General features: G+C 43.1%; 1 protein-coding gene across 3 annotated transcripts; it reads right to left on the bottom strand.

Annotated features, from left to right (window-relative positions):
• Positions 1 to 65,133: 65,133 nt before the first annotated feature.
• On the bottom strand, positions 65,134 to 141,791 carry Larp4b (La ribonucleoprotein 4B). 3 transcript variants are annotated; one of them, XM_057787500.1, is made up of 18 exons: positions 141,512 to 141,791; positions 112,609 to 112,727; positions 110,379 to 110,438; positions 99,304 to 99,451; positions 98,524 to 98,664; positions 92,278 to 92,356; positions 90,554 to 90,690; positions 89,531 to 89,634; positions 86,903 to 87,013; positions 85,924 to 85,977; positions 85,624 to 85,833; positions 80,471 to 80,577; positions 79,897 to 80,148; positions 74,057 to 74,102; positions 73,296 to 73,460; positions 70,956 to 71,080; positions 70,754 to 70,862; positions 65,134 to 68,833 (listed from the first exon to the last, which is right to left on the bottom strand). In XM_057787500.1, exons 2-18 carry the CDS (start codon positions 112,687 to 112,689, stop codon positions 68,546 to 68,548), a joined length of 2,217 nt encoding a protein of 738 aa, XP_057643483.1. In that variant the 5' UTR covers positions 112,690 to 112,727; positions 141,512 to 141,791; the 3' UTR covers positions 65,134 to 68,545. The 3 variants fall into 3 exon arrangements, with proteins under 3 accessions (XP_057643483.1, XP_057643484.1, XP_057643485.1); XM_057787501.1 differs by having other exon boundaries at positions 70,772 to 70,862; XM_057787502.1 differs by lacking the exon at positions 79,897 to 80,148.
• Between the last annotated feature and the right edge of the window lie 2,388 nt (positions 141,792 to 144,179).

Below are 144,179 nucleotides of genomic sequence, written 5' to 3'. Positions count from 1 at the left end.
GAAGCCATAGAAAGCCCTTCTATAATTGTGTCTGTGCTTTAGAACAAAAAGAACTTAGACGCCTTGGGGATCCCATAAAAGCAGCTGGAATGAAAGACAGAACTGTCACTAGGACCCACAAGGGCATTCTGCCATGGAGACACCCAGGGTTAAGGGCCAAAGCAGGAAGTCCCCACTCTCATCCAGGGCCAAGGAGCAGATCCTGCAGCCCCGGCTTGACTGCAGGGAAATGGGAAAACAATCAACCCCAAAGTCCATTTACAACAGTCATCAAAGACTAAAATCATTGGGGGAAATGAAAATAAGATAAAAGCTTCCACACAGAGCAGTGAAATTAAAGTAAAAGTTGAAGCTGGTAGCTTTAAAAGCATATCTCAAATAATCGGGCACGGAAAGATAAATATGAAATGTTGCCACCTGTAGTGGAAACTGAAAGGTTGGTCTGAATCATGGACCAAGAGTTTAGGAAGGGGAGGGGCGTGGAGGGGCTTTCACAGCTACAGAGGTGCAGCTGGACCGAGGTGAGTAACCATAGCTGAGTAACTGTTGTCCATGCTGGTACCATAACCGAATATTTCTAAATAGCTAATGGGGATTTTCATCACTCGCAAAGCAAATAAATGATAAATATTTGGATGTCAGATGCACCAGTCACCCTGGTCTAATTGATCATTATGCATCTATTGATGACCACCTTGTTCTGTAAAGATGCACAATTGCTTTGCGTCACAGATTAGTTGAAGCCACCTGTGGTGCCACTCACTGTGATCCCAGCATTCAGAAAGTGGAGGCATGAGGATCAGGATTTCAAAGTCATTCTCAGCTAGAGACATAGCAAGCTCTAGAGCATCCAGCGGCACATAGTGAGGCCCTATTTTAAAACAACAGTGACAAAAGAGTGAGTCACCCCCTCCCCAGTTTCTAAAGCTAAGTCAAGGAAAGCTCTTGGCTTATACATTTGCTTTTGTTGTTGATGTTCTCTTTTGGCTTAAAAAAAAAGATTACACTTTGATAATTCCAAACTTGTGTATAATATGTTTGGTCATTTGAGATTATGTGTCTGTGTATGTGTGGGGGGGTGTGCATGTATGTTTGTGTGCACGCTTGTGCACACGTGTGTAAGCCAGAGGTTGACTTTGGGTGTCTTCCTCAATTGTTTTCCACTTTGGTTATTGAACTCAGAGCTTGCCAACTGAGCTAGTCTCCCTAGTCACTTTGTTGTGGGAACGCCCCTCTGCCTAGCGGAAGGCGGGACTACAAGCCGGCTGCCACGCCCACTCAGACTTTACTTGGGTTCTGGATGTCTAAACTCTGGTCCTCGTGTTCTGTGACAACACTTTGTTCACTGGGTCATCTTCATAGCTCCTGGTTTGTGTTTTAAGACTTAGTTTCAAGTCCAGGCTGGCCTTGAACTTGCTGTGTAGCCAAGGATGGCCTTGATCCACCTGCCTCTGCTTCCTGGGTGTCGGAGTTGTGGGCATGTACCACCACGCCTGGTTTTGTTGGTAAATATTATTTGTTGTTGAGAACAGCAGTGGTGGCTTCAGGATTATTTTTCTCCCTTCACTCAAGAGTCCTAAACTAGACGTGCACTTGACCCGGGTTTGTGCTATAGCTGACTGATGATGAGGCTAGCTAGACCTTAACATCTTTACGCATCTGCTGAAAGGCAGCTGTGTGATTTAACTGAAGGAATTTAAAAAGATTAGTATGCCTTGCTCTCTTGAAATAATTTTCCATTGGAAAAATATATTTTTTTAAAAAAGATAATTGTATGTTTTTCATCTGATATATGAAGCCTGATAGCTCTTTCCTGTCCTCCATCCTCCCCCCACCCCAACCACTTTGGAGAGTCAATTGGAATAAAAGCTGTTTGTTAACTTGTTCCTGAGTCAGACAGATTTAAGGATAATATTAAAAAAAAAAAAAATGGAAGGCCATATGCCAGAAAAAGAAAGAAAAAAAATCTACTAAAAGTCAGTGTTGTTTCATGTAAAAAATTATGAACATTTAGTGAGCACAGATTGAGATGCAATGTAATTACATACAAGATTAATAGACCCAGAATGAGACATTGAGGGAAACCAGATATTTGAAGGTTTTTCTCCAATTTAAGACCCAGGCTCTGCCGGGCGGTGGTGGTGCACGCCATTAATCCCAGCACTTGGGAGGCAGAGGCAGGCGGATCTCTGTGAGTTCGAGACCAGCCTGGTCTACAAAAGCTAGTTCCAGGACAGGCTCCAAAACCACAGAGAAACCCTGTCTCCAAAAACCAAAAAAAAAAAAAAAAAAAAAAAAGACCCAGGCTCTAAAGGTATCAGAGGGTATTTGACACAGCCCTTCATTTCCCTTACAAAAGTGGGAATTACTACTAACTTCTCTTCCCTTCTTATTTTTCCTTTTCGAGATAGGGTTTCTTTGTGTAACAGCCAGCTCAGACTGTCCTGGAACTCGCTTTGAAGACCAGGCTGGCCTCTAACTCATAGAGCTCCACCTGCCTCTGCCTCCCTACACCTCCTAAGTGGTGGGATTACAGGCCTGTGTGCCACTACAATGCCAAAACAAAACCCCAAACCAAGCAAGCAAATAAAACCTTGATTTAAAAAAGAATCCTTTAGCTGAGTGGTGATGGTGCCTGGCCTTAATCCCAGCACTTGGGAGGCAGAGGCAGAGGTAGGAGGATGACTGTGAGTTTCAAGGCCATCCTAGCCTACGGAGCGAGTTCCAGGACAGCCAGCTGGCTGTTACAGAGAAATATTGTAGAAAGAAAGAAAGAAAGAAAGAAAGAAAGAAAGAAAGAAAGAGAGAGAGAGAGAGAGAGAGAGAGAGAGAGAGAGAGAGAGGAGAGAGAGAGAGAGAGAGAGAGAGAGAGAGAGAGAGAGAGAGAGAGAGAGAAGAGAGAGAGAGAGGAGAGAGAGAGAGAGAGAGAGAGAGAGAGAGGTGGGGGAAGGGGAGGAGATAGAAGGGGAGGGGAGGGAAGGGGAAGGAAGGGAAGAAAAAAATCCTTTGGTTGGCTCTGCCTCAGTTGATAACTGCTTGCTGAGTGAGCATGAGGCTGTACACTTGATTTCTAGAAGTAGAAAGAGCCAGGTGAGGTATTGCACACATGCAACTTCAGCTAGAGAGGCAGAAACAGAAGGGTCTCTGGGGTTTACTGGCCAGCTAACCTAGTCCACTTGGTGAGTTCCAGACCAATGAGAAAAACTTGTCTGGAGTGTACTTCCCACTTTCTCTTCTATGAGGTTCAGTGTGGCTGACTTTATATTGAGGTCTTTGATCCATTTGGACTTGAGTTTTGTGCTTGGTGATAGATGTGAATCTATTTTCATTCGTCTACATACTGATATCCAGTTATGCCAGGATCATTTGTTAAATATTCTTTCTTTTTTCCATTTTATATTTTTTGCTTCTTTGTCAAAAAATCATGTGTTTGTAGGTGTGTTGATTGATATCTGCCTGGATCTTCGATTCAGTTCCATTGGTCCTCCTGTCTGTTTTTATGCCAGTACCATCTGTTTCCAGTACTGTAGCTCTGTAGTAGAGTTTGAAGTCAGGGATTGTGATACCTCCAGAAGTTCCTTTATTGTACAAGATTGTTTTGGGAAGTACACTTGAACACATTGGCACAGAAGACCACTTCCTAAATATAACCCCAATAGCACAGACACTGAAAAAAACAATTAATAAATGGGATCTCCTGAAACTGAGATGCTTCTGTAAAGCAAAGGAAATGGTCAACAAGACAAAATGGTAGCCTACAAAATGGGAAAAGATCTTCACTAACCCCACATTGGACATAGGGCTAATCTCCAAAATATACAAAGAACTCAAGAAATTGGTTATCAAAAGAACAAATAATCTAATAAAAATGGGGTACAGACCTAAACAGAGAACTCTCAACAGAGTAATCTAAAATAGCTGAAAGACACTAAGGAAATGCTCAACATCCTTAACCATCAGAAAAATGCAAATCTCTGAGATTCCGTATTATACTTGTAAGAATGGCCAAGATCAAAAACAATGATGACAACTTATGCTGGAGAAGTTGTGGGGAAAAGAGAACACTCCTGAATTGCTGATGGGTATGCAAGCTGGTACAGTCACTTTGAATTTCAGTATGGTGGTTTCTTAGAAAATTAGGGAACAACCTTCCTTAAGACCCAGCAATACCACTTTTGGGTATATAACCAAAGGATGCTCAATCGTGCCACAAGGACATGTGCTCAACTATGTTCATAGCAGCATTGTTTGTCATAGCCAGGACCTGAAAACAATCTAAATGCCCTCAATCAAAGAATGGATGAGGAAAATGTGGTACATTTACACAATGGAGTACTACACAACAGATTGAAATTTGTGGGCAAATGGATGGATCTAGAAAACATCATATTGAGTGAGGTAACCCAAACCCAGAAATACAAATATCATATGTACTCACTCATAAGTGGATTTTAGACATAAACCAAAAAAAAAAAAAACCCACCAGCCTATAATTCACAATGCCAGAGAACCTAGACAACAAAGAGGACCCTAAGAGAGACATACCTAGATCTAATCTACATGGGAAGTAGAAAAAGACAAGATCTCCTGAGTAAATTGGGAGCATGGGGACCATGGGAGAGGATAGAAGAGGAAGGGAGAGGTAGGGAGGGGAGCAGAGAAAAACATATAGCTCGATTAAAAACAATTTTTAAAAAATGCAAAAAAACTCTTATCTTGAATAACGGAGTGGATGGCACCTACGGTTACCCTCCAGCCTTTCTATGCATAAGGATGCGGGTACATACCCTCACAGATACCCCCACTACACCAGTTCTTCTGTTGGCAATTTTCTTTTCAACTTTTTTTTTGTTCACAATTTTCTTTACCCCCTCACTCTGATTTTTTAAAAAGAATCTACCAGCCTTGTGCTTCAAGCAGATGAAGCAAGCACCTGTCTCCACCTCTGGAGTGCTGGAATTACAGGCATGCACTACCACGCCCTCCTGTTTGTAGGTGCCCTGAACTCAGGTTGTCACACCTGATAAAGGCAAGCTCTTTATCAACTGAGCCATCTTTCTGGACCCTAAAACCCACTGCTAACGTTTCTACCAAAGTTCCTCCTATAGCCCCAGAGGCTGGGGGCTGTTGGGAAATATTTATGCAAACCACAGCAATAAATGAGGGAGGTAACATTGTTAATTGGTAGTCAAAGGGCCTGGTTGATGGGTATATCATCTTACTTACTATACTGTTAGTTTTTATTGTCAATTTGATACAACATAGAGTTATTTGGGAAGAGCGAACCTCAGCTGAGGAATTATTTAATCAGATTGGCCTGTGGGCATATCTATGTGGCATTTTCTTGATTGCTGACTGATGTGGGAAGGCTCAGCACACTATGGGTAACACCATCCTTAGGCAGGTGGTCCTGGACTGAGCATAAGGCATCTGAGCATGAGTCATTGCCAGCCAGAAAGTGAGCAGTAGGCAACATTTCTCCGTGGGTCCTGTTTTGAGTTCCTGCCACTACTCAAATTATTCTTGTTTTGATTGTTCCTCACTTTGGGAGACAAGCCGCGCCCACTCTCTCCCCCATCCACTGAGGCAGACTGATCTTCAGTTTCCAGCCTGAGCTCGCTCTGCTCTCTTTTCTGTCTTCCTCTTGGAGAGGCAGCTTTACTTCTGCCTCTCTTCCCATTTCTCCGCTTCCCCCCTTCTCTGTCTCTCTCTCCTCCTCCTCTCTCTCTCTGCTCTTCTCCTTTTCTTCCTTCCCCCTCCATAAACCCCCTGAATAAATATTCAACCTCACTCTGCATGTCATGTCTATCCATGCCTCTGTCTCCTGCCTGCCCGCCATCTCTCCCTGCCTGGGACCAGCCACTGCTCGGTGGCCTGGGACTGGCTGCTCCCAGGGCCCGCAGCCTGCCACCACATGGCCCGCTACCACCATTTGGGGACCTACAGCATTTCTGCTGCCTACTGCCGCCGGGAATCTTGCAACATTTTTAAAAAATCTTAACAATTCCCTCAATAATAGGTTATAACCAGGAAATTATATATGTGAGTATATACCCTCACAATATACAACCAAATAGCCCTTCTATTCCAAGCTGTTTTCTGTTTTATTACAGCAATAGCATTGTAACCAGAACACCTACATTAACAGTGCAATCTGTGGGCGTGCACACCACATCCCGCCAACACAGACTACACAGGCACTCTCCCAAGCCTCTTTCCTCTCGCTGACTATTTTATTAATGACTTGTCTCATCTCTGTGGTCAAATACCTAAAAAGAAGCAACTTAAGTGAGAAAAGGTTTATTTGGCTTATAGTTCAAGGGGATGCAGTCCATCATGGTTGAGGAAGCCACGGTTCAGGAGCTCAAGGCAGCAGGTCACTGTGTCTGCAGTCCGGGAGCAGAAGGTAAGGAAAGCTGGTGCCCATCTGGCGTTCCCCTTTATGGCGCTCACATTCAGGGTGAACCTTCTCACGTCAGTTACCCCAGTCTAGAAATTTCCTTACAAACAGGCCCAGGAATTTGTCTCCTAGGTGATTGCAGGTTTTGTCAAATTAACAGCCAATATTAACCACCACAGCCTTCAGGGTGCCCTTCCTGTCTGTTTTCGTCTGTCCCTGATGGAAGGCACTGTGGGCCGGATTGTGTGCTATGCCCTGGAGAATCCTCACCAGAGGTGGCTGGCTCAGCTTTGGAAACCCTGAGAAGTACCTATCAGCACAGGCACAGCCAGAGTCTATTTTTAAGTGTGCCTACTTGGGATAAAATTAACTTTGTAATTTCACTGACAGTCTGTATTTCATGACAACCCAGGAAGCACTCTCAAATTTTACATTTTGGCTTTTTTTTTTATAATCCGCTTAAATATTTTTTAGATTTCCAGTTAAAATGTAAGATAAAATTGCTTTAGCCTAATTAAAGATCATAAATACTTCGTGGTAAATATAAAAACCAAGCACCATTAAAAAAAAATGACTACAAGATAAAGAACATGACGTGCACCACTGGATACATGTGGCTGCTGCTGGATGAACCCTTATGTCAGGGTAAGGCAGTTCTTCCCAAGGACAGTGCCAAGAGATTGTTAAGGTGCAAAAGCAGGTGGAGGGCGGGGACAGTGGGCTCTGATACAACTAACATGGAGTGAGGTGATCTGAACAGCATTCAGTGGTTTTCTTATAACTGGAGAGCTTGTTCGTTGGCCTGTTTGTTTAAGACAGCAGGTCACCGTGTCCCAGAACTGGGATAGAATGACAATTCACCACAGTGACACCCGTGGCATGCTTCCTTTCTCTGTGGTTCGTTTAATGATTCTGTGCCTTGTGGCTGAATCCATCTTAGATCACATGCGATATGGCCACCGTTCTTTACTTTCTTACGTCCCTTTGTGCAGCATTTACTAGAGACGAGGATGTGAGTGTGTAGTCTGCCCAACGCTTTAAAATAAATAAAAGTCAAGTATCTTTCCTTATACCCTAACGCCCACTTTTCACCCATACCTCTTTAAAAAGTTTTATTACATTATAAACTTACTTATTTATTTTGGGGTGGGGCAAGCACCATAGCTCACTCCCGTGGAAGTCAGAGGACACCTTACAGGGGATCAATTCTCTCCTTTGGGATACAGAGATGAAACTGAGGTCACTGTTATGCCCAAATCTGTGGGCCCTCACAAAAGCCAACAAAAACGACCGAGTCCCATATATAAAAGCAAAGAGCCTTCCTTTTAATCAAGTTTGCAAACTTAGTCTCTCCTCAGGTCTAACATATTGGAATAACCAGAGAGCCTCCCCCAGCTCAATTAGAATTGGGTTTTTATAGTAGTAAAGGTGGGGTCTCTGAAGTTCAGGACCCCTGATTGGCTGACATTTGTCTAGGGGTGTCCTGGTGAAGTGCTGGCAGGTGTTTCTATACAGTGCTTGGAATGCCAGGAATTTTCTTTGAATGGTCTGCTCTTGGGTGGGGGTCCGGTAATCTTGGCCTGCCAGGCATTGTCTCAGGGTAAACTGCTGAGACTCTATAGACTCCATTTAAATTTATTGATGGGCCGGGCGGTGGTGGCGCACGCCTTTAATCCCAGCACTCGGGAGGCAGAGGCAGGCGGATCTCTGTGAGTTCGAGACCAGCCTGGTCTACAAGAGCTAGTTCCAGGACAGGCTCCAAAGCCACAGAGAAACCCTGTCTCGAAAAGCCAAAAAAAAATAAATAAATAAATAAATAAATAAATAAATAAATAAATAAATAAATTTATTGATGGTCAGAGTCCCAGGTGATAATGGTTGGAAGTAAAGAACTTCCTTTGGATGACCTGCCCAGACTTAGCTTACCATGGCTGGCTCTCACAGTCACCAGGTTGGTTGACAAATGCCCTGACTACTGAGCCATCTCTCTGGCCCTTGCCTGCGTCTCTCATTCCAGATGTTTTTCTACTGGAAATATGAACACTCAAGGGTTTTTTACCCCATAGCTTGAGGTGCTCTGTGTGTGTGTGTGGGTGGGTGGGTGGGTGGGTGTGTATGTGTGTGTAAGAGAGAAACAGAAACAAATATATAGGAGTGGTTAGAGGGAAAGGCTTGCTTGGAAGGATTCTGAGTCACCTGACTACAAACTCTTGTTCTGTTCTAAAAACCAAGTAAACCCCAGGACCCCTCCTCCCAACCAGGAACGCCCCCAGGTCTTCTGCATTTGCAGCACACTTCTCCAACCCAGACCAATGCTCTAGAAGCCAGGGCAAACCTCTGTGCTCATCTTGAATTGTCTGTTCAAGTTGACAGACTGCTTCCCTGTAATTGGTGGGTATTAGCGGAAATTCCTAGAAATACATCCTTGGGCACCTAAAGGCAAATGAGAGTTGTGTCAGCTATCCCCCTTCTTTCCTGGGGTCCTCTTTAAGGCTGCAGGTAGGTCCTACTGCTTTCCTTCACTAATGCTTTTGCCAGGTTGATCTGACCTCTTCCCGTTCCTCTTTCTGGGCTAGCAGGAGGAAGAGCCTCCTGCTCTAGAAGGTTTCCCCCTCCAACAAGTGTCTTTCTATTTTTGGTTCTAACTCCATTACCTCATGGTCACATGATCGCTGTGTTCAAATTGTGTCTCTTGATCTTGAACCGCTACCCTGTAGTGCAAGACTACCTGATTTTGCCTTTGTTAGGCATTATATTGGACTTGAGACACTCTGGAGTCTCTGGGATGCTTTTACTGAGTGCTGAACTTTCTAGAACTCCCAAGTTTATTCAGGATGGGATCTGGAGGGAGTAAGAGCTGTATGAATCAAACAGGAGAATTCTTGGAGCCCAATCTAGAGACACCTCCTGGATTCCTGAGCTTATTTTTAGCATATTCCAAATCAGTTAGGAAGCCTGAGTCCATGAGGTGACTCAGCAGACAAAGGCGCTTGCTGCCAAAACTGACAACCCCAGTGTGATCCCCAGAACCTACATGGTAGAAGGAGAGAATCAGCTCGACAAGTTGTCCTCCATACAAGTGCCCTTGTCATGTAACCAAAGCAAAAACTAAAAATATAAAACTGAAAATAAACACCAAGTTTGTCTAGAAGCCAATTTCAAACAATGTGTTTGCTGCTTTATTTGTTATTTATTCAGACTGAAGAATTAGCAGAGGAAAATTATAATTCCTGGAAATACGTATTTTCTCAAAGATGCAAATTGGGCAAAATGGCAATTATTAATAGACACTTTCTCCTTGCAAACCAATTGGCAATTGATGGCAGCATAGAAGACAAATCAGCTTGTAGCCATCTTTTCAAAATAAATCAATGTTAGTTTGGGGCTTAAAAACCAATATGGGTGCTGGGAATTGAATTTGGATCCTCAGCAAGAGCAGTGTAGTCTCTTAACCACTGAGCCATCTTTCCGGGCTCCAGATTAAAGGATTTCAATTTGATTTTGAAAGTCAAGACCATTTCAGACTTGCATCAAACTAGATAGTTTGGCTTGAAAAGTGTTAGGGTTCTTAGTGGCTGGAGAGGGAGTACTATTGGTGAGGACGGAGGTGATAGAGACGGGTAAAAAAGAGGACGAGGTGAACTAGGGCCAGTCAGGAATAACAACTTCAGCCCCAGGAGATCTGACTCCCTCTTCTGACCTCCACTTCACAAGTGCATCACACACACACACACACACACACACACACAAATAAACCTTTAAAAATTCATATATACCATAACCTCTCCTTCCATCAATTGCTCCAAGTTGGCCAAACACAGAACTGAAAACCACACACGTAGTGGATACTCTTGCTAAGAAGCGCTGATCTCTCACTTTGGCCCATGAAGCTGCATCACTAAAGCAGGATGAGAGCCTAGCACCTCTGCCTCCATCTGTGTCTGGTTCCTTCACTTGAGGTCAGACTCCCGCTTGACTCTGGACAAGCATAACAGGCTAAGGGATGTCTGACCATCTCATCTCCCTTCAGGGCTAAAGACATAGAGACCAGTTATTGTTCTAAACTTGCAGTCACCCTGGATTCCAGAAACCTTTCCGATGGAGAACCCTCAAGGTGGAGATAATCCTCAGTGATGAAGAGGCTATACTCAGGAGCAGTTCGTCTTGTAGAGAACAGATTGACCTTCTCTGTGCTGATGTAACCATCCTGGCAAGAGAGGACTTATTCTATACTCTGTATTTTGTTGCTGTTTTGGTTTGATTTATTATATTTATGTTAATATATATATAGTGTTCTGCCTGCATGTTTGACTTTACTATAGGACGGGGCACCAGATCTCATTATAGATGGTTGTCAGCCACATGTGGTTGCTGGGAATTGAACTCAGGACCTCTGCAAGAGCAGCCAGTGCTCTTAACCTCTGAGGCATCTCTCTAACCAAGAGGGCATAGTCTAAAGAAAAACATATGTGCCCCTTTCTTTGGCTATTAGACCTTTGAAACAATGGACCCCAAGAAACTGGAATTAATGCAAGAAAGTCATGCTGGGGGAGGGGACAGGCTGGAATGAAACACTGAAATTAGCCAGAGGAAGAACTTAATGTCCAGGAAGAGATTTAGAACAGCTCCAAAAACTTGTCTGATCGCCTTGCAGGACAAGTGATGGATGGAAGCAAGACAATGGCCAATGGCTCAAGGGTGGGGAAGACCAGTCCTCAATCAGGACTGCTTACGTACCTCTTGCCTTCCTTGTCAACCTAAACATCATGTCAAGATCCTTGAAGACATTCTCAGATCTCATCAGTGGAATCCTCTCTGTGCGTTTGGACCATGGCTCATGCAGAAACTTGCAAATGGTCAAAATGTAGAGAATAAATAGAAATCACAATTGAGACATCTTTTTCAAGACAAGGGGACTGTGGCAGGAGAAGGATAAGAAGATGCCAGAGTTGCTACAATGTATTATCTACAGTGGGCAAATTTCAGAAAGAAACAAGAAGGCATGCAAAAGAACAAGCAAAATCTATCCATATATACAAAGAAACAGCCCTTACCTCAAATGCTGACAGTTACTGTCCAAACTGAACCAGCAGGACACAAGAGAGACAATGAGTGTTGCCAAGACAAGGCAGTTGGAAGAAAAGAAAAACTCCACCCCTGTTTACAAAGAGCCTTTTACTTGTGCTACATGAAATGAGACACAAGATTACAGATCTAATGGGCTTGGGCAAAGTCTTCAGCATCCAAGACACAGAGGATGGTACAGATGATGAAAACCACAAAAGTCAGAAAAGCAAAACTTAATCTGAATTTATTGGAAAAGGGGTTTCAGCTGTCATTATTTGGGTTCAGGGACAGACTCAGGGGAAACAGAGGAACAGAAATGATTTACACTGGGAAAGGGGGGAGATACGTGTACTCTGAATGGAAGATGTTGCCACAAAAAGCAAGAAATACAATGTCATTGGTCATTAAAAAAAGAGATTTTTGAAGACAGACTGGGGCATCGGGTATCACTGGACCTTTTCATTTGTTTCACTTCCCAGTGGTCACGTGGAATAAATCTCCTTTTTCTGCTTTGCCTTGTCTCTTTGATTGGCATATTGAGAATAGGTGGCTGAGCCTCGCTTGTTAGAATTGCCAGAATCCAGGCTCTGACCCTAACAACTCTGGTAACAATGACAGCGATTAGTAGACTAACAATAAATCAGAGTGCAGTGAGGTCCAGAGCTGAGACAATGACGGGAGGGAGCACAGCTTGACCCGCACTGTTTAATTATGCACCTGCTTGCTCCCTTCCTTGTTTCTTCCCGTTTAACCTAAGTCATTGTTAGTGCTATGAAAGTGAACTTGGGAGAGATTGCATCCCTCTATTCTTCCCAACGTGCTGATTAAAGACGAAATTGTTCTCCGCTTTTCACTATTACTCATCCCTTTAATTAGTGTGTTGAGATGGTGGCAAAGCCTAGCTTGGGGTGGATGGTCCTTTTGTTCTGAAATTCAGTTCTGGCTATGAGCAGACCTCACATTCTCTCTCTTCTTCTCCTCCCGCTTCCTCTACATGTGTGTGTTCCTGTGTATGTGTTCATGTATGTGTGTGGTACATATGTATGTGAGTATGGGTATATACAGAGATGAGAGGTTAGTGTCTCATATATTCCTCCATCTCTCTTCATCTTATTTTTTTAATTATGTGTTATTGTATGTATGCATGATGTGTTTGTGTATAGGCACGCATGTGCCAAGGTACACATATTGAGATTATAGGACAACTTTGTAGAACTGGGTTTCTCTTTCCATACTGTGTATATTCTGGGGATTGATCTCAGGTGATCGGGTGTGTGTGTGGCAAATGCCTTTACCCAGTAAATCATCTTGCCAGCCCCTCCACCTTGGTTTCTGAGACAGTATCTTTCAGTAAACCTAAAGCTAGAGACTGGTAAGCAAGCCAAAGGAATCCTCCTGGTTTTGCCTCCCCAGGACCAGGTTTACCCTTAAATACCACCCCATTAGCCGGGCTGTGGTGGCGCACGCCTTTAATCCCAGCACTTGGGAGGCAGAGGCAGGCGGATCTCTGTGAGTTCGAGACCAGCCTGGTCTACAAGAGCTAGTTCCAGGACAGGCTCCAAAACCACAGAGAAACCCTGTCTCAAAAAAAAAAAAAAAAAAAAAAAAAAATACCACCCCATTTAACTTTAAATTAGGTTCTGGGGATTCAAGCTAGAGTCCTCATGCTCGTGCAGCAAGCATTTTACCAAGCATTTTCCACCCCTTTCTCTGTCTCTTTTGAGATAGTCTCGGGTAGCCCACGCTATTGTCAAACTTACCAAGCCGGAGGCTGTGCTTTAACTCCTGGTGCTCCTGTCGGTACCCCCCAAGAATTTTTGTTCTACAGTCCTCTTTAGACATCCTGACTGATGCCACCCACAAAGCCCTGAGCATCACGATTCCCCTGCCCAGCACTTACTGACACAAAGAACCAGATCCACCAGCTCCCAAAGCTGCCACTAGCAGAGGACTTGGGAGTTGCCTTAGGAGAACAATCACAGTAAGAAAGCATTCACTCAGCCATAGGGTGAAGGACCTGCTCCTCACCTGCCTGCCCCGTCACCCCGACTTCTGACAAAGGAATCCCCAAGGGTGACATGTGATCTAGGCATACCTGGCACCTGGCCTTAGATGACGATCCTTGCTGCAGGCGCCAACACAAACAGAGGGCTCAAGGTTCAAGGCTGCTGTTTCCTGGGAAAATGTGCTGCCTCGATTTGGTAGAGGTGGTAAGAACTTCTAAGAATCTACTGTATTTAGTCAATTACGAAATGCCAGACTGTCAACCCACCCGGGAAAAGTTTAATCACTTTTCAAAAGAAAAAACAGACGTTTATCCTGGGGCAGAGAGGGTGAGTAGTAAGTAAATAATTTATATTGGATTCCAAATTTCCTGGGCAGCTCCAGCACAAGACTCATGCACAGCTCAAGTCAATAACTGTCAGCTAACAGCACAATCAAAGGCCAGATGCGCCTGCGGGTGGGACGTCAGACTCGGGCATAGCTGTAGCCCAAGCTGATAATCTTTCTCAGCAAAAATGACTGCTTTCAAGCAATTTTGAGAGAGAGAGAGAGAGAGAGAGAGAGAGAGACTCTCTAACTGTAGTCCAGGATGACCTTGAACTTCTGGCCTCTGGCCTCTATTCCCCAAGTTCTGGGATATAAATGTGTACCATTATGGCCAGATTGAACAGGTCCGGGGATCAAAACCAGGGCTCTGTGCTTGCTAAACAAGCACACTACTAAGTTATGTCCCTCACTGAATTCTGGCAATTATTTCACTTGGCCATGACCGTGAATGCCACACTCAAGTGAAGGATCAGAAGGAATGGATGTGTGTGGAGAGGGTGGGACACATAAGCAGAACTTTGTGTGTATGTAACTTTGGGAAAAGCATCATTTGAAACTGCCAGTTATTAGGGTTATCAATTACCAGCAGTAGATGGGAACCAGAGTCCCTTAAGCAGGTGGTTTAAGTCTGAGTTTGCTTAGAGGTTATCAGTGGGACCACTACCAGGTTTGTACAGAAGAGGGAGCATATGTAGGAGGCCTGGATTCTGCATGGCCAGATGTTGAAGGGCAATATGCTATCACTTTCAGAATTTCCTCCCACCTACTGAGCCCTTCAGCAACACTGAAGCTCGGCCTTCTTCAGAGAAGCTGTTTCTGGGCCACTCTTAGGGCCTCCCATCTGCAATCCACCCTGCATACCTGGCCCTGTGCTGCAAGAATAGGTGGCTGGCCTCAGGGTAAAGGCACCACACCCAAGTGAGGGTGCTGAGGGAGACTGAAAAGGAATAGTCAGGGAGTGAGGACCAGGAAGGCCTAGGATGACAAAATCAGGGACATAAAGTAGCCCTGGGTTCATAGAGGCAAGGGGAAATGGAGAGATGGACAGAAGAGAGACTGAGGTGGATAGCATGGGGCAATAAAAGGGAAGGGGAATGGCCGAGAAAGAGGAAGGGGAAGGGGAGAGAGAGGGAGGAGACAAGCTGAGCACCAGCATTCATTGTTCTTCCCTTCCTGACTGTTGACAGAGAAGGACCAGTCACCTCACACCTCTCCTGCCAAGCCTTCCCTGCCATGGTGGACTGTACCTTCAGATAATGAACCAAAATAGATCCTTCCTGCCTTAAAAAAAGATGAGAGAGAAGCTTAACCTCCAAGGCAGCGGTATTAAGAGATGGAGGCTTAAGAGAGAATTAATACCTGAGAACACAGCTCTCATTAAAGGGACTAAAGACCCTGCAGTAGAGCTGGAGGGGGGAGATGTGTCTTTCACCCCTTTTGACTTCTGACTGGTGATGAGACAGCCTTTGGACCCCCTCAGGAAACAGCTGCGTGGTGCCATTTTGGAAGCAGAGTCAAGAGCCCTCCCCAGACACAGAAAGTATCAATAACTTGACCTGGATATTCCAGCCTCCGGATCTATGAGAAATAAACTTCTGTTGTCTCAAGTATTTTGTTATGGTACTATGTACAGGCCAGGACATTATGTTACTCAGACATACCCTAATTTATCCAACCATTCCGCACTGAAATAAATTCAGAGTATGTAAACCCCTTTTCTACAACAAGCAATGTTTCCATGGACATCTTAGAAGCTGTTAGTTTTTCTGTGTTTCTCTTTTGTCTTAAGATTATAACTGGTTGGTCAAGTGTTAGGCATTTTAAAAATCTCACAGTCATCGGGTATGCGGGTGCACGCCTGTAATCCCGGAACTTTGAAGGCAGAGGCAGAAGGACTCAGAGTTTAAGGCCATCCTTGGGTAGATAGAGAATTCAAAGCCAGCCTGGGCTACATGAGACACCAGCACAAACCAACTAACTGACCAAGCAACCTACCAACCAGAAAGGAATCCAACTGCCTTCTGATTTCATTTTCTAGTTCTGCAGTCACAGACAGAGTGCAGTAACACACACCCACACGCTGGGCGACTGGCTGGCAGCTCTGCTGATCCTGCCCACAGTGTTGCTACTACCCTGTGTCTACAGATTGCCAGAAGTTTGGCTGGAAGAAGGGGTAACTACTCTGCAGCAAGGGAGGCTGGGCAGGTGCGAGGAGAAAAAACTAGCCGGCCTCACCTGTCAAGTCCTTGTTTGGGCTTTGCTGGCATTCCATGACTACAGCAAATCCCAGACTCGGGAAGAAAAAGCATCTCAAAGTCACAAGGCCAAAGTACTGATTCATAGAGAGGTAAAGAGTGAAGGATATTAATGCTGCCTGTGGTTGGCCTGGTCGATAATGGCCCCCATAGGCTTACGTATTTGAATGCTTGGTCATCAGGGCGTGACAGGACATGAGAGGGGTTAGGAGCTGTGGCCTTGTTGGAGGAAGTGTGTCACTGTGGGTGGGATCTGGGGTTTCAAATGCTCAAACCAGTCCCCAGTGTTGTTCATTACTGATATCTGCAGATCTGGATGTAGAACTCTCAGCCACTTCTCCAGCACCATGTCTGCTTCCAAACATCTGTGCTTTCTGCTGTGACAACAGTGGACTAACTATAATCTATACACCAGCCCCAACTAAGTGCTTTCTTTTATGAGTTGCCAAGGTCAAGGTATCTCTTCAGAGCAATAGAACACTGACTACGACACTAATCAGTGTCTTCTAACATCACTTAAGAGCTTTTATTTCACTCAACGTTTATCAACACTGGATAATAACAATTTCTCTAACATTTGCTAATATGATAGGCAAAAATCAAAACAAGTGCCTTTATTTCTCAGACTAATCATGAGGTATAAGTAATTTCCATATGTGTATTGATTATCTTTTTATTATAATTAGTAATTCAGATTGATTATACAGATTAATTGGTTCACGCTGACATTTCCACACATGCATATTGTTCTTCCGTGGTGTCTACCCTCTTTCCTAGGTCCTCATCTACCAGCCCCTTGCTCTTCCTGAGACTAATTTTATTTGTGTTTTTAGAGTTGTAGCTTCATATATTTGCCTTGTTTCCCTATTAGTTGTGCTGTTATTGTTGAAACAGATTCTCATGTAGCCCAGGCTGGCCTCAAATTTCTTATGTAGTCAAAGATACCCTTGAACTTCTGATCTTCCCACCCCCACTTCCTGAGTATGGGGATTACCGGTGTGCACCACCCTACTTGGTTTATGCAGTCCTAGAGCTAGAACCCCTGAGCATGAGACAAGCACTCAGGCAGCTGAACCATAGCCTCAGCTCCTCAGTCTTTTTGAGAAGATTATTTTAAAATGTTGGGGCTGGCAAGATGATTCAGTGGGAAAAGGCTCCACCAAGGTCAATGACTGAGTTCAGTTCCCAGGACTCACATCATCTCCTCTGATCTCTGTGCATGCATTGTGGCACCTGTGTGCCCACCCACTCATTGTGTACACACACACACATGCACACATACACACACACACACAAGAATAAATACACACACAAGAATAAATACACACGCACACAAGAATAAATGAATTGCTGTACTAAGGATTTTTAAATGCCTTTTCCTAGACCCTCTGTTTTTTCACAAATGTTCTGTGGAAGATAAAGCAATTTTGCTGGTCATCCAAGCAAACAGTCTTCATTTGTGCTCAACTATCTGACTATTCCACGGGCAGATTCTGATATGAATTTTCCATGTATATTTGTGAATTCTCTATTTTGTATTTTATCCAAGAAAAGGTACATTATTTCCTTTGTACATCTACTGGAAAATTCAAAAGTAAATCTCTTTTCAAATTTATCCTTAACAAAACCAAGTTCTAACACCATGAATTAATTCCACCTCTTCTAGTCTCTATGGGCTCTTAACAAAGCCTTTCGTTCTGCTCTTGCCAAACAGCCTTCTAAGGCTTTGTGTTTGTGCATGTTCTTTCTGGCCATTTTCATGGAAATCACTAATCAAGTTGGAAAGGAAAAAAAAAAATAAAAATCAATAGAGCCTTGGTCCAGTTAGCCTGCCTTAACCCCGTCATCTCATCTTCAGGGAGGCAGCCTCCACTCTGGAAGTGTGACATGGGACAATAGCAGAGCAAGGAAATTATCATTGAAGGGTAAAAGTCAAAACAATGGGTAAGGAGGAAAATAAAATTTCCAGTAAGATGGAAAATAAAATTAATGAATGACACTTACCAGGATGAGGGTGAAGACAGTGTAGAACACCCGCCCGACTGGCACTATCTCCACCGCCACACAGACCCACATGTCTATAAACATTATTTATAGAGATGACAATTTTCCCTAGAAATGGAAAAGAGACATAATGGGAAAAAATCATCAAGATAGGATTTTGTGGCCAGCAGGATAGCTCAGCAGGCAAAGGCTCTTGTCATGACCTAAGTTCAATCCCCAGAACTCATATGGTGGATGGAGAGAGGCAATTCCCTACAGTTGTCCTCTGGCCTCCACAAGTGTACCCATACATATACATAAATAAATAAACAATGTACATAAAAATGTTAAATAAATTCATACAGCTAAGGGGTGGTATAAAGGATAGGTGATTTTTTTTTTAATTCATAGCTATATCCTAGAGACAGTGACTAATTAGAAAATGAAGAAAAGATCAGAGGGAGCAAGAAAAATTATTATTTATGTAGAGGGCACGTGTGTGTGTGTGTTTATGTGCCTGTGCATGCATGCGTGTGTGTACTTATCTGTATGTGCACCGCATACATGCCGGTGCATGCAGGTGCATGCAGGTTCTAACAAAGGCTCAAAGAAAGTGTTGGATCCCCTGGAACTGGAGTTATAGGCCACTGTGAGCCATTTGATGTGAGTGCTAAGAACTAAGCCCTGATCCTCTACAAGAGCAGCAAGTGCTTTTAGCTGCTAAGCCCTCTCTCTAGCCCTACACACTAACATTCGTGACAGGATCTAAAAACTAAAATGCCTTTGAAATTTTAATGGGAAAGACGGGGAGGTAAGAGAAGCCTTCTGCCCTTTTTTGTTTTGTTTTCAATTTTCCTTGTGCACACTCACTGAACAGGGTATTGTGTTATCTGAAGGAATTTTCAGGCAAGTATACACTGCACAGTAAGCATAAAGCCTCCTGTTTTTAATAATGACTAGTAGGCCCATAGTGATGCAGGAAATGGCTATAAGATTCAGATATAATACAAAAGGCTGTTCCATAAAGGCAGAAGGGAGGGAAGGGGATGTAGAGCCTTGGTGGGTGAGAGGTGGATTCCACACTCAAAGGAGGACCCTTGCATAAGCCAGGCCTGTGGCATTATATACTAGGCAGGGACTGAGGTGTGGTAAGAAAGGGGCAGAGCCAGGACAAGAGACAGGGGGAATATGAATGACAGAGAGAAAAACCAGAGAAGGTTAAACCAGAAAGGAAATTAACTATCTGGCCAGTCTTTGAACTACACATATGTAGGACAGATTGGAAGAAGACCTACTTAAAAGAAAAATTATGAATGGATACCGGAAGCTGCCACCCAACCCACACTATAGACTGAAATTCAGGAACTGACACTGAGCAGTAAAACAAAACAAAACAGAACAGAATCCTGAGTCTTCATGGGTAACATTTGCAGTATCTATCAGGTCCAAAGTTACCTCACATTCATACAAGCAAAGCTAGGGAAATTGGAACCCACTCTCCAGAGAAAAGAAGATACTGATGAAATCCGAGATGAAACAGATGTTGAAACCAATGATTTTCAAGTATCAATTATAGGGCTGGAGAGATGGCTCAGCAGTTAAGACCACTTGTTTCAGGGGCTGGAGAGATGGCTTAGAGCTTAAGAGCACCGACTGCTCTTCCAGAGGTCCTGAGTTCAATTCCCAGCAACCACATGGTGGCTCACAACCATTTATAGTGAGATTTGATGCCCTCTTCTGTGTGCCAGACACTGTATACACAATAAACAAATAAATTTTAAAAAAAAAAAAAAAAAAAACACTTGCTGTCATTGCAGAGGACCAGGGCTTAGTTTCCAGCACCCACATGGCAGCTAACTTCAGTTTGTGACTCCAGGTTCAGAGGGTCTAATGGCCTCCTCTGGTTTGTTCAGGCACTGATACACATAGAGCATATACACACTTTCAGGCAAACACTCATACACATGAAATAACAATAAATATTAAAAAGATAACTATTCTAATGGCTTTTAATAAAGTCAAATGAATCACGTTCACAGAAAAACAAAATATGTTTACAAAATAAACCATCAGATGAATACAAACATCCCTCCATAACTGAAAAAAAATGTATCTGAAACAGAAGACTCACTGTACATATTCAATGTTCAAATGGAAAGAATAAATTTAAAGAATAAATAAACAAGAAGGTTGATTTAAAATAACAGGATGTCTTAATCACTGTTCTATTGTTGGGAATAGACACCATGACTAAGGCAACTCTTATGAAAGGAAAGCACTTAATAGGAGGCTTGCTCACAGTTTCAGGGGGTTAGCCCATGATCTTCATGGTGGGAAGCATGGCAGCTGCAGGCAGGCATGACACTGGATTAGTAGCTGAGAGCTACATCCTGATCCATAGGCAGCAGGCAAAGAGAGAGAGAGAGAGAGACTGGGATGGGAATGGCTTTTTTTTTTTTTAGAATTTTTTATGATTTATTTAATTTTATTTTATGTACATTGGTGTCAAGGTCTCAGATCCCCTGGACTGGAGTTACAGATAGTTGTGAGCTGCCATGTGGGTACTGAGAATTGAACCTGGGTCCTCTGGAAGAGTAGTCAGTTCTCTTAACCACCAAGCCATCTCTCTAGCCCCCAGGCATGGGCTTTTGAAACATTAAAACCCATCCCCAGCAACAGACCTCCTCTAACAATGACATACTTACTCTGACAAGGCCATACCTCATCTTTCTTAACAGTTCACCAACTAGGGACTAAGCATGCATATATGTGAGTCTATATTTGGGATGTTTTCATTCAAACCACACTGCAGAGTATAAAGATTGATGAGAAAAGATGGATACCTTAGGGATTCAATAGGTAAAGTCAAACAATATAACTGTGCAGACCTGTAATCCAAGTACTCCAGACACTGAGTCATGAGGATTGCAAGTCATGTGCAGCCTAGGCCAAGGAGTGAGATCTTGTCTTAGAAATACCAACAGTGGGACTGGAAAGATGGCACGGCTGTTAGAGGTGTGTCCTGCTCTTTCAGAGGACTTGAGTTCAGTTCCCAGCCCCCATTTCAGGCAGCTCACAGCCATCTGTAATCCCAGTGCCAGTAGACTTAGTACCTCTGGTCCCTGAGGGCACCCACACTTACATGCATATACCCACACACATAATTAAAACAATAAATCTTTAAAAACATGACAGTAACAGCATGTAACATACAAGAGGAGTTGCAGGAGAGGAGAAAGACTAGGACAAGGTGTTTGAAGGCACAGTGGCTACAGTTTTCCTGCAATCTGATTGAAGGCGTGTGTGTGTGTGTGAGTATATGTATATTATATATATTACAGGTACTCAATAAATAGTCAGATAGGCAAATACAAAAAAGGCAGGGTAGGGAATGCCATAAACTGTTAAACTTCTGAAAGTTGACTATGAACATCAGGAGAGTAGCAGGTGAAATTCAAGACAGTAAGCAGTAATAGAGATGCTGGTTTATCCTTCATTAGATATGAATGAGAAGAGTCTCATCATTAAGTACTAAGCAAGGAACTAACCTAGCCGTCACTACTGCCACCAATGACAACAAGCCCTCCTTAGTCTTGAATTTCTGTATCATAAAGATTATCCTTAAGAAATCAAAATAAAACGAAGCAATTTTCATACGGAAGATAAGTTTGTCACCAGCAAACCCACATGGCAGAAAACTGAAGGAAGTTCTTTGGAATAAAAGGTGTTGACAACCAATGAAAGCCCAGACCCTCAGACATGAAAGAGGCTGTGCACAGTGGTTCATACTTGTTATCCCAGGACTAGAGAGCTGAGGTAGTAGAATCGCTGCAAGTTCAAAGTCAACCTGAGCTATAGTGTGAGACCCCGCCTCAATACTTTCTAACCTCCATCTGGGAAAAGAGTCAGTCATGGCAACATACTCTTGTATCTCAGCCTTTGGGAGGCGGAAGCAGCAGGATCAGGAGTTTGGTTATCTCCTGTGGTGGTTTGAATGAGAATGGCTCTCAGAGACTCATCTATTTGAATGCTTGGTCCCCAGCTGGTGACAATATTTTGGGAAGGATTGGGAGGTGTGGTCTTGTTGGAAGAGGCGAGTAGCTGGGAGCTACCTTTAAGGTAACATTCCCAGTTAGTCCTGCCCTGCCTTCCACTTTCTGACGAGGACGTGAGCTCTCAGATACTGCTCCAGCACCATACTTGCCTACCTGCTACCACGCTCCCAGCCATGATGACCATGAACTCTAACCTTCTAGAACTGTAAGCCCTGATAAACCCTTTCTTCTATAAGTTGCCTTCATCATGATGTCTCTTCACAGCTATAGAAAAAACTAAGATAGAAACATGGGAAGTTCAAAGCCAATCTGGGCTACATGATCACCTATGACCACCTCAACCAAAGAAAAGGGAGAAAAAGAAATGAAGAATATAAAAATTAACAATGCTCGGGAGGCAGAGGCAGGGGGATCTCTGTGAGTTCGAGACCAGCCTGGTCTACAAGGGCTAGTTCCAGGACAGGCTCCGAAGCTACAGAGAAACCCTGTCTCGAAAAACCAAAAAATGAAAATAAATTAAAAAAAAAATAACAATGTATATAAAGCATACTTAGCAAAAGAATATGCATACCAGGAGGAATATTTCTGACTTTTCTTAATTTTATGTGAAAAATTAAAATAGTAAGTTTTTATGGGGCTGTGAGACGCTACAGAGACAGAAAGTAGGTTCTTGTCTTGACAGAGTGATACATGTGACCACTATCTTGTCTCTCCTGCTAAACACAGCTACTCAAAGCTCTGATGCAGCACATGGAGCCGTTATCTGAAGTCTCTGAAAAATAAATAGTGACAGACACACGAAGGAAGATGAGCAGAGTTTTATATATCACTGCACGGGCCATGAACTTCCCAGGTCTTCTTCCTTTAGTATCTATTACCCAGCAAAATCTCAATGCTGCCTAGAATTCAAACTAGATAATGCTAATGCAGGAAGCCCCAGAAGAACTCTCTAGCTCTGGCTTGGAAAACAGGGAAAGGATAGCACGCAGAAAGTCCCAACCTTCCCTTTTTCTAGCCATTCATGCCTCCATCCGTTAACTATTCCTCGGTGACAGCAACAGCAGGACCTGTCCTTAGAGCTTAAAGTCATGATAAACATGGCATCCCTCTTTTTAGGGAGGAGCTAGGAGAGCAAATCAGGTAGGAAGTGACCTCTTTTCCATTGGACTGGTTCTCCACGTAGAAGCTGCAGCTTGAACTGTTCAGCAGGGCAAGGTAGGCAAAGCACTGGCATTTTGACTGGATTACTGAACTGACGATTCCCTAGGATATTTGAAAAGTACCATGAATTATAGAGCAATGCAGGAAAATGAATTTATAGCAATGCTTAGGAACACTCAAGCTTACCACTGAATTATACAAACATGGATTTGACTTTCCATTTGTGTGTGTCTAGGAACCCAACTCAGGGGCAACCAATCAGCAGGCCCCGTAGCCTTCTGCTAAAGATAGCTTTCCTACCCTGCCACTGGAAAGTCTCTAACCACTAGAGCCACCTACCGATGCTATGAACTTTCTGTTTAAGCCCACCAGTCTGCCCCCAGACTAATCTCTCCTCCCTGGAACTCCCCTAACCCTGCTTTAAAGGAGCACATGGACATCTATGGGGACTGCCATTCGCCACTTTGTCAGATGGGTAGACCCCCAACGTGTTGGTAATCTTAATAAACACTTGCTGATGGCATACATGGCTGGTGGTTGTTGTGTAGGACTTCTCGAAGACCCTAACAATTCCACAGGATAGACAAAGAATTGTATATCCCAGAAAGTAGACATACAAAGACAGAAAAGTGAAGTGACACTTGAGACAGAGGTGTCACTGGCAGACTGTGGAAGCCAGAGATCTGAGGTGGGGACCTGAAAGCAGGCAGAGATCCTTAGGGTCCTAGACAGAAAAGAGCAGTTCAAGATCCCGGAGGCGGCTAACATGATGAAAGTAAGTTACATGTCGAGGGGGAACAGAAACACCAGCCACGAAAAGAAAACTGACAAAGTTTATTAGAACAGACAAACGGCTCCTTTCAAGGGACTCTGGTTAACTTTTTTCAGGCTCCTTGGGCCCACCCACTTGTGGATGTCCTCTCCTCCCTGATTGGTTCTGACCCCCCCCCCATTTTTTAACAGTTGCAATCTGGGGAGAGGATGGGTGTAACCTCTGGAGGAAGGGGCAACCTTTCTTAAAGGGGCCAGTCCCTGTTTCCCACATCATCCTAAATTCCCCTCCTAAAAAGGAGAGATGAAAGTTCCAGTGTAAACGAGAGCTAAGATAGCGCATCATTATCCAACACACTAAAGAGTGTGCAGAGGACGTGCTAAAGAGAGTTCTTCGTACTAAAAGAGCATGCTAATGGATTACACAAAAAACTAACACAGGAAGGTATTAAAGGCAATGTCAGGGCTTAGGGAGATATCTCCGCTGTTCTGGCAGAGGACTAGAGTTCATTCCGCCCAACAGGTCACAGTCATCTATAACTCCAGCCCCAGGACATCTGACACCCTTTTCTGTCCTTTGCTGATAACTATGTGCATGAGAGCATGGTCACACACAACATGCACACACACACATAAATAAAAATAAGATTTACTTTCAAAGAATACAGGAGTAGAATCAAGTGTGGTGGTGCACACCTTCAATCCCAGCACTCAGAATTTGAGAATGTAGCCTGCTCTACATAGTAAATTCCAGGTCAACCAGGGCCATATAATGAGACCCTGTCTCAAAACTAATTTAATTAATTAACTAATTAAAAGAAAAGACAATAGCAAAGCACATCCACAAGTCAGGCATGGTTTCTGTAATCCTAGCATCAGGAAGCTGAGGCAGAAGGATTACTATGAGTGTAAAGTCAGCACAGTGCACCAGGCAGTGGTGGCACACACCTTTAATCCCAGCACTTGGGAGGCAGAGGCAGGAGGATCTCTGTGAGTTCGAAGCCAGCCTGGTCTACAAGAGCTAGTTCTAGGACAGGCTCCAAAGCCACAGAGAAACGCTGTCTCGAGAAAAATCAAAACAAAACAAAAAACAACAACAAAAAAGTCAGCACGGTGCACATAGCAAAATTCTATTTCCAGTCAACAAAATAAACCCATGAAGCCCCAGCTACACACTGCGGACATGAGGCTCAATTCACCTATAAATACAGAGGGAAGGTGAAGGGCAGTAGAGGATAGCCCATCAACTGAAAGATGAACTGAATAGGGCTTGTACACATAAAATAAACCTTTAAGGGAAAAACTATTAAAAAGAGACAAGAAAGCCATCGGATAATGACAAAGGCACAAAATGACCAGCGAATATTACTAGAAGTATATACACTTCAACATTAGAGGGCCAGGCATGGTGCTTGTGCCTTTAATTCCCACACTTGAGAGGCAGAGTTAGATGAATCTGGATGAATTTGAGGCCAGCCCAGTGGCCTCATAGATAGTGGCCTCATAGATAGGCCAGCCAGGATTACATGCAAGACTCATCTTACTCCCCTCCACTCTAAGACAAAAGGATCTAGCAGATATTTATGAAACACTCAACCCACTAAAATGTGAGCTACACATTATTTGCAACTGCACATAAAATAGCTGGAGTTGAATTCCTAGCACACACAACAGGCAGTTCACAGCCTTCTTAACTCCAGCTGCAGGGGATCCAGCGCCCTCTTCTGGCCTCTACATGTACCTGCATGCATCTACACATACCCACTTCCATACAAATAACAATAAAATAACAAAACAAGTTCCCCAGCCAGGCGTGGTGGGGTCACAGACAAGTCTTTCCAGACTCAAGAAGGTCAAAGTATCATTCCAGATCATGATGTCATAAGAGCAGAAACCAATTTTTGGAGGGATCTCAGAAACACCATAAAAACCTGGAAGTTAAACACCTGCACAATCAACAAGCCAAGAGTGAAATTCAAATGAAATTTAAAATTGTCTTGAAACAAATATAAATGAGAAGACCAGACACCAGAGTCTGTAGTGTTCTGGAAAGGCAGCCCAAGAGGCAAGTTTGAAGTAATAACTGGTATGGGAATATCAAGGTGTCTTTGAAAGTGATGGGATCTTTCTCAGTCCTTGGTGAGCTTGGCTTTGGGGCTAGGGTTCTGAAAAACTTGGTTGCAGCCCCAAACCATGCTGAACCAGAGACTTTCAAGTTCTTGTCTCCTGAATCCAGTGGATGAAATTCCCAGGACGCAGAGGGTGGGTTTTAGAGAGAACTTTGTTAAAATTTCACAGGTGGGTACCTAAGAAGGAGGGAGAGAGGGAAGGCAAGGTGAGGTGAAGGGGAGCTCCTCAGAGAGCAGGAGGGAGTCCGAGGAAACAGGGCACCCTCAAGCTGCTAGCTGGGGGCTTCTTATAGGACTTTTGGTAGAAACTGGTGTGAAACCTGGGGAGGGGAATGAGCTACTCCATCCAGCTGGCCCACCCGGGAGCTTCCAGGTGTCTCCTCTCAATTTCAGTCCGCCCTCACCTATAGCCTGAAACCAGAAGCTCCTCAGGCCTTACCAGTCAGACAGTAAGAACATTCTCAGGACTATGGGGTCCCTGCCCTACCTGTTTCTCTCTCCAGGTACCATCATAAGTATTTAAGAAAAAATCTCAGACAACCTGATGTTTTCACTATGAAACTAAATAATTAAGGATTAAAAAAAGAAGGAAAGAAAGAAACCAAATCATCATAAGAAATGAAGATCAGAGAGGTAATGTTAAAAAGTCTAAAGAAGTAAGTAGATCAACATAACAGAAGAGTTTTTTGAGATTGTAAACAATATTTAGAAATTATTAGCTAAACTAACTAAAAGGAAAAAAGTAGAAGACTTGAAAATAGTTGGCAAAAGGACATATTATAATGATTATTACAAAAATAGAAAAGATCATATGCCTACCATAACAATCACTCATCAATAACTAGAAAAAGGGATAAATATTTGGATCGTCACAACCTACCAAGACTGAACTTCAAAGAAACGGAACAAGAAAAAAGACTGAATCTGTAAGAGAAACATCTCCCATGAGAGAAAAATCCAAGGACGGTCCTGGCATTCAATGCCAATCACTGTCAAACATTTAAGAAAGAACCCTGATTCTTCACAAATCACCCCAAGAATTGGGGGAAAAGTCTTATTCCAAATTCACTCTATGTAGTCAGTATTTCTAAGGACCCCTCAGGAAACTGACCTGTATTCCTGATGAACAGAGGCACAAAGGTTCTTGTGGGAAAACACTGGCAAGGGACAGTGAGATGACTCAGTAGGTAAAGGCATTTGATATCAAACCTGATGACCTGAATTTGATCCCCAGGGCTTTCATGGTGGAAGAAGAGAGCTGACTCCCACAAGTTGTCCTTTGACCTCTGTATGTGTGCCATGGAGCACAGACATACACATACACACACATGTGTGTGCCGTGGAGTACACACACACACATATACACACACATATGTGTGCCATGGAGCACAGACACACACATACACACACATATACACACACATTGTATGCCATGAAGCACAGAGACACACAGACACACACATATGTGTGCCATGGAGCACAGACACACACATATACACTCACATATGTGTGCCATGGAGCACAGACATACACATACACACACATATGTGTGCCATGAAGCACAGACACACACATATACACTCACATATGTGTGCCATGGAGCACAGACACACACATATACACACATATGTGTGCCATGAAGCACAGACACACACATATACACTCATATATGTGTGCCATGGAGCACAGACACACACATATACACACACATATGTGTGCCATGGAGCACAGACACACACATATACACTCACATATGTGTGCCATGGAGCACAGACACACACATATGTGTGCCATGGAGCACAGACACACACAGACACACACATTTAGACCAGCATACCAAATTCAACTGCACATTTAGAAACTCATCAATAAAAAAGAAAAATTTTTAAATTTTTTAAAACAATTTTTAAAAATCATTCATCACAGTCAAGTAGAATTTATTTCTAGGATGAATAGAGAATTCAACATAAGCAAATGAATAAATATGACAGCACATGAACAGAATAAAGTACAAAAGCCATATGATGAATTCCATAGGAAGGACAACCGTCAAACCTCAACTCCTCTTCACAATGAAAACTCTCAAATAAAACCGAGCCACTATATATCCATGGGAAGCAAATCAGCACAGTAAAGACTGCACAGGACAAACTACAGTATAGGACTGGGGACAGTTGAGAATTCCCTCTAGGTTCTGAAACTAGCCAAGGATGGTCACTTTAAAATCACCTCTATTGAGCATAATCCTGATAGCTCTAGCCAGAATCTCCAGACAGTAGATAGACAAAAAAGGACTGCAAGTCGCAAAGGCAGGTATAAGATTGTCCCTGTTTGCAGATGGCATGATTTCATATATAGAAAGTCCTAAAGATTCCACCACAGAGTCACCGGAACTACTAAAGAAAACCAGAAGGTTATAGAATATAAAATCAACATACAGAAATATGAGAATGGCAAATTATACCAGAAAGAAAATAATCCTGTTTACAATAACTACAGAAAACAATTATCTGCCTGGCAGTGGTGGCACCCGCCTTCAATCCCAGCACTCGGGAGGCAGAGGCAGGCAAATCTTTTTGTGAGTTTGAAACCAGCCTGGTCTATAGAGTGAGTTCCAGGACAGACTCCAAACCTACACAAAGAAACCCTGTCTCAAAAAATCCAAAAATTAAAACAAAAGCAACAGTAACAACAATAAAATTATCTAGGAAGAAATTTAACCAGGGAGGCAAATGACCTATGCTAAAGATGATAAAACACCAGTGAGAGAAATGGAGGCAGAGGCTCTGGTGCAGCCCCTCGCAGCTGGCCCATGGGAAAGAGACCCGCCTGCAGGCTGTACCACCACCACCCACTGGATTCTGTTCCCCCAAGACCCACTCTGCTCCTCAACCCACCCACATCATCATCCTCCCCGTGGTCAGCCTTTCCCCACAACTCCAGCAGATTCCATAAGCACAGAAACAGCCCACACCAGTTGGAAGAACAGACTCTATAAGCACAGGTACTGCCCACACCAGTCAGAAGAACAGGAAGACACATTGAATCTAGGCACCCAAACCCCTACAAACCTCTGCTGAGACACCCTACTAGACCTGAAGACCTGCCAATCACCAGAACTGTTGGCCCTTAAGGCCAGAAGACAATAAAGGAAACAGATAATAAAGGAACAAAACACCCATCCAACAAAGACAGCACAAGAGGCAACACCCAGTTCTATAATCACTCCAAACCCAGATGCATACACACAAGGGTAAGAATACATTCAACAATACAAGGTGTAACATGGCACCGTCAGAATCCAGTGATGCCGCAACAGCAAGACCGGAACATTCCAACACAGCTGAAGCACAAGAAAATGACCTTTAAAATAACGTTATGAAGATGATAGAGGCTGTCAGAAAGGAAATGAAAAATTCCCTTAGAGAAATCGAGGAAAAGAAACAAAAAAAAAAAATTGGAGGAAATCAATAAATCCCTTAAAGAAAGCCGGGGAGGGGGGGGGGGACAGACAAACAGGTGAAGGAAACAGTTCAAAACTTGCAAATTGAAATAGAAGCAATAAAGAAAACACAAACTGACAGAATTCTGGAAATGGAAAATCTGGATAAATGAACAGGAACTACAGGTGCAAGCATCACCAACATAATATAAGAGATGGAAAAGAGACTCTCAAGCACTGAAGATATGTTAGAGGAAATAGATTGATCAAAGAAAATGTTAAATCCAAAAAATTCCTAACGCAAACATTCAGGAAATCTGGTACACTATGAAAAGACCAAACTTAAGAATAATAAGAATTATTAGGAAGGAGAAGAATTCCAACTCAAAGGCACAGAAAATATATTCAATAAAATGATAGAAGAAAACATTCCCAACCTAAAGAAGGGCATGCTATAAAGGTACAAGAATTTATAGAACACCAAATAGACTGGACCAAACAAACAAAAAGTCCCCTTGCCACATAATAACCAAAACACTAATTATTAAGAACTGTAAAGGAAAAAGGCCAAGTAACATTTAAAGGGAGACCTATGAGAATTATACCTGGTTTCTCAACGGAGATTCTAAAAGCCAGAAGGTCCTACAAGATGTTTTGCAGACACTAAGAGACCAAGGATGCCAGCCAAGATTACTATACCCAGCAAAACTTTAAATCACCATAGACAGGAAAACAAGATATTTCATGACAAAATCAAATATAAACAATAGCTATCCACAAATCCAGCTCTAAAGAAAGTACTAGAAGGAAAACTCCAATCCAATGAAGTTAGTCACACTCACAAAAACACAGGCAATAGATAATCTCATGCCAGCAAAACCCAAAGAAGGGAAACACACACACTGCCACCACCACCAAAACAACAACAACAACAACAAAAAATAGCAGAATAAGCAATCACTGGCCATTAATATTTCCTAATATCAATGGATTCAATTCACTAATAAAAAGACACAGGCTAACAGAATGGATATGAAAAGAGGATCCATCCTTCTGCTACATACAAGAAATACACCTCAACTTCAAAGACACAAATTACCTCAGAGTAAAGTATTGGGGAAAGATTTTCCAATCAAATGAACCTAAGAAGCAAGCTGGTATAGCTATCCTAACATCTAACAAAATATACTTCAAACTAAAAATCATGAGAGGTAGAGAAGGACATTTCATATTCATCGCAGAAAAAATACATCAAGATGAAGCCTCAATTCTGAACATGAATGGCCCAAATACAAGGGCACCGACATTTGTAAAATGAAACATTACTCAAGCTTAAATCTCACATCAAACCCCACATGTTAATGGTGGGAGACTTTAACACCCCACTATCACCAACGGACAGGTCTGCCAGACAGAAACTAAACAGAAAAATAAGGGAACTAACAGATGTCATGACTCAAATGGACTTAACAGACATCTACAGAGCATCTGAACACAAAAGAATATACCTTCTTCTCAGCACCTCATGGAACCTTTTCTAAGACTGACCACATACTCGGTCACAGAGCAAATCTCAACAGATACAAAAAAAATTTGAAATAACCCCCTGTGTCTTATCGGATCACTATGGGTTAAAGTTGGAGTTCAACAACAACACAAACTACAGAAAGTCTACAAACTCATGGAAACTGAACAACTCTCACTGAACCACCTCTAGGTCAAGGAAGACATGGAAGACTTCCTTCCTAGAATTCAGTGAAAATAAATGTACCACATACCCAGACTTATGGGACTCTATGAAAGCAGTGCCAAGAGGAAAGTTCATAGCACTAAGTGCCTACATAAAGGATCTGGAGAAATCTCACGGTAGCCACTTAACAGCACACCTGAAAGCTCTAGAACAAAAACAATCAAACTCAGTCAGGAAGAATAAATGACAGGAAATAAACTCAGGTCTGAAATCAATAAAATAGAAACAAAGAAACAATACAAAGAATCAATGAAGCAAAGAGTTGGTTCTTTGAGAAAACCAACAAGATAGCCAAATCCTTGTTCAAACTAACCAAAAGACAAAGTAGCTTGGTCTATTGTGGGATTCCTAGCAGTGGGATCAGGGTCTTTCCCTAACACTGGCTTTTGGGAATCTATTCCTTATACTGGGTTGCCTCTCCCAGCCTCCACACAAAGAGAGGAGCTTAGTCCTACCTCAACTTGATATGATACGCTTTGTTGACACCCACGGGAGGTCTACCCCTTTTAGAACAGAAACAGAGGAGGAGTGGATGGAGGGGGAAGCAGAGATGAGGCTCAGGGAGGGGTCAGGAGGAGAGGAGACCAGGGAAACTATGGCCGGAATGTAAAGTAAATGAAAAATTTAATTAATTTTTTAAAAATGAAAGAAGACACAATTAAGACACATATTTGTGAACTGGAAAAATTAGTATTGCTAAAGTAATCATACAACCCAAAAAAAGCTACATACTTATTACAATTCCTATAAAAATTCCAATAACATTATTCACAGAAATAGAAAAAAACAATCTTTTCGAAATGACTTGTTCATTAATTTATTGTTCTCTCTGTGTGTATGATATATCAGGGGCACACATGCCAAAGCACACATGTGGAGGTCAGAAGACAACTTTGTGAAGTCAGGTCTCTCCGTCCACCTTTATGTGGGCTCCAGGGATTGAACTCAGGTCGCAGGACTTGTGTGACAAGCATCTTTACTCCCTGAGCCATCTCACTGGCTCAGAAAAAGTAGTCTTAACTGGTGTACAAAACCACAAAGGGCATGGAAGAGTCAAAGCAATCGTATTAACCCAGTGATTGCCAACCTTCCTAACGCAGCAACCTTTTAATACAGTTCATGGTGTGACCCCCAACCATAGGGGGTCACAACTGTATGTTTGCTACTGTTATGAATTATAACTTAAATATGTGGATTTTCTGATGGTCTCAGGTGACCCCTGTGAAAGCGTCATTCGATCCCGAAAGGGGTAGGAACCCACAGGTTGAGAACCACTGTATTATTACTTTTCTAATGTCTGTGACAAAGTATCTAAAAAGAAGCAATTCCCAGGAGGAAGGATTCATCTGGGGCACAGCTTTAGGGTGTAGTCTTCACAGCAGAGGGGGCACGGCAACAGAAGCGTGAGACAGTTGACCCTGCTGTGTTCACAGTCGGGCAGCAGAGAGGCGACTGCTGGTATATAACTCTCTTCCACCAGTTCATACTCAGTACTGGATCTCAGCCTGTGGGATGATGCCACCCACACACACCTCAGTCAAGCGTGGGAGGGTGCCACCCATGGTCTGTCTTCTTTCTGCAGTTAAATCTCTCTGAAGCATCCTCTTAGACACACCTAGGGGTGTGTTTCTGTGGGGACCCTAAACCCAGTCAGGTTGATGACAAAGGCTGACCTTCACAACAATCCTGACCCAAATAAATGTGTTAGTCACCTTCTGTTGCTCTGACAAAACATCAGGGCTCAAGGCAGCTTAAAGAAGAACCACTTTGCTTTGGCTCGTGGTTCCGAGGGAATAAGAGTGTATCCTGGGAGTAAAAACAGGAAGCAGAAGGCATGAAGAACTGAGAGCTCAGATCTCCCAAAGAAACCACAAAGCAGAGTGTGAACTGGAGGAGGCACAAGGTTTTTCATCTCAAAGTTCACCTCAGTGAACTCCTTCCAGCAAGGCTGTACCACCTAAACCTCCCCAAATAGGGCCGCCAAGTAGGGACCAAGTATTCAAACACCCAAGACTATGGGAGACATTTCTCATTCAAACTGCCACAACGAACAAACAAATAAAGCAGCAGGAGCATTCACATTGCCTAACTTCAAAATACAGTCCAAAACCACAGTGATGATCCAGGCGTGGTGATGCATGCCTTTAATCCTAGCACTTGGGAGGCAGAAGCAGGTAGACCTCTGAGTTTGAGGCCAGAATGGTCTACATAGTAAGTTAGAGTCCAGTCAGGACTACATAGTGACATCCTGTCTCAAAAACAGACAACCCCTATCTCAAACAAAACAAAACAAAAATGCTTATATCAATGAAAACTGCACAGTAGTGACATGAAAACAGATGTAAGATCCGATGTAAGACAGAGCGCCTGGGAAGAAATCTATACATTTACTGCGAGGCATAAATCAAAAAAGGACACATGCCGACCTGGGTTACTCTTTTATTATCTTCATGAAATGGTGTTGGGGAAACTGGACATGCAGAACAATCCAACCTTTACCTCCTACACTGTATAAAAGCCTGCTTGAGAATGGCGAAAAATTCAAAGGAGAGATCTAAAATAATGAAAGAGAAGAAAGCACAGGGCAAAACTTCATTACATTGTTTTGGACAAGGAGTATTTTGATGTCTTCAAAAGCATTTGTAATAGAGAATGTCTATAATCCCAGCTCTCAGGAGGCTGAGGCAAGAAGATCCCAAATCTGAGGCCATCTGGGATTACATAGACAGCTCCTATCTCAAGAAAGGGGTGGGGTGGATAATAACATTTATCAAATGGGATTATGGGATGCTATCAAGCTAAAGAATTTTGCACAGCAAGGAAAACAATCGACACAATGAAGAGTCAACAAACATTGTGGGGGAAAATACTCAACTATTTATAAAGATCCCAAATGATATCAAGAAAGCAAATAACCCAAATGAAATTCCAACATTCCCAAATAGTCACATTTTCCCAAAGAAGATGTACAAGGGACCAACAGATATTTTTTAACACTCATTATTATTATTATTATTTGATTTTTTTCAAGGCAGGGTTTCTCTGTAGCTTTTGAGCCTGTCCTGGAACTCGCTCTGTAAAGCAGGCTGACCTCAGACTTACAGAGATCTGCCTGTCCCTGCCTTCTGAGTGCTGGGATTAAAGGCATGCACCACTGCCCAGCTAACACTCAACATTATTATCATCACAGAAACACAAATCAAAATCACCGTGAGATATCACCTCACTCCAGTTAGAGCAGGAATTTTCAAAGATTCATAAGTAACACGCATCAGCAAGAATATAGAGAAAGGGGAACTTTCACACGTTGTTTCCGGGGGTATGAATTAGTATCATCACTATGGAAAAATGATTCCTGAAAAAATTAAAAACATTGACCAGGATGACTCAGAAAAGGTGCTTGCCGCACAAGCCTGGCCATTGAGTGTGATGCCTGGAATCCACGTGAAGGTAAGAGGAGAGAGCTGATCCACACGTGTTGGGGCATGCCCTTACTATCATGTGTGTAAACATGTAATGATAACTTTTAAAGAATAAAATCAAACAAAAATAGGAACTATAGTGTGGCTCTGTTGGTGGAGAGCTCATCTATTATGTCTAAGGCCTTGGGTTTTATCCTCAGCACTATAAAAAAAAGCAACAAAAACAAACAAACAAACAAATACCATTTAAAACCAAACAAAACCCACAGAACTAAACTCCCTGCAACCCCTCCACTGAGAGTATATTTCCAAAGAGAATAAAAACAGTATGTGAGACATCAGTACTTCCATGTTTAGGCAATAGTCCTAATATAGTACCCATTAAAAATGAACAGGGGCTGGTAAGACGGCTAGCTGGTTAAGAGTATTTGTTGCTCTTGCAGGGGACTGAGTTAAGTTCCCAGCACCCCTGGCAGTTCCAGGAATTTGACAACCTCATCTGCCCTTTGTGGACTCTGCAACCCTGTTGTGTGCCCATATACACAATAGCAAAACACCCACACACATAAAATAAAAGTAAATTAAATCTCTTAGAAAATAAGATGACTTTCCTCCATATGTGGGAGACGGTGGTGAAACTTGGACTACCAGAGAGGCCCCTGGCAGTAGGACCAGGGTCTGTCCTGGTGCATGAGCTGGCTTTTTGGAGCCCATTCCCTATGATGGGGTGCCATGGTCAACCTTACTTAATGTGGGTGGTAAGGGCTTGATCCTGCCCCAACTTAAGATGTCAAACTTTGTTGACTCCCCATGGGAGTCCTTACCCACTGGGAGGAGTGGGTAGGAGGTAGCTGGAGGGGGAGGCAAGGGAGTGGTGAGAGGAGGGGTGCGGGGAGAACTGTGGTTAGAATGTAATAAAATAATTGCTGCGATAAACAAAAAAAGAAGATGACCGGGTGAAGAAAATATGATACACATACACAACGGAATATCTGTTCATACAAAAACCCTGTTCTTTACAAAAACACAGGCAGACTTGGAGAACATTATGTTAAGTAAAATAAGCCACACGCAGAAAAAGACACACATTATCTAACGTAGTTGATGTGAACTCATGTCTTAAAAAACCAAAAATCAAACAAAGAAAAGAAGTTGTCTTCTGTTTCTTTCATCTCCACCCAATCAATTATCATCATCCATCAATCCATAACATTTTAATCTAAAAAGTGATGCCACCAAGATAAAAAGTCAAATGGCAGCCATCAGTGGCTTGGACAGTTAGCAGAAGAAATGAGGAAATATTGATGAATATTTACAGAAAGTGGATAGATGATCGCTGGCAGCAGGGTGAGGTTCAGAAGGGAAGAAGCACGAGGAACGACAGCGAATGTTTACTGTGCTTCTTTTCACTGGCAATAATGTTCTATAATCAGTTGTGCTGTCGGCGACACAACTCGTGGTCACACTGAAAACCCTTGGAGGGACATTTCAAATGGGCAAATTGTGTGAGGCGTGAAAGAAGAAAAGTCATCCCTTTGGGGGAATAAACAATATACAGGCTTGACTTCCTGTTTAAAAAGCTGGAAGACTGAGCGTAATATAAGTGAATGAAATGCACATGCTATTGAAATGGTTTCTAAGTGTAGACAGCAAACAGTGCATGGGGGTTGTGATCCTTATGAAGAAAACAGAGGCTGTACATTTCAAATGCCTGACGGCAGTTTGCAATCCCAACTCAGAAGACCTAGAAAGCACAGGCCAGGTGCTTTCATCAGGCTAAAAGAGGCAGACCTTGGAGCCTGGAGGAGGCTGAGAAAACTGTTTGTGACACGTGACTGAAGTGGAGAACGTCTCACTGGCAAAGCTCAGTTGAATGTAGAGGGGTTCTTGTGAGCCTTTAGCTAAACACCATTTTCCCATGATCAGTATAAACTTCTTAGTGGGCAAAGAGCTGGTGCCAAGGAAATATAAGCGTTTGAGTGACCAGTGGAGCAATCCCCAGCCCCCACACAGGACTAGAGATTGTTCATCCTTTCTACAGAGCGGTGTAGATTGTCTCCGTCGTGAGTTTAAACTGGAGCCTCTTTGACCAGTTTTAAAATCCGTTAGCTCAGGGTATGGTGGAGCACACCTTCAATCCCAGCGCTGGGAAGGCAAAGGCTTTGAGTTCAAGGCCAGCCTGGTCTGTCAGTCAAGTTCCTGGACAGCCAGAGCTGTTGTACAGAGAAACCTGGACTCCAAAACAAACAAACAAACAAACAAAAATCTTGTTTACAGCCACAAGGGAACGGCTGGAAGCCTGGAGGTAGAAACAGCACACATCTCAAAACAGCGAAAGAAAGAGAAAGTACCTGCTAAAGAGGTATTGTTACCCCCAGATGTTCTTTGCTCTGCACCACTGCTTACCATCACAGCTGAACCCCCTCCCCCAACTTCAAAACCTTCTCTTCCCTTTTCTACCTCTCTGTCTCAGGCAGTAAAATCCTAAACCTGGTGGCCTGAGACTCCAGCATTCTCTCACTCTGAAGACCCCTCGTGTATTCCTTTATTCCTTTTCTGACCTCCAACTCACAAAATGTAGATTATACTGTATTCATTGTACATGGTACTGGGTAACATGAGCCCATGTTTGTTTTAAAAGAAGAATCTTGCTGGTCGTGGAGGCACCTCTAACCCCAGTACTTAGGTCACAAGGGCAGGTGGGTCTCTATCAGTCTGAGGCCAGCCTGGTTTACATAGTGAATTCCAGGCTGGCCATGGTTACAAAGTGAGACCCTTTCTCAAAAACTAATAAAAAATAAAGATCAGGGCCCAGTGGTTGTGGCACACGTCTGTAATTCCAGCACTTGGGAGGCAGAAGCAGGCAGTGAGTTTGAGGCCAGCCTGGTCTATAGATTGAGTTCCAGGACAGCCAGGACTGTTACACAGAGAAACCCTGTCTAGAAAAACCAAAAAATAAAATAATAAAGATCAGCTATGGGGCTGCAGAGATGGTTCAGCTCATGCAGAAGACCTGAATTTGGAGCCAGCATCATGTTCTGTAACTCCAGCTCCAGGGGTGGCCGATGATGCCCTCTTCTGGTCTCTGCAGGTATATTCACTCATATGCAAATACCCACATAAAAACACACCCACATATAATTAAAGATAAAATAAATCTTTAAATAAATACAGGGTTTTTTTTTAACTTTTCAGAAAGGTGGGTGGGCATAGGGGAGCGCTTGTGATGCCAGCACTGGGGATTTCGGGGAGGGAAGGCAGGCAGATCCCCAGGGCTCTCCGACCAGAAGCTTACTTGGCAAATTCCAGACCAGGGAGAGACCCTGTCTCAAAAAAAGTAGGCTGCCCCTGGGTCTGGACAGCAGCGGATAACCTCTGGAGTCCACATTCATAGGGACATAGGAGAGAGAGAGAGAGAGAGAGAGAGAGAGAGAGAGAGAGAGAGAGAGAGAGAGAGAGAGAGAGAGAGAGAGAGAGAGAGAGAGAGAGAGAGAGAGACATCCCTTTGAGGCAATTGGGAAATATCTTTGTCACAGGCTGGCTCCAAAACAGTGAGCGGTGTCTTTGCCATGTGCGGGTTCTGAAAGAGGGAAAGGGCAAAAGGGTTGTACCTGGGTAGTGGAGTCACGGAGGCAGGGTGGACCCAGGCTGCCCCACTATCCTGAGCAGTGAATTCTTGCCCTTGCCTAAGGCACTGCACTCTCTGGCTGCCTGAAGGCCCAACTTCTGGCAGTTTCAGGGAAAGCTTAGCCATGCTGGATAAGTTCACACTGGAGGCCGCTGGTCCTGGTACCTAGAGGGCCATGCGGTTGTGTAGGTGGGGGACGTCAGAGCTGCACTGTGCGCAGGCGAAGGAAGTCACAGCAGCTGGCGCGGTTTACACAGTTAGGGTCTCCCTCACAGCCCATCTCGCCCCTGCTGGCATCACTCGCTTCCTGAGGCAGGTGAGGTGATCAGGGCATTACCTTCTCCACCGGCCTTTGGAGCAATCTTTCAACCAGGCCATTCCTGACCCACCCGCAGTAAAAGATGTGTTACAAGTGAAGCAGGCCAGGGTCCTGGAAACAGAACGAGAGGCATAATGGATGGGAGAGGGGAGGAGGAGCACCTCTGGGTGGGGCTGAATGGAGCATACTGGAGCCAGCGTGCAGTGCGCGCGCGCACAGATGAAAAGCAACGCGGCCGCAGGGCTGCTCCCATCCTGTTTGTACTAGAGGGCGCTGCCTGGATGAAAGGAAAAGATGTGACAGGTGTACCATTAATTAAAAGCCGGTGACCCTTCCCCTCGGACAGCTTGGGGCCCGACTTGACTCTGCTCAGGCCGCGGCAGCTCCAAGCCAGGACAGGTGAGAACACTCCCTGAGCTCAGACAAAACAAAATCTGAAGTGAGAGCACCCTGATTAAACACAAAAAACAAAAACAAAAACCCAACAACTTTGGGCGGTGGGGGTGGCGGTGGGGGTGTGGTGTAGGTGTGTGTTTACAGGCATATGCATGCCATGGTAAGGAGTGTGTGTGTGACTGCAGGCCTGTATGTGGAATTGAAAGGACAGCCTTTGGTGTTGGTCCTTACCTTTCCCCTTGATTGAGACAAAGCTGTCACTGTGTACCCCAGGCCAGCGGGCCCACAAGTTCCCAAAGAGTCTATGTTCTCCGCCTCTCATCTCGGCACAGGAGTGCTGGGATTACAAGCATTGCACTTGGCTTTACGTGAGCAATAGGGATTCGAACTCAGGTCCTCGTGCTTGCTCAGCAATTACTTTACCCATTGAGGCATCTTCCCAGCCCAGGATCACCCTCGTGGATTGGCATCCTCTCCAAAAAAGATTTTGACAAAGTAGAGAGACTGAACTGGTAAAATGTAACTTCTGAGTTTAGGTAACTCTAGCCTGCACAAGACTGGGGGAAAATAGGTAAAAATTAAAAAGAACCCTGGGTGTGTGTGTGGGGGTGGTGGTCATCCTGTGAATGGCGTAAATCCATTCTTCCTGTTACATTATCTGGTTACACCCGCAACTCCTGAAATACAGTCTCTAATACTCAAGCCTTCATTCAACAAATGTTCACACAGCATCTACCATGTGTCTAGGAGCTTGACTGATAAAGCCCCACCCTGGTCACAAACAAAAAATTCATGGTGGCCAGAAGCCTCATGAGAAAATAAAGCCAGGGAGGGGATAGAGAATGTGGGGTCAAAAGGCACCAACTGGGGTCAGGGTTGTCCAGGGTCTGCAAAGGGACAAAATGAACATGTGACTAAGCTGAGGGAGTAGTCAAAAATGGGAGAGACTTGGGCCAGGATTTCCAGAGCCTTTCAGAACCTCTGGAACATTCTGAAATCTTTATATTTGTTATGAAATTCACAGCTATTACTGGACTGTTAGAGCAAGGACCTAGAGTGGCTGTTTGTTTTCTGAAGTAACTAGCCCCCTAATTATTCCAGGGGTACATATGCGAGACAGCAGCCTGCTGGACATAAGGGTGGGTGGGACCAAGGGGAGAGAAGCTGGACAGATGTGTGGAAGATGAACATGTCTGGGTGCCTGTGCTCGGGGAGGCAGGAAGGAGTCCTTAGACTTCAAACAGCTCGGGGGTGCAAAACACACACCCACGCTCCCAGGAATTCTTCAGTGGCAAAAACCTGTCAGCCATCCCTAAATTTTATTTGTTTTCTCCCCGTGGTGACTTACTAATTGTGACCCCTAAATTAAGCATGTTTGAAAGTGGAACAGGGGTTTCCAGCCACCATGTGTGTTTAAAATACCTAGATGTTGAGGAGAGACTTAAAGAGAAGAATGGGGCGCTAGGGAGCTGTTTCGGCGGGTAAGATGCTTGCGATACAAACATAAAGACCTTGGTTTGATCCCCAGCACCCACATATAAAAGTTAGGGGAAGCAGTGTTGTGTGTGTACAATCCCAGTACTGGGAGGCGGGGAAAAGGGGGCGGGTCCTTGTAGCTCATTGGCCAGTTAGTGTAGCAGGCTCTGAGAACCTAGGTTCTGTGAGAGCCTGTCTCAAATAATGTGGGGAATGAGTGAAAGAGACACAGATGCACACGAAAGAAAAGAAGAAGGACTGGGATGGGGTGGACCTGCTCCTTAGAAATGAAAGGACCGGACATGGTGGTCTATGTCTATAACCCCAGCACTTGGGAGCTGAGGCAAGCAGAACTAAAGTCTGGGGTCAGTCTGTGCTACATAAAAAGACCTTGTCACAAAAGAGAAAGGGAAGGAAGATTAGAAGGAGGAGGGCCAGCCTAGCTGGGGCCAATCACCTAAGCTGGTCTGCGACTGTACATGGCTGCAGACCTTGCTAGCATGCAGAATCTGAGTTTGTAGCTTTGCTGAGACCAATTGACATTCTGCACTGTCTGTAACACCTGATGGTAGCCATGCTGGGTCAGTGGGTCAAACTCTGAGCAGCAAGTCCCTAAGCCATAAGAGGCATATTCAGAAAGAGGCTATGGAGTACATACAGAGGAGTAAGGAGGCTGGGGGAAAAAAAACAAAACCTGTAATCTTGTAACATTATTTTTCCTTCACCTTGCTCCCATGCCCTGGGGAATTTGCACTAATCCCAACTCTGATGGGGGTTTGGAAATAGAATTTGTTAACAGAGATGGTCTTTCTGAAATCTTTTCCTGGGGCCTGAACTCTGCTCCTGCATGGGTAGGTGGGGATGTGTCCCAGAGCTGAGCAGATGTGGACATGACATTCTGCTGCCCCTGCATAGGAGGATGGGGAGTGTGGTCCAGACTGAGCAGGTGTGAACCCCTGCATGTGAGGGTGGGGATGTGCACACCTGACACAGCTCAAAGGGTGAGTACAATGCCCGCTGCCGTTTTATCTCTGACTCTGACATCTTAAATGAACACAGCCCGGGCTATGCCCCACCTCCACTCCATGGAGTGCTAAGATTACAGGCGACGTGCAAACACAGCTGGCTCCAGCATCTCACTTGAAACTCCCTGATTTTCCACATTGCTGAGACAAGCCCATAGACAGGAACAGTTGTTCCCTGTGTACTTAATGAAGATGAGCAAGTTTCAGAGGCAGAAGCTAGTAGAGCTCTGTGAGTTCAAGGCCAGCCTGGTCTACGTGGTAATTTCCAGGCCAATCTATCTAGAAGGGAGGGAGGGAGGGAGGGAGGGAGGGAGGGAGGGAGGGAGGGAGGGAGAAAAAAGCAAACAGTAAGCTGTTTCAAAGTCTTTTGAACCTTTTCCTTTCAATTCACAAAAGAATCAGTCAAAACAGAGTCCTGACCATTGCTCTGGAAGGCAACTCTCTCAGTACCTCCGAGATGAGGGTTGGAACATCCACAGTTGCCCAGTGGACCTAGCCGGTAGGCAGAGCCACAGATGCCATGCTGTCCCTGGCTCCCGTGTACTTAGAAGCTTGTCTTGCACGAAATCCTAGCGCCTGTCTAGGGATAACCTCATCCTCCGTGAAGACATTTCTTCTCAATAAGTGGCATGACTTTATAGAATGCTTGTGGAAATAACATTTTCCAATTGGCTTTTGCCCCACAGTTTTGTGGTTAAAGTATTCTCCAGGGGACTGGAGAGATGGCTCAGTGGTTAAGAGTCCTGGCTGTTCTTCCAGAGGACCCAGGTTCAATTCCCAGCACCCAACGTGGTGATCTGACACCTTCTCCCGGCCTCCACGGGCATTTTATGCATGTGATGCACAGACACACCTGTAAGCAAAGCACCCACCCAGACATAAAACAATAATATTAAAATTATGTTTTAAAAGTTATTCTCCAAATAGATTCAGGTAAACATTTTGTCAACAAAGCTGATCTTAAGACATGTTGAGGAAATATCATCAAGAAACCCTTGGACACACTCCAGCCTCCTTCATCCATCTTGGATACCAGCCATTGCTACTTTCCTCTAGGCAGTGTTCATTACCTACCACTGAATCCCTAATGTGCAAACTCGGAGGTCCTCCTGAAGGAATAATGCCCAATGTAGTTGGGACACAATACCAGAATTGGCCAGTAGGTGATGCTGTCCAACACTGGATAGAGTTACTGGGGCTAAGGTTTGTCTGGAGTATTGGCTCTCTAGTTTTCTGAAAGTTCAGCAGAACACAAGCATCTTTCAGGGGTGCTGCCAGTCATAAACATTTGCTTTTCATGCTTTCTAGAAAACTGTAACTTTGGCAAGTTCCAGAAATTTAATCTGTGACAATATTTTCATGTTTTTATCATTTATCCACCCACACAACCTGTATAATTGAGGTTCCTTCGTGTGTGAGACACTGAGTGCATCTCTGGGCATGCAATAGTCTATAAAGAAACCCAAGAGCTCTTTCTAATAGCCAGGTTCCAGTCTTGTAGTCTATGGTCTGCAAAGATAGTGTGATCAGAGCCGGGCGGTGGTGGCGCACGCCTTTAATCCCAGCACTTGGGAGGCAGAGGCAGGCGGATCTCTGTGAGTTTGAGACCAGCCTGGTCTACAGAGCTAGTTCCAGGACAGGCTCCAGAAACCACAGAGAAACCCTGTCTCGAAAAAAAAAAAAAAAAAAGATAGTGTGATCATTTGAATGAAAATGGTCTCCCTAGGCTCTTATGTTTAAATGCTTGGTCACCAGTTAGTGGAACTGTTCAAGAAGGATTAGAAAGCTTAGGAGGTGTGGCCTTGTTGGAGAAAGTGTGTCACTGGGGGGTTGGCTTTGAGGTTTCAAAGGCCTATGTCTGGTAAAGTCTTTTCTTTTCTCTTCTCTTCTCTTCTTCCCTCCCCTCCTCTCCTCCATTCCCCTCTACTCTCTTTCTCCCTCTGCAATTGTAGATCAGTGTGTAAATCTCTCAGCTACTGCTCCAGCACCATGCCTGTCTGCTTTCCACAACCATGATAATGAACTAAGCCTTTGAAAGCAGGCCCCAGATACATGCTTTCCTTTGTAAGAGTTGCCCTGGTCATGATACCTCTCAGGGCAACAGACTAGTACCTAAGGCAGGTGTTTTCTGATGACAGATGCCTCTTTTTTTTTTTTTTTTTTGTTTTTGTTTTTGTTTTTGTTTTTCGAGATGGTTTCTCTGTGGCTTTGGAGCCTGTCCTGGAACTAGCTCTGTAGACCAGGCTGGTCTCGAACTCGCAGAGATCCACCTGCCTCTGTCTCCCAAGTGCTGGGATTAAAGGCGTGCGCCACCACCGCCCGGCGACAGATGCCTCTTAACACGGACACTTTTGTGTGATCTCTCCATGAGCTTGGGCAGGCTGTATGAAAATGATGCCCGCTGGCTTCTCAGACAGGTCAGGGCATCCCTGAAGGTTCTGTCTCGCTCAGTGCAAGTTGTGTGCTGAGGAAAGCAGCTGCTCATCACTGTGGCAGGGCTCACTATTGCGGGCCTCTAACCCCAGTCACGCCAGAGGTTGAAGAGGGAGAACTGCAAGTTTGTGGCCAGCCAGGATTACAGAACGAGTTCAAGGTCAGTCTGGTTACCTTACTAAGGTCCTTGCCTCCAAACAGAAACAAAATAAGATATAATATAAAAATCAGCTGGGGTTAGTAACACATGTCTGGAACTTTAGAAATCAAGAAGCAGAGGTAGGAGGCTCTTGCCTTGACAGTGTGGCTACATAGATGAAATCAGACCACCTGGGCTTCAGAGTGAGCCCTGTCTCAGCAACAACAACAAAAAAACAGTAACTTAACAAGATAATTGTATAGTAACTAACAACAACAATAATAATCAAAGGAAGACTGGGAGTATAATAACTTAGTGCTAGAGCATGTGTGAGGTCCTGGGTTCAGTCCCTAGTAATAAAAAAGAGGAACAGAAGCTGCTTGTCTCCTCGGGCCCATTGTATTTTACTCCATTGTTTGCTTATGTGTGTGCATGCAGGCACATGTGTGTGCACGTATGTGCACATATGTATGCATGCCTGTGGAGGCCATAGGTTGACACCAGGTGCCTTCCTCAATTACTCTCCGCTTTATTTTTTGAGACAGGGTCTCTCACTAGAGCTCACTCACAGATTTATAAGGATTGATTGATTGGTCAGTGACCTACAGTGAGGCCTCTGTTCGAATCAGCACTGCTGATAATACACATATATATACTGGGGTTATACACATATGCCACCACGCTCAGCTTTTCGTGTGGGTGCTGGGGACCCAGACTCAGGTCCTCATGTTTACACAGCAGACATTGTATTGACTGAGCCATCCTATCCCTCCCTCTCTGCATGCAATTTAATTCCAATGAAGAAGAAGGCAAGCCTACATCCTGGGCCGGAGGTCTTACCATATATCTCCGCATCCAGAAAGGCTTGTCTGTGCTCTGTGAAATCAAAGCAGAACAACTCTGTTGAGCTCTACCCTGATCTCCTTGGGGCACAGCTCACAGCAGACCTGGCCTTGGGGGAGGCAGCTCAGAGCTCTTGGGTTATTTATAAGTTAGGTTCCGCGCTGCTCAGCTAAGCAATCTAAGCTCGCCTTTAAGGCCTGGCAGGCAGCCAGGGATGCACTCAGCCCGCCCTGCATACCCAGCCGTGATTGCAGTGGTGAGAGAAGCCAGGGAACCTGCCTGTTTTCCTCTGGCACTGCTGTCTAACTGTGCCCGGCACTCTTGTGCCTGAAAATCTGGGACACAAAGGAATGCTTCAGTGGGAGATCCTGCAAACCAGGAACTTCCATCTACTAACTAATGGCTCGCATGCTCATAGCCTCATAGCCGGGGCTGTCAGTAGCACCTGGCAGTTTCCAAGTTCTATGCAAATCTGATGAGGGTTATTTCCACCCCTGCCCCCTTCCTCTTCTCCTCTCCCTCCCCTCCTTCCTTACTCCCCCATCTCCTGCTCCCTTCCCCCCTCCTCTTTTTCTTCTTCCTAGTCCAGGCTGGCCTCAAGCTCTGTGTACAGAGTCTGACCTCTTATCTGGTCTTATCTAGACCCACCCTGGAGGAAACAAGGGGTAAGAAGCTGACCTGGGTGATGGCTCTGCAAGTAAGAGCACTTGTTGCTCGTGCAGACGGTCCCGGTTTGACTCCTGGCACCCACATGGTGGCTTCACGTCATCTGTAACTCTAGTTCCAGGGGATCTGAAGTCTTCTTCTGACCTTTGACCTACATGACCAGGCATGTATATAATGAACATATACATGCAGGTATACGCCTCAAACACATAAAATAGGAATAAATCTGAAGCCTTTTTTTCTTAAAAAACAAGGAAAACAAAACTGTAGGGAGGGTTGGGAAGACGACTTCTCATGCAAGCATGAGGACCACAATTCCATCCCCAAACCCGGTGAAATGCTGGGCCCTGGGCAATGCTTCCGATCCCAGTGCTGGGAGGCAGAGGTATACCCGGGGCTCTACGGCCGGCCGGTCTGGCCTACTCAGTGAATTCCAGACCAGACCCAGTCTCAGAAAAGGATGGCTTGCTCTTCAGGAACGACACCAAAGGCCATCTTCTGGCCTCTCCACATACATGCGTATACACCATGAGCCCCACGCCCACTATCGGGCCATTTTGTTCTGGGACTGGGACTTCCACCTGACAGAGCTCTAAGGTGTCGCTGCTGAAGCAACATCTGTCTCAGAAAGGAGAGGAGAAAGCAGGTGAGGGGCCCCTGCTCACATTTGGCTCAGCCGCTCAAAATCCTCCACCTTGTTTCCCCTGCATCCACTCTCACATGGAAAAAAAAAAAAGCAGCTCCATCTATTTACTCATAAAGGCGGCAAGGGCTTGATCTACAGCTGCAGTCCAGCATCAAGCCAGGGGGTTAGTGTCAAAGGCTTTTCCCAAGCCTCGGGCAAGAAGGAGGGATGAGTCATGCCTTCCTACTCAGGAGAAGGAACCAAATGCCTCCTTCACCACTGAGTCAGGGCTCGGAAGTGCCATTTTTAGAAGTCTCCGGAGGCTCGGAGCTGGTGAATCAGAATACCCAGTACTGAGCTAGACTTCAGCGAAGCCTGAAATCCAGGAGGCGGAGCCTGGTGCATGGAGCACACACAATTAGACAGGCACTGCCTACACAGACCCCTGGGCCTGCAGACCGCCTTCAAGGAGGGTTAGCCCTGCTTCTGTGAAATTAAAGTATGCTGCACTCCCTGGAAAGTTTGCAGGAGGCGGGGCTCAGTCTACAGTGGGAGGGACATAATGTGACAGTGCCTCAAGATGTCACCCTGTTCGTTGCACCTCAGGGTCCTCTGAAAATGACAGCAACTTCTCACACTGGCTTGCACCAGGGGTATGCTGGTAGCATTCCTAGGTCTATATGGGAGACATAGACTATGTGGCTGTCTCACAAGGGGCTGGGTGGAGGAATGGTTAGCCTGCTCCTCTCTCCCTCCCTTCCTCCCTCCCTCCCTCCCTCCCTCCCTCCCTCCCTCTCTCTCTCTCTCTCTCTCTCTCTCTCTCTCTCTGTGCATCTTTCTTTCTCTATGTCTCTCTTAGCATCTCTGTTGAGCACATAACCAACCATGGCCACTTGTACCCAGTCCAAGGGTTAAGGACAGAAAAGTTCAGGAGTAGGGCTGGTGCTATGTTGTGTTTGGCTGATTACACAGAGACATGGTGCCTGCACTTCTGAAGAGGTGACCCTAGAGAGAGACTGGCAGATTCTGGAGAGGGGCTGAGAATAAAGGAATGTGCCAAAAGGGACGACTGCTGAACCAAAGCCCGGTCAACCCCTTATGGAATCTGTAATTCCCCTTAGAGCTTGAGGCAGAAGGGCCTGACTCCCTCTACAAAGTAAGATACTCAATGACCTTTCCCTGGGTCCCCATCCTGACTCTTTTAAATTATTAATTACTGAGATAGAATTTTATGTAGCCCAGTCTTGAACTCTCTATGCTGCCGAGGGTGGATTTGGGCTTCTGATCCTCCTGCCTCTGCTTCCCATGTGCTGGAATTACAAGGGTAACTACTGTGCCTGGTTTACCCAATGCTGGGGATGAACTCCAGGGCTCTGCGCATGCTACCCCTGCATCCTACCTGCTCACCCACATCCCTAGCCCCTATGCTACCCCTGCATCCTACCTGCTCATCAACATCCCTAGCCCCTATGTGGGCTTTTAAACCTGTCCTTAAACGTCCTTTTCAAAGGCCTTGCCTGTAGGTTATATTTCCCCATTTGCCTAGAGGTCAGGTGACACATTGTTAAGATGGCAGTGCCTGGGTCTGGGGAGTGAGTGGCCGATGTGTGCTGTATAGTGTGTGGCTTCTCCGGGCCTGCTGGGTGACCTATGGCTTGTCAACCAAGTATCCAAAGCTTCCCTATCCTCTGTGGACTGAACAGCACCACTGACTCCAAGTCTCACTCCAGCCTGTGGCCATCCCAAAAGAGGAGCTGCCTGACCACCTGGGCCACATGGCAGGACCTGGTCTAATAGCACAGAGGTTTCTGACCCCAGGAAGAGCACAGTAAATCCCTCTTGAGAGTTGGCTGGTGTACCAGGGCAAGGTTGAGGGCCACTTCTCCATCTGGAACCCAGAAAAGGGATACCCACTGCATCTGTAAGATCCAGCAGGTTGCCAGCCCCCTCCCCCAAGTGCTTTCCTGTCCACCCCTAGTGAAGGTGAAGAGCAGGTTCAACCACAGTGCAGCTGTTACCAGAGTTGTCGGGCTCAGAGTCGGGGCTCTAGCAGCTCCAACCAGTCAGATGCAAAAGCGAAGGAAGGATTGTGCAATGTGGCCACTTTGGGAAGAAGGACAGAGGACTTGAGACATGAGGTGTAGTGCACCACGCCTGTCTGCACTCTATGAGCTACCATACAGTTCGTGAACTGGACAAAGGGCTGAAGATTGAAACACACAAAAACACACAGACAGAGACATGGGTCATCCTTAAAACAGGAATGCCCCAAGATCGCCCCCTTTATTGTGTCCAGGGGCAGCTTATCTAGGGATAGCCTCACCCCAGCCAACACACCAGAAACCACTCCCCTATCATCAGGAACTCCTGAGGGTCTCGTGCTCAGAGCAGCTGCAGGCTGTCTCAGAGCAGAGGAAAACAAGTTGTTTACAAGAAATTCAGGATCTGGGGGTTCACTGCTCCCAACAATGAGGTTTAGATTTAACTGCAAGATGTATCACAACTAAGCAGCCCTGGCTGGGGTAAAGCCCTGCCCATCACTGGTCACCATTGACTGGATCTGGTCTATCCTACAAAGTGATCTGATAGGCTACCAACATTGTATGAAATCTCTTTTCTGGGAATGAACTTCCTTTCTGACCGGTACCAGGTTTCAATCATTTCATTCTAGTAATGTTAGATTCCTTGGGAAATTCTGATTTGGAGCATTCACTGTTTAATCATCAAGAGTTAAGTTGAAGGACATGGGTATGCCTTTGGCATGCCCTCATTCTTCCGGGTGGTTCTGCTGTAGTTACAGCAGGTATAGAACCCTGGAGTACAGGGTGATGGTTGTCTCTCCAGCCACCTGTGGGCAAACAGCCTCTACTTTGCCTGAACTCACGTGTTCGGCTATGAATATGGCCTTGGGTATGATGTCAACACTGGCTTATGTGCAACAATGAGGCAGGGGGATTCTGCTCTGCAACGGGGCTAGGACCAACCAAGGCTCCCGAAGGAAGGGCTCACAACTGGGCCAGGTGTCATGGATGTGAGAGAGAGCATGGTCTAAAAAAGGGGCACACCTTCTTCCTGAAAATAACAACAGCAACAAAAGCAAACCCAGAAAATGTCCCATTTCTGAAAAAACACCCTAAAAATTAAAAGCTGGGGCCCCAAAGACACCTGTTACCCCTGTTCATAACAGCATATTCACACCAGCCAAGAGATGGAGGCTGGCCAAGTATCCATAAGATTAAATACAGTGGGTGGGGCACACACAATGGAGTGTTATTCATCTTTACAGATAGCAAGGAGAGGCAGGAGAAATGACTTAGCAGGTTAAGAGCTCTGGACGTACGAGCACATGGCCCCGAGTTCAAAGCCCAAGAACCCATGTTAAAAGCTGGGTATGTGGGGGCTGGAGAGATGGCTCAGTGGTTAAGAGCACTGACTGCTTCTTTCAGAGGACCCAGGTTCAATTCCCAGCACCCACATGGCAGCTCACAACTGTCTGTAATTCCAATTCCAGGGGATCTGACACCTTCATACCAATGCACATAAAATAAAGTTAAATAAATATATGTTTAAAAAAAAAAAGCTGGGTATGTGACACATGATTCTGTAACCCCAGTGCTGGAAAGGAACAGAGTCAGGAGGATTGCTGGGGTTTGCTGGCTGTCAGCCTAACTCGGGGTTCAGTGAGAGAGCCTGCCTCAGGCGGATAAGTCAGAGAGCAATAGCACAGGGCACCCTATGTCCTTCTCTGGCTTCCATGTATGTAAGGGCACATACACATACATCACATATACATGCATACAAATACACGTAGGCCACATATACATGCAAATAAACAAACAGAAAATGAAAGATTTAAAAAATAGAAAGAAAATGATAGCCTATGCTGTAATGTGGATGGACGTTAAGACATTTGCTGAAAACAATAGCATACAAAAGTCAGCTGTACCAAGGCCAGTGCTGTGTGAATCCCTTATGGGAAGTCCCTAAAGTAGTCAAATACATAGAGACAGGAAGTAGGGTGGAGGTTGCCAGGGGCTAGGAAGGAAGTGCTAGCCTGTCACAGAGGCAGAACTTCAGTTTGGGAAGATGGATTGTCCTGCAGATGCATGGGGATGTTGGCTGCACAGCTGGGTAGCTGGGCTCTCTCACCCTAAAGGTGAAAATGGTCAAGTCAGAAAAGGGGGAGAGGGAGAGCGAGAGGGAGGGGAAGAGGGTATTGAGAAGGGAGAGGGAGGGAGAGAGGGAGGAAGGGAGGGAGAGGGAGGGAGTGAGAGGGAAGGAGGGAGGGAGGGAGGGAGGGAGGGAGGGAGGGAGGGAGGGAGGGAGGGAGAGGGAAAGAGGGAGGGAGGGAGGAAGGGAGGAAGGGAGGAAGGGAGGAAGGGAGGAAGGGAGGAAGGGAGGGAGGAGGAAGGAGGGAGGGAGGGAGAAGGAGGGAGGGAGGGAGGAAGGGAGGGACAGACCTCATTACCCTTCTCTCTATACAGTCCCCATTATTTTCTGAATCCTGGGGCTGGCGGGTGCTCAGCCATCAGTGAGCTCGTCGCTCTCTGTGCATGTACTCTTTCCTGGTGCCCCTTGGGAAGTGCTTGAATTGCATGGGAGTCTTGACATGAGGACATGGTCCAGTAGAGCCCTGTGCTATCTGAGTGGCAGGCCCACTCCAGTATTAGGGAGGTAGACTCAACAGGATCCGGAGTTCAAATTTATCCAGCTACACATGGAACTCAAGGCTATCCTGGGGTACACAGCACTGTTTGAGCACAAAACAGATACATACACACACACACACACACACACACACACACACACACAAAAGATTGGGGATTCTTGAGCTACAGGGTGGCCATGGGCAAGGACTTGACAGTTTGTTCAACTGGGACACGATTCATTCCAGGAAGTTGAAAGATAAGAGCCTGGGGGTCCCTCTCTGCTGCAGTGATTCTCAGCCTTTCCAATGCTGTGACCCTGAAATATAGTTCCTTATGCCGTGATGATCCCCCAACCAAAAAATTGTTTTCATTGTTACTTCATAACTGTAACTTTGCTATTTTTTGGAGATGGAGGTTTTCCAAAGGGGTCGAGACCCACGGGTTGAGAACCAGTGCTCTAGCACAAACTTCACACAGGGACCAGGGCACAAAGAGCCTGAACACTCCCTCTGGACCTGCACTCAGCCAGAGCCCACAGAGACAGACACATCAGTGGTATGTGCTTCCTTGCCTTCCTCTGTGACCAGGTCTGTGGCTCCGTATAAGTCCTCCACTGACACCCGTGACCAGATGAAGTTCAAAAATCCCAAGGGGCTTTCTCGCCAGCACCATCTGTACTGGAAAAATCAAGACTAAGCTGGTTGATGAGTCCCTTCATCTCTGTCACCTGAGGACCTTGCTGGGGGAGGGTGTGTGACTGGTGTGGTCCCCCTGAAGCACATGGCAGGATCTGCCAGCAGTACCCAGGACAAGTGTGTAATACGCATGTATGTTAATAGGAAGGGAACCTACTCACGCCCTTCTCCCACATCGTGAGCTCAGCATCCCCTGGGACTGAGCCCCCTGTGTCCTAGCAAGCCGGCCTTCCGTGCCCGTCTTCCGTGTCAAGAGAAGCCGTGTCCTCATGGGGCATTCTTGCCGTTCTTTCCCCGCCTGGCTCCTGTCTTTGTCTCCGCTGGCTTCCTGAATCTCGGGAGCGGCTTTCCCAGCCCTGCTGCTGAGGAGAGAAGGATTTTCATTTGTTGCGTGCTGCTGCAGCATCAGGGAGTGAAATTCCCCTGGTTTCACTACCCTCGCTGCTGCTTCCGTTCACCCCTGTAAGTTAATCTCCAATCATCTCAAGCATGCGATTGTTCGCTTCCTAAGCCGGGGTGCATTCTTCCTCAGAGGCAACGCGTGCGTTTGAGGAGCGGAGAACAACTTAATTATGACGAGGCACAAAGCAGCCTCATTTTAAAAAGTATGTTGGTGCTGATCGCTTTTCTCCTCATTCTGTATTATTTACGCGGCTGATTAGCTGTAACGAGCACCTGGAGAGTCATTCAGCAGAACGTTAGAGAATTCATGGCCCAGTAAATGGAAAAAGGAATCTGGCGGCACTGGAGAGAGATGGAGCTCAGGTGGCCCCACTCCAGGAAACACACCTGACGCAAGCCTCATGTGCACGGAACTCCGCGCGGGTGTGTGTGGAAAAGCTGTGTGTGTCCAACAGCCAAGGCCAGCTGCTCCCGGGTCTGGTATGTTGGCAAGTGTGACAATTAGTACTGATTGTCAATTTGGCAAGATCTAGAATCAACTCTGGCCACATCATGTGAAGAGGAAGTTTCTAGACTGGGTCAGCTGAGGAGTAAATTTCCTGCCCTAAATGTGGCTAAGGCCCCATTCCACGGGTTGAGTAAAAAGGAGACAGTGAGGGACTGGAGAGATGACTCAGTGGTTAAGAGCACTGACTGCTCTTCCAAAGGCCCTGAGTTCAATTTCCAGCAACCACATGGTGGCTCACAACCATCTGTAATGAGATCTGGTGCCCTCATCAACTTAGCCTATGAAACCCAATATGGACAGGTTCAACAGAACCACCATACACGGGCTGCCCATGCATGCTGCAGCATTGCCAGGGTATAAATTTGAATTGAGTTGTTTTTAGCCAACTGTCACCATTCATCTCTGCCTCCTGACTGTGGCATGAGCCACCTCGAGTTCTCCCACCAAGCCCTCCCCACCATTGTGGACAGGACCCCCAAACTCTGAGCAATAATACATCCATTCAAGTAGCTTTTGTTACACTGACCTTGGGCGTGTGGGAACGGAGCACGGACTCTCTTGGTTGGCTCCCTCAATAAATATATGATAGCAACATTCTTGTTAGGAAGTCTTCAGGAGTTTATGCCCCAGTGACATGCCAGTGCGGAGCTGAGACAAGCCAGGGAAGGCGAGGGAGAATTGAGATGCATGTCTTCAGAACCAAAGACTACCATCCCGTGGTCTGCATCCACAGGGCTGCAGCACTTCCTGGCTCCATGTGTGGGTCCCTGGCCAGCCCTCCTGCCTTCCGAAGGTTACTAAGAGGAGTAAGGAGGAGACCCATAGTTGACAGAGCCTAGGGACATAACAGGAGGGAGGGACAAATGTCACACAGGGAAGCTGACCCAAACTTGTTGTGCCCCGTTCCTCAGACTCTGGAGGACTGAGATTACAGCCATAAGCCACTATGTTTGTGGTGTCTCCCTCCATTCACAGAGGGATTTTTGCCCTACTAGAATGAACTACGTGCCCCACCTGGGATTCCTTCTAGAATCTCTCTCTGAGCCCTAAGGCTAAACTGCTCTCAGCAGAAAAGGGCTACATCTAAGCCTCTGAATCTATGTCTAACAGCAACAGACACTGGACAGTCAAAGGGACCCAGTTCAGAAGCCAATGGAAGACAATTTTAACGAGGGGCTTTGAGAAGGCAAATCACTGCTAGTGCACAAACACATATGCTTACATTACATGCATGCACACTATATATGTGTGTGTGTTGTGTGTGTGTGTGTTGTGTGTGTGCATGTAGGTTAGTGTCTTAAATCCCAAGCAGATTCCTCTGAGGAAGTGCATTCTGCAGCAAGCAGAACCTGATGTGAACCTTGGAGCACACAAATCAGTCAAAGCTCTTGGACTACCTGGACATCAGAATCCAGCATTCTGAGAGTCTCCAAGACTCCGTTCTTGCTGGTTGAAATATTGAAGTAGGCACCGACTCACAAAGCCATTGAGATATGCCTGTTCTTTGACCCTCCAGGTAGTATTTCCAACTAGTTTATCATATGAGAACCAAAGGGTCTTCCCAGGTTGCTGATCAGGCAGGGCTGGGCCTGACTAGTAATGGCAGCCTCACTGTACCTGATGGATGCTGCTGTAGACAGACTTTGAGAAGCACTGAACTAGCTCTGGATAGGCAATGGCAATGAGGAACAGGCTAATGTGGGTGCCCTGAACTGCCACCTGAGGCCATACGATGTCCTGGCCTGTGCAGTCTGGATCCGAGGCCTTACTGCAGCTGGTGTCTGTGTTGATGTTGGTGACCTGTGTTACCACCAAAGGCCATGTGGATGCCTGGGATCTAGGCTACCACCTAAAGCCATGTTGATGTCCAATGACTGTGCTGAACAGGTCCCACCTCTCACTGGCCCTTGCCCCTTGCTGGCATTGGTAGGATGATGGTGTGAGCCTCAGAGAGCTGGTCCTGATGGTGGGGGCCGAGGAGAGCTGACCCCTGCAGTGGAAGGCTGGCCCTAGTGGCATGGGTGCAGGAATGCTGCCCCTGCCCCTCACCTGAGGCGGGAGAGCTGCAGGATTTCTATGGCTGGGGTAACAGCAGGGCGGCGAGAGGAGTTTCGGTGAGGGTCCAATATTAACGGTGTAGCAGAAGCCATAGGCACTGAACCGAGCAACAGCTCATTGCAATGAACTTTGCAAGTAAAGCTTTCTGAGCAACAGCTCCCAATACCACTAAGACAATGGGATATGTGACAGAGAGGTGGACAAGATGGAAGAGAGAAGTTGCTATTCTGGTTTTGTGTGTGTGTGTGTGTGTGTGTAGGAGGTCCTTCTGTATTTGTGTTGCTTTCATTGGTTGAATAAAGAAACTGCCTAGGCCTTTAAATAGGTGGGGAGGACAGAACTGAATTCTGGGAGGACGAAGGCAGCGTGGCAGACGCCGTGGTTCTCCTGCCTGAGATGGACGCTGGTTAGACTCATGCTGCCAAGCCGCAGTCAAGTGGCAATATATATTAATGGAGATGGATTAAACTAATATGTGAGAGTCAGCCAATAAGAAGCTAGAACTAATGTTCCATCCCGGTGGGATGGAACAAGGGGCCTGCTCTCTACACTACAGTTTTTAATCCTTTTTTTTCCTTTTTTGGTGGGGAGGCTACAAGGGTGGCGGGTGGACATGGAAGGACTAGGAGATGAGAACGACTGGGGTGAATGATGTGAAATTCCCAAAGAATCAATGAAAAATTATATGAAGAAAAAGGTGTGTGAGATGAGGAGCATCCACTGCTGATGGCCTCAGGGATCACAGAACTTCTGGGACACAGAAACGTGGGCCCAACACCCAACAGTTGTAAAGTGTCCCTGGATGGTTGAGACCCACTGAGGCACAGACAGACCCGTAATCAGCTGAGGCTATGGAGAGCCGCTGGCCCTGGAATCAGGTGTCTTGAGAGCACACATCTCCCTGCCCAGCGCTGCATCTCCGAGCCTGTGTGTGCTCATAATAGGTGCGGGCATCAGAGCAGATCAATGGGGTTTCACCTCGTCACATTAGACGATGACGCCCGCTGGCGTTACAGCCGCAGGATCATCTTTACAGAGGACTTCTCCAAGTCAGCTCAGCAGAGACCTGGGGATGAAGACTCCGGGTGATTTCAGTCTGGGCAAAAGGCCAAAAGCCCCAGGTGCAGGTTCTAACGGCACAGCGCTCGTCCTGTTTAGAAGACGGTGACAGCTCTGCTCTCAGGCTATAGGTGCACAACGGTGGTCCCTAAGCCCTAACACCCTGCCATGCAGCTGTTGCCATGTAGCTGCTGAGGTCAGCCTCTTCCCCCCAAGTCAAGGAGTCATTCCATACTAAGTTATAAGCAACAGGTCCTGGGGTCCGTGCTAGAGGAAGGACCGGCTGCTCTCCGGTGAGGTCAGTAACAGCCGAGGGTGAGAACAGAGGAGGACTGAGCCCTGCTACATGGATCTAGCAGAGCTGGGCAGCAGGGCAGCCCTGTGAAAAGGAGGAATGACTTCACGACTTCAGTACTTGGCCACCCATAGGCACAGCAAGAGTTACGGATTTATGTATCTTTTTTGTTTGTTTGTTTTATAATTTTATTTTTATTTTATTTGCACTGCCTGCATGTATGTCTATATTAGTGTACCAGATCCTGAATTTACAGACAGTTATTAGCTGCCATGTGGGTGCTGGGAATTGAACCTGGGTCCTCTGAAGAGCAGTCAGTGCTCTTAACCACTGAGCCATCTCTCCAGCGACCCCAGATTTATGTATCTTATATAGAATCACAAACTGATTGTAAAACCCTTTTGCTGAAGACTACACATACACACACACACCTCATTGAACATGGGGAAGTTGAGCTGGTGCTTGCCTAGAGCCTTTACCCCTACTGACTAGAGCTCACGGTACTGGGACTTACTCTGTGTGCTACCAGAGAGGAAAGGTAAACACCAATCCAGCTACAAACCCTGCAGTGTGAGATAGCAGCACAAATGCCATGGGAGGAACCAACGACTGTCTGTATTTAAGGCCCACTCCATGAGCCAGAACCCATGTCTGGCGCTGTTCAGGTGGACAAGAATCTGAGACTAGATAGACCATGAACCTAGGGGGAAACTAAATACCACTGCTAAAGAACGCAGCAATAAGATGACCAGAGATCAGTGTCCTGCCTAGCCACCATCAGAGAAGCTTCCTCTGCGGCAGATGGAAACTAATGCAGACTTAAAACTGGACAATGCAGAGGGAGACCTTGGAGCCCTCAGTCCTGAGTGGGATGTCTTCCCAATACCCCTCCCCTCAGGGCTCAGAGAACCCTAAAGAAGAGGACGCAGGACGATTTCAAGAGCTGGAGGGGATGGATGACACCCACAAGATTTTCTACACACAGCAGGACCGGTGCATATGAGCTCATGGACACTGTGGTAGCATGCACAGGGCCTACGCAGGTCTGGCCAGAGATCCCAGCGCTGAGAGGGAAGTGGACACAACTCCCATCCCAAACCAAGAAAGGTTCTCCAGCTGACAGCCATTTGCAGAGGAAGAACTAGCGTTCTCCAATGGCGTCTCACTGCATATACATACCACATTTAAGGACAGGCCCCGTGCCCACGGCTAGCACAAAACAAGTCCAGAGGTATATTTTTTTGTTGTTGTTGTTCCATATTGCTTTGTTTAGATTTTTTTTTTAGTCTTTTGCTTGTACATTATGGTTTCCAATTTTGTGGTTTTTTAATAGGTTTTGTTTGTGTGTGTGTTTCTTGTGCTTTTTCTTGGTTTTGCTTATTTGTTTTCTAAAGAGAGAAAGAGAGGTGTGTGGTTGGATGAATGGAGAGGTGGGGAGGATCTGGGAGAAGACAAGGCAGGGAAAACCATGATCAGACTATATTGCATGAAAACAAGTTATTTTCCATTAAAAAATTAAAACAAACTCTGTACATGGATATACAGATTCACATGTGCGGTTGGTCAGTCGGGTTTCCCACAGCCTCCAAAGCAGCCTCACCAAGTCTCCTCTACAAGCGCCAGATGGAAGGAAAGGAAACATTGCATGGAAGACAAGGATGAAGCTGCCTCAGGACCAGGCTTGAATTTCTAAGCCTTTTAAACAAGAACACAAAAGAGATTGTCCTACCTTCTCCAATCCTGGAAACAAAGGGACGAGCCTTGAGCCCTTTAGGGTGAGGATCAGGCGCCACCTTGTGGTGACACTGTACAATTAGCATGAGACCAATAGAGTACAAACTGGCCTGGGCTGATGCAGGAGGAGGGGTCTAACTCCGTGGGTAGTGTGCTTGCCTAACCTGCATGAAGCCCTAGGACCAAGCCCTAGCACCACAGAGAATTTGCATGGTGCCCCAAGCCTACAACCCCAGCACTCAGGATCTGTGGGCACGAGGATTTGAAGTTCAAGGTCATTTTCAATTAGTGAGTTAGAGGCCAGGCTAGTTTTGGACACATAAGACCCTGCCCTCCCTCCCCACACCAAGAAAAACAACCAAACCAACCAACCAAACAAACAAACAAAAAACCCACCACCCACCAATGTTAAGCAAAACGAAACAATAACCAAACCTGTTTCATATTGGTGCAAGCTGACATCAGTGTGGTTTAGCCTGCTGAAATGCAGGAAATATTTTGACATCAATTTCATCAGCTTCTTATGTTTGATTCTGGTTACCATGATGATACAGTCTATGATGGGGGGCGGGGAGTCATTATAGCAGGAGCGGGAGGCAGCTGGTCACCCTGCACCCATAGTTAGGAAACAGTGAACAAAAGGGAGGCTTAAACCTCCCAGCCTGCCCCCAGGAGGAACCTACTTCCTCCAGCGAGGTTCCACCTCCTAAAGACTCCAAACCGCCACCAGCTGGGAACTAAGGGTTCAAATGAGTCTGAAGGAGAATTCCATGTTCAAACAGCAACACCAGGGGTGCCTCACATGCTAGAAGATGGTTAAGTGACTGATAACTTTGGGAATCCCAGTCAAAAGCAAGTTAAGAAGGAGATAAGTTTAAATCATGAAAAGTAACTTAAACAGAGTAAACAAAGTAACAGAACAGTGTGGCCTGCCAGCCTCTGTGAAGGCCACTGCCACACAGAGTGAGGGCATTTGGACTAAGGAGTTGGCAGTTCAGAGGCTTTGCTATGGAGCAATTTGGTGAGTTTGAGGAAGAGGAAGTGACAGTGTGGATGCAGAAGGGCTAAGTGGTCGGAGACAGAGTCAGATGCGGGTGGCAGACAACTCCCACCTGCCTATGCTGCCATGACACAACAGAACTCAGACCGCAAGGGGGATCCTTGGGCTGCTGGGAGGAGCAGGGAACTGGAGACCATTTAAAGGACTTGCAAGAGACTGTGCTGAGCACAGGTGAAACATCTGAGTGTTTTCTGGAAGTCTCGTGACTTGCTTGCCCAAGGCAGAGCGGAAATGGCTCAGGATGTCTCAGGGTTTTGAGTGAGTGATTAAGGGTATCAGAGGAAATGATGCTTTGGAGGTAGAAGGAATAGAGAAGGGGCCCTACTTTGGGAGTATTATGTCAGGAGTATGCTGAATCCAAACAGGAATGCCAAGTAAGAAGCTCAACACCACCAGTCTGGCAGCTGGAGGGCTGGTGAGACGGGGACACTGGAGTATTTCAGATTCTATTCTGGACACTCCAGTACAGCCCTAGTTTGGGTTTCTATTGCTGCGATGAAACAGCAGGACACAAAACAAAACAAACACACAAACCAAAAAACCAAAAACAAACAAAACAAAACAAAAACAGCAAGTTGAAGAGAAAAGGGTTAATTTGGCTCACACGAGCATTGCTGTTCATTACGGAAGGAAGAAGTCAGGACAGGAACTCAACCAGGGCAGGATCCTGGAGGCAGGAGCTGATGCAGAGGCCACGGAGGGGGAGTGTTGCTTACTGACTTGCTCAGACTGCTTTCTTATAGAACTTAGGACCACCAGCCCAGAGATGGCACCATCCACCGTGAGTTGGGCCCATCCCCACTGATCACTAAGAAAATGCCTTACAGCTGGATCTTATGGAGGCATTTTCTCAACTGAGTTTCCCTCCTTTTTGATAGTTCTAGTGTGTATGTCAAGTTGACATTACTATCCATCACAGTTGCTCTTCTTTCTTTTTTGTAAGACTAGAGTTTATTTTATTTTATTTTATTTTATTTTTGGTTTTTCGAGACAGGGTTTCTCTGTGGTTTTGGAGCCTGTCCTGGAACTAGCTCTTGTAGACCAGGCTGGTCTCGAACTCACAGAGATCCGCCTGCCTCTGCCTCCCAAGTGCTGGGATTAAAGGCGTGCACCACCATCGCCCGGCGATTAGAGTTTATTTTTTTAAAATAATTTATTCTATGTGCACCGGTGTTTGACATGCATGCATGTCTGTGTGAAGGTATCACATCCCGTGGAAATTGAAGTTACAGATAGTTGTGAGCCACCATGTGGTTGCTGAGAATTGAACTCAGGACCTCTGGAAGAGCAGCCAGTGATCTTAACCACTGAGCCATTTCTCCAGCCCCTTGCCCTTTTCTCTTAATGTGCTCAAAGGCCCTACTGGCCCTAAGTGGTCCAAAAGTCCATTTTCCTGACAGCAGGGATCAGTCCCAACTCTGACCAATGAACTAGGTGTGCAGTCTGCTGGCAACTCTTCTTGAGCTCAAAAAACCATGGAAAAGGGTGTCCTCCCTCAGATGGTGGCATGCGTACTCGTCCTACCTCAAGCTGCTGCAGCGTTTGCAGAAGCTGACCTGATGGTGGCACATCAGGGCTGTGGAGAGCATGTGTTCTTGAGGCCATCGCTGGTCTTCTTCAGAGACACAAGGTACTGCTGCCCACACAGGTGCAGGCTGAGATTTTTCAGGTTGGGACATTCATGATTATGGAATGATAAGTCCTGTGATTGAATATAATCACAGGTATGAGCCTGGGAACATTGCCTAGTAAGACAGTGCAGACACAGAGGATCCTGTAACGATTAGACTTGGGGAGAGTCCAGCAGTGAACCCTGGAGGAAGGGGGGTGAATGTTAAGCTGAGAAAGTCTGAGGACTTGGGGCACCAAGATGTTTCTATCCTTTGTCCTTGGTTGCGATCCTCAATACTTACGTTCTATGGGAAAACTCGGGAGAGTAGGCCCCATCCACTTCTGATGAGCCTAGTTACAGATTGTTTGGCCTGGGTAAGAGGTCTACACCTGCCAGTGGATCACAATCCAGTCTCCGTCAAACAGGGGCTGGGTGAGAATGGTTTCATTAAGAAAAGGCCTTGGGAGTGCCATACCCCGAGCCAGACAAGTGGAATGCATTCAGCCTTTGGGGGCCTCTAAAGTCAACCATGTCTTCTGCACTAGCTTGGCGCGGGGTTTTGCGATGTCAGAGTCTTCTGTTTCTTCGAGTTCTATTAAATACTAGGACCTGTCTTCAAGATGGCTGTTCGTAGTCTCTGCCATTCTAATCTTACACTTAGTTCAGGAGACAGATCCTTCCAAAGTTCCTGCACGTCTTGTGACGTCCCTGACAGGTGGTTATGTGATCACCCTAAAGCAACCAGAGTAGCCAGGGGAGTGCACAGTGCAGCTTGTGAGCAAGCACTCTGAAGACAGTGGACAGTGGTCAGTGAGCCTGAGGAACGACGCTGGGGTGAGGTAAGGAACTGGTGTGTGTGCGTGTGTGCATGTGAGGTAAGGAACTGGTGTGTGTGCGTGTGTGCATGTGAGGTAAGGAACTGGTGTGTGTGCGTGTGTGCATGTGAGGTAAGGAACTGGTGTGTGTGCGTGTGTGCATGTGAGGTAAGGAACTGGTGTGTGTGCGCGCGCGTGCACATGCATGTGTGTGCTGGGAGAGGGGTTCCAAATGTTTACCATGACTTCTCAACAGCCCCAGGAAGTAAAAATCTTTCTTAAAGTTAAAAATCTTACTTAAAAAAAAAAAATAATGCCATCCACTGGTGGTAGCACACGCCTTTAATCCCAATACTTGGAAGGCAGAGGCAGGCAGATCTCCGTGAGTTCAAGGCCAGCCTGGTCTACAAGAGCTAGTTCCAGGGCAGGCTCCAAAGCTACAGAGTAAATCCTGTCTCAAAAAACAAAACAAACCCCACCCCACCCCCCCAAAAAATGCAGCAGGTTGAGAGGGATCACACCATGAATTAGAGACTGACTACCCAGGGGTAACTTGATGTGCTACATTCATGACTCCTAGGTATGAATTTAGAATCAGTAAATTATAACACGCAGAAATGCAAGAAGCAAAAAGGAAGACAGACCATGGACTGGGGAGATGGCTCAGCAGGTAAGGGAAATTGCCACCAAACCTGAGTTTAATCTCTGGGACTCAATTGGTGGAAATAGAGAATTGGTTCCTGAAAGTTGTCCTCTACCTTCTGTGCCCATTTCCCAAATAAATAAATGTAAAATATTAACTAATGATGATAGAATTAAATGAAAAAAAAACCAACAGGAAGCAGAAAGCAAATGGGAGTCCAAAAATGACAATCACTGTAATTATAAATGTGCTAGGAACAGCAGGCAAAAGACAGGAAATGGCAGGATAGAACAAACACAGTCATTACATCCTGTCTACAAGCAACTCATTTCAAATACGATGGTACAGGTGGGTTAAAAAATAAAAAAGGAAACAGTGTGCCATATAAACTGGGGGACACACACACACACACACAATTGGTGAATTAGTATCAAATAAAGCAAATTCAGAGCAAAGGAAATTTCCAGGGGTCCAGGAGGGAGATCCTTTCACAACAGAGGGGTGGATCCAGCAAACCTAAACACGTGCACATCAGGCAACAGAGCTTCAAAAAACTGTAAAGCAAAAGCCACCTATGCTGCAAAGAGGAAATAGCAAACACGGGGCCAGGCATATGAGTCACTACAGCTGTTACTCCGCCTACAGCGAGAGACAGAACCAGACAGATATGTCAGCGAGGACAAAGAACCAGCAACCCTCTTAACCCAGAGGATACAACCTTTACAAGGGGACCACAAGAGCTTTAACAGCTTCCAGGAGGACCAAAAGCATCATGCCCTCTGGCCATAATGGAATTATTTTAACAGTCTGAAACAGGAAGGCAACAGGACAATCCCCAGCTAGGTGGAAGCTGAATTACACATTCCTAAATGACCCACAGGACAAAGGGGACACCAAACACATACAGAACTAGGGTGCAACCGGAAGGAAGCTACCACTTACATTAGAAAACAAGCCCCTGAACCAGTAACCCCAAACCTTGAGCTAGGAAGAAGAGCAAGATGAACCCAAAGCAAACAAGTGAGGAAGACAAGCTTCCCCACTGCAGCCAAAGCCTGCTGGCTCGCAACAGCTGCCCATGTGCTGGACGAACATGCCAACAGCACCTCAAGCCTCATGTTCACAGCAGGCCGGCAGAAGGCTGTGTCCTAACTTTGCAAATTCGGCTCTGGTATTTCTCTTGATGTGAACTCCAGTGGTCCTGGAAGCAATGGCCACAGAGCAGGCTCTGTGCAGGAAGGTACTGGGTTCTGCACTGTTTTCCAATTCTATCACCAGGAAAAAGCCTGCCCTCTTAGCCATTACTAGGTTGGGTGGGCCTAGAGAAGAGGCCGCTGACAATTAGATAGGAGCCCTCCCTGCACACCGTGGGGTAGTGACTTCTAGGGAGCTGGGTCTTCCCACCAGTGTAGGCCTCAACAGCCCAAATTCAGTTTGGAAGGAGGCCATGCTTTGAGCTTGCTTTCCCCATCCTCTACTTCTGGCAGGTTCTCTCTGCTGTCTGCTGGTTTTCTTGAGACTTCACAGCTCAATCCTCAGAATAAGATGTAAACCCAATGCTTCCGTGTCAGGACACATCATAGATCTGAAGAATTACAAACAGGCCAATACCGAATCCCAAGTCACAGCGTAAGACGCTAAGCGCTTCAGAACACATGTGTCTTCTATACATAGTCCTTCATCCTCCAGACCATCATCCAAACTGGTCCAACCAGGCTTCTTCGGTGGTCCTGGGATAGAGCCAGACAACGGGTTTTAGCAAATGTTCTTCCTACGGCCAAGCTGAGGACACACTCAAGTACTATGGGGCTGCCACAGAGAGCCTTCCTTAGCTCAGGACACTCTTTGGCCATCCTGACCCCGTGGTTCAGTTCCAACAGGACTACCTCAGTCTCCCCTCCTTCCAGTTCTGTGAAGGCAGGGCTCAGCTTATTTGGCAGAGCAACCTAGGCCAAACGAAACCTCTCCTGAGAGCACAGAATCTGTAAGCACCGGGAAACTAAATCTATAAGCCGTGGACTTGGTAGGGCCCCTCCTTCTCTGAGTTCCCTTTCTACAGCCCCTGGTGAAGCAGGAAAAGTCCATAGCCTTTACTCTTCAGTGGGCTCATAGTTTACCTGGCTCAGGAACTGCTTGGGTCCAGTCAGCTGTCTATGAGTTTAAGTCTAATGTTATAATTTTCTAAACTGAATCCTCTAGCATGGCAGAGGGGTAGAAAATATTTGATACCTCCCAGTATCCATCTACTCGTTTAGCCTGGTTTATGGACACGTGGCCATCTAGAACAAAGATGACATTTTCAGCCTTACTTCTATCAGCTGTTTTCTACAGCGGCTAGGGAAAGGATCTTTAAGATACAGAGAAAGTGAGGATGAGCTAGTGAATTTCAAACTTCTCTGTATGCACAAGGTTTGGTTCAGAGCCAGCGGGTCACCAGAACCACCCAGCCATGGCTAGCAGGCAGTCAATGGGACTGTGATAATCCCGCAAATTACTGAGCTTTGTCGAGGGTAAAGCTTCGTTACAAGACACAGTAAACTAAGTCACACACCAGCTCTTTCTAAATCCCTGAGGCCAGACTGTACACACACACAATCAGCACATACTAAGGTAAGTACTGAGTACCTTCCTACTATGTTACACACAGCATTCAGAGAACAGGAAGTAGGACAGTTTCTCATGGACGGAAAACTGCCTTCAGGGGACACACCTACCTGAACATGGGGTGAGCTGCACAATACAAACTCTTGGGAATAGGTCAATTAAAGGGAATGGTGTCACGGAAACAGAAAGAGCGAGGTTAGGTGGACTGAGGTGCATGTAAGTGGTCACGTGAAGGAATAAAGGGCATCACAAACCTGGGGAAATAACTCACTGTTGAGAACCTGGAAGCTGTGTGGTGGTGCACGCTGAATCCCAGCCCTCTGAGTTCCAGACCACCCTGGTCTACACAGTTAGTTTCAGGCCAGTCTCAAAAGAAACAAAGAAAGATACACTGGAGTGGCTAGAGAGATGACTCAGTAGTTAGGAGTACTTGTTGCTTTCCCAGAGGACCTGGGTTCTGCTCCTTGCACCAACAGGCTGTATACTCCAATCTTATGCTGTGGGCGGCCAGCTTATGTGAGGGCTGGAAGACTTTAAAACCTCAACTAGATTTGGGCCCCTGCTTATCATCCTTATGCAGAGTGATGGGAATACAGAGTGAAGCAAACAAACAAAAATCTTAAAAAAAAAGATGTATTCTTGAAGAAAATTTTAATTTAAAAGAATCAAAAGAAAAATTGAACAGTGCCTAAATCTTTTATTTTTCATAACCTACATTTTTCAAATTAGACAGTTTTACACTGAATGACACAAAAGGAAACTTAAATTACCAATAGTTTACATGTAAGCTTGATTCCAGTCTTAATGAAAAGAAGAACAGAAACAGAAACCCTCAGGCAAGCTTCCACGTTACACTCCCGTGCTGGGACTCGCAGCTGTTAGCACTCCTGGAATCTTCGATTGTCTGCTGCTTTCCGTATAACAGGCTACAAAGCACACAAACCCACAACTACAGCTCACTGAAGGGGACACAACGACATGTATGCACCATCAGTCGCCTGCTGTGACACACTGAACCAGTTTTTCAATATCAACTGCAGAAACCCTATTACAGCAATGTAAGACTTTTTTTTTTCCTTTTTTTAATTTTATTTTTATTTTTGCCACCCACCAGTGGCAACCAGTGATGCAATGACAGGAAGATCCACAGAGACACCATGACACTGACTACTGAGAGAGGGATCACTTGAAATCCAGGTCTGGTGAAATGGGGCCAGATTCCTATTCCATATTTCCATATGATAATTAAGTATCATCACACAATTTTACAAGTTAAAATGTCATTGTGACTGGTATCTCTGATTCTACACCTTGAGATACTGAAAGGAATGAGTAAACTTAAAAAATAGATTATGAAAAGCACGTATCACGCTTGCTGTGTGTGACATGGCAAGAGTCTGCATGCACCCGACAGTTTCCTATGGTAGTAACTCCATTGTTTTCTGAGTGGAGAACCTCAGCCATCAGGAAGCCTCTGCTTTGACAATACGCAGATATTTGGCATATCACCTTTGCTTCCTGAAAAAGAGTGCTATTAAAAAAAAAAATCACATCTGAGCAAGGCTTTAGTTCCTGGTGCCAGGCTGTCACTGGCTAAGCAGTGATTATAGTGTCCCAACCTCGTGCACATGCCCCCCTGCCCTTGCATGCGGCCACTGAGCCTTACTCTTCCAGCCAGCAGACAGCAAGCACCCACAGCTGGCTCTGCCACTCACGCTTCCTGCTGCAGTGCTCAGCCTTGGGGAAAGGACTTCTCATTAAAAATCAGAGGTCCTCTGCGAGAGCACCCTCGGGGATAAGGGAAGCTGGTCGTACTCTGGCCCCTCTTCCAGTAAAGCTGTGATGTGAAGGACCTGGGGCCTCAGGTTTGCCTTTCCAGAGAGACAGTATCTGCTAGTGTGGGTTCAAAGGGCTGGTGGTTTCTTCTTCTTCTTCATCTTCTTTTTTGTCAGTGATCTGACATCTACAAGGAAATTCATCCTATGTTCCTTTCACAGGCTCTGAAACAGCACTGCGTATACTCCTATGTAACTGAATGACAGTCGCTCTGAAGGAAATGGTCACATGATCAGGCATCTTTGCCTCTGGCAGGATAAATCACTTAGCAAAGTATGATTTTAATTAGTACATTTCTGGTTTTTACTTTCATCGGAAGATCCTGCCAGTCTCTGCTCTCCATACTCTCCTTCAAAACCTTTAAACATCAGATATGATCAGTATGCACTTACATACTTTTTAAGAGTATGAAAACATCCAAAGGCTTTTAATAAGACTTTCCATTTCCCTTTTGCAGCAAAGAGGCAAAATCAGTTCAACACACCAGTATAAGGGGAAAAGAAAAACCTTAACAAATTAAAATAATACTCAAACCACAACATTTAGTTTATCTACATCCAGCTCAACAGTAACATTTATAATATATCAATAATTTTTATCAGATTCTTCTTTGTAGGGTACCTTTCTCATATGCTCTGATTATTTACACTGTACAGGCAGAGCACACTCCCAAGTGCACAGACTTAACACAGTAGCGACTATTTGCACTTACAGGATTTTTCAACAGTCTGAAAAAAGATCACTTGTTGAAGCTCTGTAAGGTATGTCACAAAAACCACTGGAGTTCTTGTACAACAGTATGCGTACTCAGCAAAACCACCACCAGGAGATCGATCCGCACAGCCACTCCCACCAACCCAGGGGCCGGTCTCCGTGAGCTCTAAGCTGTCTTATACAAAAGTTAAGGCAAAGTCATTTTCAAGTTTAAATAAAATTCAAGTCTTTAAATATTGGATGGAAATCATTTTTTTCCTTAAAAAAAAGAAAAAAAAAACAAAACAACCTTCAGTCTTATTAAATAGCATTTTGTGGAATAAGCTGTATGGTTACACTTAGCAGGAAATATTTTAATGTCTGCTGCTTAGAATACTTAAAGAAAAATTTTAGGCATTTTAAAACAAAATAATTTATCTGTAACTTTATTATAAATTCGCTAACTTTACTGCACCCTTGTTCTTCACAAGTGCAGCACTTCTTAGAAAGAATCAACAAGACCCTCGTCTTGGAGGTCAAAAGAGCAAGGATTCTGTCCTCCACTAGTCAGAGGGGAGACCACAAACACCACTCTCTCACGGCTAGAGACTTCTAAATTCATGTGCCGATGCAGAGGTACAGGAAGACATCCACACGGAGCTGGTTAAGACATGACTCTCCAGCAAAAATGTGGGGGAACACCAACAGAGCAGGCACTGGAGGCTGGGAGCCAGGCAGCCTGCTCACAGGGACCAAAACATCATGGTACAACTTCATGGTATGATGTCAGTGGGCAACAGAGATTCTAGTTTCATCTAGGTGCTATTCACAATGTGCTTTGAATTTATTTTACATAATAGCCACTTGGAACTGGAGTGAGAAGCTGGTTACTTGCTCGCAGGACATCAAAACTCAAAGGTTCAGGTCTTTCTAGGGTGCTCTTTGCAGGTTCATTCTGCTCACTAGGCCAAAAAGAACTGTATATACATATGTATCTTTTTAAAGCTAGAATTTCCTGTTAACTAACGGTTTAGATGAAAACACAGCTCCTGTGCCAGTATGTCAGTGCCCTGACATTGCCAGTCCCTTGCTCTGTGAGGCCAAGGCTGCCCCTGCTTGTGCCATCAGCCCTCATCCATCTGTTGGGGACACCCTACCCATTTGCACTTGCAGACCAGTTGTTTAAAAAAAAAAAAAATGAAGTAGCGTAGTTCCCTTAATTTAGAAAAACTCATATATAGCTTGCATTCAGAGCCACGTGGAGGCTTATTAAAAAATATCCATTTGTTAGGATAAATACATTTTCTATCCTGAAAAACAGACTTCTGCGTCACCTCCAGTTAAGCACCAACCTAAAATAAGGTTTATATTATATAATTAAATCCTGAAAAATAGATTCTTTTTTTAAGAGGGGAAATCCAACTCACAGAAGGAAAATAACTTGCAGGCATCCCATGGGCCTCACAGACACTGCAAGCTCCTAACCAGCGGCTCATTCCGTACTGAGTGGGAGAGCTTCGTTTGTGGTGAATACAAGCTCTTCCAGACCCTCCCAGCATCCAGCTTTCACTGAGGAGACTTTGGGGGAGTGTTCTGTTCCCTGTTCAGACGCTTCCCGGCAGCTGGAGGCGAAGGTCGGCGCCCAGGCTGTCTCCTCTGATCTTTGGGGGCCCCAGGAGTGGACTTGAGGGCAGGGGGCTCTCTGTATCTCTCCACAGGTTCAGCAAGCTTCTTCTCCTCCTTCCCACAGGCGACAGTGTTTGGCTTTTGTTCTTTTGGGGGTTGTAATGGGGAAGAAGGAGGCTCTTTACTCGTTCTCTGACAAATCTCTGCATAACTGGGCTTCCGCAATTCCTGGAAACATAAAATGTGGGATTATGGGTACAAAATAGCAGGGATGGTAGTTCCTTCAGAGATGAGCAACATAAAATCAAATTTTAATTTATAGTATAAAATTCCATCTTCATTGGTATTTTCACTTTTAAAACGTTCACAAAATTCATTACTTTTGCCATGTCCATGGCAGCTAGTGGCCACCATCAAAGCTCTTGCCACTAGCGCTGTGGACAAGTGTAGAGGATCAAGAATTCTCACTATGATAAAGCAAATTGTGGTAGTTTGAATGTAGTTGGCCCCCATAAGTTCACAGGGAGTGGCACTAGTAGGAGGTCTAGCCTTGTTGGAGGAAGTGTGTCACTGTGGGAACAGTCTGAGATCTCTATGCTCAAGCTTCGCCTAGATCAATTGTTCACTTCCTGTTACCTTCAGATCAACATGTAGGGCTCTTAGCTCATTTCCCAGCACCAGTCTGCCTGCACACTGCCATGATCTGCCATGTTGAGAATAGACTCAACTGTAAGCCACCCAGTTAAATGTTTTCCTTTATCAGAGTTGCTGTAGTCATGATGTCTTCTTCACTGCAACAGAAACCCTAGCTAAGATACAGCTATCAGTCCAGTTCTAGGACTTGATGACTGTGTCAGTGTGGGGCTGGAGTCTGCAGAGTCTGAAACTACTCCGGAAGGGGGAAGGTGACTGAAGAGGAATAATGTAACAGTGCAGGCTCCTGGAGGAGAGTAGTCTGAACCATGAATGGATTTCCTTGAGTTATGTTAGATTTTGGCTTTTTATTTGTTTAGGTTCTATAAAGCTAAATTTCTGTTCAAAGAAAATACTTTGAAAACATACATTCATTTTTCTAAGCTAATCATGTTTTTTGGATAGAGTTTGGTTTTTCATTTTGGTTAAAATGAAACAAATCACTCCCTTTCCTTGCAGTGCACTTTCCCTACCAAGACATACAGAGCTGCCGTCTAAAATGGCTAACAGACACAAAGGCCCAGCAATGAAATGGTGAGCCAACTCTGCCCGCAGCATGAAGCCTTTAGGCACTCTTGAGAAATACGGTGGCCTAAGAGGCTAAAGGAGGGAAAATAGGCACAAACCCTGCTTCCCTTGACCCAAGACTGGACATCTGCAAGTGCTCTGCTTACAAGGAATGAGCTGTGATGGTGTGACAGGGCGGTCCTGTGAATCTTATTCAATCATTTATTGAAATATTATCTTATGGAGTGCAGGCTAGCCACAGTACATGACATGGGCTTTAACTCTTGATCCCCCAGTTTCCACCTTCTGAGATGCAGTCTTACTGGGTAGCCCTAGCTGGTCTAGCCCTTACACAGAGCTTGTGGAAATGCCATCTTCCTGCATCTGCCTCCCAAGTCCTGGGATCACAGGTGTGTGCCTTCAAACCTAATGCAATTTTAACTTAAAGACTTACCTCAGCACCAAGCTGAGAAGATGCTAGGTCATCAAGGACAGAGACTACTAGATCTGAGGACTAGCTGCCTCACTCACTATGTATCCCTAAGCTGGCTGCACCTTGCTATGTAAACCAGGGGCGTCAAAGTCCTGCTCTGTCTCCCAAGCATTGGAACTAGAGGTCTGAGGCACCACACGTGGCAGAAACACTGGGATGTAAACAGGGCAAGAGGACACCAAGTTGCTCTTTTCAGTCATTCTGCTTAACTATTTTTCATACATATGACATACACAGTAAATGCAGAAAATGACTGAACTCCACACAGGACAGAGCTGGGGTCTTGTTATTATCTGAGAGATCCCACACTGAAACAGAAAGGCTCAGTGACGTGGTACAGAGAAATGAAGGCGCACACAAATGAAAATCAATCAAATTAGGATGAATAAAGATAGGCTGAGGCAGGACATACACAGAATGCCCCGAGTGCTGGGCAAGGCAGGCGAAGAACTTACTGTTGCTGCTCCATTCACCTGCACTGATTTGCACGCGGTTGTAGTAGGGGTAGAAGGGAGTCTGTCCACACTGTGTGAGTCCCTTTGCTTTTCTGCCACCTTGGGATCCCTGTGAAAATGCCAGCTGGTTTAACAATCACATGTAACATAACAGGTCACTCCACCTGTACACGGCAGAGGCAGGTAGAATACGGACACTTACTCAGGTAAATGGACTGGAGAAGGGGAACGTTCAAACGCTGCTGTCACAGCACAGGGCGCTGGCATGGAAGGCTCTCTGGGGACCACTACAGGAACAGTATTTGTGCTTGCATCTGCACTGAGGTTCTGAAAATCATTAAGTAGCAGTTTACGAGTTGTCAGATATTTGCCTAAGGAGTTAAGAGTCTAACCATTAAAACCATGGCGATCTCTAACCCATCTGGAGAGCCTCCTTCCCAACCCTTGACTGATACTGAATGGTGTCTTCACCCTTTAAGTCAACAGAACCAATGGTATCCTACCAACAAACTGCCAAGCCCCAGCAGAAAGACACAGGAGAAGAAGCCCCCAACAACATAACTACATTTTGAGATTGTTTTCTGCTGGACAACGCTCAGCCTTCTTGCTCTCAGCAAATGCATGGTAGTTATCCGTAAGCTTGTCTTCTTAAGTGCACAATTTCCAAACATACCATACTCATCTGACATGTCAGGGCTCCCCATAGCACGGACAAAATTACCAAGACAGTACACTATTGATTCACTCTTGTCATTAGTACAAAACAAAAACTGACACAGATATCCACACCTACATAAATCTGAGTGCCTGGTGATAGGCTGAAGATACATACCCACAGGAGCTCTCACCTGAACTACAAACCACCCATGGAAGCAGGTGTACAATCCTGCTTTAGCCAACTTAACAGGCAAGGTCACTAAACTAAGACCTGAGAGAATGAGAAATTATTCCATCAACGACTTTCTCAGTGCAGTACAGCTATAATTCATACAAGTTTACTCATGGTATGCCATTAACCCAGTATGCAATTTTAGGGCAAGTAAATAATTGGTTAGAAGTTTAAATATAAAAAGATAAAATTTACTAACTGCCTTTCTCTTCAGAGTATATCAGTTCAAAGGTAAAATAAAGTAGCTGGAAGTGCACTTGGCACAGTTTAGACCCCTGTTTGGGGATGGGGTGGGGAGTTAACCAGAGACTGAGATTCTGCTGGGTTGAGGACCAGAGGTTCTTATCACTGCTCAAATGAAAGGAACCTAGCTTACTGAAACACAGGGCAGCCAATGACTTCCTATTTGTAAGAGCATGCTCAGATCCAACATATGTTCAACTCTGCCTCTATGTAAAGACAGACACATACGACTCACTTTACAAAGAGTCACAGTCCTGTGTCAGGTCCTGACACATTCTTGCAGATGGACCATCCTTGGCAGTGTAGGCTGTGTAACTCGGCCAGAGCCCAGTGCAGCCTTTCAGAAAGCACAGAAACTCAAGTACATTCAAAGCAGCGACTGCCTGTGAAGCTGGGGAGGCCTACTAGGATCCTTTTACCAATAATTCAAGAAGACCATAACTTGAAAATGAGACTTCATAACTGTTGGAATGCATAATTCTCTGTTTTATAGGGCAATTGGAAATTACTAATGTGGACATTAAGATCTGTAATTTCTAAGACAGCCCAATTCTAACATGCGACATAATATAGAAGAATCTTGGAAAACATAGTTTCCATGGCTAAAAGAGCAGCAATTACCACCTTTCAACACGAAAAGGACTAAACTCTTTACCTGAACTTAGTCTCAAGATACTGTATGCAGCAAAGTCATCCGCCCTAACTACTGTGACGCGGTGCCCCGGCACTCAAGGCAGATGTAAGACAACTGCAGCAGAAGGAATATCTGGATCAGGACCAGGACTACTCTACAAGACCACCCTACCCCAGCACTTAGTCACACTTTAGTAACTAGGCAGAAAGTCATTTCTCTGCATGTCCCATAGTCTTTAAATACTGATGCTTGCAGGGGAACAAATCCCACTTCCAACCTGTGTAGCTAACTAAGTGTATAGCAGGAACCCTGGAAAGGAATTTCTCTGAACTTTAGTAGTTCAGCTAAGACTAGGAGTGATGACTACTGCAGTGAACAACCTTGTGGTAGCCTAGAGTTTGCCTGAAATCACCAGACCACAACAAAGTGACTCTAAGCTTCTTGCTACTTATGCTATGTAGATTTCCAAAAAAGCTGTCTTATTTCTGGTGTAATTCAGATTCTTGTGTCTCATTCTGTGTTTTGTGAAACAAAAGAGCTTTAAACGTCAACAACAAAAATTAATCTAAGCATCTGTACAGCACAGGTCCACAGCAGCCTCAGCAGATGGCATGGGAAGGACGGCTTGACCCTGGCTCCAGCACGTGACCAATGCAAACCACCCAAACCTCACACCTCCCTCAATTATTGTGTGTGAAGAACCTGAGCCAGGTCCCTGCACAAAGTCAGTGCTCGGGAAATGTCGACACACGTTACAGCTGTGACACATAGCTTACTCTTTCTTTAGGAGATCCTATGATCAAGCTGGAAAGCCTGTTTTCAAACAAGTCCTCTGCCTTCAAATTGCCTGCAGCTCCAGGTAACGGGGGGAAGTTGGACAGACCCAGTTCGAAGCTCGGTGATGGAGGCTTTGGAGGTGTTGGAGACTGAGTCTGACTGCTCTGCAACACAAGGACACCCCAGAAAGTCACAGTGTGGAGACAAGGACAGCACAGAACACAGCCAAGGATCTTCCAGCTCTCATCTGTGTGAAAGGTCTATAAATGTTGCATGAGTCATTTCTAGGTTCACCTAACTTGAAATTTAGGCCATTAAAGTTTTGTGCAATGCTCCTCCTCCTATCTTAGTCTTAATCCACTGAATTAACTCTCATGCTTGCTTATTATTAGATTTAAATGTCTTGTAAAAATGAGCATTCGGAGCTAGAGATGGTTCAGTGAACAAGGCTGCTTGCTTTGTGAACAAAAGGACCCAAGTTCAAATTCCTAACAGTCAAGTAAAAAAATAAACACGGCAATGTGTCTGGAACCCCAGCATTGATGGGTAGAGACAGGATGATCAAAGGAGCTCACTGCCAGCCAGCCTACCTGAACAGTGGGCTTCAGTGCTCTAAGAGACGATAAGCTGCAGGTTGATGAGACACCTGAAGTCTCCTTCTGGCTCTTATGTTATCTAAGTGTATGGGTTCACATGAGCGCAAACAGGCAGACACACAGAAAACACGCGTGCACGCGCACACACAACTTTATGTACTCACTGTAAACTTCTCTTCTCTTTTCTTCCGATAACCAAAGGAATTTTTCCTAGGAGTAGAAAGCAAAAAGACCATTATTTTTCCCCTTACTTAGAAAATTTGCCAAGCTTATGTTTGTTCACATATTCAAAACAGTATGCACCAATTCAGTCAGTCTTTAATATTTTTAATCTTTCATGAATAAACTGATTCTAAAAGTCAGCTTTAAAAGGACAATGAAAACCCAGGCATCGTAGTACATGCCCACAAGCTCTATATTGGAGTGGCTAAGGCTGGGAGATGACGAGCGTATGGTCAGCCTGCATTAGATCATTTAACAAGATGGTTTTACTGTCTTAAACAAAAGTATTGACAACAAAAATTCAAATGTTGAGAGTACATCATTAAGTTAGATATTCAGACAGATAATAAAAAGATAATTATTCTAAAACTTATCTACTGGCTACTTAGAATTTTTAAGATTCGAATGTTTAAATGTCCCTTCAGCTGGAATGATAAGATATATATACAAAATCTGACATCAAATTATAGGTGAACAATTTAAAACATGAGTCAAAAACTATGATTATCCCTTACTGCAAAAGTCATATAAGAACCTCTAAACACTGAGAGGTCCCTAAACCCAGGCTTGCCTTCCTTATCAACAGCAGCCAGACTCAGGGCAGCAAGGCTGGGGGGCTGTGTCCTGCAGCACTAACTATAGTGAGCACAGAATCAGTGTTTACAACACCCTGGACAGGTCTATGTGGTCTAACAAGCCATACATGAATCTCAACATGCAATTTCATTTTTGTTTATCCTTTCTATCATTTTAACTGAAGAGACTCCCCAAAAGCTATGCATTATATAAAATTAAAATGAATTTGAACATTATTAATTACTTTATTTGCAGAAAATTTAAGAAAATGCTTTGGCTTAAAGTGTTCCTATTAATTAGAAGAAGAGGTTTGAGGGAGGCTCTAAGACACAATATCCTTTTTGAATCTGGAGGGGAGCCAGGCCGTCTCTGGTAGAAAATTGACTCTCCTTCTGCTGAGCTAGCCTAGTGGGGTTAAACCCCTGAGCACAGAGGAGGTATCAGGCCATAAAGGCGGGCATGAGCAGCGACCTTCAACCTTCTGGAACAGACCCCTCAGTCCCATAATGACCAGGCCTCTGGGCACATGAGATGAACTTGTCTGGTATGGCGCAGGCACTGTCTTAAGACACCAGGCAGGCTCCACTCCAGGTGTCTGTCCATCAGTACCAACACCATCTGACAACAGTGTCTCCCTGTCAGTGGAGCCCAAAGAATGCATGACTGTCCCGATAGCACCTCGACAGCCCACTAGGAGCCTACGGGTGCAGCAATCCTATGTAGTGATAAGACGTCCTGGAACATGCTATCAGTGCCCCTCCCTCGACTGCAGAGTGAAGACAGTCGAAGGACTGCTGCTCACGGTGGATGATCTGTTGTAGCAGAGACATGGTTTCAGCACCATACAGTTTGTACCTGGGATACTGGGCACTCACATTTTGGACCCCACATGGGGAGGGATACTTCTGCTTTGTGATCTAAGACAGGTTCAACCGATATAATTTTAAGATTGCTACCTGGCATTTGGGGCTTTTCATTATACTGACCTTGGCACGCAGAAAAGTAGCAGATACATGACTGAAGCCTTGAAGGTTCTACAGCAACAGAAAAAGCTAATGGGAAACAGACCCTCAAGGACACGCAGTGGAAGAGGAAATGTGAACTCTGCCAAAGAAGGAACTAGATCGCCCCTCCTGTTTCTAAATAGGCTCTCTGGACAGAGGCCATGCGCTGCAGAGAGAGGAATCTACACACCAATCCTGGTTTTACCAGTCCATGGTTCAGAAACAAGGACTGAAAGCTACACACACACGTTCATGGTTCAACATGCGCGCACTCCTGTGTTAAACGAGTGAGGTGCTCCAAGTCCTTACACAGACTGAGAAGACAGCGAGTCTCCACTAGGACAAAGCCTGGGCTTCCTGGAAGCCTAGACACTGCTGGGAGACCGACAGCGACTATGTCACCAAAGAGAGGCGGGTTAACAAGACACTATCACGTCTCAGTCCTACCTTTCTATTTCACTTTTTAAATTGGCTGGGGTTCTGTAAACTCTGCTTTTCCTCTGACAGGAGGCTTTGTTAAGCTTTTATTAACAAGGGTTAAAAGGACATGTGAACTCACCCTTCAGCTTACACTCTTTACACTGTGCCCGGTGAGCCCAGGAGGTCTCTGGCCCAGACTCCCTACTCTTAAGATTAAGCTTTTAAGAATCTAAACATTACTCTTGGGTTTGTAGCTGATACCTGATGTCACTATCTCTGTGTTAGTCAATGCTCCCCCTTTGAGTTCTCAGTTTCCAGTAACTGATTTGGTATAAAAATGGCTGGTGTAAGGTCTACTAAGTCATGGTGCCTGTAGCCTGTTTCAGAACCTACCACAGCCCCAAACATGTTGGCACCATCTGAAACAGGAATTGCTGCTTCAAAATTCTTCAAATGAAACTTTCCAACTGCATTAAAAACAAAGAGATAGTCTCCCTTCTTTTCTACTCATGTCCTTCAGGGTTACTAGCTTTTACAAGTGGACGCCCCAGTCAAGCAAACATTTCCACAATACTGAAATGAATTATACAGTGGCTTACAAGTGTCTAAGTGAAAAGAAGAGTCATATGTCTTTCTCTTTAAAATCTAGAAATGAAGCCGGGCGGTGGTGGCGCACGCCTTTAATCCCAGCACTTGGGAGGCAGAGGCAGGCGGATCTCTGTGAGTTCAAGGCCAGCCTGGTCTACAAGAGCTAGTTCCAGGACAGGCTCCAAAGCCACAGAGAAACCCTGTCTCGAAAAAACCAAAAAAAAAAAAAAAAACCAAAAAAAAAACCAAAAAAAAAAAAAAATCTAGAAATGACAAAGCTGAGTGGAGAAGACATGTCAGAGCAGAGAAGCTGAACCCACCACACCATCAGCCAGTGAACAAACACATGAACGACAAGAGAGCCAGCTGAGCTTCCTGCTGGTAGAGAGGATGTTCCAGTGACCCCCACTCAAGATCAAACCGGCCACAATATTCTCTGAGACCAGGTCCAATGGATAGCAGGTTCCCTCTTTTTAATGCTGCGAGAGTTGCGAGAGGCAAGGAAGCTGTAGATGCTGACAGAGGCTGCTGGCACATGACATGCAGGAAAGAAGCACCTTCGTTACACCTGGGCACAAGTGAAGTAGCAGGCACAGAGGCAGAGGCAGCAGCCATCACCCATGAGAGTGATCTACCTAAGTCAATAGTTTCCCATTGAAAGAAGAAACAATTTAGGGCCGCAGGGAAGTCAATGCCTAGCACTGAAGCATCAATGGACTGGCTGATGCTCTACCAGTAGCTAGTGACTATTACAACATGGTGACTGAATATTTTAAGAAAGTATTGAAAATGTGTTACTCAAAGTAAAAGATTCCTTTCAGATTACTATTATTTGCTACTAATGCATCTGGCCACTCACAAATTCCACAACAAGATTAATATTAACGTTCACAAAAAGTAACACAATATGCATTCCGTAGTCATGGGTCAAAAAATAATTTCAACTTCTACGTCTTACTGTTTAAGAAATACATTACATAGGTGGTAGGGAGATAGCCATAAAATGCTTACTGCCCAAGCCTGAAAACTTGAGTTTGAGCCTCAGGACCCACATTTTTAAAAGCCAGCACTGGGACTAAGGAGATGCTCACTTTTTAAACTGCCTGTAATGAACGCAAGAGGACCTCAGTTTGGCTCTCTAGAACACACAAAAGCCAAGTGCGGCGGCTGCATCTCTAACTCCAGTACACACACAGGGAACAGGTATAGAACCTGGAACTTCACAGGCCAGCAAAGTCTGCCAAGTTATCAACTCCAGGCTCAAAAGACCCTGCTTCAAAAAACAAGGTAGGGAGAAAAAGACGGCTGGCATTGTCTCTGGCCTTGACACAAGCATCATCCAAACATCACAGACTCTCAAAAATAAAAATGCCTGGGGCTGGAGAGATGGCTCAGCGGTTAAGAGCATTGCCTGCTCTTCCAAAGGTCCTGAGTTCAATTCCCAGCAACCACATGGTGGCTCACAACCATCTGAAATGAGATCTGATGCCCTCTTCTGGCCTTCAGGCAGACACACAAGACAGAATATCGCATACATAATAAATAAATAAATATTTAAAATAAATAAATAGAAAATGCCAAGTAGACATGCTTAGAGTACTGGCATTGCAGTGTTCAGAAAAGGGGAATGATGGAGTCAACCAGCCTGGCCTAATGGTGAGCTCCAGTTCAATGGCAGACACTGTTCTCAAAATGAAGGTACATGGTACTTGAGAAGCAAGACCCAACACGCTGATAAACGTAATACACATAGCCTGTTTACCTCACTAATAAAATAGGAAATTACATTTCATGGGCAACAGTGACCCTTCTGGAAAGGACCCACCACTTCAGGTGCTGTTAAAATGCCTGTGATCAACGGGAAGAGGTCAAGACAGCAACATTTTGGGCTTCAGTGAGCCTCAACAGCTTTCTCACTGTGACCTTCAATGGCTGAGGGGCTGTTTCGTACATAAGTGAAAAGATAGTTTGAGATAGATCTACTGCTGCCCCGTGTCAGTGGTTTGTATGGACAACAAGAGGCTGAGACTATAGCTGGGTGATTAGGCAACAGCGGGGGGTGAGAGGTTTGGCTCCCAATATACAAATTCTGTGAGTAAAATAAACAGCAGTGTATGCTTTGTAAAGCAAAGAAAAAAGGCACTAGTGTCTTATTCTTGGGCCTTGCACACCCATCTCAACCATTAGCACCCCAAGTCATTCAGCACACTAAAACAAAAAACTTTACCGTGACCCCTGCTTTAATGTGGTGGCCTAGATCCAAACCTAAATAGGCTGAGGTTCTTGGCCAGCACCTGTCAGAGGGCAATCCGGACAGGCTTTACCGCATGAGCAGCTGGCCTAGTCAACACTGGGTAGGGTGCAAACTCTGAGTCCCACCTGTGTCTTTTCTAATCTCACCTCTTTGGAGGAATGGCAGAAGACAAAACAGCAAGCAAGAAAGAAGGAAGTGCATTGGAGGTCCCAGGGAGAAGGAAGTGGAAGCACATTCACAGCGTATGGCAAGAACCCTAGCTAACAAGAAGCACCAAGACTCTAGGAACTATCTGCCCAAGGATGGAAATGATGTGACCAAAGGCACTGCTTCACAACAGCAGCTTCTGTTTATGAGTACGTTTAGTAAAAATGAAATTTAAATGCTGGTTTGCCTGGCTACCAAACTCTTGCATCTGCTGAGTATATCCCATTGCCAGCTCAATCCTATTTTACTTTTATTTTTGTGGAGCACTAGGCATTCATTGAACTAAGACCTTGTTTATGCTAGGTAAGCACTCTATGGTGAGCTACAAGCTCAGCCCTCCTGACTACCAGCTGTAAAGAGAGCAAGGCTTAGGAATCTGTGGGACACACCTTGGAGGCTCCTTCTGTTAAAGGCAGTGACCTAAAAAGCCAGGGCTAACAGCCACGGTGAGACTGCAGGCAGGACGAGCAGAGATTAGACACTGTACAGCCCCTACATGCCAGCTGCAGTGTTATGAAAGAAAATGTTATGCTTTTAAGACAAAACACTGAAGTCTCTGCTCTAAAACCCACTACCCTGAGGAACTGAGAAGCCTTTGATGTTTACAGCCTTCTATTTAATTTTCTGAAGTGTATTAGGATATGATTATAAAACATCTAAATTAAAATGTGAAATATTAGTAGTTCATGATAGGTACATAATATCTGCTTGACAAAATATGCGAGTGACTTACCTTCCTCTCCCTAAACCAGGAGAGGATTCAAGACTACTTGGCTCCACACGCCCAGTTCCAATCTCTCTCTTGGCATAAGCTGAAGGGTTTTGTATTCGTGTTCTAGTTTGCCCTGCTTGCCTCGTCTGTGGACTCCGGACACCATTAATTAATCGATCTGCAGTGAAGTTAAATATTGAAGGACTTTCTAGCAGCCCAGGCCCTCTCTCTGTACTAGGAATCGCATGGCGCAGATGAGACTTACTAGGATTCCTGCAAATGAGATGTTTGTATATGCTGAGTTATAAAGCAATCAAGGAGTATAGAATGAGCATGCTAATGTGAAATATGTATGTCAAGATCTGCTTCCTACTTGGTAAACACATGGTAAAAGTTGCCCCCAAAGCCAGAATCTGCTCCTTACTACTAGCAGCCAGCTTGGGGGTTGAGTCTTTCTATACAATTATATATTATATAATTTATATGATTACAGTTTTAAGCTTCAGGAAATTTCATCTCTGTTGTCCCTCATTACAAATAACCCGGAACAGTGAAAATGAGGCTCGCGAGCATCGGAAAAATCCTGGGAACTTGCCTGCTTCTAGGAGGATATTGTCTGAGTGATGTCAGAGGAGACGCTGCAGGTTTGAAGGTCGGAGATGTAAACCCATTTATAAATCCAGTACTTGGAAATGGAGTTACCTGAATTCATTAACAAAAAACAGGCATGTAAAAACATGAGACACGAGACACTTCAATTGGATTTACAATTGTATCTTGGGTAAACCAGATCATGTCTTCCTCTTGCCAGAGGTGTGAATTCCATGTTATGCTTAAAAATAACTGCAGGGTAAGGAAAAACAAGATTATTACAAAATACAACGCCTACTGAGCATTCAAGCCAGAGCTAGTGCTAAATATTTTCTTCCTATCACCTTAGGTAATCCTTACAGTAATCAAATGAGAACACCATAGGACAGAACCTTGCCCAAACTGAATACAGGCATTGCTGATGATGCTTAAATTAAGTTAACTAGGGCTACTACCACCAGCCTGGCAAGACATGATGATCCTTTATTCTGAATAACCTTAACACAATTCAAAGAGCTCAACGTTAGAAGTTCTCACATACTTATTGCTCCTAACCATGCAGATATCACTCCCACAGCCTTTGGCAGGGATTTCTTTTCTCTCCCGCGCTCTCTCTTTAGGGTTTACTTTCGTGCAAGACTTGCTGTAAACAGCATCCTATTTTTAGACTATAAAATTTTTTCCCCAAGTAATTAAAGTGGCACAGAACATATAAACATAACAATATAAATAAAGTTCACAAGAAAATAACAGGCCATAATGACCTTAAAAGTTTCAAAGCTTAAGTATAGGATTTTAAGTACCATGCAACAGTTTTTAAAATCTTGACACATAAAAATAGGACAAAACTCAGTGTGGAGGGCTCAGTGGCCACAGTGCATACAAGGTATCACCACGTGACTTCAACACTTGGATGCCAGAGGGATCCCTCCTGAGAGTTGTCCTCTGTCCTCTAGAGTTCACCTGTCCTGGCATGTATGTAGCTGGATATGCATGCATGGAGCACACACACGCACACACACACACACACACACACACACACACACTTTAAAGGTGAAGGAGAGACCAACTTCACACTCTTGCTGTTGCACATGGGCTTAGAATAAATCCCATAATAATTACAAAATTACAAGATGGAAGGGTGAGATCACTAACTTTTTAGCTTCTGGGGGCATGTGGTTTCAAATATTCTCCAAGTAAATGACATTACTTCCAAGACACTTAGTTGCTTGGGGCCTTCCAGTCTCTATGAATGTTCACTAACGTGAAAGAAATAAGTACAGGTTCCTACATAGTTGAGAACATGTGAAGACAAAAGGGTGGGAGACCCAAGCAGTTCTCTTCAGCACTAACTGGAAAGCAGAAGCTCTATTTAAAATGGGCATTGGAGCTAGAGCATCATTCCCTGATTACAAAATTTAAGTAACAAAAGAAAACATTTAACAGTTATCAAGGAAGATCCACTCCCTAACAAAACTCCACAGTCCATGAAAATTACAGTGCTTAAAAAAAATATTTCCCAGTTACACAACAGACAGGGGATTAACATCTTTGAAGAAATCTAAAATTAAACACCAAACCCCAAATCATCCAGCTAATAAATGGACTAATGAATTGAACTCTCAGTTCTGAGAGGAAACACAGATAGCCAGTAAATACTTAAAAACAGCCAGCAGCCTAAGCTACCAAACTTAGAACAGAAACCGTGCTTCCTTTAATATCTGAAATCTAGATTTGGGGATCAGGACAGTAGGTAGGTGTGGGGCAGAGACATGAAACTAGAAGGCAGCTCATGAGAGGAGGAAGGGCTTTAAGAGGGAAAAGAGACTTAACATGCCAACACAGAGCAAGTGAGATGATCTGAGGGAAGGAAGGAAACCAGCCAGAGAGGAGAAAGTGGTGGTGGGAGGGACAGTAGAGAAGAGAGATTAATGATAACAAAGTATAATAATACACAGGTCCCAAAATGCAGTAATAAACCCATTACACTTTGTTGGCTAACTTAAAAGTTAAGGGGAAAAAAATACAACACACTAGAAAAGCTACTTAATCCAGACCAAAGTTTTGGAGACTTTAAATCTGGTAAAACCAGCCAGGTGATGGTTGCCCACACCTTTAATCCCAGCAGAGGCAGGTAGATCTCTGAGCTCAAGACCAGCCTGGTCTACACAGTGAGTTCCAAGATAGCCAAGGATATACAGAGAACCTGACTCAAAAAACAAAAACACAACTGGCAAAACCAAAAGATTAGTTTAAATTTGGAATTTTACATAATACCTATCTCAGAAAAGGGCCTGAATAGGAAGGCCTAAGTAAAACAACAGTGGCTGACCGAGGACCCCAAGAGAGGCATCTAGGCAGTATGCCAGAGGGTGACAGAGTGACCCACTGCAGCGTCACGTGGGGAAGAGCACTAGCAGGAGGAGGCTAGCGGGCGGACAGAGTTCCTCTCCAGATCTTTCTGATGCTCCTGGGAAAGGGAACACCACGGCCAAGGGTCCATGTTCATACAAAGCATACTACGGGAAAAACATCTTTCTTTCTCTTTAGAACTCTACAGTGACAGGCACATCTTCCCTTCTATCAGCCTGCATAGCTGTGCGTTCCCATCCATGTACACTGGTACTCAATAAGATCTGCCTTGGCCTCCTTCACCTCTTCTTCCCCTCCTTTCCATGCTGCTCTCTCCCTCTAGAATAGAATTTCTTCTATATTTGCATCTTTAAAGAAATATAGACCTTTATAGCCCACATGTATGAGAGAAAACATATGGTATTTGTCTGAATGTAACATTATTGTGCTTAATGAGATGATCAATCCATTTTCTTACAAATAATGTGTTTTATTCTTCTTTCTATTTATATTCTGAACAATATTCCATTGTGTGTGTGTATATCCATATACATACCCTTTACCTACTCACTCATTGACGGGCACCTAAGGAGATTCCCAAGCCCTGCGCACGGCGCCACAAAGATAAATGTGCAGCTATCTTTGTCTGTAGATTTTTATTCCACTGGATGTATGCCACCGGTGATATAACTAGATTCTATGACAGTTCAACTTTTTTTCTTTGCAGAATCTACATACTGATTTCCATAGTGGCTACAGTAATTTACATTTCCAGCAATTGTGTACGAGGAATCCTTTTTCCCAGCATCCTCACCAGTAGATCAGCATGCCATTATCTCCTTCATGATAGAGTCTCAATGTAGTTTTTAAATTGCATTTATTTCATGGCTAAGAAAGTTGAGCAATTTTTCATATATATATATATGGTCATGTGCTATATTTCTTCTTGAAATTTGTACTATTGTGAAAGACATATCTATACTTGGGGGTTTATGTGCCACAGCACACATATGAAGGTCAGAGATCTTTGTAAAGCCAGGTATCTTCTTCTAAATGGCATGTATTTAGAGGCTCAAACTTGTGCTGCCCTGCCTGGCTTGTGCAAGTAATTTGCCAATTACTTATTTGTTCTTCTGGTGTTTAATTTTTTAGTTCTTCATGTATCTGGGAATTAAGCCTTTGTTGGATCCCAGTACAGGCTGTCTTTACCATGGGAATTGCTTCTTTGCTATGTAGAAGCTTTTAAATGTGAAAAAACCCTGTTTGTCTACTCTTTCTGTTGTGTTCTGTCTGAGTCACTGGAGTCCGACTTAGACAGTTTTTCCTTATGTCTCTATGTATTTTCCTCTGGCCATTTCAAAATTTTGGAGATAGACATAATTTTGAATTTTAGTATTGATATACCAAACATTTTTTTACTACAGGAGTTCTAGACCTGTGGGGAGGGGAGTATATTGGTCTATTGAGAACTCCTTTCTAACTCTGCCTGTCCTGCACACAGCTAAAGAGCTATCTTTAAAAAAATGGAGTATGTTCCCACTTCTTAACTCAAACGTTCTAGATTACTTCCTACAAGATCCAGGTAGAAGTCCATGTGTCTAGGGACTCTCTCTCAAAAGGGCAACTTACTACCTGTGCCCCAGTTATCTGCTCTACTCAGAAACAAAAGTTGATCTGTAGAGACCTGGCTGCTTTTGCACACACACACTATCGTCAGAGCTTCCTTTCTTTGACCCTTCTTGTAAGTTTACATGAACATGAAAACCAGGTTAAGTGACAACACAATACTCTTCAGTCCTTGCTCTAGGTTTAAAGCCTTTCTGATTGTATCTGCTTTTGCAGTAGCAGCTCCTGGGCATACTCATTTTTTCACATTTATCCTCATATTTCAAGACCCGCATTTTCAAGTCTGAACAAGTGTCTCAAGTTCCCGCTTCTCTATCCTGCCACTGCTTGCCTGACAGTGAACAGTATTATCTCCAGCTGATCCTGAGACCCCCCACTTGTTCTCTGACCTGGTCCACAGCCACATCCTGGACATGAACTCTTCCAAAGCTAATCCCTTGATTTCTGCACTCTGACCATTATCGTCTATGCACCCTACTCTTTTACCTCTTATTACATCCAAATCTCTTACGCAAACTATAGACCTTTCTAACTGGGACCTCTCATTTTCAAGGAATTTTACTACACAAGGTTAATTTTTTTGTGTCCTACCTCACTAAATTAATGAATCCAAACCAAGTTTCTTGGCATCCGTAGAGCAAAGCTGGAGAAAAATGACTGTATGCATTATAAATTTATGAATTCCAAACACAAACCTTAACAAAGGCCAAAAATTAATCATGTTACCTAACCCTGTGGTAGGTGTGAGAACAAAAATGGTTTTGTGAGACAGAGAACACTCGCCCTGCTTTCCTAGACTGTTAGGAATCCACTGAAATACATCTTCCTCCATGACAGAACTCCTCATGTCATGTCCTTCTGTTCAGGACAACAGTTAAGACTCCAACTGGTAGAGCCTTTTACAGCACTGTGTCTCAGAGAAAGAAAATGACACGAGGGAGGAAGGCAAGGATCACAGTATCAATGTTTTTTTTACTGCACAAGACTCTATCCTTATTCCCTAATTAAATTTAAAATCTACACCATAATCCCCATGTCTGGATACTAAGCAAACTGTAGGCACCTGGTTCTCTTACTAGATTAGGATTTTAAACTTTCAAAGTGCCTAGTACAAAATCTAAAATGTGAATCTCTGCTACGTAAATTAAAAAGAAAAAAGAAAAAAAGAAAAAGACTTACCAAGGGTGGATCGAGATAACTATGTGTTGTTGACCACGTCTGGGGGGCAATCAGGCCGTACAGAGGGAACTGCTGCTGGGGGCTGTACACTGGAGGTAAGTAAAAGGACGTCGCATAGCGCTGCTGCGTGTAAAGGTTCATGTCCAGAGGTCTAAATCCATTCTTTGGCAAAAAAGTGTTTATCGCTATTGCCTTTGCTTTTATTCGTGCCTGTTTGGAGACATTTAAGTTCCAATTATAACATTTAAGAATGCTGATCAGAGAAAAAAGAGGAGGAGGAGGAGCAATGGTCTTACTTACCCTAATTGGCTTTCCTTGAAAAGTTCTGACTTCTTCTCGAAGGTATTTGTAAGCCTAGGGGTAAGATCATCCAAAAGACCATTTTGTCAACTTTCTAAGTTAACTTTATAGTTCAAATAATCATATGAGTGACTACAGCCGACAGGTTCCAAAAGGGTGACTGATTCCTGATACCCTTTCAGACACAGATCCCTAAAAATATCCTTATTATGGTACCCGAACCCCAAATTATTGCAAAAATTTTAAATATTTAAATATAATTTTATAAGTATTAATAAATATCATGAGCCTCCCCAAGCAACAAACTAAGACTCCTGATCTAGAAACAAAAAAGGAATGCCCCTCCCTCACATTAATCCCAATTTGAAACCGGGATTATGTAGTATAGGAAAGGAAGTGCTTGAAAGGAAAGAAAAAGACTGAACTATTCGAGCCATTATTACTATATAGCTCCATGCTCATCTGCAAATTAAATCTTTATCAAGCCCCGACTTCATGCAGAGTCTCCTATTTCTCTTGTGCTCACCTCTCCGATTCCCCAGGTAGGCTGCAAGGCCGCACCACACGGTGCTTTTTCCCCTTTGGCCTTTCTTTCAGGTTTTTCTGTATTTTTTTTTCTTCTAACTCTGATCACATTGCTTAACATTCATACTTGCTAGCACGTTTTCCCTAAATCAAACACCTCCTCTAAGAGCACAAAACTTCTCAATACCTTTAAAAGCACCTTGTACACAATGGATGCCCTTCACAGGTCAGGGGTAGGTTAAAATTTTCTCACTTTTCTCTTCTCAGATCTGAGAGCAGATCTGATCTCCTGAGACTGTTTCCTCACACACACTAAAGGAGTAATGTGACATGCTTCCAGTAGGGCCACAGAAATACACCTGTGGGCTCCTAGAGGCTCAGTGTCCTGACTTCTGCTATGTGCTCACTGATGGTAAACTATGTACTTCAAAGGCTGGCAAAGGAATGCACTTACCTGCTGTGCATCAGCTTCTGTTTCAAAGGTAATAAACCAATTATCATTATAGGCAAATTCACAGTTTATAAATTTTGGTAAATTATCTCCTTTAAATAGTGCTTCTACTTCCTATAAGAAACAAAGAAAGTTAGAAATTAGTCCTCACTTTCACTACTTCTGGTCCTCATCAAATTAGGTGGCAAACTTATTCCCATGCTATGCTGCAGCAATGGTGCAGCTCTGTCCCGCTTTCAGAAACACCGCAGGGAGCACCCGCAGGATCACATGCCACAGAGGAAGTCATTACCGACAGCTTTCCCTCCTCACAAGGAACTGGAATTAATATGAACAGTAAGGGCTGGGGATGTAGCTGGCTTGGTAGCATGCCTTGCCTAGCACACAAGAAGTCCTGGGTTTGATCCCCAGGAGCACATAAACTGAACACTGTGGTACATGTCTGTAATTCTAACACTCAAGGTGGAAGCAGAACAGTCAAGTTCAGGGTCATCCTTACTTACATTGAAAGTTCAGGGCCATTTGGGGTACATGAATCCTTACCAAAAGAGGGAGAGGGGATGAAAGGAAGGGGTAGGAAGAAAATAGTGTTTATCAGTAGGTTGATAAACACACAATTTTATTTTAAAAGATAGCTTGAAAAACAAAAATGTTAGCTGAACTTTTGTTTCTGGCCAAGATGAACTAGATTTATAGTCCCGAATAACACAGTAAAAAGTGGAAAGATAAAACATGTGCTATAAGGCTTTTTAGACTCCTGTCATTAACAGGCTGGGAGCCTTTCCTGAGAGAACATGAATAGAGTGGGCCAACAGTGCCCAGCCTAGGTTTCCAGGTCGCAGGATGGGCAAGTCTCCAGAGCTTTGTGGAGGGTTCTCTCTAGGCCACTGGCCAGAAACTAAACAACTAAAATGGCCAGTCAGAATAATCCTACAGCCAGCTCACTGGGCAGTCAGAGTGGCAAACCTTAGCCCAGAGAACAGAGAGCAAAGTGAACAAGAGTGCGCCCGTAGGAAAGCCGCTCTCAGCCACTTTACAAATGTGCTGAAAGCAAAGTGGCGCCAAATAATTTCTTGCCTGTGTTTTGGCGCTGGGAACCTTGCTGTTTGGCTCAGAATAGCCTTGGGCTCCTGGGCTTAAATAACCCTTCCTGCCTTAGACTTGAGTAGCTGGGACTATATGTGCACACCACGCCAAGGATCTTAACTGCACCTCAGAATATCTACTGGAATTCAAAACTGTTCAGTACCTAGTAAAGTAATAATCACATAGAGAAACAGAAAAAGATGAGCTATAATGAGAAAGATCAATCAGATTAACCTTAAAATAAAACAAATGGCAATGTTAATACACAAGAACAGCAGAATCCTCCATCTCAGAGGCCCAGAAAGGGAAGCTTGAGAGTGATCACCTTCAAAGCTATACATGAGACTATTTGTAACCAAACTGCTTAAACAAAGATACAACCTTCCAAGAACCAGAGAAAAAGATATGTAATGGGGAGGAACAAAGGAAAAAGCTGGCAGATTTTTTTCAGCAGAAACAATGCAGATTAGAAGAGAACAATATGTTTAAAATACAGGAATCAAAAACACTCCACCAATCCTGAAACATAACCAAGCCAAAACAAAACAAAACAAATAAAAAAGGGAAAAAAAAAAAAGAAAAAAGAAAACAAAATCCCATAAAACAAAAACTCCAAAGACCAAAATCAAAACAAACACCCTTTAATGAGTTCCAAATCAGGATTCTCTCGAACACACTAAAGTTGAAAAAAAGTTTTTCAGTACCAATATGTGTCCTGAAAGTGTGTATCATAATCTATCTCAAAGGAATTAGGCAAAAAGACAAATGGAACCTGAAAGAAAGGTCAGAGATAGGATTGCCCAACCTTCAGACATTGCAAAGCAACAGCATCAACCAGGTTCAAAAATCAAACACAAACATAAAAAACTCATCCCATTTTAAGTTTATGGTTCTGTGTTAGAGGGCATCCTGGTTACCACATACTGCATGCAGGTGGTGGTCTGCAGGCCAGACATGCCTGAAAGCACTAAAAATGGTAAATATCAGGGCCAATCATGGTGGCACAAACCTAAAATACTAGCATTCAGGTGGCTGAGGCAGATCATGAGTTAAAGCCCTTAAAAATGAGACCTTGCCTCTAAATAACCAAACTAAACCAATCATCCAACCAAAAAGAGTTATACCTAGGGAGACAAAAACAAAAATCCCAAGCCCAAACAAACAAGAACAGCAAAAAACAGAAGCAAACAAAACAAACTAAAAAATGATAAAGAGCGACATCATATACTCTCCCCACCCAGTACTCTTATTTCTTAACCCATTCAATCTTCAATTTCAGACTCCTGAAATATGCAAACCCTATTATCTTTTAAAATTTAAATATATAGAGGAATCCTGAGACCAAAAGGCATGACAGTTATTCTTCCTACAAGTGAATCACACTGTAATTATTAGTGTATACACCCTGGGAAAAGGTTGTTTCTGTGAACAGTTTTTCTCAAATAAGCCCTTTCGAAAACATGAAATACACATGTCAACAGATGCCAACAACAACAACAACATCTCAGGACAATGTCAAGTACCACAAGTAGAGGGATGACTTACTTCCACAGGGGTAGATTCAGATATTTCACGCAATATTACTATGCACCGGTTTTGATTTGGCCTTACTTTCTCTCCTTTTTCATCCACTTGGACTAAAGGTAAAGCTGTGAAGAGAAAAAAAATAAATAAATGATAAAAACACACACATTACATGATACTCCAACAGTATGAACACTCATCAGAGAAACCTGTACACATGGCAAATTATTAAGATGTTCAAAACCAACACAAGCTACCACACACACACACACAAAGAGGATAGTTAGTGAGAGAAGTAAGACTTTCATTCAGACATGGTAATGTCTAATCATACAAACATTTGCAAGCAATATGGATGTGCTGGCCTATGTGGCACACTGCACAACATATTTTTTGTGAAGAAGCCAATAAATACAGCTATACCACATACACAGCACTTCCAAGGAAAAGAACAGGAAAAATCATTCATACTGGAATTTGTAGTTTGAGTACAGAAAATGAATTTTTATAATGAAAAACAGTTTGACTTAAAAGGAACGCGACACATCACAGCAAAGTCTGTACAGAAGGCATCATACAAATAAAGCACAATTTTGAGACAAAAGGTTAACACTTGTATCCCTAAAGCACTTATAGGCTTACTATGGAGTGTTTAAACATTCACATTATGTGTCAAATTTCCAAGAAACAGCTTTATTCACAATAGTTAAGTAAAAAAAATCACAACAATATTTCATCAAAACTTAAGTGCCACAAAAGTACCCATAAGTCTATCTGATGGCTTCTGGTGAAGAGGTTTCTAGTAAGACAGATAATGTGAAGACAACAATCTTTTCACTTTAAATAGGCATCTACAGCCGGGCGGTGGTGGTGTACGCCTTTAATCCCAGCACTCGGGAGGCAGAGGCAGGCGGATCTCTGTGAGTTCAAGACCAGCCTGGTCTACAAGAGCTAGTTCCAGGACAGGCTCCAAAACCACAGAGAAACCCTGTCTCGAAAAACCAAAAAAAAAAAAAAAAAAAAAAAAAAAAGGCATCTACTTACATCTTAGCACTTCAACAATCAAATCCACATCAGTACTCAGTTTCTTGATGTGGTCAAGGTTAGCTACCGTTGTAATTGGCACATACTGGTCACTATCCATCTGGGAGATAAGATACATGTCGCTAGCGAGATTCTCCCTGTTGAAAGAAAGCAAACTCTTTTAACTAATATTTCTTTAAAAGAAGTTTCACCAGAGGTATCAATGTGGTGTGGGACAGGTTTGGGGTGAGAGCTGAGTCTAAACTCCATCTGATACTTGCTCACTTGATGCAATCAAAAGTAGCCAGTGGATTAATTCTTGTAAAATGCAGTTATAGCCAGGCATGGTGGCACATGCTTTTAATCCTAGCACTTGGGAGGCAGGTGTAGGTGAATCTCTCTCTTATTTGGATACCAGCTTTGTCTACAGAGCAAGTTCCAGGGCAGCCAGAGCAACACAGAGAAACCCTGTCAAAAGAACCAAAGTAAAACAAAAAAATTGAAGCTATAGCTCACCTTTGTTCTGGACAGTATTTGAGCAATTTATTAAAAATTGCACATTTCTTTCCAATAAGGAAATCTAGCTAAAAGCCACAGGAAATATAAAGTCAGTGCCCCAAATGCACCATAAAGTCTGGACACACGTTAGAGGCACTGCAGATTGGCTCTGGCATCTAGGTGCCATAGCTAACAAGAAGGAAACAGGATCAGCACCGTCAGTCAAGGCAGAAGGTACAGCACACCACCAGCAATTAGGACAAGGTGTGCTACTTCCTGGCTTGTGGGCCAAAGAAAATGTTTCCTGCAAATTCTCATGAAAAAGACTATGTGTAATGTAACACAGAAGATCTCAAAACACCACAAAACTAAAATACAGTAATGGGTTGCTAGGCCTTTTTACAGTGTCTCTCAATGAAGGTCAAACAGTCAGAGAGTGTTTAGTCAAAGAGAGTAACTCACTTGAGAGGAAACTGCTTATTTCTTGACTCAGGTGACAACACTTACAGCTATGGGAGGACTACACCAAGGTTTATGAATGGCAGGGAGCTGAGCTTCACACTTTGGGACTCATTTTTACACCATACCATTTGCTAAAACTCAATACTGTATTAAGTAATGATTAGAAGAAGGAAGAAAGGAGGCCCAGGCATAGTTCATTCATCTTAAACAGGAACAGTTGGTGTCCTCAGAGCTACAAGACTTCACTTGGGGCTAGTTACCTACCTTCTTACTCAAACCCATCCATAAGTCTACTAACTGAAAGGTTCTTCACCACCTTAAAGGTTCTACTACATTTTTCAACAACAACAAAATGTCATTTAAGGTAAACAAAGTCAAACATATACCTAAATGTGGGCACTATATATATATATATATATATATATATATATATATATATATATATATATATATATATATATATATGGTAAACAAACCAGCCCACTACAGCAGTATTTTGGCCATTTATCTGAAGGCCCTTATGGCGGACTCATTTATGGCATATTGCGCTTATGCAGCAATCCATAGTGAAGTCTAGACAATCATCACCAAAATGGATCTGAGGCAAACTCTTCGGCATCCCTGGCCTGAGGGTCATCATCAGTTCTCTACAAAACTTCTGATGAATAAACAGGCATGAAATTAGTTAATTATAAACATACTACTATGAAAAATCACATTTGTGGCCATAACCAGTGTGTAATACAAGAGATACTAGGTATTAAAAAAATTACTAACAGCCTTACCTAGATAAACAAAATTCCAATGTTTTTTTAAGCACTTCCCGAGGGTCTTCCTGGCTTTCTGGTTGAGACTCATTTCCTCCTATATAGAAGAAATAAACAACTCAGAAAAAAATAGCTTAAATTTTACCAAGCAGGTAATTCAGTACAGCATTCCTGTGTTCTTGCCTGTGTACACGCACAGTAATATGAAAAGTGCTATTTTACCTGCGAGAAAAAAGTAAACTGTGAAAAACAAAACCAAATCACTTCTCCTAAAACAAAAGTTAAGAAAACAAAGATTAAATTTTCTTTTTTTTTTCTTTTTTTTTTTTTGGTTTTTCGAGACAGGGTTTCTCTGTGGTTTTGGAGCCTGTCCTGGAACTAGCTCTTGTAGACCAGGCTGGTCTCGAACTCACAGAGATCCGCCTGCCTCTGCCTCCCGAGTGCTGGGATTAAAGGCGTGCGCCACCACCGCCCGGCAAGATTAAATTTTATTAACAAAGTTTAGCAGTAATTTTGTCAACACAGGCTTCCTTGGTGTTTTGCTTTACTTCAAAAAGGATTTTTCAGGTAACAGACAAGAATACTGACTGACTCTAAATAATAGCACAATATAAAGAAAAGATAAATACAGGCAAAACCTAACCACCCCAGATGGAAACAAATAAAAAGGAAGGGCTGTAGATTGTTAACACACTGGCCATCTGGAGTAAACTCTATGGGAGAATCCTCATGAGAAGACACCAAAGAAATCAGATTCTCAGACACAAAAGTTCTTTCTACATCCCCCCCCCCCCAAAAAAAAAGCTCAAAAAAGATGTCTGGTGGCTGTGTAGGTATTTATGTGTATGGGGTCACAGACATCAGCATCAGCAGGAGAGGCAGTGGCTTCTGGCAGAGTGAAGTTAAGCAAGTGAAGCTGAAGGCCCCCGCTTCCCTTAGCTCTCAGGATACCTTACGAACTACTCTTTAATATCACAGAGATGAAAGGGATCGGATAACTAAAGAGTGCTCGTACATAAGCCAGCCAAGTGAACACAAAAGACACTTGTATTCTAAAAGTCAAGGTTAAAGACCATGACAAAGCAACGACAAAGCAGGAGAATTCAGAACAGACAGTTCAAAACAGTGTTATACTGAGCTTCCACAAAATCCATCTTCACCAGCAAAACGGAATTAAACTGCTAAAATAACCAAGGAACAAAATAAACAAGGCCATGAGACCTGGAAGTGAAAACATGACATATCAATCCCTGATCTGGAGACTTGCCTTGGTTATCTCATTTAAATTTGTTTTCCATTCTCCAAATTGAAGAGATATTTATTTGTTACAGGAATTGTGAATTCAGCCTAAATGAAGCAAGGCCTCTGTTCTCAAGAGGCCAACATTCCATTGAGAGAGGCAGACAATGGACAGCTAAAGGAGCCACTGCTGGCATGAGACTGAAGTGACCCAGAGGAAAATAGCCTGGGCAAGCGGCCAGAGCAGCATGGTGCTGCCCCACATGGAAGGTGCTATCTGAAGCAATGGAGGAAAGTGGAAGCCAAGTTCTAGGCAGAAGCCCTGAGAGTCAGAGTCAACAGACAGACATGAAGTCACAGCAGGATAATCAGAGGTTAACACAATCACTTAGAGTAGACCATTCAGGACTCAAACCACTGTAGCCAAGTAAGGAAGACAAAAGGTCTGCCACTTAGCCCGGGGGCATTCCAACCTTCCTCTCTGAAGCAATAGGAAAGCCAATGGCTACAGAGATGTATCTGAAGGCCCATGATGACTACCATGTGGGAGGTAGAGGGGGCAAAAGAAGAAAATTATTTAGTGCTGTTGTAGGGCTGCGGGCTGTGTTCCTGCCACCCGGCACCTGGCTGCCTGGCTAGCTTATGCCCCGAAATAATTACACGGAAACTGTATTCTTTTAAACACTGCTTGGCCCATTAGTTCTAGCCTCTTAATGGCTAATTCTCACAGCTTGCCTACCCCATATTTAGTAATCTGTGTAGCACCAGTCTTATCGGGAAAGATTCAGCATGTCTGACCTGGCAGCTTGCTTCATGGCATCTGTCCTGGAGAGGAGCGGCATGGCATCTGCCTCACTTCCTCTTCCTCCCAGCATTCTGTTCTGTTTACTTCACCCACCTATGTTCTAACCTATCAGGCCAAGCAGTTTCTTTATTAATTAACCAATGACCTTCTTCCTCCATCATAGTGGTGTGAAGGAATCACCAACTAAAAATGACACAGGGGTTGGAGAGATAGTTTAGTTGGTATGTGCCTGTTGTGTAGGCCGCTGAGGACTTGAGTTCACTCTCCCACATCCACAAAAATGAACTGAGTGTGATGGTACACATTTGTAATCCCAACACTGGCTGGGGTGGGGATGGGGATGGAGCAAAGACAGGCAGATCCTTGGAGCTTTCTGCCAACTACTCCAGCCTAATACTCAGATCCCACTGAGAAACCTGGGATGACTTCTTCCTGAAGAACTACACTGGGGGTAGGCTTCTAGTCATATGTACATATACACATGCAAGACATACTCATACATACTCATACAGATACACAAAACAGACATTTTAAAAACCAGGGTGAGATATAGCTCATTGGTGGAGAGCTCCAAAGATTTTAGAGGCCTAAGGTTCAATCACCAGTATTACAAGGAAAAAAAAGGAAGCAAAACAAAAAGAAGATCTAGTCAGAATAAGGTTTTTAAAAAGAACTGGATAAATGCAATTACCAAACTGTAAGGACAACTATGTGTAACCTTTTTGTTGAAATGACTGGATAAACTGGGCTCTGCTGGAATAATTCAGGGTAAAATAGTAGTGAGCCATATAAGAGCATAGAGGGACCACAAATGCATATTACTAAGCAGAAGCGGTCAAGCTCAAAAGGCAACTCAGGGAATGATTTCCCTCTGGTACCCTGAAAAGGGTTACAAAAACAAACAAAACAAATTCCCTAAATAAAACAACAACAAAAACAATGACTGCCCAGGGCTGGGGAAGAGGGATTGATACAGAAAACACAGCAGTCTGTTTTGACTGTGAGATTGTCCATGATATTACACTCTGACAACAAATGTTGTTATGTGCTTGAAATGTAGAATGTCAAAAAGCAAATCTAATATAAATTATAAACCATGGGCTTCGGGTGATAACGATGTTTCCATACAGGCTCATCAGTTGTAAACACAACAATCTGGGGAGTGATAGTGACGGGTGTGTGTGTGTGTGTGGTGTGGTGGGGGGGTGGGGGAAGAGGGAGACGGGACTACACAGTGTGTGGGCAAGCACATATGGAAACTATGCTGGATTTTCTGTTCCATTTTGATATGAATTAAAAACCGCTCTTTAAGGGCGGTGGTGGCACGTGCCTTTAATCCCAGCACTTGGGAGGCAGAGGCAGGTGGATCTCTGTGAGTTTGAGGCCAGCCTGGTCTACAGAGTGAATTCCGGGACAGGCTCTAAAGGTACAGAGAAACCCTTTCTCAAAAAACCAAAACAAAAATAAACAACAAAAACCAAACCAAAACAATAACACTCTTTAAAAAAAAAGTAACATCTTTCCTAAAAACTATGGAGTCCCTGTACCTTAAATAGGACATCTACATCACACCTTCCAAGGTTCAGGTAACATAGCTGAAGATGGAGGGTAGGAATATAATCGCCAGAGGTTGGGGAAGAGTGCTGCCAAACAATGACATGCACATGACATGCACTGCATTGACCTCACTGCAGCTGTGGTGACAAAATTAAGCCTGCTATCATTTCATTTGCTGAGTAGGGAAGGGAAATTCATGCAGCTATCCCAGCTGTTAACAGATGCTGGGAGAGGGACTATTTCTTTAGTAATACAGCCACTGATAAGCTACCAATGTCCCAGTGACAAGCCTCAACTCATGTTCAGGAAGTGAGCCTAATTAAACCCAGCAGGTAAGACTCACAGTTTGTTTTATGTTTTTCAAGACAAGGATTCTCTGTATAATGGCCCTGACTATCCTAGAACTCACTCTGTAGACCAGGCTGGCCTCGAATTCAGAGATCCACCTGCATCTGCCTTCCGAGTGCTGGGATTAAAGACATGTGCCACTACTGCCAGGCTAAGAATGACATCTTAAAAGAATAAAGATTCTTGAGACCATTAGTCATTATGGAAATTCAAGCTTAATCACAGTGAGCTCTGCTAGCTGCTTCCTTGGAGAGAGCATCTGACTGAGCTCCTGGGAAATCTGGGCCCACTGCATGAGAGCGGCTTCACAGTTCCTCTCCTTACCCTTCCCTTCCTTTGGTTTCACTCCCCAGTGTAGGGTGTTGAATCCAGTACATATGCTAGCATTTTACAGACGGATTCAAGTTTTGTAGATCACACCAGACACAAATCTGTAGACAAGGAACTGCTTTCTTCCCATTACCTATAGGCGTTTCACATCAGCACACACCCTGGCTTCCAAAGAGAATTTTGGAAAGTATTTCTGCTTTTCCTTCCAAAAATAGCTTTAAATACCCCTTTTACAAAGAATAAACTTTGTATAATTTACACTTTCTAGACGTGTTCACCATTCCCTTGTTTTGGCATTAAAAAATCAGCTTCACCACCACTCCACTCCATCCCAGTGTGCTGTCACTTCCATGTCAGTAACCAGTTAGTGCTGGGTTAACAAGGAGGAGCTGATCAAATCAAATTGCTACATGCTGGGGAACCCTTGCTTATTGGAGGTTTAAATCACTTAAATTCAAGAAGGCTAATTTACATTTACCTCTCAGAAAGCAGCATGGTTTGACTTTTTCTTTATAAATTCTTACCTTATTCATTTGAGCAGATTTTTTCACATTTAAAAAAAATTATTTTTATTTTTAATTTTGTTATTTTTTGACTGTTTGGGAATTTTATATCATGCACCCCAATCCCACTCATCTCCCAGTCCCTATGTATCTGCCCCTCCAACCTGCAGCACCCCCCCTAAGAAAGTCAAAAAAGAATAAGATAAACAGTAATAGAAAAGAAAAAGAAAACTATTTCGCTCCTCCACCTTTCCCACCTCTTTATCCTAGTGGCATTGGGAAGCTGCTATCTATCACAGTTCACCCCTCTGTCCAAACAGTTTTACTTGCAAATGCTCATTGTGTCACTGGAGAGGTTCAAGGCCTCTGGCCTTGGTTCACCATCAATACTGGACCCCCAGTGACATTCCTCTCTGATGTCTTGCTGTTGCCTGGAGTCACGGAGATCCTGCAGCTCTGGTTCCGCAGCATCCCTTCACACACTCCAGCAGTTCAAAGGGGTAGATATTGGGTTGTTCCCTGGACGTGTGCCTCGGTGGCAGCTGAATTGGTTAGTCCAGGCCACTGGGACAGTTCCTCCTCTAGGGTGAGGGGCAGAGCCAGCTCTCTGGGACAGGGTGAGGGGTGGGACAAGCTTTCCCAAGGGTGGTGAGAGCAGCACTATTAGTGGTGGGGGCAGCTTTCCCCTGCAAGTTGATCACAGATTTAAAGTAGTAGGTTTTACCATAATTTAAGAGACCCAGTGTTTACAAAACACATTTCCCACTTAAGTGACAATGCTGAGTTTTGTCATATCTGAGAGTCTTAAACTAAATGTAGTTTCTGTGGATCACTATGTTTCACGCAGCAGAAGCCTGCATCTTCTCGTCTGCCAACTCCATTTCCTGATCTTCCTGTCTGCTAACTTCATTTCCTGCTCACGAAGGTAAGTCTTCCCTATACTTCCAAATGCTGACAGAGAGCAAGGCAGACTGAGGAGACAGGACTTGATTTAAAACTTGAGGCAATTACACACTGCAACAATAAGAAACAAAAACAAGAAAGGAAAAAATGTACAACAGGTAACTCCCCAAGTTTCTTCCTTTCTTCCTGACAATCACTGCACTGACAAGGGGACACAATTCAAATCTTCTGGCTTCCCAGACTCTGCCGTGAACTTCAATCGCCTTCATTTACCACTGTATTCTCAGCCCATCCGACCTATCTGACCTTCCTCAGTCCAAACACGAACTCTCCATCTCTGTCCATCTCCACACTTCACCCTGTAAATACCCTTGTGCATCTCATAACTCAATGCCATTTGTCCCAGAAGCTAACTGATAATCTCCAGCACACCTTCCTCTCCAGAGTCTCATTTCTGAATCCACCAGTTTCAAGGAACACTAAAAGGAGGCAATGAAAAATACATTGTTTAAAGACAGAGTAAGAAACTAAAGCTTAAAAATTAAAATAAGTGAAACCAAATCCATAAAGTAGGCTTACCTGTCTCATTACTTTCAGGCAGAGGTTCGTATTCTGAATGGTCCAGAGCCAGAGTGCTCATGTCTGTCTGTTCTGCCTCCGGTAAATCTGAGAGTGCCGCATTCTCGTGACTTTTGTCACCATCGCCATTGGCATCCAATCCTAGAATTACAATTTTATCCCAAAAGGCCATGTTAGAAGAATAACTTTCTTTTAAAATAAAGCTTACATTAGTGGCTACTCAAATTTTTTAATTGGATTGTAAAAGCTCCCAAGGCTCTAAGTCAGTGGTCTTCAACCTTCCTAATACCATGACCCTTTAATACAGTTCCTCATCTTTTTTTTTGGTTTTTTTGAGACAGGGTTTCTCTGTGGTTTTGGAGCCTGTCCTGGAACTAGCTCTTGTAGACCAGGCTGGTCTCGAACTCACAGAGATCCGCCTGCCTCTGCCTCCCGAGTGCTGGGATTAAAGGCGTGCGCCACCACCGCCCGGCTACAGTTCCTCATCTTGTGGTGTTCCTCAACCATAAAATTACTTCATTGCTACCTCATAACTAATAATTTTGCTATTGTTTTGAATCTCTAATGTAAATATCTGTGTTTTCGAATAATCTTAGGCAACCCCTTTGAAAAGGTTGTTTGACCCCCAAAGGGGCAGCAACTCACAAGTTGAGGGCTGCTGCTCTAAATATTACCACAAACCAGGGCACAAATATGACTGGATAAGATAGATTAAAGTGTTAAGGAAGGCAAAGGCTTAAAAGCAGACTGTTCCAGGTTATAAGCAGGCTCCCTACTCACCCTGCTGGTCGCAGTCTGCAGGATGGCCAGGGGCCTCCTCCCATGCGGCATCCACACCAACAGCTGCACTACTCGCTTCCAAATGGAACATATGAGTCCCCCATACTTTCGCATTAGGATTTAGTTCTGAAACTTTAGTTGTTGGGACCTAGAAAAGATTTTTAGACACACACACACACAAACATATATATATCCTAAGTTCAACCAAATGCTGTTTTGTTAGTTTATAATTTAAAAAAAAAACAAACATAAATTAATGTTAAGAGAATATAGGCTTAAAGGGCTAAGCCTAGCTAGTCACACACACCTTTGGGATGAAATGAGGCTCAAAAAACCCCAAACCAAACCAAACCAAACCAACAACATCGAAAAATGTAGTCAGCCATCCTTACAAGGCCGCTACACACTGCAGATAACAGACTCCTTCATCTCACCAAACTCGGTCTCAACTGTGTAACTGACTTCCCCTACGACCTAACACAAATCCCAATTTATAGATTTACAAATTCAATACAATGTAGATGGAAACATCTTAATTAGAAAGTTCCAAGCACATAAGCAAGAGAGAGAAAAACCAAAGCTCCTCCTAACAGCTAAGGCAGGAAACACCGTACACTCTCAGCAGAGCTACTGGCTCCCATTCCTGAGAGAAGCCTCCTTATCACCTCGGTGCCTTCACAGCAACTCCCGGAGCGACTACAGGTGGCTGCAGGTGATGTTGACCCTTCTAGTCTAGGGCTCTCACCTGTGCTAACATCACTGGGGCTTGAGTCCAGCATCCCACTGACAGCTGTGCAGTTATTTAATCTCTAGAAACATCACCTGACAGTGTGGTGCTGGTCTCACTTTCTAAAGTGAACAGGAGTCTTTCTCATTCTTCCTTTCCTCTTTCCTATTTATTCATTTATTGTTTTTTTTTTCTCTGCACAGCGTTTTCTGTATAGTCCTGGCTCTCCTGGAACTCAATCTGTGCACCAGACTGTCTTTGAACTCAAGAGATTTGCCCGCCTCTGCCTCTGAAGTGCTGGGATTAAAGGCGTGCGTCACCATCACCTGGTAGAATTTTTCATTTTTTTGGTGGTGGATAATTGCATAAAAGTATTTGGTAGTAAAATGTAAAATCCAATGTGAAGCTCCACAGGTTCTGAATGGCTATTCTAAACTGTATGGAAGTTCACTGAGGTTTATAGACCTAGGTTCTGGTTAAAACTGCATGATGGGTTTATTTGCAAGTACTTTTAATTAAAAAAAAAAGAAATTCAGATATTCATAATAAAAAATAATGTGATGAAGCTACTGGCTAAAGGCTCTTAGCATGAAGCTTGGTTCCCATAGAGCACACGTTAAAGCATTAGCTCACTGGTTACAATGACAACAATAGCATCTGATGCGTAGATGCTGGAGACTTCGAAGATTTCCAGCTCAGAGTATCAGAGTACTCTTAAAGGACCACCACCTCTTAGGTCATGTTCAATTCCAGACACAGCTGCTTACTGTTTCTAATACACCAGCACTTCTGTACTTCAGTCCAGTTTGTCTAGCATACCCTTTGATTTCCTTTCTGACTACTTGTATAAACACCTTTTAGATTAGGCCCAATTCTCTTCCCAGTACCCCAAATCACAAAATCAAGCTTTCCTATTCCAGTTTCATTCACTATATTAATCTCTTCCCAGTACCCCAAATCACAAAATCAAGCTTTCCTATTCCAGTTTCATTCACTATATTAACAGACTCTCTTGTCACATGCACATGCTATACATTTTTTAAATTCCTAATACCAACTAATGTTAATCATTTCCATTTTTAGTACCTTTTGCAGCAGACTAGCATGAATATATGTTCTGTAGTTTATAAAGACAGATTTCATGACTTCCTGGCTGTGAAGTGCCCACAAGCAGCACTCAGAGTTATTACAGCATGGCATGGTTAGTCTTCCATGTGCCTCCATCTGGACTGTATCTGTGGTCTATGTAAGTCTTAGGTGGCAAACACCAGACACACTTTGCTTACCACTGTGTTGCTAATATCCAGCAGTATTTAGAACATAGTAGAAAAGTACTTGGGAAATAGGCTGAATGAATACTTAACAAAGTAATAGCACAAGAAATGTACATTTTCCACAAAACGACATGGTTTTAGCTCACAAATGACTCAGAGAGACCTACTGTTAAAAAATTATTTAAGATTTATTTATTATGTATACAACATTCTGCCTCCATGTATGCCCGCATGCCAGAAGAGGACGCCAGATCTCATTACAGATGGTTGTGAGCCACCATGTAGTTGCTAGGAATTGAACTCAGGAGCTCTGGAAGAGCAGCCAGTGCTCTTTAACCTCTGAGCCATCCCTCCAGCCCCCTGTTAAGAAATTATTACATCTTAGATACTGAAGTGATGGCTCAGTGGTTAAACATATGCTACTCTTTCAGAAGATCCAGGTTTGATTCGCAGTACTCACAGAGCAGCTAACAACCGTGTGTTTGTGTGTGTGTGTGTGTTCAGTTCCAAAGGATCTGACACTCTCTTCTGGCCTTCTTAGACACTACACTTACACGGTGCAGGCATACATTCAGGCAAAACACCTATACACATAAAATAAACAAATCTTTAAGTGGGGGGACCTGGAGAATTGGCACAGTGGTTAAGAGCACATGTTGCTCTTGCAGAGGACCAGAGTTTGATTCTCAGAGTCTATGCGGTAGCTCACGACCTCTTACTCCAGTCCCAGGGAAACCGAAGACCTCTTCTGACCTTCCTTAGCACACATGGTACACAGATACATGAAGGCAAAATATTCATGCACATAAAATAATAAAACAAATCAATCTAAGTAAGAATTTGCCAGGTGATGGTGGTGCACACCTATAATCCCAGTCCTTGGGAGGCAGAGGCAAGTAAATCTCTGAGTTCAAGGCTAGCCTGGTCTACAGAGCAAGTTTCAGGATGGCCGAGATGACACAGAGAAAAAAAAACTGAAAACTTTTAAAAAGAAAGAAATCATTATTCTTTAAGCAGCTACATTCAAGCCAGCTATGAAGAGTGCTACACAATTTTGAGTGGTTAACTAGGATTCAGTAATAACAACAGCAGAGATCTTACATCTGCATTCCTACTACAATCACAACAAGCCTAACAGGCAAGTATTAATTACCAGCACCCCCTTTCACAAGAAAACTAAGACCAAGAAAAGTTAAATAATCTGCCAATGGTAATGATGGTAGTTAGAAAATTGTGCTCTAATATAAGCAAACACAAAACATTCAAGAACTGACTTCTCAAAATTCACATAAAAATATTTTTATTAAAGAACAACCTGCTATTATTTACGTAAAACATGGTTATGAAACTTGTAAAGGATTATTCAAATCCTAGTTTAGGGGGCTGGAGAGATGGCTCAGATGGTCCTGAGTTCAATTCCCAGCAACCACATGGTGGCTCACAACCATCTGTAATGAGATCTCGTGCCCTCTTCTGACCTGCAGGCATACATGGAGGCTGAACACTGTATACATAATAAATAAATAAATCTTAAAAAAAGAATCCTAGTTTAATCTGCCTGGCTCAATGAGCCAGAATTCCCCCCCACACACACTGAAATTTTTTTTTTTTTTTGGTTTTTCAAGACAGGGTTTCTCTGTGGTTTTGGAGCCTGTCCTGGAACTAGCTCTGTAGACCAGGCTGGTCTCGAACTCACAGAGATCCGCCTGCCTCTGCCTCCCAAGCACACACTGAAATTTTGTGGGTTGGAAACAGTTATTAAAACTAGAAGCAAGCTGACCTTAGCTGCCACATTCTAAAGTGATTGTACCTATAAAGTCAACACTGCTTCTCTCTGAAGGATGAGGCATCCCATCCGCAGGTTGTGATGTGCTGTACATTCAAAACACTATGCTTTTCTTAAAAAAGCACTGACTCACAAATTTTTATTTTACAGATGTACAATAGAATGGTTTTGCCAACAGGATATTGAACAGAAACTAGAGGAGTGTCAGAGAGGAAAAAGTAGATGGGGAAACTAGAATAGGTAAGATAATGGAGTAAAGAGTTGGGAACACCTCAGGAAAGACTGAATTCTGAGCCACAACAATGCTACCTCTGTAGAGATACAGCAGTCCAATATAAAGTTACTTCTATAATACCTATAACAAGACTCTTAAATTAAGTTTTGAAAGTTAAGGCAACACATTAAACACAGTAATACCAGACATCAGTATACTGCTTAGACATAATCTCACAATTGAAAAGCCAATTTAAAACAGAAAGCATGCATCTTGCATAAAGTCACAAGGAAAAAGACAGCACCCAGTCTGTACTCTGCATAAATGTACAAAGCAGTTAGCAATTGGTAGTCGCTACTAATTGTGCACATTTAAATAAAAGATTCTTTGTATATTATCTTAAAAGTTTAATTGTTTATAGAGTTTTGTCCTCTCCAACTACTTAAGGAGACAAACGAAGGACTGTGAAGGTTAACTTTTCTGGTAACATTCCCAAATGTGGGTACAAGAGCAATGTGAGCATGGAGAAAAGGCAGGCAAGACCAGACCAATGAGCAAGTCCTTCAATTATATGACCTATTTAGTCCCATTTTACAACTCTCTCCTTAGTATTTGACTGAAATCTATCTCCTTCCTATTACCAACAGCTTTTCTTAATGATTCCATAAAAATCACTACAAATAAACTACTGGCTGAATAAAGAAAAAAATCTTTCTATTTCAGGCCAGGCTTGTGTATCTATGAGTTTCATATCTACAGGTTCAACAAGTCACACATCAAAACTATCTGGGGGAACATCCTGTATACCTACTAAACACATACAATCCTTTTCTTGCTATTTCCCTAAACAACACAGCATAGCAATTATTCCACAGCTCTTACATAGTATCTAATATTTTAAGTATTCTTGAATGATATCAAGTATGCAGGAGAATACATATAGATTATATGCAAATACGGCAGTGTCTCACAAAAGGGACTTTTATCATTAATAATTTTAGTATCCATAAGCTCTTGGAACCAATCTCCTGCAGATAAAAAGGGATGAGTATATGTCTAACATTACTAATATTATCATATTACTAACACTTCGGTGCATCTGTATAATGAGCAAGATTGATTTTCTGTTGTTGAATAATATAAGCATTGACTACAGATCTAGAAAGATGCTCAAGTTAGCTACCCAACATCAGTAGCAAAGCTTCTTCCAAAGCACTGAGGTTGGTACACAGGTGGTTTTGACTGACAATAAGCTTTTAGGGCAGTTACAAGTAGCAAATTTTCTGCCTTAGACACAGTATAAAAAGAAGACACACTTGAAATATATTTGTGTTTTGTAAGTATAACATGTTGTCAGTGACTTCAAATACTTGCTGAAACTCCTCCTGCTGCCCATCTGACAAGAACCCCTCTCAAAAGGGTAAGGGACACTAAGCAAAACAGTATCCGTACAAAAAGGTCTGCACAATGCTGTGTGGGGTAATTAGTGGGACATGCTTTAGCACCAACAGTTAACGCAGTTTAAACTCTGGTTTAAATATACCAATTAATAATATATATTTCTCATTTGAAAAAGGTTAAATTGATGCCTCATGCATTCACAGTCTTACAAATGCATTCAGACTGCCTACAACCTAAATTAACTAATTTTCATAAACACAATCAGAAGGTAAAGATTGCCAGAGCACGACACAACAAACACTGATACAGCATACTTACTAACTGTCCACCTCTATTCTGCCATTCCCAAAAAACACCATCCTCTGACACTGGCAGCGGATAAGGGGTCTGTTCCAATGAAAATGAAGTATTTCCTAAGTACGGGAGCTTATTGTGCAGATTCTCACTAAATATTTGTGCATCTTCTGTCATGTTTTCTGTGGCTGTGTTAGCCCAGAGAAAGCCCACTTGATAACTACCACACCCACCTGTCAGTTCTTCTGAAAGTGCCTGACTTGCTAGCCCTGCCGTTGGGTAATAGGAAAATTTATTCAAACAACGAATATAAAACTCTTCTGGGATCCTGTGCCAATCCATTTCTGAGGAATTTTCAGACACATTTAGGATGTCCTGTGTAGGTGATACAACATAGTCACCACTTGGCACTGCACACTCTTTACTGTCTGCTGGGATGGCAGGAACTGCCTGGAGAGTATCACTGGGAACAGCTGCAGGCACATCCACTTGTATACAGTCAACATCAAAAAAAGAGGAATATCCCTCAGAAGTGTTGCATAATGTCATTTTCTTAAAAGTCACCTCAGAGTTTTTTGAAAACTGCATCTCTCCACTTAAAGTGGATTCTTTAAGTGTCGATTTGGCATTTCTTCTTTTTGTCCGACGTGGGCCTAAGCAGTCAATGCTGTTAGGATCAATACTGTCCTTATCCAAACAAAGTCTCTCTTTCTCTTCTTTGCATGTTAGTTTTTGTTTGCTCAATTCTGATGCACTGTTACCAAAGGCACTAGAAACTTCTTTAACTGACTCAGACTTAATGAGATGCAGTTTTGGGCTTTTGTCACTATTAACCCACTCTGCTTCATGGGACACTGGACTGTGATTTAAAGGTGGTACAGCAGTAAGGTCTGGGTATTCATTCACTCCATCTGTTTTGTAACTATTTTCAATTTGATTAGTTTCACAATCAAGATCTGCTGCTACGTCGGAACCAATACAAGTTACTGTGCTTCCACTGAGCACAACTTTACATTTAGGAACACTTGCTTCCCACTGAAAGATTGTTTTAGCATCTGACTTGGCATTTTCTATGTCCTCCTCACTGATCTCTCTATAATTAGCCTTCTGTTGTTCCTTTTCAGCCTTTTCTAGTGCATAGGGCCCATTGGATTGGTTGTGTCCTGCACCAACAAAGCTCTTCACATGCACTTCATCTCCTGTGTTATTATGGAGGGCTGTTTCCCTTGCTTCAGTGTCAGGACAGGGGAAAATGAAAGCAGGGGGTGTTTCTGGGCCCTCAAGAGGTCTGGAGTGATCATAAGACTTGTCACTTGGCATTCTTTGTGGAAGTCCAAGCTTCAGCAGATCTGTCGTCTGGACCACCCCTTCTGTGTCTGGTTCACATTCCACTTGAGTTACATTACAGGTCTCTGTCTGAGCCTTTTCTGTCCTACTACCTACACAGAGGTCTGCTTGATACCAACATTTCAACTCCCTATTGCCAAGGCTCTCAGTCTCTAAAATGCTCATTCTATCTTCATCTTGGTAAGTGGAACCATTTTCAGAACACAAGAACATCTCACCTCTGTTTGCCAGTTGGATACTTCCAGTTTCCCGACTGCTATCTCTCGGGTTCTCCTTCATCTGCACTGGCTCCCGGTGGGGTATGGGATTAGGACCATCAGGTTTGTTCAAGGTAACTTCTCTGAGATTAGCATGAACTGGGAGATATTCATTGACTAAACTCTCTGAAACTAACCTTTTGGGGCTTAAGTTAATCTTATCTAGACCAAAGGAAAGGATCCTACCTGGGCTGTTAACACTGATGTGAAAATAATCATTGTCCTCTAGTAGCTTTTCAGAGTCCTGCTCTCTTTCTGTTTTAGAGTTTAAACTTTGGCCAGCACTCACTGTTATAGCCTCAGGTTCACCATTCCCATCAACATATGAAATGTCATTAAGTAAATTAACAAGTGAATCATCCACCTGACTTCCTACTCCTGAAGCACTGCTCTCTCTTTCTTCAGATACAGCACGCGGACACTTTAATGAGTCACTGCCTATGTTAATATTTAATTCAGGGAGTAGGCCAGTATTATGTAATGTACTATGTTCTGTGTGATCTTTAGGGAATTTGGCATAAACTTTTGCTCTCAGAGACTCAGTTTGCAGGTCACTGATGTGTACTTCATCAGATGGTTCACAATCCACTAAAATAGCCAAACTACATTCACTTTTCTCGCTAAATGCTTCTTTTGTTTCACAAGGGCATAGGTTATCCTGGGGTAACAGTTCTTCATCCTGCAGCTTTAATTCTCCTGCCCTCTGTACAGTATTTGAGGCAGCACATTCTTCCCTGTTAGCTACAGGCCAATCCACTTGGAAAATTTCATAAGTAACAGCTGAATGACATTCTTCTGCAGCTGCTCCATACATGGGAGTGTACTGTTCTTCTTCCATGTTCAAGGACTCCGGATCTATGGCACAAATACTGTAAAATTTGCTCTCCCTTGAATTCTTAAAATGTTTGTCACCAACACAAAAAAGGCTTTTATTTTGCAACTCTCCAGCAGACACATCTACAGAGTTATTTTCATTAAAACTACTTATTTGAACATTTAGAACTTTTTCTTTGTCTATTAAAGAGTTTTTACAAGTGGCCAGGTAACACTGCAGATGGTCACTTAGACAAGTTTCCTCCTGCTGATCAGAAGGCATGGGCACATGTGAGAAAGGCTGGTCTTCTTCAGAACAAGCCTGTCCGTCACTACTCATATACAGTGGGTCACTGACAATCTCAGAATTCTCTTCAATAACAACAGTATCTAAATTCTTGTCACCCTCATCTAAATTTTCAGACCCATGATAGAACTCAGATGTGGAAGAGGAATTAGAATTCAGTGACTGCTTTGATCTATGATCCTGTCCGTGCCCAGACCTTGTAAAAACTCTAGTCCACACAGTGACACCAGCGGCTGCTCGGCTGGGTCCATTTTCAACATTGTGAAGCTCCTCACCTTCAAGGGTATCAAATAATGAAGATAAAGTTTTACTTATCTTGTTCTCCGGTTTCTTCTCTTCCACAGATTTTTGTAACAGGCCAATTTTCTCATTGTCACTATCACTACTTAATTCTTTGCTGAAGCAACAGCCCATATCGAAAGTTCAAAAACGCACATCACAATGCTTGTCCTTTTCTGAGCTTCTACAAATACATCTCACACTAACTTGCTATCATTTCTGAAAAGAAGCCAACACACAGTACCAAAAATAGCTCCTTGCACAGCAGTCACATGCTACTGCCACTCAAATCCAAATCCTAATGACAACAGAGCCCTGCCTGGCATTCATCAGACTCCTTGTGCTGAAATCCAAATGGCACATGGAATGTAAAGGTACAGAACAGCAGGGGAAACAGAAGCATATATGTGGATAAATTTAATTCTAAAAACAACTCAAATTATTAGCACAGTCACAAGAAATTTCAAATTTCTGGTCTTTTTTTTTTCAAGTATTTCAGTATCTCTTGGATTTTATTTCATAAGACAGTAGTCATCAAAGAATTTCCTTTAAAGAAAACAATACCAGGAACTTAAACACTTAGTTACCAGTCTGCAAGGGGACACAGTGGGTAAGGGTACTTGCAGTGCAAACCTAATAACTTGAGTTCAATGCACATGTTTGCTCTGGAACAGTTACACTTGCACTCTTACGCACACATACACACACGCGTGCGCATGCAATAATGAAAATTTTTTTAAAAAATTCTACATTTTACAGCTACTTAAAAGTTTAATCTTGCTAGGCGTACTGGCATACACCTTTAATCACAGCACTCAGAAGGCAGAGGTAGGAGGACCTTTGTGAGTCTGAGGCCAGCCTGGTGAACAAAGCTACACAGAGAAACCGTCTCAAAAAACAAAGAAACAAACAAAAACCAAAAACTCTCTCTCTCTCTCTCTCTCTCTCTCTCTATATATATATATATGTATTATATACTGCTAAAAATATTTAACCTGTAAGATACTGTGCTAAAAGCAGACGGTTGTTTCTTTTTTCAGGTTTTTTTGAGACAGGGTTTCCCAGTAGCTATGAAACCAGTCCTGGAACTCACTCTGTAGACCTTGAACTCACAGAGATCCACCTGCCTCTGCGTCCTAAGTACTGAGATTAAAGGCGTGCCCCACCACTGCCCAGCCCTGTTGTCATTTTTAAACCAAAAAAGTATTGGCTATTTTCAGACCATCAAGCTTTCTGACTGTGAGCCTACTATTCAGTACGTAGATATATAGTAATTAATCTAAACATTCACTCAGAAACAGTGTCATCAAAAGGCATAGTTTGTTGATGAGTGGGGTGGGGTGCAGGAGGTTAAACCTTGCATAAATCAAGCAACCACTCTACCACCAAGCTCCATCCCAAGACAGTTCCTTTGGTTTAGTTCTCTTATCTTGTTATCTTTAAGTAATTTTAAAGAATTATTTCTGATTGGGCCAGTAGGATGCCTTAGTGAATAAAGACAGTGGCTGCCAAGCCTGACAATTCAAGTTTGACCCCTGAGACCAACACTGCGAAGGGCGAGAACTGACTCCCCAAATTTGTCCCCTGACCTCTACACACACACTATGACGTGTGTACACATATACATAGAAGGAATAATTAAATATAATGAAATGCTTAAGATCATTCTGACATAGTTCAGGCTTTATTGAGTTGTCTATAGAGTTTAGTGCCTAAGAGTCAAGTTCCCATATTACAATTAGAAAAGACTTGGCACTTCTCAGAAAAACAAGCACTTCTACTGATATTGCTTGTCCTTACCCATCTCTCTCAAACAGCATCTCTGCTCATTTATGCTGAAATGCAACAGAATCAACAACTGAAAATGGCCCTGAGGCCAAAGTAACTCCACTAGGAACACTGACTGGGGGCAACTTGGCAGCAGAAAGGCAGTTAGACCTTGAACTCTTGCTTCTCTCGCGTTAAAGGCGACAATCATTGGCCACCACACCCAGTTTATACAGTACTGAGGCTCTCTCCTTACACGTGAGGCAAATCTTCTATCAACAGAGTTATATATTCAGCCTATGTCCTTATTCTGTTATTATTTAGAATTTGATTTGCGTACTCTAAAAAATCAATTACATTAGCTAAATTCAGATGAACTGAAAACACTGTCAAGAATACTTGAGAATAAATATATCTGACACTTCCATTGTGAAAAAGAGACAAAGTCAACACTTAACACATCCAAGGGCACATTGTCAAATGGGTCCTCCTTTTGACAAACCTAAACCTTTTTCTAATTCTTTTTATAATACATATTTGGGATAATGCCATATCTGGCAATCTTGACTGTGGCTAGACAATCTGTGATAAATCTAGAAAACGAATTACCTGAGTCAAAGCTGGGATGGAACTTGTTTGAGAAGTGGTTTGCGATATAGGACCATTCATCTGTAAAATTGAAAACATAAAAAACTCCATCATTCTAACATAAAGAAAACATAATTTCAAACCATAGTAAGAAGTCAAAACCAAACCCAATGGGGGGGAAATGCATGTTTTTACATTGCAAAAAAAATTATGAATAAGTATATTCAAAAGAAGAAAGAAGCTTTAAAATGAAGTACTAAGTGAAATTTCTGGTAGTTTCAACAGGGGTAATTTTTAAAAGCTACTTTTCCCAACACTACTTAGAACTTTAAATATTATTGTTTGACAGGATTAAATTTTTTGTTATTGTTTTGGTTTTTGAGACAAGGTTTCTCTGTGTAGCTCTGGCTATCCTGGAACTCACTCTGTAGATCATGCTGGCCTGGAACTCATAGAGATTCATCTACCTGCGCTTCTTGAGTATCCTGGGATTAAAGGTGTGCACCATCACCATCACTACTCAGCTAGGATTAAAAGTTTTAAAAAATTGATTATTTATAAGTCCACTGCATGCAAGTATTTGCACTTGGGCACAGGAGCCCTCAGGGGCCACTGGATGGCCTGAAGCTGCAGTTATAGTAAGAGGCTATGAGCTGGGGGGGTGGGCACATGTGCCAGGAACTCTAAACATTGAGCCATCTTTCTAGACCAGGATTAAAATTCAAGGTAGCCAAAACAAGTATAATAAAATCCTAATTAACTTTACTATAATGGCTGTGATATTAGTGTGGGTGTTTAGTTTTTAGAGCTATTTTATGTGTATGTGAATGTTCTGCCTGTATGCCTGGTACGCATGGGGGTCAGAAGAGGGGTCAAGTCCCCTGGAACTGGAATTAGAGATGGTTGTTAAGTCATGATGTGGATGCTGGGAACCAAACCCAGGTCCCCTGCAAGAGCAACAAGTGCTCTTAATGATGGAGCCATGCCTCCAGCCCACGTCTTTTTTATTATTTTATTTCTTATTATTTGTGAGTATGTTAGATGTATGTTTACAACATGTGTCTGAGTGTGTGGGGTGTGGGAAGGGTGCCACAGTGTGCATACGAAGTCAAAGAACCACTTTCACTGGTTCTCTCTTTCCACTGTGGAATATGGGAATCTAATTTAGATTTTCTGGCTTGTGGGACACTGCTTTTACTCATTTACTGGCCCCTGAACTGCACTTTCTTAATACAAAGCTTTAAGTATCTAAAGTTACAGGTGTCTATTGTTTTCTGTATCTAGTGCTGTGGTTCCCAGCATGTGAGTCATGACCCCTTTGGGGTTGCTTATCAGACATCTACATTATGATTCATAACAGTTATGAAGTAGCAACAAAAACATTTCATGGTTGGGGGTCACCACAACATGAGGAACTATATTAAAGGGTCACAGCTTTATGAAGGTTGAGAACTACTGACCCAGTACTTTTAGTTTCTGCCACTAAAGCTGCACAGGTATTTTTTTTAAAGATGAAAAGGGTTGTCTGAAATATTAGAGCTTGCTATTTGAGGCAGCTGCAGAATAAAAACATAGAAAGTAGAATTTCCTTCACTACTTTCTCAACTATACCATAAAACAAGCTGACTTTCCTTTAAAAACAGGTCACAAAGCCCTCATTCCTGAGGGCATCCAGTTTGTTACTAGAGACAAGAATATCACACACAGATGCCAAGACAAACCTGAGCAGGCCTAAGTTCCCGCTAACAGCATCCTATCATACCACCCTTGTACAAGTATGCTTCTGTTTTCAGACTTAGCAGAGTTTGCTCTGTCTGTCTTTACTGCTAACTCACTGCTAAATAAATGTGTTTCTCTAGGTGTAGGGATCTCAGCCAGAACACTGGATGAGTAAGAAGTCCTTTTGCCTCTGTATGACTTATTCGATACACTTGTTCTAAGAGTCAAAGTTCAGTGTAGAGTTCTTTTTTTTTTATTTTTTTTATTCTTTTTTAATTAAAATTTCCACCTGCTCCCCGTTTCCCATTTCCCTCCCCTCCTCCCAAATATTGTCCCCTCCCCCCCAGTCCCCTCCCCCTATTCCCACTCCTCTTCTCCTCCCCCCACACCATTCCCCCTCCCTCTCGATACTGGAGAGCAGTCCAAATTCTCTGCCCTGCGGGAAGATGAAGGTCTTCTATCTAGAGTTCTTTATCAGAAAAAGAGATGGATGCCTGTGCCCTTGGGCTTCCCTCTTTCCAGCAGCACCTACCAGATGAGAGCTGTCCTTGCCCTCCTGGACTCGCTGTGCCTGCGGTTCAGCCACAACTTTAGCGTCCTGATCAGAAGTCATGGGCTCCACTGGAGAAGTATAATGCCAACCTCTGGACGCTGGAGAATGACAAGGAGTGAAAGAGTCACTTAAGAAGCACCAGTTTTTGTTGTTTTATTTTTGAGATGGTCTAACTCTGTAACCCAAGCAAGCCTGGAACTTACTATATAGTCCAGGTTGCCTCCAACTCACTGGAACCCTTCTACCTCAGTTTCCCCAATGCTGGGATCCCAAGTGTGAGCCACTATACCCAGCACTTTGACTAATTTTTCTTAAACTACTAAGTCTAAAAATACTTCTAAAATATCTGTTCACCCTTCTGGATCCCAAATAGTTTAGAAACAATTGCCCAGAAAATTCATGTTATTCACTGAGGCCTTGGCAAGCTTCTCCTTCAAACCAACCAGGTGAAACTGAAATCAGAAAACTTGGAAACTGTGTGCCAACACAAAAAAGCCCAGGAATTCATCTTAAAATCTAAAATTGAGGGGTTAATATTCAGGGCACACGAGGAATATTCATAGTTCAAGAGTAAAAACCAAATAAACTAATTTCAAAATGGCCAAAGAATGTAAGTACCACCCACCATCAATGGAGAATGACAAGCATACTTAGACATTCAAATACCTCATTAATCATCAGGGAAAAGCTAATTAAAACCACAAAAAGTACCACCATGCACCTGTTAGGACAGTTCTAAAAAGACAAGCGCTAACAAGTGTTGACATGGGCGTGGAGAACAGAGAATGCTGCTGGAAGGACTGTGTGGCCATTATTGAAAAATGGTAGAGAGGTTTCTCAAAACTTTAAAAATAAAACTACTACACTACATGATCCAGCAATTCCATTTTTTGGTATCCATCTCAGGAAAAGCAGTAAGTTCCTCCTGAAGACAGCCTATGCCCACTGCAGTATCACTCACACTAGCCAAGTAAAAGAATCCCCTGCAGATGAAGGAAAAGGGGAAGGAGGGAAGGAGTCTTGCTTGCTGAACATAATGAACAGATAAACCTGGAAGACATCTGGCTTGGGAAAACTAAAGCAAGCACTGGAAGTTAAACACTGTATGAATTTACTTACAAATACAATACAATCCTAGTCAAACACACACAGAGAGAAATAGAGAATGGTAGTTTTCAGGGAATGGGAAGGAAAGAGAAGATAGGAAGTCATAGGTCAAAGGGCACAACAATGCAGTGATTGAGGATGATGAGGTCTCCTGATCTAATACAACACAGAGCTAGGAATTCTTGTGCACAGAAGTCTGCTATGAAAGTAGATTTCATATACTCTTGATGTACACTTAATGTGACTGATTATAAGTGTGATGTACACTTAAGGTGACTGATTATAAGAGCCATATCACATGTATACCTCAGGTAAGTATATATTAAGAAACTAGAAAACCATGGAATCCACTAATGCTAAAAACAAATTATTTTTATGAATCCCAAATTTTTATCTTATAGTTTTTAAATGGTCCCATTGATTTACTTTCATCAACAACAGTTGTGGTCAGGGATGCAGAGCAAAGGCATGAGAATAGTGAGTTTGACCAGTATGGTCTATATAGCAAGTTCCAGGCAAGCCAGAGCTACATTAAAGAGTAACTGCAAAGGAAGTGATTTCATTAGAAAGAAAATAGAAACATTTCAGTACAGTTGTACAAACACTAGAGGATTCGGGAAACACTCTCTCAACAGTAGACAATAAACTTCACATAGAATGCCTCATCTAACTTTCAAAAATGACTTAGGAAGAGACAACTTTCATGACTTTTATTGTGAGGATTCCTAAGCATTTCATTCTAAATTGAAGATTAATGCTTCACAAATAAGATAAAGAGTTCAAAGTGGCCGGGCGGTGGTTGCGCACGCCTTTAATCCCAGCAGAGGCAGAGGCAGGCGGATCTCTGTGAGTTCGAGGCCAGCCTGGTCCACAAGAGCTAGTTCCAGGACAGGAACCAAAAGCTACGGAGAGACCCTGTCTCGAAAATCCAAAAAAAAAAAAAACAAAAAAAACAACAACAAAAAAAGAGTTCAATGTGGGCTAGGTACCTTTTCAGTTACTTCTCAAAACAATTACCAGAAGGTCAAAGGGGGGGGGGGCGGGTACAAAAGTAACTAAGTAACTCGTTTTTGTTTCATTAAATATTCATGCAGGCTTTTTCACTTATTACTATTTTAAGCTATTAACCATTACTTTGTAATGGGTTTGATCACAACATCTTCACACACCTCATTACACTTCAACCTCATTCATTCCCCTCTCCCACTGTCCCCTCCCATGTCCAGTACCTTCCAGTTGGGTCCCCTTTCTTCTCCTAGTATTCTATTTTCCTATTTCCCATCTCCCTAAGATCTCTTCATGTCCTCTCATGATCCTCTTTTTAGTTTGTGACTATACACACACACACACACACACCACACACACAAACACAGAAGGGAGAGGGAAGGGATTTTGAATGTAGGTTCCATAGGAGAGAAAGTGGTGATACCAGAAGGTATCAGATCCTCGAGAACTAGAGTTCAAGTTGTGAGTTGCCACGTGGAGGCTGGGAATTGAACTTGAATCCTCAGGTCAGCCAGTGCTCACAAATCCCTCAGCAATCTCTCCAGCTCCATTATTTGCTTCCTTAGTGAGAGGCATTCTGACGGGGAGGAGATGGAATCTTAAAATGGCTATAAATGCATTTTACCCAACAGCTAAGGATGTTGAAGCTTTTTTCACCTCTATAATTTTCTCCCTATTCTCAAACACCTGGTTCTAATTTCTAATACTTTAATTAATGAAATTATTTGATTATCAAAAGCAATTTCTTTCAAGCCTGGCGGTGGTGGCATAAGCCTTTAATCCCAGCACTCGGGAGGCAGAGGCAGGTGGACTCTGTGAGTTTGAGGACAGCCTGGTCTACAAGAGCTAGTTCCAGGACAGGAACCAAAAGCTACAGAGAAACCCTGTCTCGAAAATTAAAAAAAAAAAAAAAAAGCAATTTCAGCCAGGCATTTTAATCCCAAAACTTGGGACATGAGACAGAAAGATCTACAAAGCAAGCTCCAGACCAGCAAGGGCTGCATAACAAGATCCTGCCTCAAAAGAGAAATGGAATTAAAAAAAGATTTATTTATTTATTTATTATATACAGTGTTTAGCCTCCATGGTACGCCTGCAGGCCAGAAGAGGGCACCAGATCTCATTACAGATGGTTGTGAGCCACCATGTGGTCACTGGGAATTGAACTCAGGACCTCAGGAAGAGCAGTCAGTGTTCTGAACCTCTGAGCCATCTCTCCAGCCCCGAGAAATAGAATTTCAAAACAGGTAACAAGCAGCCTCAGGAGAAGGATAGTGTTAGAACATATGTGCTATGAGGGTGGCAGGGGAACACCAGGGCGTACAAAGTTTTAAGAGGGAAATAAGGAAACAGGAGATGGTTGGGGAGAGGTCAGCCAAAACTAAGGATCTATGAAAAAGTTTTAAGGAAAACTGATACTTGGTAAACCAGTTTATAAATAAGGGGTTGAACTGAGGTATCCTGCATGGGCAGATAATCTGAATCCCAGAAGCCATAGGTTATTAAATGAAGAGTCCAGCGACACTACCTTCCCTCTCCCCAGCTACTATTCCCTGCCAAGTAGTTCATCAGGAAGACCTGAGAACACCAATCAGTAGAGGAAACTGCCTCAGTGGCTGACGGCTCACCAGACTAGATAGCCTTATTGCTGAAGACATTAAATGGTCCAGTTGTAGGCCATAGAGAAATCAAACTGGAATTGAGATAAAAAAAAAAAAAGCCGGGCGGTGGTGGCGCACGCCTTTAATCCCAGAACTCGGGAGGCAGAGGCAGGCAGATCTCTGTGAGTTCGAGGCCAGCCTGGTCTACAAGAGCTAGTTCCAGGACAGGCACCAAAAGCTACAGAGAAACCCTGTCTCGAAAAACAAAAAAAAAACAAAAAAAAAAAAAAAAAAAAAAACTACCTCACCGGGCGGTGGTGGTGCCTGCCTTTAATCATAGCACTTGGGAGGCAGATTTCTGTGAGTTCGAGGCCAGCCTGGTCTGCAAGAGGTAGTTCCAGGACAGGCTCCAAAGCTACAGAGAAACCCTGTCTGAAAAACCAAAAAACCTCCTCCCTGAAGGCTAGCCTTCACAGTGCCAGAACAGGCTATGCAGGATTCTGGGGGAGAATTATCATCAAGCCTTACTTTGAGGTGGGTCCTGCATGGTATATTATCAAAGAGTTAGGCAGGGTGTGTCCCACAAGCACGAAAGAGGTACGTCTGCTACGGGAGTAACTAATCTCATTCTGGCTGATACTGAGACCCGTTCCACTGGGTGGGGGAGTAGGTATTCACTTCTGGTCTCATTAACTCTGGTCAAAAGCCGGGACCATGGAAGCCATAGGCCCTGGTGAAGAACTACTGCTATTTCAATAGAGACATGATATGCCCAACAATTTGCCTTCTAAATAATTAGGCTTGTGTCCAAGAGCTGTCAACTTTGGCCTGAGAAACTTCTGCTGCAGTGGCAGCTGTAACTGCTGCACACTCAGCCATAAATGGAACAACTACAATCACCTACCCCAAGGCTGTAAGAACCAAAAGAAAATGTTTTCGAATGTTCTCTGTTGGGCATGACACAGCCACTACACTCTTGAGCCCACAACAGCTATGATTATGGTACAAGATTGGGGCCATCAACCTGCCATAGCAAGGGAGCTCATGGGGCCCCATGACCCCCTGAGGATTGTAGCTCAGGCTGGCTTTGACCTTGCTACATAGTCAAAAGACTCTAAACTTTTGACTCTACTGCCTCCATTTTATGCTGTGCTAGGAGTTGAACCCAGGACCTTGAGCATGCTAGACAGGTATTCTGCCACCTTAGCTACATTCCCAGCCCTAAACATAAGCATTATAAAAGTTATGTATGTAGATTATTTTGAATCACCTGAGCAAGGAAAAACTACTTTGCACTCCTCCATCCACCATCCCCCCAAACCTAGTAAAGCTGGAGGAAGGGCAGCTCTGTTTTAAGTGTGTGGGTATATATGCATATGGAAGCCAGAGGAGAATATCAAGTGCCCTGCTGTATCACTCTTTGTCTTACATCCTTGAGACAGCCTCTCCAAAATTTGGAGGCTGGATGACAGCTAACCCTAGTCTCTAGCACCTCTTGTCTCTAGCACCCAGAATGCTGGGGTTACAGATGTCCACTGTTTTATGAGTACCTAAGACTTATTCAGGTCCTCATGTTTGTGCAGCAAGTGTTACTGAACCATCCCCCCAGGCCAATGAGGTCCATTTTGAAGGGCAGATTTTAGGTATATAAAACACTACAGGTCTGAGTTTCAGAGAATGTGGTGAGTAGAAGCTGTGTGCTGTGTCTTGAGTTGTAGTGAATGCCAAGAGTCGGGGTAAGAAGGAACACTTTCAAAGAATTAGAGCAAAAAAGGAAGCCCAAGGGGGAGTGATGGGACAGCTGAAGTGTGCAAAGGCAGAAGGATGCAAAAGGAAGCGGCACAGGATCCAGTGTGCAATCAGCGAGTGGGCAAGGTAGTCCCATCTAAACCTGAGAACCTCAGCCTGAGAGCAGGGAATGGATCAACCTCTGGAGACCCCTGTCTACAGCTTTGCTGCTGCAGGAGCTCAATCCTGAAGCCCCAGACTATGGCTTTATCTTATAAAGCATACAAGTATATGCTTTATATGTATAGATCTCAGTGCTGTTTGTTTCCCTCATTTCCAAAGCACTTGAGAGTAAGTCTCAGAGTACAGTTTGGGGGCCTGGGAGAGGAGGGAAGATCCTGCCCAGCTCACAGGCTATAGAGTTAAGTGTGGCCACCAGAGGCTCCTGGCACATAAATAAGAGAAGCTACTAAAGTGAAGACTGAAGCAACAGCCGCTTGACACCGTCTAGCATGTGCTCGGTATCAACATAAACTGTAGAGTCTCCAAGTTTGACGCCACCCACCATGAGAATTCAATTTTGGAGAACCCAGAGAAAAACTACTCCTACAGGCCTTTTGGCTTTTCTTTCCTTTTTACTATACTTTGAATAGTACTTTAACTTTTAGAGCTATTTTTCCCACTTTCTTATATTTATCTAATCCTTTATTTTCATTGCTGTGCTAACTTTTAAAAACTCTTCCTTCCTCCTTTTAGTTATGCTTCCTAAGGTCCCTCTCTATTTACTTTCCTCATCTTTAACTGAAACCACTTTAATTTCACAGCATATGCATACATTATTGTTGTCACTTTCTGTTCCACAGGCATTATGGGCTTTAAATGACTTTAACTGTGTTTCTGTACCTTGTTCAGTTTGGTTTTTGCTGTTACAGTACTTTATTTTCTTCTCTGAATGGTACTGAGGATTGAGTAGGCTGCTTGAAGTTGGGATGATGGTTCAGTCAACAAGGTACTTAATACTATGATTTCAGATCCCCAGCATCCACATAAAAAGTTAGGTGCAGGGGCTGGAGAGATGGCTCAGTGGTTAAGAGCACTGACTGCTCTTCCAAAAGACCTGGGTTCAATTCCAAGCACCCACATGGCAGCTCACAACTGTCTGAAGATCCAGTTGCAGGGGATCTGACACTTTCACACCAATGCACATAAAATAAAGTTAAATAAACCATAAAAAAATTTTTTTAAAAAAAACAAAACACAATGATACTTAAAAAAAAAAAAAGGTAGGTGGAGTCCCACCATTGGGGAGGCAGCAACAGGAAGAAGACCTGCCTGAGGCTTGCTGTCTAGCTACTCTAGTCTAACATTGAACCTCAGGTTCAATCAGAGATTCTGTCTCAAAAAAAAAAAAGTTGATAAGACCCTTAATGTTGACCTTTGGCTTCCACACATACATATAAATGTGCACATATGCACACTTATGTGTATGTACACAAAGACACATCACATAACAGCATACATACACAAGCAAAGAGTAAGCTGCTCAGAAGACAAAAGGGACTAGAGATGTAAGGTTAGATTCCCAGCACTCCATAAACTAGGTGTGGTGCTATCACCCTTGAATACAACTCAGAAGATGGAGGCAGAAGGATTGAGTTCAAGGTCATCCTCAGCTGTTTGGGGCCAAATGAGTACATGAGACTCAACATTTTTAAAAAAAAGGTACAGGGCCATTAACATCAAGCAGGTTGATTTTTCTCCTCACAGAAATTCCTTATGAGATGAACCTGAAACATTTTACTATGAAAATAAAGAATCTATTCAAGATAAATGGGGTCATACTTCAAGAACACTAAAGACATAGCAGAAGTAGTCTTGACTGTATATAAAATATGGTATATAAAAATCCCTGAAGGCTAAACATATCACCTCTTTAGAGCTTGCCTCTGGAGTCTGCTAGGGTACCAATTCATTATCCTATATATTAGTGAGGGAAATCATGCACTTCACCTCCCCTAGATGAATCACATTTCATGACAAAACAGTTACCAAAGGAAGAAAAGCCTTAGTTAATGGAGAACGAGTTATTTTAAATGAAAATATTCAAAATTTAGTGTTGGGCACAGTGACATCAGGACTGTAATTTCAGCATTCAGGAGTCTGAGGCCAGAAGACCGAACTCCAAGTCAGCCGAGACAGACGACATGAGCCAGACTAGAAAACAAACAAAAACCCACCAACAATGGCGACATCTCACAGGAGGAGCAGGGTGGATAAATTCTTTGACTGCATAGCTGATGAAAATTTTATAAATGGCAAATAAGATACTGACTGGGGCTATTTTTCAGTCTTGTCATAGGAACTTCAGGCATTATTTTCTTGATGGACAACAGTACCATCTGTGAAACATTTTTGTAGAAATAAAACAAAACCATGATATTTAATCAAATTTCTAGATCTGACTCCCTATTTAAAGAGAATACTGAAGAAATTCATATCAAATAAGCAAAGCCATCAGCTAAATCCAAAATGTGGAACAAGAAAATGACCTCATTTCTATAAAAATACAACACATTTATTTTATAAGGGGAGAAAAATATACAAACTACAGAAACTTCCACCAAAATAATCTAGTGTAATGTGAGAACTGTTGAGATTTTGAGTCAAACTGAATTTAAAATTTCATCTTGGATATAGGAAAAAAAAGTGCACAGATTAAAAGGATACTACAGAATGATAGTGATTTTAGTGAATTCAATCAAGAGGTTCCAGTTCTGTCTATTTAAACTGACATTGCCTATAAGAGACATAAACCAAAATCTTTTATTCATTGATTATGGTGAAACTACTCCAACAGGCCAAGCTGGGAGGGTAACCTGAGGGTTCAAGACCAACCTTGACTACAAAGACTTATCCTATAATAAATAAACAGCTTGTGGAACGAAATACACATATACATCTATATTGCAGTTCGAATGTAAAAAGTTCCCCCATAGACTAATGTATTTATAAACACTTGGTCCCCAGCTGATGGCACGGTTTTGAAAGGTTATGCAACCTCAGGAGGTGGAGTCATGCTGGAGGAAATGAGTCACTGGGAGCAGGTCTTGGGATTTTATAGCTCAGCCTCATTTACTGTACCCTCTCTGCTTCCTAACCTAGGATGCTTATGACTGATCTACCTCCTGATACTACTACTGTGCCTTTCGAACCAAGATTTTATGGCCTCAAGCTCTAAGCCAGAAAATCTTCCCTTCCTTTAATTACTTGTTAGGCAGTTTGTTACAGAAATGGGCAAAGTTATAGAATCTGAATTTTGTTTTTTAAATATACTAGTAAAGTTTAAAAGGGGGGGGGGAACCACAGGATGGCAGCAGCTGAAACCCTCTAGACAAGTCAGCTGAGTGAGGGTCCTAATACTGTCCTTTTATCTTTATGTATTTAAATCTAAAAAGAAAAAAATAAGCACACACATATAACTTGGATGTATTACTGATACTCACTTAAAACAGCATGTTTATTTATACTTAAAATGTGTCCTGATGAAATAAAACACATAAACCATTTTATGAACAATGATTGTGTTGGCTTTAGCCATAAATGGAAATAAGACATTTAACTACAAAAAAGCAGAAACTAGTACAATCAATTGCATCTTTTGAAGAATTGACAAAACCCACAAAGTAAAAGGGAAAAAAACACCATATAAAACGATAGACAATAAAATTCTATTTTTTAAATTAACATCTTTTTAATTATTTAAAAAACAAAAGAAACTAGAAAGAAACCAAGAGATTAACAATGTATGATTGAAGTTATACTTCTTATATACTGCAGAGAAATGAACACTGCAGCAAGGATACAACAGTACAACTCAGCCCACTGATGCTTTCTTCAGTATCACTAAAAAACAAATGGCCAACTGCAGTGCTGGCCAAGTACTCTACTGTACCATCAGTATTTATACAATGACTTTAAGTATGAAGTTTACTAAGGTCTCTTCTCAGTCTCATGACTGGAACCAATAAGTTCAGGGTTGGAACACAAGGGTAAGGACAAAATTCTACTATATGGGCAGTTACCCAAAGAATTCCAACTTTTAGAATAAAAAAATAAAGTTAAATGAGAGGACAATGAAACGGCTCAGAGTAGCACTTGAGCACAGACCCAAGACTTGTGCTTGATTCTGGGATCTCACAGGGTGACAGAAAAGAAAGAACTCCAGAAGGCTCCTCACTTTGAATGCACCCTGAATGGGTGGGGGCCTGGGCCTGTGGACTCATGTGTGCATGTGCACACACAAACACAAGCATGTGTGTATATATATATATATATATATATATATATATATATGTACACACATAAAAATAAATTTTGCAAATTAGAAAGAAACAGTAATGAATATTCAACTAGAAGTAAACAAATTTCCGTGAATAAGAAAAATAGGCCTTCAGACCTGCTTTAGGTACTGTTTGAATCCCTCAGGAAATCAATTTTAAAAGTCAAATTGTTCTTAGACTTTGACGTCTTTGAAACTAAATAAATTTGGGGTGGAGGGGGGATGGGATTGTCAAAGCAGCTAATAATGAGTTACTAAAACACACCTGCAGGATTTTAGGGCTAGAAAAAGGCTCTTAGTGACATTCACTTTCAATTTCAAGAGCTGTACGAAAGTGAGACAGGATAGGAACTGGAACGTCTCATTCATTTGTTCCGTGCTGCTAGACCCTATTCTCTCACAGCTGTCAGCATCACTCTGACATCTTGGAAATATGCATTTTGGCTTTATACACACAAAAGTAATTGTGGACTCCTCAGGGGCAGCAACTCTGTTTTTGTTTACCTCATACAGATTACAAACAGCATTCATCTTCAGTAGTGGAAGTATTTACAGATCTAAGGACTACTATCTACATGAAGGCTGCGACTCTAGCTTTTTTCAGACTTAGTGTCTCTATAATAGCCTCTTCCACGAGTATTCTAATAGTAAATGTGCCACTCAAAGGTACTGGCAGATGAGAGTAATGAATTCAATCTCAGTTCACTCCTTGTTTGATTGTACATCTACACTGGCACCCAGTACTGGCACACTCCTAAGCAGATGCCACCAGCAAACTGATTATTTTAAATTTCTTTATGCATACACACCTGTGCTTCTACTGAAAACACCAATGATGGGAAAATTGTGATTTTTATTTATTTTTGCCTGCGTGTATGCCTGTGTGAGGGTGCCAGATTCCCTGGAGTTGTGAGCTGCCATATGGGTGCAGGGAACTGAACCCAGATGTTTTGGAAGGGCAGGCAGTGCTCTTAACCGCAGAGCCATCTCTCTAGCTAAGAAGGGTTTGATTCCTCCCCAAGCCTCAAAGACAAGATTTCTCTGTATAGTCCTGGCTATTCTAGAACTTGCTCTGTAGACCAGGATAGTCTCAAATTCAGAGATCCACCTGCCTCTTCCTCCCGAGTGCTCCACCTTTATGGGTGTGTTTTATTGTTTTGTTTTTTTATAGTTTGAGTTGTTTTTGTTGTTGATAAAATCAGACAGGGTTAATAAAATCAGACACAAGGTACAACAATTTATTAGCAAAATCTGTCTGGAAAGGTATCTATTCACAAGAAATATATCAAAATTTTACTTTTAAATGTTACAGCAATAAAAAAATCTAATTTAGAACTTACGTATTAATCATATATAGACAGTTTAATAGTTACAACTGCTTTTTTTTTTTTTTTTTTTTTCGGTTTTTCGAGACAGGGTTTCTCTGTGGTTTTGGAGCCTGTCCTGGAACTAGCTCTTGTAGACCAGGCTGGCCTCGAACTCACAGAGATCCGCCTGCCTCTGCCTCCCGAGTGCTGGGATTAAAGGCGTGCGCCACCACCGCCCAGCTAGTTACAACTGCTTTTATGACATACTAACTGTCAGGTCCCAAAGAAACCCAGGACCAGTCTCACTCAATACCTACGGTTCGTCCTAGCACTTACCACCCTGCCACCTATCCTAAACCTCTCCAGCCCAGAGGCTGGGCTTTCATTTTCCCAGCTTCTAAGTGCTATATATTCAGTCATTTTGGTTACATGCCCTTTTGGGCTCTTGGCCTCTTGGTTCATGGCTCCTCTCTTGATCCACTTGGTCTCTCTTTTCTTCCTCTCTCACCCTACTTCCCATGGCTTGGCTCAGTCTGACTGTTCTCTCCTTTCTATCTACAATAAAACCCTTCTCATCAACTATACCCAGAAAGAGTCATGCCCTCATTTTCATTCACTAACTTCTACAGAGGACACTTAAATGGAAACATTTTTAGCTGGCATTCTTATTAATATAAAACAAAACAAACAAACAAACCTGAGAGTTTAGGTCATCTCATTAGGTAAGCCTCTGCTAGGGAAGATGTTATTTTACTCATTAATATTCTGACAAACTTCAAATCATCACGCCAGTATTGTTTATAAGGAAAAACAACATGAAAGAGTTCTATCTTTCATTTTGCATGTGGCTGTAATGGAATTTAAATGGCCCTGGAATTTTACTTCCAAAAAGTTGCAGCATGCAGTCAATCACAGCCTGGTAAAATGCAGACCTTCTTGCACTTATCCTGTACTGTGTCCTTTTCCACTAAACATGAGAAGTTGTTTCTATAAACTCTTCACACAATTTCACAAAAGTAAAAGCCAGGCAGAAAAGGACACAACCACATTAAGACTGTTGTCCTAAAATGCAGACTTGGTTGATTTATACATCTTCCTTTGCCACTAAGGAAACTCAGGAAAATCAGAAAAAGCTATAGTAGTTACTTGGAGTCTCTGCAGGGTTCAAGACAACAAACATAATTATTTTAACTAACTTAAACTGGGAGAGCATAAGATGAAAAAAGGTTTTAATCGAAACGTTAAAGAAATCCTTATGAAAAGTTAGCCATCTAACTAATATATGTTGTGGGAATCTAGGTTTAATGTCCCAAGACTTTCAAAGTCTCACCTAATAATCAGTATGCCATCATTTTCTTGACTAATTCAACTGTGCCTGGCTGGCTTATCTATGCTTTCTTCCATCCCTGCATAGATGTCTGCTGCTCGGTCCTGTTCATTTGTTGTCAAGCTACTGCAATTCAATTTGTATGCCTCTGCTTACTCAAGCCATCTCTTTATAGAAGATGTGCATAAGGTGATGCATACCTGTAATCTAGCTCTTAGGAGGTGGAGATAGGAATATCCCAAGTTAGAGGATAGTCTGGACCATGTCTCAAACAAAACAAAGTGCATAGAGAATCCAAAGAAAGATAAGAATAATTTTGCAACAATTCAGATGTACTGAAATTTTCCTGACAAAAAGCAGGGCTGCCTAGTTCCTATCTTTTCTATTGTTTGCGCCCTAGAAACTGCATCCATGTACTCCCTCCTCTCTTAGCAGTTTGCTAACTTTTGAGACCACTGACACTCCCCATACAAATCTTCACCCATCTACATTTAAAAGAAAATTTGTTTTATGGAATTCAGAACCAGTGGCCCAACACAGACCTTCAAGATCCAGATATCCTCTTAAGAAATCTATTATGGAGAACTCATCATTTAATTGTTGAATGGGAAAAAAAATTCTATTCACTTCACCTTTGTCTTCAAAGACTGCACATCATATCTTATTACCCATTCAAATATAGATTTCTGCCCGTTATGGGGGGATACAATTTCTCAAATATGTGTCTGCATTCTTTATATAACACATTAAGTGATTAGTTTACAAAACAAAAAACATCCAGGCAGTGATTGCACATGCCTTTAATTCCAGGAGAGGCAAGTGGTACTGAGTTCAAGGTCCACAGAGCAAGTTCCAGGACAGCCAAGCCAGGAAACCCTGGCTGAAAAAAACCAAAACAATAAATAAATAAATAAATGAATGAATGAATGAATGAATGAATGAATGCAAGAAAACAACAGTATTTACTTCTTTATCCTAAGGAAGGCTAATTGCTCTAAAAACTAAAATGATCCTGTTTCCTAGACTATTCAATCAAAACTTCACTTTGGGGAAAAAAAGATAACTTCTATTCTGTATTAATCAGCCAATAAATGCAATAGCAAGAGTATCTGTAATGTGTAATGAAGGGCAGTGAAACCCAGCAGGCAATGCATGACTAGAGGGGAACATTTGCTGATGACAAAGCAGGGGGCAGTTACAGAATGGCAACTGCTCTTGTTCAAAGCCCTAACCTACAGCCCTTACTATATTTCCACAAGTCTTGTTACACAAACATTCAAGTTACTTTCCTTAAAAACTAAAAGCCAAAAAATGAGCTGAGGGTGAGGCATACCTGCAGTTCCAGTTTTGGTTGGGAGGTTGGAGCAGGAGGATTACTTTGAGCCCTAGTGTTGAAGGCCACCCTGGATAACAAAACAAGACTGTACCTCACAACTGAATAAAAGAAATGAATAAACAAATAACTTATTTAACAGCATTATAAATGCTGATAAACCATCTTATGATATATAAAATACAGCCTTCTTTCTCAAATTTAATATTTTTGTGTATACATAAAGTATGTAGCCAGGCAGTGGTGGCACACGCCTTAAATCCCAGCACTCAGGAGGCAGGCTGATCTCTGTGAGTTTGAGGCCAGCCTGGTCTACAGAGTGAGTTCCAGGACTACCAGAAACTCTGCCTTCAAAATAAATAAATAAAAAATAAATAAGTGCATACAAATAATAAAAGTATATAGATAAACTATGGTATCTATGTTTAGTATTTTAGTAAAAGAAAACTAGTTCCTAGCAATTATAATCCCATATTGCTTCTGCAAAAAAAAAAAAAATCACACCTCATAAATGAAGACAGGTACCTAAATATAGCCTGGATATGATAGCTTTTAGAAAAAGAAAGAAAAACATGAAAATGAATGGGGTTTTGTTCCCAGAAGTTACTACATTAAAAAGGTTTTGCAGAAAAGCCAAACAACCAACTTAAGGTTCAATGGCTCTATATACTAGCTCCCTACCTATGATCTGGATTCCATTTCCCATCTTTCCTCATCTTCAACATTTCCCCTGTAAACTGTTTCAAAAAGCCTGGGGCTAGAGAGATGGCTCAATCGTTATGAGCACTTGCAGAGGACCTGGGTTTAGTTTTCAGCACCCACACAGCAGCTCATAAGTTCCAGATCTTTTAGCCTCCAAGAGCACTAGGCACACATTCAGTGCACAGACATATGCGCAGGAAAAAAAAACACTCATACATAGAAAAATAAGTCACCTTTTATAAAAATAATCCAATATTGACTCAAAAGACAAAAAAAACCTGTGACATGAGGAGGAGAAGCCAACCCAGACTGGATGACCTCATGACCTTGCTCCTGGGAGCCAGTCTAGGGACTGTTTTCCAGATATATGCTTTCCACAACCTGCTCTTGTCTCCAGCCTCACGAGCATTTAACAGTCTTCCCACTGTAACGCTGGATGGATCTCTCAGCAGCACAGCACAGCCCAACTGTGAGGCTGCTGCTCTGCCTACTCCCCTCTGGCATGGTGCTTCTGCTTCTGCAGCTACTCTTTCTCAACCACCCTGAAATGTTCTTCCTGTGTGCTAAGCAGAGTAAGAAGCTCTGTATCCCATGCAATTGAAAGGAACTGCAAAAAGCAAATAGGTAATTTCAAAAATTAATGTGTGCATACTTAAAACTTGTATGTATTCCTTCTTGATACTCGCCATAGATCCAGTCCCTCTATCAATGTTCTTTCTCACATAGGCCATAATACATCATTTATTTTGTCACTGGTTCTTTAAAGCATATCTACTACATGAAAACAACCTAAATACAAAATGTTTATAGAAGGATTACTCTATATAGTGTGTGTCTCTGTGCATATACACAACCTTTCGTGTCACTCTCAGAAACAATTCAGAAGCCACTTCACTCAAGACAGGGATTGGAACCTGCCAAGCAGGTCAGGCTGACTAGGCAGTGAATCTACAGATTCTCCTGTCTCTGCCTCCCCAAAGCTGGGCTTACCAGTACAGCACCATCCAGCTTTTCTTTTTTCTATATATTTACTTTACCTTGTATGTGATAATGTTTTGCCAGTATACATATATGTGTACCAAGTACGTGCCTGGTAATCTCCCTGGAACTGGTCTTACGCATGGTTGTGTGGATGCTGGGAACAGAAACCAGGTTATCTTCTGCAAGAGCAACAAATGCTCTTAACTGCTAAGCCAACTCTTCTCCAGTTCCCAACTTTTCTTTATGAACGCTACTTCCCCCGACCCACCATTACAGACATTTATCATTTCTTAGTGAATAAAAACACCCAAAATTCTTCTCTTGGCTTTTTGATTTCCAAGACATAGTATTCATTTACAGTAAGTAAATTATGTAACTGCACTAACATAAGGATCGATGTGAAAGCAGGTAACTCAGCTGGGAGAAAAGCACCTGCCAAAGAAGAGTACCAGCCACAGCACAGAGCAATCCGCAGGTGCCTAAGGTTTCGCAGGAAGAGTGCCGAATCTGGGGAATGCCACCGGGAACTATGTTGCTCTGGAGCTCTGCTGCTTCTCCTTGTGCTCACTTTTCACAAGGCCAGTTCACAACCATATGCTAAATTTCAAGGCAGCTATCTAGTCAAGACACAGTGAAATTGTTATGATCTAACAGATTCCTATGTATTAATTGTTTAAAGTCATTAGCCCCACGGCCCTTTTAAAACATAAAAATAGATAATCCCTATTTCAAGTACATGCAAACCACTGCCAATTAAAACCTTGCAAATAAGCCGGGTGTGGTGGTGTAACCAGAGGCAGATGGACCTCTATGAGTTTGAGAGAAGCCTTGTCTCAAAAAACAAAAAAGGCCTGCAAATTAACTGCTATTGTCTCTTCTCAAATAAGGCTCATTGCTACATTCCATGTCACTAAATCTTCAGAAAGCCAGTATCTCTGAAATAAGTTACTACTTTAACTTCTTAAGTTTTTTTTACACCTAGGATTTCACCAGGCAAGCTGGCCTTCCTTAAGCATGGGCCTCCTCAGTTCATTTCAAACTCTCTAGTCTGTCCTCCGGATGTAGTAAACATAGCTATTTGGGTTTTACTTTTCTTCCTCCCAACAAGGTCTGTGTTTTGTTATTTTATAGTAGTCCTTTCTACCCTGGAATATAGCACAAATTATGGTCATCCCACCAACTCCAAAATTTTGTCACAGGGAAAGGCACTGCCTGTGCCTGCCTGGCTTTCTTGCTCACCATGGTGCTCCTAACACAGTACCTACTAAAGCAGAATCCCACTAAGTGTGTGTCTAATAACTCTTTTTTTGTGACAATAAATGTGGGAAGAATTGCCCAGCAATTAGGATAGAAAGCACAAGAAATAAGATGATTTCAAGTAAAACCTTCATTCCAAATGATGGGTTACACACAAAAGATGGTATTTCTAAGTTAGGATAAAATTACCCTGAGTAAATTTTCATTTTAGTCTCTAGATTTAGTATGTGTGCATACAAGAATGCACTTGAGATCTGAGAGTTTACATATAAAATTAAAGAGACATTAAAAATTAATTTAATATTAAAACGACAAATCACTAAGAAGTCTCTGAATGGCAAACACATACTATGTCAATTATTTGTATGGGAGAGGCAGGTAAAAACACTGTTTTAAAAATCTTCTCCAAACTTAATGAACTCTCTCACTGGGAAACATTTAATATAAATGTCCAATACCTAAGCCAGAAACCTGCAAATACATTTTAGCCTTTTCTTAAATAAGCTTCATTTCTACATTCCAATTGTCACTAAACTCTTCAGAAAAATCATCATCTGTGAACCAAATATACTACTCCAAATTCTTAGAACCCCTTCAGAGTGAACAAAGGCTAAAAAGTCTGACTAGGAGTTGTGCTCCATCCCTACCAGGCACAACAACCTCACTCACCTGGGTTTTCTCATCAACAGCACTGTGAAGACATCTTAGAACATAGAGGCAATGCGGTACCAGGTACACAACTTGCTTTAAGACACCTAGTCATGACTATTCCTGGAGAGACAACAGCTAGACTCAAAAATTCTGAAGCATCAAATTGTTCACAAAGTCACAGCATCAAACTGGTCTTCAAGTATCAAGCATTACAACTGCAGACACTTTAAAGTTTCCCAAAGTAACAGTGTAAATGGTACTATTAAAACATAATGAATATTTTTTCTCTGCAGAATAGCCAATGTATAGAAGTGATTCAACATTTAAAAAAAAACAAAACTGAAGTTCGGAAATAAACTCAGAATCAAATCTCATTTTGGCTTAGTACTTTAAAAGATCTGAAAGTGGGTTATAACTCAGGCCATTTAGGATTACACTCCCTTTCCAGTGGATAATATAGTTCACAGAGTAAGTTTTAAGCAAGCAGAGAATCCACACCAGTATTCATAATTCTAATTAGCTGTAAGGGTGTGACTCAGAGGCAGAGTACTTGCCTACCACATGAGAGGATCTGAGCTCAACCTTTAGGATCACAAGTCAGTTTTGTATGCTTTTAAAAAAAAAAAAAAGGGAGAGAGAGAGAGAAGCTTGGTAAAACTGCCCACCAACACTAATGTTTAGCTACTTTTTAGTAAGTTAAATGAACTTATTCAGTACTATTCAGTGGTATATACCTCCAGTTCCAATGATAACATTAAACATTCTCATTAGAGCCTATAGTCTTTCTCTTTTTGAGCTGATCTTGTTACGTTGAACACACCAGCCTTGAAGGTGAAATCCTTCCAACTGTTCTTCCTGAAACCTAGGATTACAGAGAGGGACTACCCCATCTAGAGCCTGCATGTCTGATGTAAGTCCCCAGATACACATTATGTGTCTTCTGGATCCAAGGCACTACACAGCACTTGCTCTTTGCAAGAGGGAGTATTGTCATTATGGGTTAAAAGTATGAAACTAGAAAACGAGATCATTTTCTGTCCTTCCTGAACTAGATAATACAAAGTAAACTGTCTTGTGGCCTTTAAATAGTCCCAAACTGTAAAACAGGTGTTTTGAAGAATGCAAATATATCAATAGCTGTCTTCTGAATTATAAGACAAGTACATTGTTCTGAGTGTGAGCTGTGGCAAGTATTCAACTCTTTAATTTTGTGGGGAAACTATTGTTAAACTGAGATCCAGATACATACCAGTTGTTTTGCTTGAACACAGCAAACTAGACTACAGCAAAGCTTTTCACAAATAAATAAATAAATAAATAAAAATCTCCTGCCCTCTGAGTCTCTTTTTGGGCCATGGATATTGGACATAGTGGTACACATCTTTAATTACAGCACTAGGGAGGTAGAAGCAGGGGCATCTCTGTGAGCTCAAGGCCAGCCAAGAGATACAGAGTGAAACAGGATACACAGAGAAACCCTGTCTTGAAAAACCAAAACCAGACAAACAAGCAAACAACAAGCTACACATACAAATACTAGATGTGATAATGGACCTTTGAGCCCATAGATAGATAGGCTCCTATGTTAGTACCAAGGATACTAAAATGAACATCTGTATGAATGCTTTAGTAAGAAAACCATGTAACTTTAGTTACTTTAATTACTCTTTCTTAAAAGTGAATTATAATCTAGTCTGTCTATATTATACAAATTGGAGGGTTCTAATTACAACATATATTACTACCTCCCTATCTGAATCAAGGTTTCTGGTTCTAAAATGGCAAAATCCTTAATTATCCTTGAATACAGTCATGTACTATATAACATTTAAGTCAAGGATAATGCAAACATAATGGTGGCCCTATACATTACAATGGAGCTTAAAATGTGGGGCAGGGAATGGGGGCTGGAGAAATAACTCAATGAGTAAGAGTACTTGATGCTTGTAGTAGTCTGAGTGTAATTGATCCCCATAATCTTATAGGGAGTGGCATTACTGGGAGGTGTAGCTTTGTTGGAGTGGGTATGGCCATGTTGGAGGAAGTGTGTCACTGTAGGGCAGGCTTTAAGGCTTCCTATGCTCAGGATACCATTCAGTGTCTCAACTTGACTTCCTGTTACCTGAAAGTCGTAGGCCTCTCAGCTATTTACTCCAGCACCATATCTGCCTTCATGCTGTCATGTTCCCCATCATGATACTGGACTGAACCTCTAAAACTGGAAATGAGTATTAGATGTTTTTGTTGTTGTTGTTTTTTGTTTAGAGTTGCCATGGTCATGGTGTCTCTTCACAGCAATAAAAACCCTAGGACAATGCTCTTGCAAAGGCCTGGAGTTTGATTCCCAAAACACGTATCAAGAGACTCACAGCTATCTGTTAACTCTGGCTCCAAGGGATCTGACATGCTCCCTCTGGCTTCTACGGGCACCTGCACTCACATGTACATACCCTCTCACCACCCCACCACCCCACCCCGACACACAATAGGTAAATAAAAAATAAGAATTCCAACTGCCTACTACTGCTGTAGCTGTTGCAACATATCTAATATCTAGTTGCAACGTATTACTCACCATTGTAGCAATGCTGATAGAAACAAACCTACTGCGCTGCCAGGTGTGTAAAAACACATGCAATAATGTACAGATAATACTCAATAAAAATCATAAATGACCCTTATTAGTTTATTTATTTATTATGTTAAACTTTTATTGTTTGGGTATACCATTTATTAAAAAATATTCCTATAAAACAGCATGCCATATTGTGTGGGAGGCATTATTACAAATCTCTCCATGTAAACCTTGACTATATCAAAAGGCTATGTGACGTGACTAGCCTATCCTGTCTGTTTGTGTTAAGCATTCTAAGGTATTCAATATATTCACAATAATTAAATGGCCTAACTGCATTTCAGAATCTATCCCCATCTGTTTTAGGGCTAGAAAGATGGTGCTCAAGATTAAGAAAATAGTACTGATCTTCCAGAGAACCTGAGTTCCATTCCCAGTACCCACATGAGGCAGTTCACAACTGCCTGTAGCCTACAGTTTCAACTCTAGGTAGATCCAATACCTCTGGCCTCCCTAGCCACTTACTCATCACCACTGTAAAAATAATGCAAATAAATCTTTAATGAAGCCACAGAGAAACCCTGTCTCGAAAAACCAAAAAAAAAAGAAAAAAGAAAAAAGAATCTGCTGTTAAAAGTAAAATGTTTCTTTAAAACTCTGCAAGAGAAATAAAGTTAATGTTTTCATCAATGTCAAGGCTCATTTTACAGGCTTGCAAGTGTTCTGACTGAGCACTACAACTAAGTGCAATGAGCCTGGGCTGGGTCCACACTGGGGAAGAGGCAAAAGACCAGGAACTGGATGAGGACCAGTCCCAACTCCATATCTAGACTCTGAAATGCAGTGAGTTAGTCCTGATTCTGCCACTAACCAGCTAGCTGTATTTCACAGAGCAACTTCTGTGGACTTCAGAGTCTTCAGAGCTCTAAAATCCCATGATGAGATGCTGTTTCCCTGGCGATTGACAACTAGTTATCAAATCTCAACTGACAAATGAGTGTAGACTAAAACTCAAAATCTCAGAAAATAACTGTACTACCTCAAAGTGGTATGAATTTTTACCTAACACTATATGAGCATCTAGTAATTCCAGACAGGTAACAATGACATTAATAAAAACAAAATACTTAATGAACTGGACTAAAGCTTATTAAATGCTATGGTAATCCTAAACACTTAGTAGCTATTCTTTACAATAAACTTATTCAATTTCACCTCCACACACTCAATTGAAAACTGGAAGTTAAATGATCCAGCATTCTTGCCCCCCCATAAAACTATGAGTTGATATAATTTTGGAGTGTTTAACAGATCTATCTGCAAAAATATCTGTATAGTTTTTTACCTTCAGTGTAACCTCATGTGTTTCATGAAAAACATATATATTATAACCCACCACAATAACAAGTACTTTCAATATTCTGAAAGACACAGTATGCTAAGAGTATTCCTGAGTTTGGGTGAAACCCACTAAAATACAATCTTCTAAATCGCAAGGCATTCCATAGAAACAGTTCAAATTTCCCATGTCATAGAGATTGAAATTCTATGACCGTGATTGCTTCCAGCACTTTGGCAATTCTAATTTCTACCTGTAATTTTTTATGTTTAGGTTTAACTCACTCAAATTAGTCAGTCCTGAAGGATAATTTTAATAGAAGAGATTTAAGTTCATTATACAGAAAAGAGTAAGAAACTATGGAAAAGTGCAGAACATACAATAATCATTGGGGACACAACTTTCTGTATTTTCTCCTATGATTCTCTTCCTCTCTAATGGTGTAAAGAAGCAAATATTGCTGGCTCACCAATTACTCATATACACAGCTGTCTGATCTGTGTACTCCAATTGACCTTGTTGTTAAAGAGCAACACTAAGCCGGGCAGTGGTGGCACACACCTGTAACCCCTGCACTGGGGAGGCAGAGGCAGGCAGATATCTGTGAGTTCAAGGCGAACCTGGTTTACAAGAGCTAGTTCCAGGACAGGCTCCAAAGCTACTGAGAAACCCTGACTCAACAACCCCCCCCCCACCGATCCCCCCCCAAAAGAAACACTAATTTGCATTCTGGCAATGGTAACAATAACTGGAGAAGTATGGGTGTCAGTCACTAAGGTTAACAGGACTTACTGATCATACATACTAGTTAGTTTGAGCTGAGAGTAAAACCAAGCACCCACATAAGTAGACAGAATTCATGTGACACACTAACAAAATTAAAATACTACAGATTGTCTTTTACACACTTTTACCGCCTAAAAGCATAAAAGAAAATGTTTTTAGCTTTCTGAGTTTAAGAGCAAAAACTTTTTCCACAGGACTTTAAATCTACTTTTAAAAGGTTTTGGTTACACATCAGTTAAGTGGTTAAGACAATGGACTTACACCCCATTAAAGTCCTTCAGAAAGGAGATCTTTCTGATCCCTTGTAAGGAAGAAGTACCACCTGTTCTCCAACTAGACAAAACTTTTCCCTCTTTGCAGACCCTAGTTACAAAATAACTAAGAATAACTTTACAGGTTACTGTTACTGACTAAAGCACAGATATACAATTCAAGCTCAGGTGCTTAACTGGGATATAAATCTCAACAATGAAACATAAGGATACAATGTAAACAACAAGGAAAGGAGGACCCAAAAAATTATCATCAAGACTTTACAGACTAGAAAAGCTGTGTGTGAGAGAGAAGGGGGGGGGGGTTCTCATATAGCCCAGGCCTTGAACTCCTGCTCATTCTGCCTCCAACTCCCAAGTACTGGGATTACAGGTGTTTATAGAAAGGTTGTACAAGGTATTATTTAAAATGAATATTGAAACTGTTCAGAAAGAGTAACAATCACTGAAGCCACCTGTAAGTTTATATCAAGTTGGCCAAAGTATTTGCATCCTGTATTGTGTATTGCATCAACCCCTAATAAAAACACAAAGCTTTATGAAATGTGACAAGATGTTCCCATTTTTCAGAGATGTTACTTGAAAGAATGTTAATCAGTTTGCTCTGACAAAATCTGAACTTTCTAAACCTGCATCCTTTTTTGGGCGTTGGTTGCACATGCTTCAATCCCAGTACTTGGGAGGCAAAGCCTGGTGGAGCTGAGTTCAAGGCCAGTCTGGTCTACAAATAAATTTCAGAACAAGCCAGAGCTGTACAGAGAAACCCGTCTCGAAAAACAACAACAACAATAATTTTGTACAACAAAAACTAAAGCAAGGTACTTTTCATTTATACAGGAACTGGGCCTTTTCAACTATGACCAAGAGAAGAATAAAGTAGGGATTGTGCCTTGCCACTGAGTATAATTCTATCTGTGTATTCATTTCTGCCTCTTTCATATCCCTTTCCATAAAGCAGAACAAGTATATTCTTAAATGTTTTCATTTTGTTGTCTTTATTTATGTATGGCATACTTGTGGTAGAGTAAAACTTCCAGGAAATGTTTTGCCCTTTTAATCCTATGGAATGGGGGGTCAAATGAACCATTTGTGAGCTCGGTGGCAAGCATCTTTAACTTGCTCAGCTATCTTACCAGCCTCAGAACAATTATTTTTAAAAGGCAATCCAGATCATGTAATTCACTACTTAAAAACCTTCCAAGTGTTTCCTGATATTCTCAGAATAAACAACAAAATTCTAAACCTACAAGGGACATCCTAGGCCCTCTAAGGTCAGCTCCTACCTACTTCTTCCAGCTCTTTCAACTCATTGAGTCATTTCTACATTAATTTATCACAAGCTCTTTGTTCCTGCCCATGTCAGGGTCACTGCAACATTATTCTCTTTACTGAGAGGGCTACTCTCGTCTCCTGTCTTCTCTCAGTACGTCCCTCCAGGTACACATCTCTGACCTATGAACATCGGCTTTTACACTGTGTTAAGTGTCTATGTGCCTGCCTTAGTGGACACCAGGTGCAGCCAAAAGAAGACCAGACATTTGCTTATTCACCATCACAAGGCTGGGATTTATTAAATTTCTCAGGGAGCTAGAGGTACAACTCTAGAGCATTTTGGGATGAATAGGGTTTAATTCCTAGCACCACAGAAAAGGGGAGGGAGGGAAGGACGGAGGGAGGGAGGGCTAAAACCAAATCATTCTGGCACATTATATGTCTCCTGGGATCTGGGTTCATAACAATGAATAAAACAGACAAAATCCCCTGTATAATTCATGGAAGTTAGAGTAAAGACACAGAGCACAAATAAATAATGAGCATGGCATGTTATAGTGCCATAAGAATGATGAAAAAAATACATCAAGAAAAGAAATAAAAAAAGCCTAAGGCAGACATGACATAATACACAATGACAAACTGTAACTATCAAGGAAGTATGTAGCTGTCACCAGCATCTGAATTCCAGGGTATATGACATTAAATAGAATATTACATTATAAGTACATTAGAAAAACTATAATTGCTTTGGGTTTTGTTAAGATATAATGTAATTTTAAAGCAAAATATAGAAAGCAAAAAAAAAAAAAAGTCTACCAAAAGGGGAGATGTTTAAAGACCAAAGGCAATAAAATTTAAGGTCCCATAGTTAAATTACTGTGCCTAAGATACATTATCCAGTAAGTACAGGTATGAAAAGTCAGCTAAAACTTTGTAAAAGTAACACTAGAAGAAACTTAGTAATGGATCCTTTTTAGGTGTGCACTTTTGTTAAGAGACACAGGCAAATACATGATCAGTAATTTCTTTTACACAAATGGGAAATGTCCCTAGCCCTGCTTCCATCCTCAGCACTTCAGGCCTTGAAGTGGACAAAAAGATTGTAAATGTAAGAGGCTTTCCCCACAAAAAGTGTCCCTGAGTTAACTGTGTACTCAATAGATAAAGGAACACTCAGGGTGCTGCAGCAAGGGAGAAGCACTCAGTCTAAATTCAGAAACCGAGGCAATGATTCCTAAAGAGCCATCTTACCAGTATTAAATAACTAGGCAAAACTTTAAAAATGTCTTGGGGAGGGGCATCCAATTTCAAGCAAAAACACTACTAAGAGTCAAGGCAGCATACTGTGGGGGAAGGGAGGCACAGAGGGCAGGAAGGCCTAGATGATCTCGGAGCAGCGAATGAAGACAAAATGGGTTCACAGTGGATAAGATATGGAGCTTAGGACAGTACTGATAAATGTCTAGGAAGGGCCAAGCAACCAGGATGTGCCTGAAGGGCAGCATCTGGAGGGAGATGAGAAAAGCAGCTTGTGCGAACACAGGAGTATTTTAATCAAGCAAATAAGAATCATCCTTATTAACAAAGTTTAAGGAAGAATTAGCATATAAACTTCAAAGGTTATTTTCAATGATAACTGAGTCTTGTATCAGCAGATATTAAACTCCCTTTAAAATAATGAGGCAGCATATTTCCCATTTGTGTTAAGTATGAAATATTTTCAATACCACAATGCCTAGGCCTGAAAAGCTAAGGTGATAGGGGCGGCAAGAAAAAAAGATCATGAAACCAGCAGCATCACTCCAATGCAAATCCTTCAAGATTAAAATAGGGGTCATGCCAGCTTTAACAAAAAGTGGTGCAAAGATAAACTTTATAAGGGCACAGAGGCAAGAGGTGGGGGTGGGGGCAAGGAATGGAAAGGAAGGAAGCATAGTTAAGCTAATAATTTTCCCTGTTCCTAAGGAAGACATCTATACATGAGAAAAAAATAAAGCAGCTTTTAAGTCTCAACATTAAGGGGAAATATTTCCAAGTTGGAATTTATTTTCCTTCTCTTCTGGTTTTGCTTATGCTTTCACATGTATTTATTTATTGTGTGTTAGAAGGTAACTTGGTTCTCTCCTACCATATGGGTTCTGAGGACTGAACTCAGGTCAACAGGCTAGATAGCAAGAGTCCTTAGTGGCTGAGCCATCTCACAAGGCCCCTTTCTTTTCTTAAGGGAATCTAGAGACTTACTATTCCAATTCCATGCCCTAATAAGAAAATTCATTTCTAATTAAGGTAACCACAGAGAACAGCAGCTCCAAAGACATTAACAAGTCTAACAATCAAGAGCAAACTAGCTGGCATGGTGGTACAGGCTTGTAAGCACAGGTACTGTAAGACTGAGGCAGGAAGATAGGAAGCTCAAGGCCTGTGGGCAGCTTCATGGGACTCGTACCTTAATATATATATTTATATGTATATATTATATATAAATTTATTTTTAAACGTGGGCCGGGGATGTACATTAGTGGTAGAGTGCTTACTTAGCATAAAGTTCCAGGGTTCAATCCTCTGTACTGCCAAATAAATCAAAGCAAAACATTTAAACTAAACTGAGGTCTCATGAATTCAACCCTCAGAAAGTAGTGGACTCACTGTGTAATCTCAAATTAACTCACAAAGAAAACACAAAAAACAAACAGATTTCTTCACATGACAAAATAAAGTGCAGCAGTAACCCTTTTTAATGAAGGCTCAACTTCGTCATTTGCATTTTCTTCCTCCCATTAGAAAAAGTTGAAATGGTTCAATGGCAGCAAATACAAAAGGACCCGGCAACTTTCCTGCTTCTACCAATCTGATATTAAGGAAGGAATATCCCTTAAACTTGAGTGTCTACTGCATGTGTTAGGAAAGTACACACAAACTCCGCCTTCAACTCTAGGGGCAAGAGCAAATGGGATTTACAGCAATTAACCCACGCGGCACTTCCCCAATCCCAAAGACCATCACACCTTACTAAAAGTGGAAGACCTAGATTATAAACCTAGTTCCCATTGTTGATAGACGCATGAATGCCCCATGACACAGAAACAACAGTGCCAGGAGTGTGTCAGTCATTTCTGCTCGGTAACATCAACCAAGTCTAAAGTTTGCAGATCTTGTTGCAAATCTCAGTAGTTGCAGCAACTTGAAGGCATTGTGCGTTTTAGAATTACCCTTTCGGTAACTTGTGAGTACTTCTTCAGGAAAACAGGTAGCTAAGTGAAATATTTGTTTCAGCAGAGTTCAAATGTATCTTTGTTAAATTTTGTGCATAGTTAGGGAAGGCAGTAAGTTCAATTCTTTAAATCTCGGGTATTTTTTTTTTTTTTACAAAATGGGCAAGCCCCCAACCCAGAACATTAAATATAAAATGCTGCTACTTAATTTCAGCTATTCTTCTACAGAATGTAGTAATATGAACGCTAGCAAACTTGTACACCCCTATAATCATCTATTTTCTCTCTGAATCTTACTCAAATATAGTATAGCTCCTTTCTCCAAATTTACATTCTGATTCAGAACCTGTCTTCTACGCCAGATACATGTGAACAATAAATTACTGTTGACAGCTGTAAGGTAGAATATTAAAAAGAGCAATTCAGTAACAAAAATAGCAAAACAGCCAATATTCACATGCTTGAGTTACATCAGTCTCATGAGGCTTTTATAGATGAGAAACTCAGCCACCAAGAAGGTAACTTCAAATGACTAAGAAGTCAAGCCATTTTTATTCATGTAAATAAGTCAATCGAGCCACATTAGTTGTCCAAAATACAAGATAAAATATATTTCTAAATAGTGTAAGTTTTAAGGAGAAATGTACAGCTGAAAAATAAAACTTCAGGAAGCATTTCACTTTAGTGACTCCAGCAAACCTCCTGAAGCTATTTCTTGTATAGCTTGATTACAAAACTGCCTTTTGGTATATTAAGCACGGAGGAAAAGCCACAACCATTTCAACTTCTGTAAATTAACCCTGAGATGTTCATAAGATAGCCAACCAGGCTGGGGGAGTATGGAAACTGCACACTAAACATACTATCTGACCACACAAAAAGTGAACATTACTCTTCTTTTCTCTTGTGGTCTTGAAAATGTCATCTCAAAACAAATCGCATTTTATATATTCAACTCAATTTGAAAAGGAGAGTAGCTAATACCCTAAAATAAACACTTGTAGTTGCTACTGCCTCTATTAAAAACTCCCTCGGTTAACTGTACTAGAAACTAATTCCACTGCAGCCATGGGAAGCCCTCTTCTCTTGTTTATTCAGTTACGGAAAGCTTCAAAGTTTCAGTTTATGATTAAGACAAAGTATTCCATTGGCCAGCAATAAGGTCTCAAATGGAAATAAAAATTAAGATCACTTTCACATTTCTAGTCAGTCCAAATTCAAGGCTACTTTATACCAAAAATTAAGGGAGAAACAGGATTATATTCACTGAACACGCAATGACCTCAACTCAAAACAAACTTAAAGCTCTATTATACACCGCTGAGAAGCAGGTGGTAAGAGGTTCCTGGCCTGTACCCATGAGTCTTCACACTGATTTTTAATTTTTTTTTAACTGTTTCAAAGTCGGCCTTGCTCAAGTCTATTCAGTGGAAGGGGAAAAGGTAGCAGCATTCCAAACACACACTCGAGCAACAGGATCCTAACTTCCTGGTTCTAAAGGAATGCGATTCCCTAATGAGCCATCTCTCCCCGCAGCACCAAGCGCGGCTGTCTGGCCCGTCTCCGGCGGGACCAAGGGGGGCGAGGCCACGGCGCCGCACTGCGGGTCCCCGGCACCCGCCGGCTCGACCTCGGGGCGCTGGTGGCCTGCGACCCCCAGCCCATACTCCTCGGGCTGCATGGGCAAACCCAAATAGGCTAAGGGGACGCGGCCTCGGAGGCAACTCTGCACACGTCTCACTCCGCTCCAGTCCTCTCCAGCCAGGGCCGTGTCAGTAGGCTCCGACCCCGGCCCGCAGGTTCTCCCAGGTCCAGCCTAACCTGGGCCGCCCAGGCCACAGTCCGGTCTGCCCTGCCGGCCCCTCCACGGCCCTGCCCCTCCTCTCTCTCCGTCCTCCCCAGCGCCGGCCCCCGCCGGGCCCCGGCCCTGTGCCGTCCCTCCTCGGCCGGGCCCAGCCCTGCCCGCCACTGGCCCAGTCCCTCCGGGAAGATGGCGGCCCAGTGACAGGCTGGTGCAGGCGCGGGTCCGAGCACGGGGCGCGGAAGGGAGGCCGCCCCGTCGGTGGCCGAGGACGGCCCGCTCACCTGTCAGCCGCCCGCCCCGCCCGACCGGCCGCCCGCGGGCTCGTCGCCGCAGCCCCGGTGCCCGGCGACCGCGCAAAACACGCGGGGACGGCCGAGGAGGGAGACGGCAAGAAGAGGCGGCACGGCCGGGCCGGGCCGGAGACAGCAAAGAAGAGCGGACGCGGGCTTGGCAGCGGCGGCAGCTGATCCTTCCCCTTTCGGGCCCGAAAATGTCTCAACCTCGAGACTCCAGATCCCCAACGCTCCTTCCCGTTCGCATGAGAACACACAGCTCCCACTTCCGGGGCCCTGCGGAAGTCCCACCCCCGCGCGGCCCCGCGCCCTACCCCGGCGCCCTCACCCACACGGCCCGCCGACTGGAGTTTGGCGCCCGGGAGAGTCTCGCGTCATGGCGACGCGGCGTGGCGATTGGCTCAGAGGACTCGAGTCCGCCCTTCTACTTCCCCCAGCCTCTCCGCGAGCACCCATCTCGCGGCGTCTGTGATTGGCGCGTGCGCGCAAGGCAGCGGCACCGCCCCGCCCCGCCCCTCCCCGAGCTGCTGCGCGCGCCGCACGTCCCTCTCTCCCCGCCCATTCTGCAAGCCCCGCCTGGAGCTCCTTGAGCATCCAAGCTTGTAACTAGTTAAGTGTAGGGCTCCTAAGTGAGTGCTGGCGAGTGGAGCCTCGCCGGCTGGCTGCGTTCTGAGAGCGAAAACCCCTCGCTCCGACCCGCTGCATCCAGGACCTCGAACACGGTCCGGCACTCCTGTACAGCCTCCGGGAATACTGTGGGACAAGAGTGATTCTGAAAGAGCTTTAAAAAAAAAAAAAAAACTACTCTTGTCGTTTCCCGGAGAATTGAGAATACCGATATCTTGGCCTTACCAATTTTCTTATAAAAATCCCAAAAGGATGTTGCGTTTACTTAAAACTTGCTGCCTACTTCTTGCATTTTGAGCCAGTTGGATACTTTCTATAAGTCACTATTCCAAGTTGTACGAGTTTTTTCCCCTTTGAAAAGGCTCTATTGGAATTATATCCATGGTTGCTGTGTGCCCGCTCTGCTCATAGGTTTACAGGAATAGTATCAAATGCTGAAGAGTCTACATTTTAGAAGGCTTCTTAAACTCTCATGTATTGGGTCTTTTTGTGAGAGTTTGTTCTCTTCTGCCCTGTGGGTCTTGTGGCTCAAACTCTGGTGTTTGGACTTCAGAGCAAGAGCCTTTACCAACGGAACCATCTCACCCACCCCTTTTAGAAGGCATTGTTGCCTTAAGAATTCTTGTAATGAGCCGGGCGGTGGTGGCACATGTCTTTAATCCCAGCATCCTGGAGGCAGAAGCAGGCAGATCTCTGTGAGTTCGAGGCCAGCCTGGGCTACAAGAGCTAGTTCCAAGATAGGCTCCAAAGCTACAGAGAAACCCTTCTTGAAAAACCAAAAAAAAAAAAAAAAAAAAAAAAAAAAAAAAAAAAGAATACTTGTAATGTAACTTACTTGTAGACCCATTTCTTCTTGTGGTGGTTTGAATGAAAATGTCCTCCACAGGCTCATAGGGAATGGCACTATTAGGAGGCGTGCCTAATTGGAAGAAGTGTTTCACTAGGGGTTGGACTTTGAACTTCAAATGTTCAAGCCAGGCTCAGTGTCACTCTCTTTTTGCTGTTTGCTGATCCAGACGTAGAACTCTCAGCTACCTGTCCAGCACCATGTCTGCCTGCATCTCACCATGCTTCCAGCCATGATGAGAAGACTAAACTTCTGAACTGTAATCCAGCCCCTACTAAACGCTTCCCTTTATAATAGTTGCTGTGGTCATAGTGTCTTTCACAGCAGTAGAAATTCAAAGACACTTCTTTAAAGACCAGATCTCATTATTTAACACAGGCTGGGTTTCAACTCACTTTGATTCTCTTGCCTCCTACCTCCCAAGCGACAGAAGTACTGCCTGGCATTGCTGTGCCCTGCTCATAGATGTGTTTCTAAAGATAATAAATTGCTTAAGAGCGAGATTTCCTCTGGTATTAGAAAGCATATAGAGCATTAATATTATTCAAGCCATCCCTTCCATAGTAGTTCTGCCTGTTGTTACACTTCAGGGTTTTTGTTGTCAGAGCAATGCAACCAGAACACTACCAGACTACCAACAGGCATTTCCTTCAAATATGTCTTCTCTGTCTTTTCAATAAAGATCTTCATGGCTTGAAGCATGATTAATAAAAACTCAGAGAGAGAAATTGGGGTTCAACCTGAAGACTTGAAAAGCAAAGCAACCAACCACTGGCTCTTACCTTGATCTCAGTCAGAAAATGGCAGTCTTTCCTCCAGGAATCTCAGAATGAGACTGTGTCTGAGAGGTGTCTTCTTCCCGTTCTACATTCCTTTCTAGTTCTAGAATTAAAGGCGTACACCACTGGGATTAAAGGTGTATGTTATTGCAGCCTGGTCCATAAGGCTGACCAATGTGGCTGTTTTACTCTCTGAATTTCAGGCAATGAAGATAAATGAAATATCACTACAGTGTTTCCCTGTTGTCTTTCCTACAGGATAACATCAAGTACTAGTAAAAATAGCCTATTTCAACCTAAGGGGGCCCTTAATGAAATTCAAGTCAGTGTTTAACATGTAGTTTTTCCTATAAAGCCACACCACCTGGGATGTGACAGAGTGCTCACCTGACATGTGGAAGGC

This window comes from Chionomys nivalis, chromosome 13 (genome assembly GCF_950005125.1).
Source record: "Chionomys nivalis chromosome 13, mChiNiv1.1, whole genome shotgun sequence".
In the NCBI taxonomy this organism is placed as follows: Eukaryota; Metazoa; Chordata; class Mammalia; order Rodentia; family Cricetidae; genus Chionomys; species Chionomys nivalis.
This window is presented reverse-complemented; position numbering and strand designations above follow the sequence as displayed.

Coding starts and splice junctions, on each gene's coding strand:
- Larp4b (XM_057787500.1), bottom strand. CDS start 112,689: ATGACTTCTGATCAGGACGCTAAAGTTGTGGCTGAACCGCAGGCACAG. Junction 90,691..92,277: donor TTGGAATTTTGTTTATCTAG/GTAAGGCTGTTA, acceptor TTCTTTCAACAG/GGAGAATCTCGCTAGCGACA. Junction 80,578..85,623: donor GTTATCTCGATCCACCCTTG/GTAAGTCTTTTT, acceptor TAATGAATTCAG/GTAACTCCATTTCCAAGTAC.